The 139,075-nt window shown below is 49.2% G+C and overlaps 6 protein-coding genes and 1 pseudogene across 21 annotated transcripts; 3 read left to right on the top strand and 4 right to left on the bottom strand.

The window, feature by feature from the left end:
* Nucleotides 1-9,974: 9,974 nt before the first annotated feature.
* Nucleotides 9,975-34,223, bottom strand: LOC308497836 (dehydrogenase/reductase SDR family member 2, mitochondrial-like; the record flags this gene model as incomplete). The annotated part of the gene is made up of 9 exons (XM_081048938.1): nt 9,975-10,086; nt 10,352-10,407; nt 10,656-10,796; nt 11,065-11,116; nt 11,942-12,003; nt 14,091-14,192; nt 14,709-14,886; nt 15,060-15,177; nt 34,145-34,223. The coding sequence occupies 9 exons, from the start codon at nt 34,221-34,223 to the stop codon at nt 9,975-9,977; spliced, it is 900 nt and encodes a 299-aa protein (XP_080905064.1).
* An 11,010-nt stretch (nt 34,224-45,233) lies between these two features.
* On the top strand, nt 45,234-55,204 carry JPH4 (junctophilin 4). The gene is made up of 6 exons (XM_081048112.1): nt 45,234-45,938; nt 46,462-47,011; nt 47,724-48,495; nt 51,508-51,626; nt 51,936-52,468; nt 53,400-55,204. Exons 2-6 carry the CDS (start codon nt 46,633-46,635, stop codon nt 53,481-53,483), a joined length of 1,887 nt encoding a protein of 628 aa, XP_080904238.1. The 5' UTR covers nt 45,234-45,938; nt 46,462-46,632; the 3' UTR covers nt 53,484-55,204.
* A 72-nt stretch (nt 55,205-55,276) lies between these two features.
* AP1G2 (adaptor related protein complex 1 subunit gamma 2) lies at nt 55,277-63,098 on the top strand (the record flags this gene model as incomplete). Of its 5 annotated transcripts, none has more annotated exons than XM_081048109.1 (22): nt 55,277-55,393; nt 55,802-56,006; nt 56,442-56,566; nt 56,707-56,848; nt 56,966-57,062; nt 57,220-57,296; nt 57,415-57,510; nt 57,919-57,999; nt 58,298-58,396; nt 58,535-58,590; nt 58,751-58,864; nt 59,013-59,153; nt 59,238-59,292; nt 59,373-59,495; nt 60,197-60,286; nt 60,380-60,507; nt 60,753-60,857; nt 61,200-61,323; nt 61,406-61,541; nt 62,236-62,399; nt 62,628-62,726; nt 62,813-63,098. In XM_081048109.1, exons 1-22 carry the CDS (start codon nt 55,293-55,295, stop codon nt 62,912-62,914), a joined length of 2,460 nt encoding a protein of 819 aa, XP_080904235.1. In that variant the 5' UTR covers nt 55,277-55,292. The 5 variants fall into 5 exon arrangements, with proteins under 5 accessions (XP_080904235.1, XP_080904233.1, XP_080904234.1 ...); XM_081048107.1 differs by having other exon boundaries at nt 60,732-60,857; nt 62,813-62,949; XM_081048108.1 differs by having other exon boundaries at nt 60,732-60,842; nt 62,813-62,949.
* On the bottom strand, nt 63,081-103,892 carry THTPA (thiamine triphosphatase). 9 transcript variants are annotated; one of them, XM_081048117.1, is made up of 6 exons: nt 103,762-103,892; nt 102,680-102,833; nt 101,283-101,457; nt 65,687-65,795; nt 65,054-65,605; nt 63,081-63,937 (listed from the first exon to the last, which is right to left on the bottom strand). In XM_081048117.1, the coding sequence occupies exons 5-6, from the start codon at nt 65,598-65,600 to the stop codon at nt 63,792-63,794; spliced, it is 693 nt and encodes a 230-aa protein (XP_080904243.1). In that variant the 5' UTR covers nt 65,601-65,605; nt 65,687-65,795; nt 101,283-101,457; nt 102,680-102,833; nt 103,762-103,892; the 3' UTR covers nt 63,081-63,791. The 9 variants fall into 9 exon arrangements, with proteins under 9 accessions (XP_080904243.1, XP_080904241.1, XP_080904242.1 ...); XM_081048115.1 differs by having other exon boundaries at nt 101,136-101,457; XM_081048116.1 differs by lacking the exon at nt 103,762-103,892 and adding an exon at nt 103,050-103,159 and having other exon boundaries at nt 101,136-101,457.
* ZFHX2 (zinc finger homeobox 2) lies at nt 66,398-98,340 on the top strand. Of its 3 annotated transcripts, none has more exons than XM_081048104.1 (10): nt 66,398-69,027; nt 82,901-84,975; nt 85,162-85,679; nt 86,202-86,442; nt 87,672-87,746; nt 88,179-88,237; nt 89,926-90,126; nt 90,559-90,685; nt 90,857-94,339; nt 94,572-98,340. In XM_081048104.1, the coding sequence occupies exons 2-10, from the start codon at nt 82,950-82,952 to the stop codon at nt 95,549-95,551; spliced, it is 7,710 nt and encodes a 2,569-aa protein (XP_080904230.1). In that variant the 5' UTR covers nt 66,398-69,027; nt 82,901-82,949; the 3' UTR covers nt 95,552-98,340. The 3 variants fall into 3 exon arrangements, with proteins under 3 accessions (XP_080904230.1, XP_080904232.1, XP_080904231.1); XM_081048106.1 differs by having other exon boundaries at nt 66,398-68,658; XM_081048105.1 differs by lacking the exon at nt 66,398-69,027 and adding an exon at nt 69,034-69,377.
* Nucleotides 103,893-129,579: 25,687 nt separating the features above from the next.
* Nucleotides 129,580-138,163, bottom strand: NGDN (neuroguidin). Its single transcript, XM_081049460.1, has 11 exons — nt 138,121-138,163; nt 137,743-137,802; nt 137,033-137,104; nt 132,354-132,491; nt 132,044-132,128; nt 131,905-131,957; nt 131,538-131,661; nt 131,274-131,442; nt 130,363-130,519; nt 130,160-130,217; nt 129,580-129,716 (listed from the first exon to the last, which is right to left on the bottom strand). Exons 1-11 carry the CDS (start codon nt 138,139-138,141, stop codon nt 129,697-129,699), a joined length of 957 nt encoding a protein of 318 aa, XP_080905586.1. The 5' UTR covers nt 138,142-138,163; the 3' UTR covers nt 129,580-129,696.
* LOC308498116 (large ribosomal subunit protein uL30-like) lies at nt 135,298-135,933 on the bottom strand (annotated as a pseudogene). The gene has a single exon. The product of its transcript is annotated as a large ribosomal subunit protein uL30-like (transcript).
* Nucleotides 138,164-139,075: the final 912 nt, after the last annotated feature.

Consider the following 139,075-nt stretch of genomic DNA (forward strand, 5'->3'; position numbering starts at 1 on the left):
CTAGAAACTTGTAACTTCTAAATTGAGGGTGTTATTTGTGACTTAAAGTGATATAAGACTATTCCCAAATAATCAGTAGAAGTCCATTCAGCAGTGGAGTAATTTTATCCTTGCTGAATAAATCTGAAAGAAATGAAAGAAAACAAGGGGGAAATGTACATTTTCATATTTCAAAAAAAGTTTATATTTTGTGAAGGTGTCAGACACTTCAGAAAAAATGCTCTAATAAGTTTATTCACATCTTTGTAACCCAGACATTTGAACGTTGCACAGGAAGCTCACGAATTGCTGATGTGCATGTAAGTTTGTACAAACTCTGTGCAGGGTGAGGTGCAGTATCTGTCTAAATTGTAAAAGCATATACTCTTTGATCCAGCAGTCTTTTCCCTAGGAAATTATTTTGTACCTATCCTTGCAATGTGAAATGACTAAGTGAAAGGATATACCTCACAGCATTGTTTGTAATACAGAAGATTGGAAACAAATTTAAAAGTCCATCAGTGAGGGATTAGTTTTATATGTATATAAACTTCTATATGGTATATATTATCACATATGGTATATATAATATACATATTATATATATATGAAATTTGTACATATTTCACAACAGGAATACTATAGAATCCTCTAGGGCAGCAGAAAGAATGAGGTTATATGAATATGTAGAGTGTTAAGTGGAAACTGCAGTGCAGAACTAGGTGACAATACATGTACCGGGGTCATGCCATCTCCTGGGTGCTGTAGGGAGAGCACAGAGAGAAGCAGAGAGCAAGGAGTGTTTATGCCCAGGTCGTCCTTGGGATGCCCCAGCTGGCTGAACTGCTCACACCGACTCACTGTGCCATCTCACTAACTATTGCTGGCCCTGGTTATTGCACTATCCCTGTGCTTTTCCTCTGTTCTGCCCACACTTTTGCAAACTGTCCATTCATTAAACTTGACTCAAATGATTCACTGTATGTGGGCCATCTGTTTTCTGTCAGGACTCTGACTGATACAGTATGTTAGCACTTATGTAAAAAAAAAAAGTGTGTATATTGAGGAGGGGACACATGCACTTATAAGTACTTAGAGTGTCTCTGGAAAGCTGCACAAGAAACTGCTAAGCGTGGTCACCTCTAGGAAGGAAACTGGGTGGCCGGAAGTGAGGTAACTGGGTGGCTGGAAGTGGGCAGCAGGAGGAGGAATATTCATTTTTACTGTACACTTTTTTGTCCCTTTTGAATTTCGTGCTATATGCATGTAATACTTAGCCAACAGTAAATTTTCATTTAATGTGTTAGAAAATAATAAAAAAGTAAGACTGCAGAGGGACTTGGTGCCAGAAGCCTTCACATGCTGCTGTCCCGGCAGCACCCGGATCTCTCCTCCCCAGGACAGCTGCCTTTCCTGGCAGGTGCTCCAAGCTGCCCATTGAACAAAAGGAATAAAGAACAAAGGCATCATTTACAGGCTTCCTCCACTATATACTACAGAAAAGAGGTGTACTCTTTTGAAACACAATGTGGTACGTTAACTCTTAGACCATTTTCTGATACTCATTGGCAGACAAGGGATTCATGCTAACTGCAGGAATTTCACAACCTCATCAGCCTGTGTGTAGGCCACATCTTGTCCCTTCTCTTTGGAGGTCAGAGTCACAGTGACCAGGATAGAGTCTGCTTGGGATTTTCACATAGGTCTACTCTTTAACCCCTCTCTGACATCCTTGCCACCCTCTGGAGCCCAAACCAGCCTTGGCCTGGTTGAGTCACAGCAGGGAATCTGGCTGGGACACCACACAGCAGTCCCTGTCCACCTCCTCTGGGCTTGGCTCCTTCTCCTCAACCACGGCCATCCCTTTCCACAGCAATGTGTCTATTTTTATCATGCTCATTATACGGCAGTGCTCTTCATTTTCATCTCATTATTGTTGGTGGGGTCATCAGAAGCTTCATCACCCAGGAGACAGGGAAGGAGGCTGTATACTCAGCTGTCTTCCTATGTCACTAATCCATCATCTGACAATGCACTGTCTGTCTTTCCTCATTGTAGGGTGACCACCAGAGCTCATTGGTCATCCTGGCTCTTCCTCCTTCCAGAAGTGTTTCAATCACAGTTCCCTGTGTTAACTGGACAAAAATAATCTTTTAGATAGTTCATCAGAAAGAGGGTTATTCCAGAAAAGAAAAAAAACCACGACAGAAATGTGGAAACACAAACCCTCTGGCCAGCCATCCATGTGCAAAAGACAAAAATCTCTCAAGATGGTTCCCTTATATACACCCCCCACAGGAAGTTAGAACCATAAAATTTAACAGTAAGTCAGGACTAGAGAGTAACGGGGAAGCCCAGCTCCAGCCATAGACCTCCCAACTCCCTGGTCAATTTCCTTAAAGTGCCAGTTTGCTTTTACCACCTTCAGTGATCCTCTCTGCTTAAATAAAAGGGTATAAACATATCTATATTTTATAGACAGATGTATAATTGATAGAGAAAACAGAACATCTGTACAAATCCTCTGTGTGAATCTTTCTGATTTCACAGCATTTATTCATGTCTTAAATGTTTTAAATTCAAAAATAATACCTGCATATGGTAAGGAATAAAAAGAATCCAAACACCATTAAAACATAAAAAGTAAGTGACCCTCCTACCCAGATCAACAATCTCATTTCCAGAGCCAACCACTGTTGTCAACTTCCTTTTTCCTTCTAACAACAGTCTATTGTAGAATCCTCTATAGATTTGCTTCTACTACACAAGCATATTCTACATACTGTTCTCCACCTTGCACTTTTCCCATTTAACTGATATCCTGGAGATTGTTCCATTCTCAGTAGTTACAGACCTATGCCCATTCTTTTTAACAGATATCGAGTATTCCATAGATCAATATAATGTAACTTATTTAATCATCCCTTGTTGACGAAAATTTGCATGGTTTCCTGTCTTTTGCTGTTATATAAAGGTTATAAAATGTATCTTTGTCCATAAGTCTCAACACAAGTTATCTTACATTACATGTAAACCCTTGGCCTTTCTGAAGTTTTTGGCAGAACAAATGAGGTAAGGATCTAATAAAGATGTTAGGCACTGTACTCTATTATGGCCAAATAGCTTACCTGGCACATAGTGAATGCTTGTAAATGGCTGCCAGTGACAATGGTGATGGTGATAACCACAACAGCATCCACTTTGGCACCATCACGTATATTTGTTGAATAGAGGTGTGTGCAGCTAATCCACTGCATTAACGATGACTGCCTGAAGTCTTCTAACCCTGAGTGACTAAGTCCTCAAAATCACTTACCAATCAGAATGACTTTGCAAAACTTCCTAAGAGTGGGTTTTGACATGGGGAGGGAAGAAAGACATCACATTAACACAGTGACAGGATGCAGCAAATGGTGATGACCCAGGATGGAGGAGCTTCTGAAGCCAAACTCTGTGCAATCTGTATAAGACATTCCTTGAGGGCTGGTTCACAAGAACCTCTGTGTGCAGATGCAGGTGAATTGGGATGGCCAAGGGCTGGCGGGAATGGAGACATGTCCTTGTGTTAGGCCAGGTGATGGGGCAAGGAGGCAAGGCCAGCAGGGGTCAGACCAGAGCTCTGAATGCGGAACCATTTGGTTACATGAGAACATAAGAGGCCCATGGTGGGCAGCTGGAGGCTTGTGTTCTGTGCCTGGTGGATAGAAGATGGAGGATACAACCGAGAGAAATGTAAGCTGGGGAACCCACCAACTAGAAGGATTGTCTGAGGAGATGCTCTCTTACCCAGATGGGTTGAAATATAAACCTCACCAGCTGGGGATCCCTGGGAGATGAAAATGAATAGCTCTGAGGTGAGGTTGCCACTCCCTGTTAAACCTTGTAAATGGTGGAAGAACAGAGCAGAGGTTGCTCCTCAGTCCCAAGGTGGATGGGAACCAAAAAAAACTTCCTGCTGGGCAGGGATGGGGCCTCTGCAGAGAATAACTAAACAGCAAGGTGTGTTCCCAAGCCCTGTGTGAAGACTTGGTAACAAGGCCCCATAATAAAGCTAGTATCTACCATAAACAATGCCCATGTGTTAATTTGTTTAATTCTCATAACAGCCCTATTATAAACAACACTACTTATCCCAATTTTACAGAGGAGTAAACTGAGTCACAGAGAGGTTGACCTTCCAGAATTGCAATCATGTACTTAAATCTATTGTCAAAATGTGCTCATTAGCTTAGCCCTGAGGGACGCTCTTACAGGTCATCTGCTGCCCCCTAAGATGTGCCTTCATAAGGAGAGCCCCCAGCAGGAGGATCAGGCCTAGGTCACGTCCGTGGCTTTCCTAAGCCACTCCAGGAACAGGCAGATCTCGGTACCATGCTGCTCTTCCCCTGCCCTCTGGGGTGAGACACAAGCTGCTTCTCTGAATAACTCAACCATGGAATAGTGGTAGTAAAAGCACTGGACTGGGATCAGGAAGGCCAGGGCCAGGGAACAGATGGAATGCAGAGAGAGCTCAGGAGGAAGGAAGCAGGGAGGTAAGGCTCTGAGCCAGCTCTGGAAAGTAACCAGCTGTGGGCTGAATACAGAGGACACTGGGTCCACCTGTGCTGGGCAGGATCCAGCAGGAGTCAGGCAAACACTGGGGACAAGCAGGGAGGGTGATGCAGGCCTCTGGCCTATACCATAACGAAACCTCACCCACTGAATAAGCTGGGATGTCGCACATGAGTGTCACTTCACTTCACCTTGGCAACAAGTTATTTGTCTCCACCATCCTGGGAGGGCTGGAGTGATTTCCACAGAAAGGCTTATTTAGTTGTGGGTCGTCTCCTAGGAATATGCTGCTTCTTCCTCCCTGCCCCCACTCCTCACCCAGGGCTAGACAGATTTGCCCTGCTGTAGCTTTGTCATGTCTCCAGGCGCGCATCAGCGGGCCTGGCCGGGAAAAAGCAAAACATGGAATCGGGAAACAGAAAGTAGCTGACTGCCTTTGGCAGCCCAAGACGTCAGTGCCGCCAGCACCATGCCCATCCATCATATCCATCCATCCCAAACTGCTCACAGGAGGAAGGCAGTGAAGAGTCATGCTGACCCCCTTTCATCAACCACACTTGTGACAATCACGATGTCCCCCAGGGCCTCTGTCCTTGGTCTGGTCTCTGAGGTGCTTGGGACCTATCCTTCCAAACCTTACAGGTTGTCATGGTGCTTGCAGCTCAGACTCTTCATTGGACAGAGCAGCAGACTGTCTCCATGGCAATAAAGAGTCTGTGGAGAAAGGACACTGGCCTTGGAAATTAACACACAGGAACACTCCTTGGAAATGAGCTCCTCTTGGGGGAGCAGGAGAGATTCCCCTCCTGAAGATACATTTCCTGAGCCGTTCCACTGGCCTGGGAAGTTCAGTTTCCTAACGGCGGTACTATCATCCCTTTCTACCCTCCAGACACTGAGAATGCCAAGTGCAGAGTCTTGGCTACACCAGTACAAACTGTAAGTCAGGAGAGTGTGGTCGAGATCGAACACCGCCCGTTTGCGCTCCACAGCCAGTGCTCCTGCCCTCCCTGCTCCTCCTGGGCCCTCCCTGCTCTTCCCCACAGTCTCTCTCCCCTTCTGACAGGACCCTGGACCCCCGCCTCCCTGCTAAGGTGTGTGCTGACACAGCTGAAAGCAATGCCTCCACTCCCCCCAAATACTAGTGTATTATCACAGGACTTTTGATAAGAAAACAAACAGATCTCTGCTGGTCCACTACAGTTTGGGGAGACATTTCTGTGCCCTGTGGATGTGTCTTTCTCTTCTGCCTTTCATACCACAAATCATGGCTTTTGCACAGTTCAAGCTCACAGTAACACATGGAGGCCACTAGGGTTCTTTGAGACTCCTAGTCTCTTTCTTAGCCGACATTTGCGCACCTGGAATCAGGGTGAGCTAGGTTGGGAGACATGGCCTTTCTGTCTCTGCCTCCCAGGAAGGAAGCATTTCCCCACCTACCTCAGTTGTCCAGCAACCCCTTTCTCCACATCAATACTTGCTTTCACAGAAGGATCAGAAACCCATTCTCACTTGAATGTGACTAATGACAGATCAAACACATTCTCTCAGGGAGATCAGACGTTACATCTTAAGGAAGGACTTCCTATTGGAGTTTCAGGCACCAGTTCAAGGGAGAGTGGTAGGTGGTGTCACCATAGGGGACCGACCTTCACTGCCCAATGTCACTGCTTCTTCCTAGCAGCCCAAGAGCACAGCTTATGCTCACCTCCACATCAAATAGAGCCACCTGCAGTGAGCAACGGCACCCCAATCTGCCTCCTCCTTCTCACGTCTTAGTGACCCTGGGTTTCTCCTGGGAGTTCTCACTTCCTAAAAACAAATCAAAAAGCTCTTTATCAGATACACCTCAGTTCAAGTACCAGCTTCGCTGCTTATTTCATGTGTGAGTGTCTTCACTTGAGTTCCTCCAAAATCAGAGCCTAAGGCAGGTAAATCCTTTGCAATGTGATCTTGGAGCCCAGGAGTGAAGGTGTAGGGAGAGAGATACAGAGGTCCCTGCTGTGGGCCACAGGGGTCAACCCCACATGGCCCCACTGAGAAAGCACAGAACACCTTCCAGATTTCTCCTCCCGTAGGGCTGAAACTGCCACCCACCAGCTACTGTCCCTGAGTGCATTAACCCTGCATTGTGGACTCCCTGTGCACATGGCCTGGGCGAGCCAGCCTTTCTGGAGTCAAACAAGCCACAGGGCAAAAAGCACACACTTTGTGGTGTGTGTCTGAGGAGTCTGAGCCCCCTGGGAGCTGTCCAGCGGCCCTGTGGACGACAGCTGAGGTGGGCTGAGGGGATGTGGCCACACGTAAGCCTGTCACTGAACCTTTCTAGAATCTCAGGTTCTCCACACATAAAATGGGGCTAAGAATTGCCCTGCCTCACAGAGCCGTTAAGATTTTTAAAAGAGAGAATTTCTGAGAAGCACTTAGCACTGTGCCTGACCTGGAAAAAAGGCTCTGCAAGTGAAGCTGCTGCTGTTCCTTTCCTCTGGTTGGGACATCGGGGATCACCTTTGTTGCACTGAAAGGCCCTGAGAGTCTATTCCGCACCCCACATCCATCTCTTTGGCAGGACTCAGCTTGGGTGGGACTGATGTCATGCAAGAGATGGATCCTAAGGTAGCAACCTGAATTCCAGGTCTAGAAAACTTGGCCTGCAGTTCTACTTTATTTCCATGGGAAAGACAAACCTTTCTGCAGTGTGAGGCAGAGAGGGCTATAGCTACGGATGGCCCTGGGGCAAATCCTCTCCTTTTTTGTTTTTAAAGAACTATTTTTTTATGTATTTGTCACTGCCATTTAGAACTTAGGGTCTAAGTAGGGGTTCCTCAGAAGCGGGAAGACCTAAACACACCAGAGTGACCCTTCGGAAGAATTTATTCATTCACAATTCATTCATTTATTCAACATCCTTCGTCAAGAAGTTTCTATGTGCCAAGGCCCTGCCAGAGGTGGGGGCTTCTGAGATGAAAGACTCTCCCTGAGCTAAAGGAGAAAGCAGAAATCCAACAGTGATGCCCACGCACTGTGATGAGTGCCGTGATGTGGCTGCCCAGGAGGGTGGGTTCTGGCAAAGGTGGCAGCTTGTGCAAAGACCTCACAGCAAGAGAAGGCACAGCACATGGCATGTGCGGAGCTGCAAGTCCTTCATCCAGCAGAAGCAAAGCTCCTGAGGGCAAGCGATGGGTTAAAAAAGAAGAGAGGCTGGTGGCTCAGGTGATTAGAGCTCCGTGCTCCTAACTCCGAAGGCTGCCGGTTCGATTCCCACATGGGCCAGTGGGCTCTCAACCACAAGGTTGCCAGTTCAATTCCTCAAGTCCTGCAAGGGATGGTGGGCAGTGCCCCCTGCAACTGAGATTGAACACGGCACCTTGAACTGAGCTGCCGCTGAGCTCCCGGATGGCTCAGTTGGTTGGAATGCGTCCTCTCAACCACAAGGTTGCTGGTTTGACTCCCGCAAGGGATGGTGGGCTGCGCCCCCTGCAACTAGCAACGGCAACTGGCCCTGGACCTGAGCTGCGCCCTCCACAACTAAGACTGAAAGGACAACAACTTGAAGCTGAATGGCACCCTTCACAGCTAAGATTGAAAGAACAACAACTTGACTTGGAAAAAAGGCCTGGAAGTATACACTGTTCCCCAATAAAGTCTTGTTCCCCTTCCCCAATAAAAAAAAGAAGAAGAAGAGAGGCTGACAAAGGCAGCAGAGATCCGGATCCCAGGGGTTGTACCCCACACAAAGGAATTTGGTCCTCACCCTGACGCTAGTGGAAAGATAGACCAAAGGACATATTCTATACCCCTCTGTCCGCCTCCTTAGTGTTGTAAAAGCTGCAACTGCTGCATAATGGCTTTGATTTATAGTATAAGTGGGGAGAGAGCCAAAAGCAACCAATAAGCCTCTCTGTGGATAAGGCTGCTGCTTAAACCACCACCAGCCACCAAACCCTTTGTTCTCTGACTTTACTTATCGATAGTCACACACTCTGAGTCTCTTACAATTGCATTGACTGAGAAACTTCGTAGCAATGTTGTGGAGTCATAGGTACAACAAATGTTGGGTGGACAGATGGATGAAAGGAAGGACACACTGTATAATTTATTTTTTTCATATGTTTATTGTTTACTGCATGTCTCCCTCACTAAAATGTAAGCTCTGTGGGGCAGTGATCTTTGTTTTGTTCACCATTACACCCTAAGGTCCTAGAGTCTGACATAGACTGGTACCAATGAATTTATTGAACGAACACATTGTGCCTCTTTTATTGAGTGTTTTATCTGCTGTTTTCCCACCACAGTGAAGGAACTTGAGGAAAGTTATGTCTTATTTATATTTGTGTCTCCAGCGCCCCTGAGTGAAAACGTGGTTTGCAATAGGAAGCAACAAATGCTTTGGTAATTGAATGATTCTCATGACAAGGACCCATGCTGGGAGGTCTAGAGAGGGGGGTGCAGGTGAGAGGCTTCAGCGAGGTGAAGGCAATGATCAGGCGGAAAGCCTTGTCTCAGACCCTCCCATGAGACCAATTCAGGGTAAGACATGGAGAAGAGAGAGGTGTCCGCAGGGCCCTGGGTGACTTGAACGCCACTGTTTTCCCACCACTCTGCTGAGATTCAGACATGTCCACACAGAAGGGTGGTGCCTCTGAATACGACTCAGGACAACAGAAAGGCCTTCACCAGAGGAGCCAACCCCAAGAGGACTTCAGTACCGACAACTCATTTCTGTCTAAATTAGATGTTCTCAACCTGGAATTACGAGACTTGGTGTGACTTTACTCTTCAAGTGCTCAGAGTCCTGTGCGGCCCAGAAAACATTAAGAACCACTAATCCAGAGAACCCCAGGGGGAACCCCAGAATCCCCACCATCACTCCCTCCAGCCTTGCTCAGCCTCCACCAGCCCCATCTCATAGAATAGAGCAGAGCCTGCTGTGAACACTCACTCCACCACCGTGGGTCTGGACAGGCTCAGGGCAGCAACAGAAGGCAGGAGGTGGGAGAGGCCTGTCCTCAGCCTTGTGGCCTTTGGCTCTACCTTTACCAGGACTTCACAGACTTGAGAATAAATTGGAGTTTACTTTAGAGGAAAAAAAAGCAATTAAAGCACAGAGGACAGAGAGAAGGAGGCTTCAGGGGCCTGAGCCTCTAGTGTTGTCCTTTATGGTTCCTCCAAAGCTCCAGCCCTATGATCTCCTTTAGCTCCACAGCCCAAAACCGAGAACATCTATATTGGTTGGATCAGAGCAGCCAACACTATTGAAGTCACACTTAAGGTCCCAAGGATGAAACTATTGGAGGTTCTTCCTCAAGCCTGGCATGAGCGAACCTCCACATTGCTAGACTGGAAGAGCTTTGGATTCTGTCCCCAGACCGCAATGATCCCCTAGCCCACCCACCCTCAGGCGCCGAGGCCCAGACCCACAGCTCTGTAGCCCCCGAACCCTGTCAGAGCCGAGGGGAGAATCCAGCCACCACGATATTCTCGCCGGTGATGTAGCTGGCATCTGGAGAGCACAGGAAGGACACGAGGCCTGCACAGTCCTCAGGCTGCCCCATCCTGGATGGAAGGAGCACAGAACATAGCATCAGCGATCTCACATTCTGGTCTGTGCGCTGGGGCTAACAGGACTCTGCGGTGGGAATGGGCTCCAGGGAGGGACAGCGTGAATACAGCAGGACTACTTGCACCCTCCGGGCCTGTGTGGAACCCAGAATTCAGAAAAAGGAATGGCCAATACACAGAAAGAGGTCTGCTCTTGGGTCAGACTCGGCCAACCTTCCACAACTGTACGCAGACCACCAAAGCACCAAACCCCACTTACCTCTGCAGCTGATGGTTTTCTTTGAAGTTGTTCCAGAGAGCCTCATTCTCATGCAACTTAACAAAAGAAAGAGGTAAAAGAGTCAGTGCTGCTAAACAAGGTGATAGGAGGGCCCCCGAGGTAGTGACCTGACAAAGGACGCTTGACAGCTTTGTCCTTCTCAGTGTTGATGGACTGGGTCATGGCTGAGTTCAGAGGATGGTGAGCACCTCAGCTGTAAGGATGTGTCCCCTTTCCCCATTAGTCCTCGGGCAGTGTCTCCATGCGCCAGCCTAGGGAACAGGGTATATGCCCCACTTCTCACCACTTTGCTGAAGTCAGTCTTGATTAATCCTGGAACCAGGCAGTTTACCCGGATGCCCCTGGGGGCCAGCTCCAACGCTAGCGTCCTAGTCCTCGTGAGGCCCAGCAGGGTTGTCTTACTGACATTGTAGGCACCCAGCGCCTGACATGGGATTAAGAGTGATTAGGAGGTGATGGGGGTGAAAGAAAGTGTCAGTTGGATTTCTCACCTACAGAGAATCACACTTGGCCTAAGCCCAGAGCTCAGACGTACTCCTCAGCCTGGTCTGAGAACAGAAGCCGGTGTGAGCGACCCAGCAGCCACATGGGCACCAGTTCTGCCCAGGGCAGCAGGACTAAGAGGGGGTCTGCCCAGGCTTGGGGAACTACCACCCCCTTTCCCAACCAGAACACACGGAGCAAGCACTCACCACTTGTGGTAAATAAGCTGAAATGGAAGAGACCAGGATGACAGCACCCCTCCTGAGAGGAGACAGACAAACACAAAAGGAGAGAGGAAGCTCATAAGTCAGTATTGATTGAAGGGCTATAATGCAGTCATTGAATAATACAATCCTCACACAGTCCTACTATTATTCCCATTTCACAGCTAAAGACACCGAGACTCAGAGCGATTTAGTCACCCAGCCAGTGAGTGGCAGAGCTGGGATTACAACCTTATCTCTCTGACCCAATGTCCAAGCTCAGAACAAGCTGCCTCTCCATGGGGGAACGATAGCTAAGCCAGGTGTGGGGAAATGAGCTGAGTGGGCTTGGTGAAGAGGCAACGTGGCCGAAGGGGAATGCTTATCAACGGGCCATCTCTGAGAGCAGATGGGGCAGGAGGAGACAAGAAAGACAAGGAGACACTGGAAAAAGATTGAAGAACATAAGGAGGGAAAGTACTAGGTGCTGAGAGCAAGGGAGATTTCTGGAAGAGTCGTCTTTTTAACTGTGTTTTTATTGTTGATGCTCTCACCTTGTCCCCATAGAATGTAAGGCATACTCAGAATGCAAGAGCATAAAGCAAATCAGAAGGCATTATGCGTGAAGCATGGAGACTAGGGAAAATAAGTGTAGAAAAAGCTAGAGTGAGGTTGGTGGCCACGGTTTACAGCACGTGGTAGGAACTGAGTATTATTCTATTCTACATTCACAAAAACACGTGATGTCAGGGCCAACCTAAGCGCCAGGTTATTGCAAACTTGGCTCTGAGCTTTCCTGGGGCCAACACGAAGAGGGAGGCACAACAGAGAACTGCCATTGTGGGAGCTAGGTGCCCATGCTGACCCTGTCTGTGACTAAAACCTGGAACTGGGCTCCGACAGCAGGGTCCCCGAAGCTCTGTCCGGCAACTCTGCCCCGTGTGTCTGGGGACAGGGAGAAATATGGAGGAAATGGCAATAAAAGATGCAGACGCTGAGCCAAGGGCTTAGACCGAGTGCCAGCCAGGACTAGAGTCACACCAGGGATCCCTCCTGAGGGGCGCTGTCTTTAGTGAGGTCAGCTGTGTTCTGCGTCTCTAAAGAATGAGTCGCTAAAGTTACATGTCTGTAACTGTCCACTGTTTTCCCCACTCCTCATCCCACACAACTCGTTCCCTTAGATGTGGGCAGGGAAGTGCTTCCATTGAGTTCTGCTGAGGCCCATCTGTTGGCAGGGAACCAGTGTTGAGATGACCCCCAGGAATGCTAGAAGTGGCTTGGATTCTAAAGGGGAAACAGCATGAGGTCCCCAATAAGAAGAAATTGAGGCTAGGCTAAGGGTTTCCTGATCACTCTCTGCTCAGACAGAGCCCGGTAGCCCATGAGATGCCTACCCTGAGCTCCCTGAGTGTTGGCTCCCCGGACGATGGGCTGTGACAAGGCCCCTCCTAGACTCAGGAGCCAAATGTGAGCCAAGGAGAAACAGAGAGTCTGTCTTTTGTTCAGGAGAAGTGCCCTATGTTAGCAAAGAAGGAAGACCAGCTCAGTGCCATCAAAGTCCTGGGTAAGGACCGTGAGCCTGAGTCAGGTGCATGCTGGAATCATGGAGAAGGAGGAATCCATGGAGGAGACATGGTGGGGCGGTAGATGAGAGATCCCGTCCTGCTGGGGAGAATGGGGTCTCCCTGAAGAGGTGCTCAGGCTGGCCCAAAGATAAGATGAGCGAGAAAGAATTCCCCTCACAGGACACCTACCGAACATTGGGTTCCGGTAAAAGCAGATCATCGAGTAAATTCTGAACTTGATTTGACCGTGTATTTCACCTCCAAGGTGGTGGCAGATGTAATTAGAGGATGATTTCTGTCTAGTGGTGCAGAACTGCATGTGGAATAGCAAGTCCTTGGAGGATAGGTGAGCAGCAGAGAAAGCAAGGCTGGCTGTCGGCAAGTGTGCCCAGCTTCAGGAGGGAAGATTTCTAACAGCACCGACAAAAAAAGGAGTCAGGGTTCTATGAACTGAGACACTAACAGGGAAAATGAATCAGGAGGGTTGGGAGACTGTCGGCAATGAAATCCCAGCTACTTAATGACTAATGATCCTTCAGAGACATTAAGGAAGTAGAGAATCTGGAGTCTGCTGGCAGCAGGTGCAGGGAGTTCAGATTTCAGGTCATTCCTGAGTAGGGGGGGAAGGGCACCCAGACAAGGGCAGATAACAGGAGGGACATCTGAGCAGAGCGAGGAGAACTACGGAGGGCAGAAGGAAATGCTCTGGCCCGGTGCTTGGAGCAGAGCGGAAAGTTAACAATGACAGAAAGAATGTGAGTCCATCCATCCATCTTGCCCATCAGTAGGACAAGGGAACAAAACACAGGAGTGAACAGAAGAAGAGTCATAGGAGAGTGATGAAGCCCGAGATGGACCTCAAAGCATTTTACAAAGTCTCTCCTGGACCTTTGAACACCAGCTGGAAGGATGGTTAAGTGGACTCATAAAGAGTTGGAACATCCGAGCCCACAGAAAGCTGATGGGTGGGTGCAGGCCTGATGGGTGTATGCAGCAGGTTCTTCGGAGGAACAGTGAGAAAACTTTGTCTATAAAAGGCAGAGAATTTTAGCGGCAGGTACAGATCACCACAATCGAGCACCACCACCAACATATGACCCTGTAAATGGAGGTAAGAACATAAATTGTTGACAGAGAGCATAGACCTTATGATTTTTGAATCCTGTCAAGAGCAGAGACTTACTCCCACAGTTCTGTTCCCACAGCCTGGAACAGTGCCTAGCACATAGCAAGCCCTTAATAAGTATTTGCTGAATAAATGCAAAAGGAATGGGAAGAGAAAAGAACGCAGAAACAGTGAGGAGCTAGCCTTAAAAACACACAAACCAGAAAGGAGCATCAGGGCACAGTGCGTGTGTTTACAATAACATGGGGAGGGGAGAAGAGAGGCTCGGTGGGGGCTTGCCCTGCTGGAGCCCATGCAGAGCCAGTACATCAGCCTTCAGCCAGCTCCCAGCAGCCTCTCACCTTGTCCCACACCTGCTCACTGGTCCCCATGGTGCTCCCCACCAGGGGGTTGACAGCAGCATTGCACACCAGGAAGTCCACACCTCCACTGTGCTCCAGGGTCTGGGGGGAGGGGAGACATGGAGGCCCATGTGAGCGTGGAGACGGTCTGAGGAGAGAGCCCAGGTGCACGGGCCACTGAGGCAGAGCTTAGTGTGATTAGTGTCTCCACCAGGAATGGTCAGTCACAAGGCTCCTGTGAGAACCAAACTCTTGGTGAAGGTAAGTGCCCTGGATAGGCCACCGGCAGGCTCTCAGTGCTGAGGGCCTCAGGGGAGGAAGGTCTTCTCCAGGAACCCCTCTGGGATCTTGGGATGTGAAATTTCTTTAGGCCCCTCCTCAACCATAGTTCTCTCAGGATGTGTGGTGAGGGGGTGTAGGGGTGAGGGTCCTCTCATGAACTGGCTACTTTCCAGAGAGCCAGTGTCTGCTGAGGGATACTGTGAACAGTCATGGTCTCAGGACGTGTTCTAGGGCTTCTGGACCCGCATCCCGGTCCCTGCTCCTGCAGGGCTGAGCAGTGAGGAAAAGGTTCTGTGTTTTCTCTTGCCTGTGTCCTTCCACCCCTCTACCACTCACCATGGCCACCAGCCGCTCCCGGTCCTCAGCTTTCTCCACGTGACACACCGTGCCCATCACACGCAGCCCCTCCCCCTGCAGCGCTGCCACAGCCTGGTCCACGTTCTGCTGCTTCCGGCTGCTGACCACCACATGGGCCCCGTCCCCGGCCAGACACCTGGCGATGGTGAAACCAATCCTGTGGGCAGAAATAGAGGGAACAGGACAGCCTCAGCCTCTCACCACCATTGTCCCTCTACCCAGCCATGGACATCAACAAGGCTGTGTCCTTCTCTACAACCCTGAAGTCCTTTAGTGGAAGTGAGTCTCCCTGTGTGGAGTCAAGACCCACATGGCAATCAGGGCACTCACCTGTCAGTGGACACCATGACCACAGCTACCCAGTTGGCCAGGATACCATTTTGGTCTATCCCACTGCTGCTCATCCACACAGAGAGTCCATCGCGGGAAGAAAACAGGCCCCGGAGGTCTCAGATAGCTGCTTGGAGCATGGTGGCGAATGCCTGGTTCACTTCCTGTGGAACTCAGCCTTGGGGGAAAGAATCAACTTCACTTATCACTGCTGGCCTCAGTGAGCTTGATGATGATCTATCCCCACCTTTTCCAGACAGACAAGGCCATCAGCAGAGGATGAGACAGAGCCAGAGCAGTCAGGGTGAATTTCAAACATTTGAGCCTCAGGTCAGGAAGCCTCTCTGTGAAAATTCTCTATTTGTAAAATAGGCAAATTAGCATATGAGACCCAACGTTCAATCGACAGACAGGATTATTTTTCCATTCATTCCATAAGCAAGCACTGAGCACTTGCAGTGTACCAGGCACTGGGCAGAAGACGTTGGCACACCCTGGTGAACTAAGGCTCCCACCTCCCTCCCACAGAGCTTCCCATAGAGGGAGGAGGCCAGACACCAAATTATTACCCTCGTTCTTAATTTTAATGAACTACTTCTAGCTGAGAAAGTAGAAATAAACAGGAACTCTCATCCATGGCTGGAAGAAATATAGTACAACCACTTTGGAAAATTGTCGAACACACAGTCTTCTGACTGCAGTTTCACACTGTGGAAGAGTGGCTGCCTGTGCACCAAGTGCCTATACACGAGCATTCATAGCAGCATTCTTTGTAATAGCCTCAAACTGCAAACAAGCCAAGCTCTCCATTAATGATAGAATGGATAAACAAATTGTGTTGCATTGATATAACAGAATACTGTTCAGCAGTGAAAATTAGTGAGCTGAAGCTACACTGAACAACATAAATGAATTACAAAAAGATATTGTTGAGATGATATCATAGAAATGGTGGCGTGAGGCGAGCCTCTTGAAATCTCCCCTGGAATTTACAATGAATTGCACAACTATAATTCCACAAAGGACTTCCTGTGCAGCAAGCAGGCAAGACTAAGAGATGAACTGAAATCATCTAAAGGTGGGCAAATTGGGTGAGCAGGGGAAGAGGGAAGCAGGAAGTGCAGAGACGCGGGCCATGTGGGCACAGGACAGAGACCGGAGCTCGGAGACATGAGCTCCCTGCATTCTGAAACTACTGCAGTCATGGGAGAGGGAAGAATTCGAACTGCTAGTGCTCCCCTTATGGCCCATAGTCCTGCCTGAGGAATCAGCATATAATATGGCTGAACCCAATGCTCACGGCAGAGATCTTGGAGCAAAGACTGATGGAAGAAGGGTGAAAATGGAGATTTAAGACCTCATTGCCAATCAGAGGATAGAAGGCTTAGGACTGGAGCCTAACCACTCCCACCTGCCCAGAGCTAGAAGCGGAACAGTAGCAGTGTCCAATCAAAAGAACAGAATATTTGCAGTTCTGAGAACTGTAGCCCACAGCCAAGGTCTCGCAGCTGAACTAGTTCCAGCAAAGGGTAGGGAGCCCTGGAGCTGTGCTGGTGGCCACAGCCATTGCTCACAGCCACATCTCTCAGCCTACCTCACCCCACCTATGTGTGTGGACCCCTGCAGGGGTAAACAGAGCCACTGAAGTACACAGATCCTGAATCTGGTGCAGAAAGAGCTTCAGAACTTCAGAAGCTTTCTGAGACCCAGGGCAGTGCCCTGAGACCCAAGCAACCTGCTTATAGATGAGAAGCCCACCTGCCAGGGAATCCCCACATTGTGTGAGAAGCCTGAACAGTGCAGAAAAAATATAACACTACAGCATGAGAGAGAAATAAAGGCTGCAGTTGGAAAGAAAATAAAGCATTTTACCAACACCTACTGGAAAGCGAAGGAAAGACCTCTTGCTATCAACTTGTTGCAGAACCCACTCCTGTAGATGCCTAGAAAGAGAAATAATAATTTACTAATTGCCATGAATAACCAAGGTAACAAGGCAGCTCAGAAAGAAAATGAAAAGTCTCCAGAAAATGAACTTAAAGACATGGAAATATGTAACTTAAATTACAGAGAACTCAAGATTGTAGTTCTGAAAAAATCTCAGTGAGATGCAAGAAAACACAGACAGGCAGTATAATGAACTCAGAAACACAATCAAAGAACAAAATGAACATTTTACCAAAGAGATTGAAATTTTTAAAAAGAACCAAATAGAATTTCTGGAGATTAAGAACTCAATAAAAGAAATGAAGAATAAAATAACCAGCTTAGGTAATAGAGTTGACCAGATGGAGGAAAGAATCAGTGACATCAAAGATAGAAATCTGGAAATGACACAGATGGAAGAAGAGAGAGACTTGAGAGTTAAAAGAAATGAATTTTCTGATTCCATCAGAAAGAGCAATATAAGAATAATGGGCAGGCTGCCAGTTGGCTCAGTTGGTTGGAGTGCAGTGCTCCTAACACCAAGGTCACCAGTTCAACCTCACATGGGCCAGTGAGCTGCGCCCTCTACAGCTAAGATTGTGAACAATGACTCTCCCTGGAGCTGGGCTGCGGTGAGCAGCCGGAGGTTGTCGTGGGCTGCTGTGTGCTGCCATGGGCTACTGTGTGCTGCCAGGAGCAGCTGGCAGCCAGCGTGAGTAGCCAGCAGCCATCATGAGCAGCCAGCAAGAGCTGCCGTGAGCTGCTATGAGTGGCCAACCGGCGACCAGCTGCCTCAGTCAGGGGGAAGCACAAGGCTCATAATCCCAGCATGGGCCAGGGAGCTGTGTCTTACACAACTAGACTGCGAAACAATGGCTTAAACTGGAGGGCAGGAGGGAGACGGAAGAAGGGGGGTAAAAAAGAAACAAGAAACGAATACAGTAAAGTTGCCCGCTATGAAATCAACGTACAAAAGTCCATTGCATTCCTATATACTAACAATGAAATCTCAGAAAAAGAAATTTAAAAAAAAATTCCTTTTGCAATTGCAACAAAAAGAATAAAATACCTGGGAATAAACTTAACCAAGGGTGTGAAAGTCCTATATACTGAAAACTATAAGACATTTTCAAAAGAAATTGAAGAAGACACAAAGAAATAGAAAGACGTTCCATGCTCATGGATTGGAAGAATCAACATAGTTAAAATGACCATATATACCCAAAGCAATATACAGATTTAATGCAATCCCCATCAAAATCCCAATGGCATTTTTTAAAGAAATAAAACATAAAACAATAAGAATTCTATGAAACTACAAAAGACCCCGAATAGCCAAAGCAATCCTAAGAAAAAAGAACAATGCTGGAAGTACCACACTCCCTGACTTTAGCTTGTACTACAGGGCAACAATAATCAAAACAGCATGGTATTGGCAGAAAAACAGACATGTAGACCAATGGAATAGAATTGAGAACCCAGAATTCAATTCAACCCATAAATAAACCCACATAAATATGGACAGATAATTTTTGACAAAGAAGCCAAAAACATACAATGGAGAAAAGACAGCCTCTTCAATAAATGGTGCTGGGAGAATTGGAAAGCCATGTGCAAAAGAATGAAACTAGACTGCTATCTGTCACTATATACCAAAATTAACTCAAAATGGATCAAAGACCTAAACGTAAGACCTGAAACAATAAACTGCATTGTTTATTGTTTAGAAGAAAACATAGGTACTAAACTTATGGACCTTGGGCTCAAAGAGCATTTTATGAATTTGACTCCAAAGGCAAGGGAAGTAAAAGCCAAAATAAAATAAATGAATGGAACTATATCAAAATAAAAAGCTTCTGCACAGCAAAAGAAACCATCAACAAAATAAAGAGGCAACCAACCGAATGGGAGAAGATTTTTGCAAACAATACCTCTGATAAGGGGCTAATATCCAAAATAGATAAGGAACTCATACAACTCAACAACAACAAAAAAACAAACAATCCAATTAAAAAGTGGGCAGAGGACCTGAAGACACTTTTCCAAACAGAACATACAAATGGTCAATAGACATGAAAAAATGCTCAACATCACTAATCATCAGAGAAATGCAAATAAAAACCACAATGAAATATCACCTAACTCCAGTCAGAATGGCTATCATCAACAAGACAAATAGTAACAAGTGTTGGAGAGGCTGTGGAGGAAAAGGAACCCTCATACACTGTTGGTGGGAATGCAGACTGGGGCAGCCGCTATGGAAAGCAGTATGGAGAGTCCTCAAAAAATGACAAATAGAATTACGATATGACCCAGCAATCCCTCTCCTGGGCATCTACCCAAAAAATCTGAAAACATTTATCCATAAAGACACGTGTGCTCCAATGTTCACTGCAGCTTTATTTATGGTGGCCAAGATGTGGAAACAACCAAAGTGCCCTTCGATAGATGAATGGATAAAGAAGTTGTGGTATATATACACAATGGAATACTATTCGACAGTAAGAAAAGATGAAATAGTACCATTGGCTACTACATGGATGGATCTCCAGATTATAATGCTAAACAAAATAAGTTAGACAGAAAAAGTCAAGAACCATATGATTTCACTGATATGTGGTATATAAAACTCGAAACAACAAAAGAACAAGACAAACAAATGAAGAAACAAAAATTCATAGACACAGACAATAGTTTAGTGGTTACCAGAGAGTAAGGGGGGAGGTGGTGGGAGATGAGGGTAAGGGGGATCAAATATATGGTGATGGAAGGAGAACTGACTCTGGGTGGTGAACACACAATGGGATATATAGATGATGTAATACAGAATTGTACACCGGAAATCTATGTAACTTTACTAACAATTGTCACCCCAGTAAACTTTAATTAAAAATATACATATAGTTGAAGGAAAGAAATCAGACAAAAAAAGAACACATTATGTGATTCCCCATATACAAATTTCAAAAAAAGGCAAAAAAACTCTATGTTGTTTAAGAATGCAAACAAGTGACAAGAGAATAGCAAGGTAGTAATTATCACAAAAGTCAGGAGAGTGAGTATTTCTGGGGTAAAAAGGGGATTATGATTGGGGAGGGGACAATCAAGGGGCTTCTGAGGTGCTGGCAGTGTTTTGTTTTATGATTGAGTGATGACTACGTGATATCATTTAAGGTATATGCCATATATATACTTTTTGTGTCTGTTTTATATTTAACAATAAAAATGTTCAAAAAGTAAAGATTACCTGCTCATGGTACATTTTAAAATTCAAACTGTTCAAAAGCAGTTCAAAACTGAAACTCCCAGTTCCCTTTTCAGAGACAAACTTCCCAGTGTCTCGAATACTTTGTCAGAGGTGTTCTGTGTAAAGAGCTTTGTTTTAAACAATAAGCTTTCTGTGTATAAACATTCAATTCACGAAGGGAGTATCCTGCCAGGTAGTAGATGAAGCAGAGGGTCAGAGAGCAACTCCACTCTCTCCCTCCCTGGGGTCCCAGTGCCCTAAGAGGCTAACAGAGAACAGGGGTGCACACCTCGCTCTGATAGGGTTGGGACAGTCATCACAATGGAAGCTGCAGATACATGGGACCTAGAAAACGGAGGAGGAAAGGAAAGCAGTGGGATAGGCGCTCCAGTCTAGGGGGACAGACTGAGAGGAGTGCAGGGGTGTGTCTGCCCTGGGTGTCTAGGAGATAGCAGGAGACCTCTGTGCCTGGAGGGCAGAGAACGGGGCACTCGTGACTGAGAACGCTGACTGTGGTTCCGAATACTTGCATTTATATCTCTACCAGACTGTGCTGAGGTGAAGCATCTGAAGTAGGCTGGGAGGAGCCTGGGCCCACGCCAGCAGTCCCAAGCGGGGCCACTGTGGAGACCCAGCCCAGGTGCACCCCTGTAGATATGTGCAGGTGTAAAGCCAGGGTGGGGACCTGGCATGGGAGACTCAGATATGAAGACATCTCCCCCAAGAACTGGAAATACATGAGGGCTGCTTGTCTAGGGGAAGCTCTTTCACCCAAAACCCAAATTTCCCAACTCCACATCACTGTAAGCCCAGAGATTTCTGCCTCCCTCAGCGTGAGAAACCCATTTGCTTGCTCAGGAGCCCTGCCCAGGCCTGAATCCCACCATCTGATCAGCTTCCTGCAGAGGGAGGTGGGGAATGAATGGGCTATGGAGGACACTCAGGGAATCGGGGTGTACTTTTCATAAGGGGCAGTGTCAAAAGGCTGAAGAGAGGCAGGCTCTGGTAGCTACGCGCCAAGAGATCAGCAGACAGGCACTTTCAGGAGGCTCAGGTGTGGGCTGACTCTGTCTGCAGACCTTCCTCTGTTCCAGACCTGCTCTAGCCACTCCATCACCAAGGGACTCCTGGTTACTAAGCAACCCCTGCCTTACCTACTGTATCTCCCCTAATTCCTTAGCAACACTTGCATAACCCAGTTCCCTGAGTAAAGAGTTGTCTGTATCTATACATGATAAGTGGATGGGTGCTGCTCAGGAATTGTGGAGAAATTTCAGATTAAATAGCAAGGGAAGCAGTGGGATAGAGGCTCCGATCTAGGGACACAGGTCTGTATCATATCATCATGAAGGTGACCAAATGCTCTGCTTTGGGAGAGACAGCCTTGGTTTCCACTTTGTGTCTCTTCTGAAACCATATTTCCAAAGCATCCTTTGCAGGTCCTATATCTCCTCCCTTTTTTATCCTAGCTACTTTCACTCGGCTTCCCACCCCAACCCCCGCCTCTCTCCTTTCTGCAAGGTCATATTTACAGGCTTTCAGATCAAGGGAATGATGGGTTTCTGTTTCTCATTGTTCTACCTTTCCTAAACAGGACACCAGATTCTAAACACTGTTATGACCCCTGGATGACTCCTCTTCCTGCAGCTTGGAACACAGATTAACCTCATCAAGTGTCAGGGGAATTAGTCTCCTTGGCGGGTAGGGCAGCAGGAAAAAGAAGACTTGCCTTTTGTCGGGACAGGGCACGCCCTGCTGGAAGGCCAGAGTTATAGCACCTCTGAGAAGCTCTTCCCATCTCTGAGCATGTCTGTGGCTTTCCCCTCTCTTGTCTGCAGCAGTTCTTTTTAAATTTTATTTTATTATTATTTTTTTACTTTGTAACATTTTATTTTATTTATTGAATTTATTGGGTAACATTGGTTTATAAAATTATATAGGTTTCAAGTGTATAATTTTATACGGCATCATCTGTATATTGCATTGTGTATTCACCATCCAAAGTCAAATCTCCTTCAGTCACCACATACATTTGACCCCCTTTATGCTTTTCTACATTTTCTCCTTCCCCTTTTCCCTCTGGTAACCACTAAACTGTTATCTGTGTCTATGAATTTTCATTTGTTTGTCTTGTTCATTTGCAAGCCCTGCTTGTCTAAACTTGTCACAAGATGGTTTGGGGAAAGCTACCCTACTTGTAAGGAAAAGCAGCTCTGGCCAGTTGCAGGTGAAGTGCAGAGAGACTGGTCAGGACTCACCAGAGATCAGGTTCCCCTTCCCATTCAAGGTCCCTATTTCCTAGGGTCTAAGATTGAGCGGCTTCCAAAGGCCCAGGCTCTGGCTCACTGTCCCTCATTCTCACTTACGCTTTATTCTGCAGCAGTCAGCTAGGCCAGCTGGGCCAGAATCAAGCACAGGTCTGGGGAGCTTAGACTGGCCTCTGAACCTGGCACTGCCCACTCTGATTGCCTTTCCATGCTGATCAGTTCGGATGCTCAAATATGGAAGTAGGGAAGCCAAAGGGACATAGTCTCAACCTGGTCCTGTCTTGGAGGTAGATGGTCTTCATCACTGAGTCCAAAGAGAGAAGAGACGGGAAAAGAAAACAAAGGCTAGGGGACAGACCGAGAAATGCAGAATAGTCAGAAACATTGAGAATCTCCCCTACGGTATCTCCAAGATACAGAAAAGATACAGAAAAAAGAGAGACCAACAGAAGAATATCGGGAGATACCAACAGAAGCTGTGTGCTCTTGAGCAAGTCTGCACTTGGGTAAGATAAAGAACTGAGTTGGGGTGTCCCCCACACTCTAAATAGGTCCCAAGAACTTTGTTATGAGAATCAGGAAAGAAATAAAGACTGAGCTGCAGACAGAGGCAGGGAGTAAGGAACATCAACACAAAAGGTAAAACGGAATTGAAAGTGGGTGGCTCCAACGTCAGAGACCCCGACCTGAGCAGCCTCAGCCACACCAGCCCTGCGAGGTGGTGCTGCCTCGACCTTACCTGGTTGAGCTGCTGTCTTTTCTAAGTGTGGTTCAGGAGCCCCTACGCCAAGGAATTCGCAGCTGAGTGTGAGGATATGAGTAGGCTGGGTTTCAGGAACCGCTCTCTGAAAAACTCACATTCCTGGAATTTACAGTTCTAGAATTAAGAAAGCTGGTGGTGAGAAAAGGCTGTGGGGAGGTGGTAACGGGGAGCCTGGGGGACAATGCGGGACTTGTTTCTGAGTGTATTCTACAGAATGCTGCCCAGACCACTTACAAGGAGCCCAGTCCTATCAGTTCAGTTGCCCCCAGACCCTTATGTACAACAGAAACAGACAGACCCACGGGTCCAACCAGGCTTCAGACCCCACACTGTGGAAGAAGGGTAGACAGGGCAGTCAGCCTGCAGGAAGCAAAGCTGGGTACAAGGCCACAAAGACATTTCTGCCAGCATCAAAAAGAGACCACAGCCAATGAAACAGCCCCTCCCCACTGGCTCAGGCCCCTGGCATTCTACACGACTAATGGCTGTAGAGCTCCAGGTGCCCTTCTGTGTCCGGTGTCCACCCAGCAGCCAGACTGTCACCCGGGCCCAAATACTTGATGAACACCTACTTCACACTGGGCACTGTGTTAAGTACTGTGAATAGCCAAGTAACGGAGACCCAGTGCCCACTCTCAATAAGCTTACAGTCTAATGGAAGAATCAAATAAATGCCACGTGGAGTGTTTGTTACATGTCAAAATGGAAGTAGATTTGAGGTTCAGGGGGGCATTCAAGGAGACCATGGTACAAGCCATGTAATGCCTATGGGATATTTCAGAGGAAGTGCTCAAACAATTGGATAAATCGTTCTGGCACCCAGAAGAGCAAGTTAGCGATCAGTAGAATGATTTGGGAATTATTGGTCATAAGTAGAAGCAGCCTCATAAAATGGAAGAGATATCCCAAGAAAGTGAAAAAAATGGAAAGAGAGGAGAATAAAGTTGGAAGTGTGATAGATGGTCCCCGTGATCCCAGAAGGCCTGTATTCACACCCTGCCGTTGTCCCCATCCGCATCATACCAGGGTTGGCAAGCGAATGGTATATCACTTCTGAGGTTAGGATATATAAAACTGGGTGTTTCGCCTTGGGCCTTTGTTATCTCTTTCTTGCACTCTTGGATCACTCCTGGCTGCCGTGTCGTTAGTATCCCTATGGCAAGAGCCATATGAGTGAGTTTGGAGGCAAACGTCTCAGTTCCGGTCCAGGCTTGAGATGACTGCAACCCCAACTGACATCTGAACCATAACCTCATGAGACCCTGAGCCAGTACCACCCAGCTACACTGCTCCCCTTCCTGACTCTCAAAAACTGGGAGATAATGAATTTTCAAGCTGCTAAGTGTTAGGATCACTTGTTGTACAGGAAACTCAGAGAAAATTAGCTCATTGAAGAGAGAACAGAAAATCCTAAAATGTAAGAAATATAAAATATAAAAAATAATGTAGCCATAATTAAAAGTGTTGTATTGACATATGAATAAACAAATCAAAGAAACAGAAGGGGAGGTTCAGAGAAACATACAAACACACTTGAGAATTTAATATATGATCAAGGTGGCATTTCAGATCAGTGAGAAAAAAGATGGCTTTATCAACAAATGATGTTGAGACAACTGGGTAACTCTCTGGGGGAAAAGAAATTAAATTAGATGTGTGCTTCCACACCACACACCAAAATAAATTTCAGATGGATCAAAGATTTAAATGTAGAAAAATGAAACCATAAAAACTACAATAATTCTTTTTACTTCTGCATGGAAAAATTACTACCTAAGCAAAGTGAAAAGAAAAGTACAATTTATATAAAGTTCTAGAAAAGATAAAGCTAACAGAGAGTGATAGAAATCAAATCAATGGTTGTCTGAGTATAAGGGCACCGGGGAACTTCCTAGGGTGATGGAAATGTTCTATATCTCGACTGGGATGGTGGATACATACTCGTGTGTGTGTGTGTGTGTGTGTGTGTGTGTGTGTGTGTACATTTGTCAAAATTCCAGGCACTGTACAGTTAAATTGTGTGCATTTTATTGTAAGTACAGTATACTTCAATAGAGTTAACTTTAAAAAGAAAAAAAAGGGACAAACTAATAGCAAACACCAATAGGTCCGATGTCTTACAAAAGCAAGATTTCTCTACGAGAATTGATAGCCCTGGATCCTGACCTAGAGCCAACCCCTTTCTTGTCCGGTGGTAATACTTTTCCGGTGGTGCTACTTCCCCAGCCTCTCCGAGGCGTAGATAATTCAAAGCTGATTTTCTGTAGATGAGACTGTCTTCACAGAGTCGAGTTCTATATGCAGCACAGAATCACTTTGCTTTGGTCTCTACAGCAAGTTGAAGCACCCTTTAATCTTTGTTTCTGGAATCAAGCTATAGACTGAGTGTTTGTGTCCCCCCCAAAATTCATATGTTGAAACCTAATCCTCAATGATGGTGTTTGGAGGTGGGGTCTTTTGGGAGTGATTAGGTCATGAGAGTGGAACCCTCATAAATAAGATTAATGCCTTTTAAAAGAGACTCTAGAGAGGTGTCTTACCCCTTCTGCCATATGAGGACACAGTGAGATGACAGCAGCCTATGAACCAAGAAGCAAGCCCTCACCAGACACTAAATCTTGTGCCTTGATCTTGGCCTTCCCAGTCTCCAGAACTGTGAGAAATAAATGTTTGTTGTTTAAGCCACCCGGTCTATGGTATTTTTGCTACAGCTGCCTGAGCAGACTAAGACAGAAGTTGGGGGGTTGGCTGCTTAGCTCAGTTGGTTAGAACATGGTGATATTAACACCAAGGTTGCAGGTTTGATCCCCACAAGGGCTACTGTGAGCTGTGCCGTCCTTAAAAAAAAAAAAAAAAAAAGACAGTGGTTGGTTCAGTAGTTGGTGGATTGGAAGGTTTATTGGTCCACAATTTAGGGAGATGAAAAAAGCAAGAGAGATCTCTCTATGGGCAAAATCTGAAAGAGAGAGGAAAAGAAAGAAAAAACCTAAAGGTTTGTACATTTGAGGAAAATATTGACTATGGTGAAATTTCTTCAGACAAAAAGTGGGGAAGAAATGGGGAAAGTGGTATATCTACATTCCCGAGAGGGAAGAAAAGAGATAATGAAGAAGAAAGTTCTGGCAATGACCGTTTACCACCTCTTGGAAATCCCTTAGTAGCCATGGCTTTTGGTAGCCATGGGGTGACGTGGAAAGACAGGCACCTGGCAAGAGCCCAGAAGCATAGGAAATGTGGTGACTACAAGAGAGTTTACATTTTGTGGAAGCCTTCTATGTGTTTGAAACAAAAACAAAAATGGCAACATTTTATAACCTCTCTCCAATTCACTCCCTGCTCATCCTTTTTACCATAACATCTCACAACCTTGGCAAGCTGCAAAGGCATTGATCAAGAGAAAAGCCAGCTTGCCAGCATAACTTTGCCCCCAATATCTGGGCATCCCTTTTTTTATGTGTTAAATTTGAATTTCAGATAAATGACCATTTTTTTAGTATAAGTAGTTCCCAAATATTGCACGGAACATACTATACTAAAACCTTTATTCCTGGTGTATTTGGAATTCCACCTTGCCTGGGCATCTTGTACTTTATCTAGCAACCGTACCCTTTTGCCCTAGTGATAATGATGCTCCATAGAACAGTGACAACTGTCAGTTTATTAATTGATGTGAAAAAAAATCAAAATTGTATAAATTTTACACATCACCCAGTAGAAAGAAGACAAAGTATTATTTATAAAATATATTTAAATGACACCAGTAATACATGTATACAATCTCCTTTAAACCATTTTTCAAAAACACAGATGACGCAAATATTCTCCATTACTAAGCCACCAAATACCCTTCACAGCAGTAACCACAGTTAATAAAAAAAGTTCTTCTAGAACTTTTCTATGCATTTGAATACATACCTGTAAGTATAGAATATGTAGATGTTTTTGTGTGTATCATATTGTAAACACTGTTCCATTCACTGTCCCATTGCTCTGTAGCTTGTTATACGACACTACATATAGATCTACCTCATCGTTTTTATTTATCTTTTGTGATTTTTTATGTCTTTTATTTTTTTTTCATATGTTTTGTTTTGTTTTCTACCTCATTGTTTTTAAAAGCTGCAAAATATTCCACAGAATACACATTACCCTGGTTTAGCAGTTTCCAAAAGTGTGGTATGGGAACCCTTGGTGGATCCTTATAACCTCCCTCCAATTCAGGGGGTTTCCAAGGTCAAAATTATTTTCATACTAATAGAAGCTATTTGACTTTTGTACCCTTACTTTCTCACAAAAATACAGAGCCTCCATGACGTGTGATGATATCATTGTTCTAACAGCTAATGAGACGTGTGTGTTGATTTCTTATGTTTCCAAAATGATCTAAAGAAGTAGATTTAGTGTATAAATAGGTGCATTTTCAAGAAATTTGAACTCGGTTCTCAGACTCCAACTGTGTTCCTAACTATCTTCAGTTATACTTGCTATAATTTCAGCATTATTGTCCAATAATTGTTATTTTAAAATTCTGAAGTTTTCCTTGCACCCCCGTGTAAACACAAAATATAGGTACACTCTATCTTGTTTTGCAATAATATTTTTCAATGTGTTTCAAAAATCTCTCTAAATTTTGTATTTTTACCTAAAATTGTTATTTTAAAATTTAATAATATTTTATTCTAACACATAAGATTATGTCTTAACAATATTTTTTTTTCTTACATTCAAGGATCCACCATTGGCTTAAGAAAGATACACTAGAACACTTGCTTCCTCCACCCACAACTGCACCATCTGTGTCTAAAAATTCTAAAAAAGAGGAAACTGACATATCCGAGAGTTCTCTGACTAGCAGAAGGTAAGGATATATACTCCAAAGAAACTGTGTAAAACTGGATAAGAAACAAAAATATGATGAAATCTATATTTCCCTCAACTATATAGATATTAATAGTTTATCTTATTACTACCTCTTATGCAACAGAATGTTTTCAATAGTATTATAAGCACTAGGTAAGTTGTGGCATCATTTTGCGATGATGCAGAGTTTAGAGAAAAAGTAACTGCCTATTTTCAATACAGATAGGGTGAGCTCTTTAAAAGCTAAAAACTGTTTCTTACAGCTCCTCAAAGTAGAAATGAAAAAGTTACTGAAGCATCTTACAGGGTAAGTTATCCTATTGCATTAGCTGGAGAAGTGCACACAATAGCTGGAGACCACTGGCATTGCTGAATTCTTGCGTGCTGGATGAAAGTCAGTGAAAGAAATCCTGGGCACTGTTGCTTTACAACGGTACTCATCAAATGAAAGATTTCGCTGCAGACAGGAAAACTGAGTTAACCTCTTGTCTGAAGAATTATACTTTTGCCTCATAAATAAACAAATCAACATACATGGAGGAACCATGCTATCTTCTTGTAGTTCTCCTCCGTCAGCATCCACTAATCGTTAAAGATCTTTTATGTGAATATTTGGCAACAAACACAAGTGGTGGTGAAATTCCCAGTGTTGACTAACTGTTTTGAATCTCATGGCTTTTTTCTGAAACAACGGTTTTGATATTTCCACCAATGACTCAAAAGCAATGGTGGGTAAAGCTGCTGGTGCTCAGCACAAGCAGTCATTACATTCCTCACTGCCAGGCACTCACGGTTAAAAAAAGAAAAAGAAAAAGCCAGTTTCATTTAAGATTGTTTTATTAAACTTTGACCCTTGAACACTTTTTCTAAACATTCTTTGTGAAGAAATGGGAAGTAAACATAAAACATTTCTGCTTCACGCTGAAGAATGATGGTTATCTCAAGAAAAACCACTTGTGCAATTGTTTGAGATGTGAACTGAACTATCTGCTTTTTTCATGTAACACTGTTTTTACTGAAAAGGATGGCTGACAGATAAAATATGATTACTCAGATTTGGGTATTTGGCAGATATTTTCTCAAAAATGAACAAAGGAGACTGTCACTTCAAGAAAAATAATTGACTATAGTTGCTTCCATTGATAAAATTTGAACTTTCCAGGAAAAATTAGGATTTTGGAATATTTGTATCTGCCGTCTTGAGTTTGACAACTACCTGACACTATGAGATTTCCCCAATGAGCTCAATGTTGATATTAATAAGTGTGATTTTTTTGATATTATACAATGAACGTGTTATCATTTGAAGGATCTGTATATCTCAATGAACCAAAATTTTCCAGGTGACCAATGCATGATGTTACAAAATCATGCATGGATGAAAGATCTACTCAAAGTTCAAGATAGACCAAAAAAATGTTAATGTAACAGAGTACAAACAATTCACTGAGGGGGGTGGCCAGTTAGCTCAGTTGGTTAGAGCATGATGCTGGTAGCACCAAGGGTGCCGGTTTGATCCCCGCCTGGACCACTGTGAGCTGCACCCTCCTTAAAAAAAAAAAAAAAATTCATTGATATGGTTTCAGATTTCTCACTGCAACTAACCTCTAAGGAACTATCATTTTGTTATCAAGTTTGGTGTAGTATCACAGAAAAATATTCACACTTTTCCAAGTACATACCTGTACACAGGCACGTATTCTTCATTTACTTCATTAAAACAGCACATTGTAAAAATTAAATGCAGAAGATAGTATGAGATTCCAGCTGTCTTCCATTAAGCCAGACATTAAAGAAAATTTTTTTAATGTACAACAATGCCCTCTTCTCACTGTTTTTTTTATTTTAAGGAATATAGTTACTTTTCATTTAAAGTGGTATTTATGTAGAAATGTGAACATGTACAGACACTATAGAAAATAGTATGGAGTTTCCTCAAGAAATTAAAAATAGAACTACCATATGATCCAACAATTTCACTTCTGGGTAAATATCCACAGGAAACAAAACCATTATCTTGAAGAGATATGTGCACTGCCATGTTCATTGCAGTATTATTCACAATAGTCAAGGTATGGAAACAACCTAAGTGTCTGTCAATGGACGAATGAATTTTAAAAATATGATATATATGTACACACACACACACACACAGTATTTCATCCTTAAAAAAGAAGGAACTACACTGATGAAACTTGAGCACATTATCCTAAATGAAATAAGCCAGACAGAGAAATACAAATACTGCATGGTATCACTTATATGGGGAATCTTAAAAAAAAAAAAAAAAAGTTGAACTCATTCCCCCACTGAGGGGTGGGGAAAATAGGGAAAGGTTGGTAAAAGGGTACAAATTTTCAGTTGTAAGATGAATAATTTCTAAGGATCTAATATATGTATATAGCATGGTGACTATAGTTGATAACAACTGTATTGTATGACTGAAATTTTCTAAGGGAGTAAAACTTAAATGTTCCACCAAAAAAAGAAGAAAACAGTAAATATATGAGGTGATGAATCTGTTAACTCAATGGGAGGAACCCTTTCGCAATGTGTACATACAAGTCATTACCCTGTACACTTCAAATATCTTACAATTCCTTTTGTCAATTATATGTCGATAAAGCTGAAAAATGAACGTATAATGGGTTTATTATTTTTAATGATTTAAATGAATAAATATTGTTTTAATTTCTATTATAATAAATACTGACAGATATAACTCACATTAGAAAAAAAAAAAAAAGCTCTTCGGAGTCCTCAGTAATGTTTAGGAACATATAGGGGACCTGAGACAGAAAAGTCTGAGAACCCTGCCTGCCCCGATTTATTTAATTATTCCCCTATTGATAGGCATTTAGATTGTTCCTTTTTTTTCCCAATAAGAAATGCTGTAATAAACATCTCTATACAAATCTCTTTGTGCACAATATAAGAAAATCTTTTTTTTTTTTTTTTGACTTTATACATCTTGGTTTAATCAAAGGAAATATTCTAAATCCGGGGGAATCATTGGTTATCATAAGTGGCCCTGATTCATGGATAAGGGGAAAGGGCAGGATAAGGGCTCCTGACACTGGATACAGATAAATCAGGAAGTCCCTGGGTTTGTCATTGTCAGTAGAAAGCACAGTCAGAAAGGCTGTGCTGGACCACTGTGACAAGACCTGCAGAATCAGACTTGGTGACACTAGCACAGGCAAACAGAACACACTGTTGACAGAATGAGAACTGTCAAACTCTTAGCACATGCATCCTCTTCTGTCAAAAGAAAGTGATGATACCACCCAGCATTATTGCAGAAATTTAGTCATGTAATATCTGGGAAGCACTAGGCAGCATACCTGGAACACACCAGGCATTGATCAGATGGTAACTCCCTTTCCCCCATCTTTTCCCCTTCATTACATAGCTGGTTCCAATACTTCTGGACCTCCATGCTGGAGCAGAGAAGGCCCAGTCCCAGTCTCGCCCCCTGGGCTGCAGGGAATGACAAAAGATCAGAGAAGAGACTCTGGTGCTATTGCCCCAAACTCCTTGGGGTCCTTTTGGGGGTGGGGGGACTTCCATTTTCACTAAAGTTTTAACCCAGCCTGTATCTGCCTTCCTGAGGCTACTCCCCACCTGCCTTCCCACCAGAGCCCTTCAGATCTGAGAAGCCCACTCCGCAACCTGCCAGGCAGAGCAGTAAACTGGTCAGGGCCCCTGGGGGCGGCCAGGGCAGATAGCCAGGCCCCTTGACAGAGTTTCCCTCAGATTCCCATCACCCAGTTCCTGCCTCAGGCAAAGTTACTCAGAGCAGGCTCCCCACACAAATACCACTTCTTGCCGTCCCCACAGGGGCAAAATGTTCCAATTTCTTCCTCTGGGAAATTACCCCCCTGACTGAAGGCTAACAATACCTGTCTACCCACAAGGTCTCCCCAGTTGAGTATATAGGTCAGGCCCCTGGAAATTACAGGTTGTTAATGGGAAGACTGAGGGCATGTCCCCAAAGGCTGCACACCCCCAACTTTCAGGATCTTTTAACCCCATCCTCCTCTTTCCTGAGGGTATATTCTGTAGATCCTAGATATTGATTCAACAAACTGTTGCTAGTCATAAATTATTTTTCTAAGAATCAGGAAGGGGGACAGGCCTGATGGCTTAAGCGGTTGGAGCTCTGAGCTTCTAATGCCGAAGGCTGCCGGTTCGGTTCCCACATGGGCCAGTGGGCTCTCAACCACAAGGTTGCCGGTTTGATTTCACAATGTAAATATACAAACATTCCCAGGACTCTCTCTTCACCCTCTATGCTCCCTCTCTCCCTCTCCCTGATGCTCCCTCCTGAGTTCCTGGGTCTAGGTGCCAGGATTAAGTCAGCCTGCCCCTGAACCTCACACATGCACAAAAATTAACTCAAAATGGAGCCTACATTTAAAGGTAAAACATAAAACTACAAAAGTTTTAGAAGAAATCGTCAGAGAATCATCCTTAGCCTGTTAATATGGTAAATCATATAGATCGATTTTTGAGTATTGAATGAGCCTTACATCTGTTGTTGGTCATAATGCATGGTTTGTTTTTATTTATTTATTTTTGGTTTTGATTTTTTCCTTTTTTTTCCTTTTTATAATGATTTTTACATATTGCTGAATTCTATTTGTTAACAGTTTATTATGGTTTTTTTTTTTTTATCTTTTTGTCTTCTTTTTTTTTTTTTTTTGTACTCTTTTTCTGGTGTTTTCCTCCTTTCCTCCTATAAGAAATTATGTAGAATTGGTCAAATATATCTAGAGAAGACAGGTTTTGCCTTTCCTTTTCTCTCTTTCCTTTCTTCCTTCCTTCCTTCCTCTTTCCCTCCTTCCATTCTTTCTTTTGTTCCCAATGGTTAAATTAATGAGTATCTTGAGGAGGTGAGCCACTTATATAAGGTTCAATTCTGCCCTATTTGTTCTTATATTTCTATAATATAACACTAGCAATTGCTTTTACTATGTGCCAGAAACTATTCTAAGCACTTCGCACATATTACTTGTTTTAATCTTCACACAACTATTTGAGGTAAATACTATGTCTAGGCAAGAGGTCCTGATGGCCCAACCCCAGGTGGTGGTTCTGGGAAGGGAAAGGAGGGAACAGCTGCAAAGCCTTGCAAAGCAAAATTCACTCTTTCTACTTGCTTTGATGTTGTAGACTGGAAACAGAGGATCCAGACATGAGGTCTGGCTGGGGTCTAGTATATTCTATGGGAGAATGGTGGTGTCAGCAACAAAAATGGGGAACAGAGGAGAAGGAAGGAGTTTGAAAGGAAGTATGAATTTTACCTGTTGGACGTAGTGGTTTTGAGATGAAGGGAAGGCTTCTAATAGGACTTATCTAGCAAGAAGTTAGCAATACAAGACTGAGAATTCCCTCGGGGTGGGGGGGGCTTTGAGTGATTACTGAAGCCATGGATGTGGATAGTATTGCTAAGGGAAGGGGTACATGGAAGAGGAGACGGCCAAGGTAAGATGCTTGAAAATTGTGCTGTTATTTACCTGTTGTCTCTCAGGACCAAGACCACCTTATTCTGTAATGCTGGAGCTGAAGGTCTGCAAGTGACATTTCCCAGATTCTTGCCAGCTGGCTTCCTATTAAACTCTGCTAGTGAGAGGCACTGGTGTAATTGGAAGGAATTCGGTTGAATGAAGAAACTGCCTTCCTGCTTCCGGCTCCTATCAATGTCCCTCCAGGATGGCTCTAGTCCAAGGGTCAGCAAACTCTTTCTGTAAAGGGCGGGATATTGAATAGTTTGCGAACTACATGGTCTCTGTTACAACTACTCAACGCTGCCATTGTAGCATGTAAGCAGCCACAGACAATACACAGTGAACAAGTGTGACTGTGTTTCAATAAAGCTTTACTTACGAACACTGAAGTTGTATTTTTTTGTAATTTTCATGTGTCATGAGATTTTTTTTTTCAACCATTTAAAAATATAAAAATAACATTCTTAGCTCACAGGCTATAAAGAAACAGGTGGCAGCTGGATGTGGCCTACAGGCTGTAGTTGACCCTGCTCTGGTCTCCTGATTCTTTAGGCTGAACTTCACCTCCTTGGAGATCCCTGCGCCAGCCATGCAGTGCCCACCCCAGAGGCCCGCACTCCAGTCACAGTGTGTCCCCACTCTGAGGTCTGAGCAGAAGCCATGGCAGGCTGCTCCTCTGCGCCCAGAGGCTCTGGCGACACTGTCCTCTGCCTGTTTCTCCAGCCCCAGGGTAGCAGGGCTTCCTGTAGTTACCATACCTGGTACCCCACTCCCTGCACACACTCACGTTGTTTGAAATACCTTTCATAGAATCGTTTATCCTGGCTGGACCCAGACTGACACAGAAATCCTTCCATTGTAGGGGTGGGAAGAGGAAAAGAAAGCTGAAAAAGGGGAGTCGGAGAGGTGGGAGGCAAACCAGGAGTGTCTTGAAACTGAAGAGAAAAGAGGAAGGACGGTGTGGTCAGCAGCAGTCACTGTTGAGAGAGGAGGCAGCCTGAAAAGAGGCTAAAAATTAGAGGAATTGGAAGAAGCCTGTGACCTTTCAGAGGCAGCCTCCAGGGAGGGTGGGGTCACCCTCGCACTGCACCCTCCCAGCCCTGCCTCTGAGGACAAAACACATCTGGGCATTTGGCCAAGGGCCCCTGCTCCTGCAGGTAGCTTCATAATGGACTCTGCCCTCGTGGGTAGGCAAGCACAGGTAGATTGCCACCAGCCACTTCCGCAGTCCTTACAGGGGGCTGACCAGACCATAGCAGCCAGAATACCGCTGTAAATGCTGTCATGGTGTGTGCAGAGGGCTCTGGGTGTTTTCAAAGGCTTTTAGTTAATTCAGCAAATGTTCATTCAGCGCCTTTTATGTACCAGGCATTGCTCTAGGCACTGGGGATACAGGTAAATGAAAAAAGTCTGTGCCTTCCAGGAGCTTACGTTGCTGGGGCTTCGGGGGTGGGGTGGGTGGGAGACCGGTAATCAACAAGAACACATAAAAGGGCAGGTGCTAATAGGTGCTCTGAAGAAAAATACAGCAAGGTGAGGGGACCAGGGTGGCTGGGGTAAGGTTCTTATTTCATACAGGGCCAGATTAGGAAAGGCAGAGGCCTGAAGGAAATGAAAGGGTAAAGAATGTGCCAGGCAGCAGGAAAAAGCAAGGCAGAGGCAGGAGGTAGGAGGCTGTTTGGTGTAGGCCAGGGTAGCTAGACGGACCAGACTAAGTGAAAGGACAGAAATTAAGTTAGAGAAAGTCAGTCTTCCAGGCCACGAAGAGGAGTTTAACTGTTAGTCTGAGGTTTAAGCAGACAGGTGACACATTTGATTTTCACTGTAAAAGGTTTACTGTGACTATTGCGTGGAAAAGAAACTATAGGGGGGCCAAGATAATTCCTTCATCCTTAGAACAATGTTGCTATAAATAGGGAGAGAAAAATCAAACTCCACAAATACAAGCTTGTGCTCAACTGGCTGGGTACAAGAATAATAGAAGAAAAGCTGCAGGTCTTAGCAGGCCATCCTAAACATTAATTAGTAGTGTCATGCTATGGGGCAAACCCAAAAGCTAGATAATCCTGGAATATATTAATAGACATCTAACACACAGACTCGGACACTGACTGTCATGCTTGGCATATACAGCGACGACTGCTATGCCATTGCGTTAGGTTTGCAGAGCTTTCCACCCACCCTGCAGCCCAGGCTGCACACAGGCCTATTCCTTCCATACGGGGAGGTACTTCCTCCCAGTGTTTTCCCTTCTCCTCTGGCTGTGCCTTTTATGCTGTCATTCATTCAGCAACTACCTTATGTAAAAATTAATGAAGAGTGCCATGGCATAGTCTCTGGTAAGCACTTGAAACTTGAATGTTTAGTTAATTGCCCCTGGAGAGCTATGTCTGCTGTTGGCACAAATTTCTCTTGTCAGCCCCTCATGGTTTATCCTCTAACTGAAGACTTTTCTCCACCTCTCATAGCTGCACTCTTGGTGGATTTCCTACTTCTGAAGCTCTATGGAATACATGCCCTGTCACACAAAGTTCTTCTTTATAGCCGAGAATCAGTGAATTGCGTTTGGGTCAGTGGCAACCTAGTCTCGGTCTGCAGACAAGTGAAGACAGTCAGAGCCAGGGTTGGGCAGAATTGTGCAGGGAGTCGAGGGGTCTTCTCTAACTCCTTCCCTTCAAACAGAGCCCTTTCTTTCCTGGCAAACTCAGGCCCTACCTGGTCAGAGCACGGCCAAAGCTTCAGGGACCCACAGTCAATCCCCGTGTCCTTCCCTGGTAGGTAATAGAGTCCCTGTATGGCCTTGGGTCCAGAAAGAATGCAACCTTCAAGCAGGAGACACTGGGTGGCCGAGTTAGGACGGGCCCCTGAGCCATTTCTACCCTGCGGGCAGGAGGAACAGGTCCCTTCTCCCTCTTCCTGAGCTTAGAGATGCTGGGCTTGAGGATTCGCAACATGTCTATGGCTCCGCATCCAGCCTCCTGCTCCGGAGCCCCAGGCAGAGACCTGGAGACTGGACACAACCAGCCAAAGTCTCAGAGAGGCCACAGTAGCTGGGGACAGATGAGGCTCCTGGCTCAGAAACTGTGGTATAGAGCTGCATGCAGCTCCCTTGACCTCTACTTAACTGCAGCTAGAGGAAGGAGAGAAGGGGGCAAGGTCCAAGAACTACTGGGCCAGTCCTCGTGGCGTACACTCTGTCAGGCTTTTTCCCAGGTTGTACAATTTAATTCTTTTAACAACCTGTGAGGCATGACTACACCTGATTCAACAGATGAGAAAACTGAGTCTCAGAAATGTTACACAACTTTCCCACTGACACCCAAACTAGAGACTCCAGATCCTGCTCAGATGCCCATGCTACTGGGGAAGGGACTCCCTGGTCAGGGGCCCCGAGCCTTCTGCCCTTCCCACCCTAAGTCTTGTCAGATCCCAATCCCATCTGGTAATGGTGTTAATTAGTATAAATTTATTTCAAAGGAAGATGGGCCCAGCCTGTCTGTGGCTACCAGAGGCCTCTTCCCACAACTGCTGGAGGCTTGTCCCAGCCTCCAGTGCTTGGGGCTTCTTGTCCCTCTCCCACCCCCTTTCTGTGCCTCTGGAGCCTAGCATAAGGAGCAGCCCTCAGCTGCCACCACAGTTATGCAGCACCCCTACACCCCATCTCCTCCTCCCTGTCTGCCTCCTCCTCTCCAACGTGATTTGGCTGGTGTAGCTTAAGCTTTGAATTTAGGAACAAATGCAGAAAGCTCTGGTAGCCCAGTGGTCCCTGGAAAGGAGCTATCAGCCTTTCGTATTCTTATTGCTTCTTGTCACTTTTTGCCAGAGCTTCCCTAGGCCCCAAGTCCATGTGCTGCTTGAAGAGTGATCCAGAAACTGGTAAAAAGGCAGGGGGGATGGGGAAAATGGTTCAAAGGTAAACTCACAAAGACAAGAGCCCATAAATCAAATCTGAACCAAGGGCAAAGACCAAAGGGCCTGGTGCGTCACCAGTCAAGGTAAAAACTGTCAGTCTTCCCAAAGCTGTTCAGGGGTATCCTGAGTAGGGTTTGGGGCCCATCCCACTGCCACCAACCCTTAAACCATCCTTCTTGTCCACAGCCTGTGGTCACCACTGTCACTGGTATCTGAAGACCAGAAAGAGAAATGAGTCATTTGGCCTTCTCATGTGCTTCATCTAATGCTTGATTTATTAAAAACGAAGCAGTAGCCTTTTTGGTGGGGGTCTTACATGGCACTGGAGCTGCTGGGTCAACATTCATGTTGTCCCTGCACAGTGCTTTCTGCTACACAACGGCATCACACTACCCCTCACTCCTGCCCCAAGACTTTGCTCCGGTGGGGAGGGGGCGCTGAAATCACCAGCAAATATCTACGCAATACAAGTCCACTTCTTCTCCTTTTCCTGTAGCTTCTCAGCCCAGGAACCTAGTGGCGGTGGAGGCGGAGGGAAGACCATCTCCAAGGATGGGATTCTGACCTTGGACGTCTACCCCAGGGGATGAATGTCAGTCACTCTGAACATATTCAGGGAAGCTCCTGCCCTAGCATAAAATGGTGCTGGCCCAAGCAGTCGGAGACCTGCCAAGATTCCTGTTAGCAGGAAGTCAGCACAAGAGAGGTCTTGCCATAGGGACCCCGGGGCAGGATCCTCAGTCACTGTTTCATCTGGAGCATGAAGCCAAGGTCAGACCTGGAAGCATGATGGAACCCTCCCTCCCCGAGAGCAACAGGATCACAGCAAGGCCAGCAGCCACATGGCCTTGAAGCCAAGCTAGCAAATGACGGCGATTGTTCTCCCCATCCTCTGGGTACGACCAGGCAGCTCCCAGAATCGAGGGCAGAGGAGAGGGTGGAATGGAGTTATTAAGGTGACAGAGCCATGATGGAAAAGAGCTGGTAAGTTGGGAAAAGTCTTTCCAGGTGTGAGGGGAAGCTAGGAATGTGGTTAAGGTGAATAGAGAGAGGCTGGCTGCCCACCTCACCTAGTTCATCGCCTCCAAGGGCAGCTTTCAGAGGAATCTCCACGGAAAAGTCTGAAATGAGGCAATAGGTGCAATGGTTAAAGAACACAGATTTTAGATTTAGAGACCAAAGGAACTATTCTAAAGACACAACTGTACGCTTAGTAGCTGTATGGCCTCAGGCAATGGTTCTCAAAGTGTGGTCCTTGGTCTAGCAGGATCAGCCTTACCTGGGAACTTATCAGAAATGCAAATTCTTGGCCCCCACCCCAGACTTCTGAATCACACTCTGAAGGTGAGGTCCTGCGCACTATGTTGGATCAAACTTTCCAGGTGATTGTGCTACAAGCTAAAGCGTGAGAACCATTAACGTAGGGCATAGTTACCAACCATTCTAACGCAGTGTTCCCATCTATAAAATGCGAATAATAGCACCTACCTCGTAGGATTATTGTGAGGCTTAAATGAGATACTGCAAGTGCAGAACTTAGCACAGGGCTTGGTACATAGTAAGCTTTCAGTAAATGTCAGTTATTATTACTATTCTCTCCCACCTAATCTGCAAAACAAAAGAATCCAGGGCCTAGTATTGCTTCTTCCTAGGCCATCTAGTCAGTGTCAGTTGTGAAGCACCCCAATGCTGACAGGAAGACACCTGATGTACATCCCACCCCCTGTGTGTGTGGGGGGGTCACTGTGTAGCCAGGGAGGGAGAAGTGCTAGGAGGTGCCGTGGGTCAGGCCCCAACTGGGAGCTACCCGCTGTGTGAAACTATCCCTTTTTATCGGAGTGAAGTGAAGGTTCCATATCGGAATACGGAGTGAAGCTTCCCTTTTTATCTCCCACACCACGATGAACAGGGACATGCTGGCTGCTCCGTACTCACTCAAGGGGGTATCGACCTCAACTTCTCCAGGTCTCACCACCTTCACCTAGTCCAGGGTTGCTGGAAAGCTATGAATCCAATCACGGACTGGACAGGTAAATGTGCTTGTGCAAACAGAGTCCGTGAGGGGCTAAGGTCGTGTGTGAAGACCCTAGTTCTCCCACCGAACACTGTGCAGGGGTACATTCTGGTCTCTATGGTTACCAAGAGCAGCCTTGCCCGGGAGGACCTGGCGTGTAAATAGCCAGAAGTGAGTCCGTGGTTGCCATGTCTGGAAGGAGGAATCACACAAGAGCAAGGGAGGAGGAGATGGAGCACCTGCCGATTCCCTGGGGCCAAAGAAGCCTTTTTACCTGAAAATGAATTTCACAGGTATAGAAATCTCCCTGCGTTTATTCTTAGCACACAGAATTTTGAACAGTTGTTCTCATTTTTCTTCAAAGATATCACTTTTTAAATATTTTTTTCAATTTTTATTAGGCAGAAAGAGTCAACTTGATGTTAATCTGCCTTTAACATGTGCTCATTTCCCGTTTAATAAGGAAGTTCTGTGAAAATTAGCAGTTGTAGCTGCAAGAGGTGAAATTCCTCCCTGGAAAATAAGATGGGTGAATGACTAAGTCCAGAATGAACATCAGAAATGAAGAGTTGAAAGCCAAATGTCCTGTATTCGCATAAGTATGATAATTGTAGCTTAACTATTAGGTCTCCACTGCTGCCTTCTTCTCCCCATGCTGCCAAATGGGGACATGGGTAATGATCACAATTTGCTGTATCCTCAGGTTATCTTTCCGTACAAAAATAAACTATTACAGTGAGATAAAACAGAGCACTAGTGTGGGATTTAGAAATGATCAGTTTTGTTTCTTCATATCTAATGTTCTGGGTCACTCTGGCTTCACTCTCAGCCTCTCCAAGGCCCCAGCCCAAAATACTCTGAGAATCTCCAGGGTCCTAACCCCACCTCCCACCCACATATGCACAGGGGCCGTGACTTAGAGCAAGTCGTAGTGAAATAGACCTAGAGCAGTGCTCTAGTTGAAAGTAACCTGGCTGGGGTCTCTACCTCTTGGGCACCGTACTCGTGCCAGCACCCGTGGCTCAGAGGTACAGACTCCAAGACCACTGGCCTGGGATCAGCCTTCCTTCCCCTGATCTCCTGATCTTCTGCTCCCCAAGCCAGTCATTTAAAGCAAATAAACATGCACCCCTCAGTATGAGGCAGGTTACCTCAGTATGTACCCAAATCTAGTACAGCACTGATGATTGCCCAGGTGGTTAGAGTACTGCCCACCTCCCCTTCCCCATCCCAGGGAAAACTCAGGCTCTTTCCCTCAGCTCCAGTGGATGATGCAGAGGCCCCACCCCTTAACCTTACCTCCAAGACCACCCCTGTTTCCAATACCAAGCTGCTCCCTTCACAGTCACCATAAGAAGCAAATGGACTCCCTCCCTTAAAGAGGGAGGGAGGGGTATCAGAAGATGCTGGATTTGGGGGGGCATGGCTCCCCCTTTCAGAATCTCACAAAAGCTATTGTCCTCTCCCCAGGAGAAATAATGGACATCCATGCCCCATTTTCAGAGGGTTCACAGTCCCTAAGGACCATCCTTGGGCCCTCAGTCCCTGGACCCTGAGTTAAAAATCCCTGCTACACAGTGAATCCAGTCCCAGAATGTAGAGAAAGAAGCAGAACCAAGTTCTCAAACACCCTTTCCCTTTTCAGCAAGCCAAACCTGGGAGCAGCAAGGGGCGGGGTGGTCAGGCAGGGGAGGACAGCCATCCAGAACATTCTGGAATCATGATCTGAAGAGCAGAGAGGGGTTGTGTGACCAGCCGACAGTGGTCGGACAGAGGAATTACAATGTCTGGCTGCTGGCCATTCTTACCCTGTCTGCCACCATCCAGATCTCTGGCCCCATCCTGACCCCTGGTGGCTACCCATAGGATAAGGCCGGACAACTTCCCAAGCTCCTCCCTGCCCTGGGGGCAAAGGGAAGCTAGCTGGTCCTAGCACAACCTAAAGATGAACTCACAGGCCCCAGCTGGAGTCCCCAGGAGGTATCAGCAAGTTTCCTTCAGGAGGGTTCACTCCACTGCAGCCACTATGCCTTCTCAATATAAGTCCAGCAATCAGTCAAACACATGTACATGAAGAAAGCATTTATTTACCTGTCAAGTTGACAAAAGGGTGTGCGAGTGTGTGTGTGTGTGTGTGTGTGTGTGTGTGTGTGTGTTACAACTAAAAGTCAATGCAGGTCAGTGTGATAAAAAGTCACAGGGATGTAAAGTACAGCATAGGGAATATAGTCAATAATATTGCAATAACTATGTGTGGTGTCAGATGGGTACTAGATTTATTGGGGTGATCACTTTGTAAATTATATAAATGTCTAACCACTACGCTATACACCTGAAACTAACACAATAATGTATGTCAGCTGTAATTAAAAAGTTAGTTTTTGTAATAAAAATAAAGTATTTCTATCCTCTGACCCGGTAATTCTGTTAAGAATCCAACTTCAAGAAATCAATAGACTGAAAGAACACGCTACTTGAAATTTGAAATAAACGGTAGAAGAGGAAACAAGATTAGTCCAAAGTGGTCATTGCTGAAGCTGGGGGACAGGTACATAGAAGTCTTTATTCCATGTTTTTTGTCTACTTGGGTATATGTTTGAAATTTCCATGATAAAACATTTTTAAAGAAAATCATCAGAGATGCAAAGGTTTGTATAAAAGATACGAATTTTTAATAGCAAAAGCTGTGCAAACAGCCTAAAAGTGCTATGCTAGAATGGTTAAACAAATTATGCTGTATCCAAACAGTGGAATATTATGCAGTCATTAAAAATTCAAGGGTATTTTAATGACATGGAAAAATGCTCAGTGTAATGCAAAGTGAGTAAGTAGGACACAAAATTGCATATGCAATATTTAACTAATTATGTTAAATAAAAAGTACATAGAAGAGAAGACTATCTGAAAATAGTGTCTGCTAAAGTGTCTGCTACACAGTGAGACTATGGATGATTTTTATTCTTGATACTGTGCTTTATTTTCCTAATTCTACAATGAGCACATTTTACTTTTATAAATAGGCCCAGTATGTGGTACTTGTTAAACTGATACTAACTTGGAGTCTGACATATATTCAAAGCCAAGGACTGCCATATATTAGCTGTACAAAACACTGAGCAAATTAACTAACTTCTCAGTCCCATATTTCTCATTTATAAAACTGGCATAATGCCATTGTATTTTTCAAGCCATATTTACTGAGCATGTAACATGCACTAGGCAGTCACTGTGCTGAGTGCTTTTCCCCCATATATTATCACATGTATTTTCATACATGATCATTTCAATCCAATAAGCTCTAGAGTAGGTTATAGTATCTTCATCTTAGCAATACACAAACTGACGCTCAGAAGAGTTAGGGAATACGCTCGGGCTTACCCAGCCAGTCAGCAGTAGAATCAGGATTCAGACATAGATCTGTCCATCTTTGAAAGCCCAGCTCTTAGGCTCCAGCCTGGGCTGCTCAAAGTTTTGTTGCCAGGATGGAATGAAGGGATGCAGGTGGAGTGCCATACATGGTACCTCACTCCAAGCACAGAGCTACTCCCTTTAATGTTGCTTCCTGTTTCTGTGACCCCTGGACATTGGTAAATTGTGGCAAAACAAACCGGTGCACCGTCCATAAAAAAACAAGCGTTTCTGCCCTAAGAGGAGAGATTATAGGACCTGTAGGAACAGACCAGAGGGGCTGGAATGCTGCCTCGCTCAGGGAGATATGGGGGGCTAGGCTTCTGTGTCCCACAAGTTCCAGGGTAGTCCTGTCAGTGACTTCTTCATGGCTTCGTCAGACCCCACACCTTGGTTTGCAGCTGAGAATTCAGTATAGAGTCGCCCTACCAAAAGGCATCTCTCCCCACCTTTCACTTACCCTGCACTCTTCCTCCCTAAAGAACAGGGCACAGGTCTCAACCAGGCCCAAACACTGGTTTTTCTTTTCTTGTTTTCTTTTTTCTTAGAGAAAAGGAGAATCTTAGGGGCTGAGTAGGACAAGGCACTGTGTGAAGAAGGAAGGCCTGAATATCGAGGGGTGAGTATGTGATGCAGCTACCCTAGAATTCCCTTCTGGCTTCATTTCAATGCCCCTTGCCCCGAAAGCCAGCCTAAGTGAGGTTCCATCCCTGTTCCCTCTTTCCACCCCTCAAACCTATCATAGCACTAACTGCACTGGAACTGCTTACTCGTTGTCTTCTCTACTAGATGGTAAGCTCCATGCAAGCAGGCCCGACAGTGCTCACCACTGTATCTCTAGCCCCTGAAATGTGCCTAGTACATGTAAGCTATGTTCGGGTGGGAGGGAGGGAGGAAGGAAGAAAAGACAGGTCTCCACCACCAGTTTTGTTCCAAGTGGCCCCATAGCTGCTCTGTTCTGTGCTAAGCACTTATATGTGATCCCTGCACTAGAGGCTTAAAATGTACGTGTTTCTTCACCCTCATATCCACCTTTAGGAAAACAAAATGCAAGGGAAATTCCTGTTTATTCCAAACCTCATGCTCTTCATTTTTACTCAAGTATTCAAAATGGAGCTCCTGAATCAAAGGGAAGTTCCCAACTACATGGAATCCTGGGAGGAATTATATCTCAAAAGGTCTGCTGTCTAGTGTTCTAATCCTAGCGCTGCCACCTCTGCTGTGTGACCTCCACTGTGTGACTTCCTCCTCTGGGCGTCAGTTCTCTTCTCTGTAAAATGATGGAGTGGACGAGACCTAGTATGAAAATAAAAGCAATTGAGTGCATTTGACTATTTTCCTTGTTGTGTGTCATTGGACAGTGTCCTCCTTACTAGATGCTTAAGGGCAGCATAGATGGCACCATCTAAGTCAGCTGAGGAGGCAGGAAAGACAGTATGTGCCCATGTCCAGCTGTAAACAGTAAGTGGTCAGGAAGGGGTGGTAGGCTGCAGGGGGACTTGCTTCAATAAGGGCCCTCTCAAACATGTCTGTGTCTTTGCCTTTAGGTTTGCGAACGAGGAGACTCTGAAGCCCCAGGACCTTCATGGTACCACCAAGGGTGATCCCGGCTCCCCATTCAAAAACAATACACCCTCATGTCAGCACTCCCCCTTCAGAGGGGCAAACCAGGGGGCAATAGTTGTGGGGAGTTGAGGATGGCAAAGCCTGGAAAAGCATTGGTAGGGCCAGGCTTCCTGTCAAGGCCCCATTTCAAGCTTCCTCAGAAAATGCAGGTGGGCAGCCTCCTGGTCCCCCTGCAGGGGTTACTTGGCGGACATAGGCGTCAAAGGCTTCCTGGCTTCAGTCCAAGCAGCGGGCAGTTTCATCCTTCTTCCCAGAGCCCCCCCAAACACCACTTCCAGCCTTCCAACCTCTGCTTGGGCTCTTTCTGCATGGATTTCTATGCTCAAGCCTGCCCTTCCCTGTGCAGCGCTTTCTCCCTTCACATCCCTTATTTCAACTTTCTCGGTCTCCATATCTATTTCTTTCTCCTTCCTTCTCCTCCTCCCCAGCTTCTCTCCTCCTTGCCATCCCTCACCAACCCCAGAATGGGTCTCCCTCCCTTCGTCTCTCTGCCAGAATCTCCCTCCTCCTTAGCTCTCACTCCTGCACCTCTTTCTTTGTATTCCTCTCGCCCTCTCCCGGCCACGCCAGCATCTCTCCTCCCCCGCCCGCCTTCGGCCTCCCCCAGCCTCCCGTCCTCAGCTCCGTCTCCTCCCCCTCCAATGTCTCCCCTCCTCTCGGCCTCACCCCACTCCCTGCCCACCTCCCAGGGTTTCTTGCCATCCTGGGGGGTCTCTGCGCCTCTCAGTCTCCTGTCTACCTGCCTCCTCCCTCTCGGCAGGTTTGTCTGGCATCCAGCCTTTTCTGCCTGGGCACCCCCCACCGCCGCTATCACCGCCACTGTCTCTTCTACTGTCTCCTCCTCTTCCCACCCTCTCTTCTCCTCTCTTCTCCTCTCTTCTCCCTGCCCCTTTAAATCTGCCTGGCCCAGCCTCCCCCGTGATGCTGGGATGGAGCAAACATTGATTTGTGCTGGGATGGAATCGGAATTTTGATATTTTTTCCTCTCCCAACCATAAGAAGAAAAAAATAATAAAAACACCCTCTCTTGGTTGCCCCCTCTCCCTTCCCATCCAGTTCCCAGCTCCTCTTCCCTATCTCCATCCAAAGCTGATTTTTTTTCTGTACACTATTCTCATCTCCCCCCACACCCCTGCCACTACCTCGCCCCCACCCCCACCCCCACCGCGGCTCCTCCAGCTTGGGAGAGAGGGGACTCTCTCCTTGGGCTCCCCCACCTTCGCTCTCAGGGTTGGAGCAGTCTCTCCGGAAGGGGAGGGGGCTTGGCTTGTGCGGGTGAAGTGGGAGTGGAGGTATCCTGCCATGGACGCCGAGCCTGGGAGGCAGCCTGAACCCCAGCCCACATGGTGAGTAACCTACCCACTCCCTCCCGCCTGTCTGCCCATCTCCACCTGCGCCTTTTCCTGCAGAGCCTCCCCCGTCCCTATCCTTTCCTCCACCAAACCCTCTGCCCACCTTGCACCCATCTCCCCCCTACATTTTCAAACCCCCCCTTGCCTAGGAAGCCAACAGAGGGGCTTCCGCGACAGAGGGGTCCTGACAGCAACCAAGGAAGGGGATAGCCTAAGACCCTGCCCAGCCCCCTCTCATGACTCCCCCAATTGCCATCCACACAAGACATTTTGGGGTTCTAGGTTGGAGAAGTGGGACTCCCTCTTGAGATTGGGACCCCAAGTCCTGGGAGGGGCTCACTACAAGAATGGAGGGGTGGGGGAGCCCTCGTGCCTCCAAAGCTTAGGAGCTCCTGGAAGACGCTGCCGAAGGGTGGGGGGTTGGAGGGCGGTGCTGATGGCGGGGAACCACTGGGCCAGGGAGCGGCGGGCAAAGAGGAGGGACCTCGCTCGCCACTTCCCCCCTCTTTCTCTGCAGCCACTCAGGATGAGGGTCCGGCCCTGTCAGCCCGCGCTGGGGCCCCCCCGCCCGGCCCCGGTCTAACTGCCCCCGCCCCCAGGCCTCGCCCGGCTCGCAGGCCCCCAGCCGGCTTTCCAGCCCCAGGATGCGCTGAGCCGCCGGGGGGCTGAGGCCGCGCCAACTACATGCATGTCCCCCGGGGGCAAGTTCGACTTTGACGACGGGGGCTGCTACGTGGGGGGCTGGGAGGCGGGGCGGGCACATGGCTACGGCGTGTGCACCGGGCCCGGCGCCCAGGGCGAGTACAGCGGCTGCTGGGCGCACGGCTTCGAGTCTCTGGGCGTCTTCACGGGGCCCGGCGGACACAGCTACCAAGGCCACTGGCAACAGGGCAAGCGCGAAGGGCTGGGCGTGGAGCGCAAGAGCCGCTGGACATACCGCGGCGAGTGGCTGGGCGGGCTAAAGGGGCGCAGCGGCGTGTGGGAGAGCGTGTCCGGCCTGCGCTACGCCGGGCTCTGGAAGGACGGCTTCCAGGACGGCTACGGCACCGAGACCTACTCCGACGGAGGTGCGGGGCCCGGCCCACTACTGTCTGTCTACTCGTCCGCGTGCCCCTCCCGCTCCGCCTGGCCCGCGTATGCCTTCCCCCGCCACAGGCACCCCATGCTCCGCTGTTTTCCCATCCACATGCACCCCTGCGCCCATCTTTCTGTACTCGCCACATGCCTTCTTCATTTGTCTGCCCCCTGCCTGCTTTTCCCTTTCCCGAATCTTCCTGCCCTCACCCCTTCCCCTTTCGCCTGTCCCTCACCGCCCGGTATCTACCTGACTCTCACACAGCCGTCTGTCCCTTACACCCCTCCTCTCTGCTGGTCCCACACACCTCCCCTCCACCTGCCTGCCCCTAACATCTCTGCTCTGCCCATCCCCTCACATTTCTCCTGTCGGCATGCCCCTCCTAGTCCTGTTCGCTAGCCACAGGCTCTCCTGTACACCCGTCAGCCTGTCCCTCACACCCTCTGGACTGTCTGTCCTCCACACACCCCCGCCTGCCTGTCCCTCCCTCTTTCCCATGTCTACCTGCACTGCCAAATCCACGGGTCTCTTGCTACTTGTCTGTCTTCACTCTTCCACACCTTCCGATCCAAGCTGGCCTGTCCCCAGCTCCTAGTGCCCTTCCCCAATTTCCACACCAAGGCTTCCAGGGGCGCTTGGGGCCTGTGGTGCAAGGAGAGGCAGGTCCTGACTCTTTTTCCCCTCCTAACCCCCCCCCCCCACAGGCACCTACCAGGGTCAGTGGCAGGCGGGTAAGCGCCACGGCTACGGGGTGCGCCAGAGCGTGCCCTACCATCAGGCGGCACTGCTGCGCTCGCCCCGCCGCACCTCTCTGGACTCTGGCCACAGCGACCCCCCGACGCCGCCCCCGCCCTTGCCCCTGCCAGGCGACGAGGGAGGCAGCCCGGCCTCGGGCTCACGGGGCGGATTCGTGCTGGCCGGGCCCGGGGACGCTGACCGCGCGTCCTCCCGCAAGCGCACCCCGGCGGCCAGCGGCTTCTTCCGCCGCTCGCTGCTGCTTAGCGGGCTCCGGGCTGGCGGGCGCCGCAGCTCCTTGGGCAGCAAGCGGGGCTCCCTGCGCAGCGAGGTGAGCAGCGAGGTGGGCAGCACAGGACCCCTGGGCTCGGAGGCCAGCGGGCCCCCGGCCCCAGCGCCGCCCGCCCTCATCGAGGGCTCGGCCACTGAGGTGTATGCGGGCGAATGGCGCGCCGACCGGCGCAGCGGCTACGGCGTGAGCCAGCGTTCAAACGGGCTGCGCTACGAGGGCGAGTGGCTGGGCAACCGACGGCACGGCTACGGGCGCACCACCCGCCCCGACGGCTCCCGCGAGGAGGGCAAGTACAAGCGCAACCGGCTGGTGCACGGAGGGCGCGTGCGCAGCCTCCTGCCTCTGGCCCTTCGGCGGGGCAAAGTCAAGGAGAAAGTGGACAGGGCCGTCGAGGGCGCCCGTCGAGCAGTGAGTGCTGCCCGCCAGCGCCAGGAGACCGCTGCTGCCAGGTGCGCATCAGGTGCAGAGGCTAAAGCTGGGCCCATAGGAAAAGGTACCCTAGGAGCAGAGAAGGAGGACCAAGACCCAGGGCCTAGGGCCTGGTGGGGAAGAGCAGGCCTAGGGCCAGGCAGTTGTAGCCTTGAGTGTTTGGGGTGTTTACATCTGAGGCTACAGGTGGATGTAGGTGTCACTGTGGGTGGCCGGGTATTTGAGGGAAGCCGTGTTAGGCTGTAAGTGTGTCTCAGTGTCTTTTGTGGGGACATGTGTCATTGCGTGTGGGAGTAGCAATGAGTGCTGCCTTATACAGGCCCAGAAGCCTCTTAGAACCCAGACAGGTCTCTAGTTTTCATCTTCCTGCAGCCAATCCAGCCTCAGGCCAGGAGCAACAGCATTGGGCGGGGAGACAGGGAGAATGCATTCCTAACCACATCCCTGTCTGCCCATAGTCTGATATCATTTCATTCTGGTGCCTTGAGGAGGTCTAATTTGTGCAGCTGACCTCTCCACCTAAAAAGATAGTCAGTCCCTCTCAGCTTCGCCTCCCTTTATCCACTGATAAAGTTTTGAGGGGAGGAGGCTTGCCTATAAATGAAATATTTTTTCTGTAAATCAGATTACATTTCTATGCATCAGGAATCTTGTTACCTAAAGCAGCGCTCTCCAGTAGGAATAAAATGTAAACCAAATACATAATTTTAAATTTTCTAGTAGCCATATGAAAAAATAAAAATAAAAACAGATGAAATGAATTTAAACATTTTATTTAAACCAATATATCCAAAATATTATCATTTCAATCTCTACTCAATATAAAATTGTAAATGAGATATTTTCTATTCTTCTTTTTAACTAAGTCTTTGAAATCTAGTATGTATTTTACACTTACAACACGGCATTTCAATTCAGACTAGCCACATTTTACGTGCTGAATAGCTACATATGGCTTGTGCCTATTGGGATAGCCCAGATCTAAAGAAAACCAAAAATCCATTTGTAATGAGTTTCACAGGCCCCCGAATTTTTGCCACTCGCACATATGAATTTTTACATGTTGGATTTTCTTTAAAAGGGAGGACACAGTTGAAGGATTTTGTTTAATTTGGGGACTGTTTCAGAAGATCAGAGGTCAAGATATGTGCGAATATGCTTCAGTGAGCGTGTGTGTGTGTGTGTGTGTGTGTGTGAACATGTCGTATCCAGAATAGATGCCTGAGCCTAAGAGTGCCTATCTGTAGTCATATCTGAGCATCTGGATGGTTAGAGTCCAGGGCCTTAAGCCAGGGAAGGGGGAAGGCAGAGCACCAAGGAGCACTTTAGGCTAGATGGGGAGTGGAAATGTGCAGGAAAAACTTGATCTCAGTAGCTGGATGATCAGGCAGTGGGAAGAGGCTGGTTGGCTCCCCAGCAACAGGCCTGGCAAACCTGATTGGCTGCCAGCTGCCATGGAAACAAGCAGAGCCTCAGCAGCAGGTGTCTCTGCCAGGTGGCCGGAGCCTGGCCTGATGCCTTTGCACAGACTGGGTCTACTGCCTAGGATTTGATCATCCATACCCTCCCAACTCAAAACCACAGGCCCTTAGCAATGTTGCAGTTTCTTGGCCACAAATATAACTCTCTGTAACCCAAGACTGTGATCCTCATCCCCTGCCTTAAACCCTAAGACCAGCTCAGTTTCAGGACGGGGCTAGTCATATAGAGTCTGAAAGCCCTAAAATGGAAGAATAGCATTATTTGAGGTTCTCTCCCAGCAGGCTGTAAATGTCCTTGACCCACCAGGTTTGAGGCAAGGAGGCTGACCATATCTTCCAAGGTGCATACAGAGAAGGTGGACCTAAGTCTGCAGTGGACATCACCACTCCTCTCCCCACCCCCTACTCAGACTGCCTTCCTAGGGCAGATTAAATAGGTCTAGTAGGTCCAGAGGGTGTCATGGGTCTTGATCCATTAAAGCCCATGGCAAGTATATCAGTCACGATTACAGATCTAATTTAATGATTACAAGACATCTACCATTAACAGCAGAGGGTGAAAGGGAAGGGAAAATTGAGAAAGTGTGACATCAGAGGGAGAACTGGGAAACAACAATAGGGAAAGGATTGATGACGCTTCAAGGTTACCTGTACCTAAGGAGCAGGGCAGGATGGGAGGGGGGTTGTGGAAGGGAGACTAAGAGCTTACCCAGAAGGTAAGCCCCTTCTCACAGTGGTGAGAAAGCATTCATGTTGCCGGGGAGATGGACTAGATAATAGCAGAAAGGGGGACCAACCTTTCTTCCAGTTCCAGAGCTCAGAAAGGATGAGGTAGAGCTGGGAGCAGTGGCAGTCAGGAAAAGGGGAGAACAATGTGATAACAAAAAAGGCTAAGGAAAAGCAAGATGTGAAATTCTCATGTCAGGAAATCTGCAGGGAAAGGCAGGATTCAATAATAAGGGCTAGCAGCAGTGAGGGGAAGGGAGAAGATGGCTCAGAGCAAGGAGGTGGGGGTGGAGTGAAGGAGGGCAGAATTGAGGTTACAGGCAACCGCCGTGGATCCCACAGAGAGCTATGTGCCCCCAGAAGTATGAGAGGAGATGGTGATAACATGAAGTACCGGCAGCAAAGAGGGTGGGAAGGCATAGCTTATAAGCACCAAGCAGGTGCGACTGCAGAGGAATGTGCTAAGAGAGTGAGGTCTCAGTTCTCACTGGAAAGGGAGCAGGACAGGAATGAAATAACAGAGCTGAGGGCAGGGAGGAAAGGCTTCGCCCTGCAGCTTGAAGAAGGGACATGTTACTACAGGACCTAATGGTGAGAGGAGCAGGAGGGTGTGATGACAGCAGGCACAGCCCAGGTCTAGGAAGGGAAACCAAAGGCCAGCTGCCCTGCCTGACAGGGAAGGGGAGAACTAGCAGAGTGTGAGCAAGGGTGAGGCTCAGCAAAGGCTGGGCTCAGATCCAGAGGATGTGATATAGTGGGGGCATGGGCCAGGGGGCTGGAGCATCTGAGCGGGTCTGGTAAATCCTTGTCCCCGGTACCCAACAGGGCAGCAGACGCCCTTTTAAAGGCAGTGGCAGCCAGCAGTGTTGCTGAGAAGGCTGTGGAGGCTGCTCGAATGGCCAAACTGATAGCCCAGGACCTGCAACCCATGTTAGAGGCCCCAGGTGAGGCATGGGCAGCCAGGGGTGACGGGTGGGCCCCCTGGGGAGCTGGAGGGGAAAGGGGAAGGGAATTCCCACAGGGGACTGGGGATGGGAAAGCCAGGGTGTCAGGGTCCAAGGGATGGAGGGTGGGAGCATAAGGAGTAGAACTGGGAATTGATGAAATAGAACAAGGGGTTAAGGTCTTGCAACGAGAGTCTGTAAACCTGGGGATACCAGTCCCTGGAGCCACCCAGTCAGGAGGATAAAGCTGTAGCTTTTGCAGCACCAGGCCAGTGAGGCCCCTCTGATTCTTAGCTATCCCTGTCCCAGGCCGCAGACCCAGGCAGGACTCCGAAGGTTCCGACACAGAGCCCTTGGATGAGGACAGCCCTGGGGTGTACGAGAATGGACTGACTCCCTCAGAGGGCTCCCCTGAACTGCCCAGCAGTCCTGCCTCTTCCTGCCGACCCTGGCGACCCCCTACCTGCCGGAGCCCACTGCCTCCTGGAGGGGACCAGGGTCCCTTCTCCAGCCCCAAAGCTTGGCCTGAGGAATGGGGGGGCCCAGGAGAGCAGGCAGAGGAACTAGCTGGCTATGAGGCGGAGGATGAGGCTGGGATGCAGGGCCCAGGGCCCAGAGACGGTTCCCCACTCCTCGGAGGCTGCAGTGACAGTTCTGGAAGTCTTCGAGAGGAGGAGGGCGAAGATGAAGAGCCCTTGCCCCGGCTGAGGACCCCCGCGGCCTTGGAGCCTGAGCCCATGGCCACACCAGTCCTGAGGGGCCTGTCCTCAAGGGGTCCTGAAGCCGGGTGCCTGATGGTAGAGCTTGATGAGCCAGCTGCAACTGAGAGGCCTGCCCAGCCGGTGAGACAGACATACTCCATCTCACTTTGTGTCCTCTAAGTATCAGCTCCTTTCTGGCCCCTCTTCTCCTCGAAGCCTTACCTCTCATCCTTTCCAGACCTCTCTCTGATCCCCTGAAGGACTTGTTTTGGATTCAGCTTTCTCTCTGTTTGCCCGGTCTTAAGACTATAACCCACCTCAAACATTTTTTAAAACTTGAGAGCTGGAAGAAACCTTAGAGACCTTCATGTCCAACTCCCTCATTTGACAGAAGGGGTAACTGAGGCCCAGAGCACTTAAAGGAACTTTCCCAAGGTTACACACAAATAATTAACGGGTAGAGCCAGAACATCTTTCCCTGTTCTCCTTCCATCTCATTTCCAGCCCCGGTTTCCTTCTCCACCCCTACCCCCACCTCCACACTCTCTCTTTGGTGCTCAGAAATAAAAAAGGAAAAGCTTGTTGCCTCCCTACCCTGACTCTCCCTCCCTCTCCTGGGAAGAAGGGAAATAGGAAAGAAAGCAGAAAACCAGGAAGGGTGGAGTTTCCCCAGAACTCTCTACTCTGATTGGACTCCAGGCCTTCCCCTGTTTCCTAGCAACCACATCCTCACCCCTTCATCCCTCTCTGCTGTACTGCAGTACCGGCTGCTGCTGCCAATGTATGCTAAGGCCAGGCATCGGCCTGGGCCATGTGACATGGTGGTAGGAAGGGAGTAGAGGGAGGAGGGGGGAAGGGCTGTTTCTGACTTGAGGGAGCCAGAGGGAAGGTGGGGCCCTGACTGGGAGAAGAGGTGTTTTGCAATCCGAAACAAAGATTGGAGATGCCCCTGCTCTGGCCTCTGAGGAGAGGTGTCTGGAACCCTTCAGCTTTGCCACCTCAGCCAGGGCAGAAAGGTGGTCCTTGGCCTGGTCATCAGGGACTGAGACTGCATTTTCCCCTGTCTCTCTAGGGAGCTGCCAATCCCTTGGTGGTGGGAGCCGTGGCCCTCCTGGACCTCAGCCTGGCGTTCCTGTTCTCCCAGCTCCTCACCTGAGGCTCCTGCCTGACCTAGTTCTGGCTTCGGGTGCTGCCTCTTCACTCCTTTTACCTACCTGCCTTTTTCTCTTTTTCTCCTCCTGATTGTTTTCTCTCCAATCTTTCTATTCTCCCTTTCTTTTCTGTCTCCCTTTGTTTTCATCTGTTGCTTTTTCTTTCCCGCTCTTCCTTTCAGATTCTCTCATTTATTCTGGATCTGTCTCTGTCTTCCTTTCCCCACCCCACCCCTTCTCCTTCTCTAGATTGTTTACATATGAAGGGCTTTTCTTGCTCAGAGTTGCTCTCTTCTCTGAGACACACAAATCTAAGTCAGACCATTGCCCCATGCCCTCCCCGCCTTTTCTTTACACCTAAACATGGATGAGGGTGGAGGGTTGGTATCCTGAGGAGTCTCCTGGAAGCTGAGTGGAAAGGAGGCAGAAAATGGAGAAGGAATGACTATATACTAGGCAAGGCACTGGCCGAGCTTCTGTGGCTCCCTAACCCAGGGACCTGGTGTCTCTGAGGCCAAGTGAAAAAGCTGGAGGAGGTACAACCACCATCTCTGACCTTGAAGGATCCTATGTCACCTCCAAGCACTGCGCTAGATTCTTGCCTAACTCCAACCTTTGCTGAAGGAGATATGAAGGGAAATGAAAAGTAGAAGGACTCCCTAGCATGTCCCACTTTCTTTCCTCAACAGCCAGCCCCTCGTCCAACCCAACCCCCTAGGGTGGCATGCCGTGTCTAGAGCAATGTATAAAGGAAAGAGCCCAATGCAGTCAAGTCTACCCACTAACCTCTCCCACCCTCTTTCTTCCTCTAAAAATTTGGTTGGTCTGGACTCACTTGTGGCCTTTGATTCAATTTCTAAGGGCCTGAAGAAGACATTCATTCCTACTGCAGAGGATTAGAGGCACTTGAGCAAAGACCCCACTCCCCAACTCTGGCAGTTGTATGGGTGGAGGCAATTCTGGGGAACAGAATCAGACCAGGTAACAGGAACTCACAGGGCAGCACAAGTTGTGACAAGCTTAGTAGTCTCCAAGTGGGTTATATCTCTTCCCACATCACTTCAGAATCTTGTGAAATGGGAAAGCAACAGAAGGAGGGGATCACAGGAAGCCAATCTATCACACACTTTCCAGGCAGGGCAGAGGTGGGAGTCAAATCGGGGTGAGAGGTGGGTGGAGAAGCCCTGTTTGAGATTGTGGCTGATCTCTGGTACTAGCTTTTCCCCTGAGGGCAGGAAACCCTAAGAAGAGGGGACTGTAAGGTCCCCGAGGGATCCTTCCTCCCTCCCCTGCATGAGGCAGAGGCAAGCTGCCTGCCAAACCCGTCCCCCTCCTCAAGGAATGGCCTTGCCTGGGAATGCCCACCACACACACCCTCTTTCTTTTTTTCTAGTCAAACTGTTGACTCCTTGGCCTGCCTCCCTCCTTCCTCCCCTCTCACCCTTTACTTCTGGTTTCTATTTCATGGAATTTGGGATTGAAGTTAAACTACAACAGTGCCGCCAACACCGAGTCTTGCAGGAAAAAAAAAAATACAAAGAAATTTAACAAAAAAAATATATTAATAAAAAAGTTCAAAAAAGGGGGGGGATTGTCATCTCCTTTGGGGTGCGATGGCTTCACACCCAAGCTCTGTCTGAGGCTCCCTGGGTGGTGAGAATGCACGAGGAGCTCTCTTGGGGACCCCCAGCCCGGTCACACAGTCTCACGGCCCCTACCTAGGAGTCCTTCCCCTAAACTCCAAAGCCTGAGGCCTGAGGTCAGAGGACTCAAGACGGCTCAGCAGGGCGGCCCACGAGGGGCGGGGTCCCGTGATGGGGGCGGGGAGAGGGAAGGACCAGACCAAGCACCAACCCCGGCCGGGCCCTGTACCAGGAAACGCCGGGGGGACAGGCACGGAGTTGAAACAAGCCAGGTGAGGCCGGCGCCCTGGTGTGCGGAAGCTGGGGCCGCCTGAGATGTCCATGTGGGGAGGAAGCCCGCGAAAGAATTAGTGCAGGGCCTTGGAGGGAAAGGAATGGCTGAGCTAGGGATGGGGAACCAGGTGGGGGCGGAGGGGGCCAAATAGGCGGGGCTCCGGCGCATGCTCAATGGGACAGGGCGTGGGGTGGGAACGCATGCGTAGTGGGACCTTCTGGGGCGGGGAGGAAGGGGCGGAATTTGGAGACCCACGTGCGGAAAGGTGAATGTGGTCTCAGTTTTAGGGTAACTGTGGCACCCGGGCCTTCAGGGTCTTGGCGCAGGGCAAGCCTGGACAGAAAGGCCAGGCACTCTGAGCCAGAGAGGGTTAAAGCCCTCTCCATTCCCGGGCTCTGCCCCCTAGGATGGTGATCCCTTCGCTGAAGCTTCAAGATCTAATCGAGGAGATTCGTGGGGCCAAGACGCAGGCCCAGGAGAGGGAAGTGATCCAGAAGGAGTGTGCCCACATCCGTGCCTCCTTCCGCGATGGGGACCCACTGCATAGGCACCGCCAGCTGGCCAAACTGCTCTATGTCCACATGTTGGGCTACCCTGCCCACTTTGGACAGGTACCGGGCAGGGACGCCTCCCTTCAGGAGTTTGACGAGAAAGACTAGTGCAGCAGGGTCTTGGACCTGCTCACCTATTTGTGCCCCGATTTTTTAAATTCTACGAAGGTCGGAGCCCTCACAACATGCATCACAGACCTCCTTCCCATTCCTTACCACCCTAGTGGTCATCAGCTGGACTGAACCCTTTGTTCTCTGGCCAGGCCCATTCAGGGCACCTCCTGAGGGTTGGTTTCCTTCCTCCCCATCTCCTGTTTCCTTGAAACTACCCGCTAACTCAGAATCTTCTAAGTCTCTCCTGTGGTTGAAGGGAGGGTGATGGGACTTGAGGGTGCCCCCACAGGTTAATCTGGTGTTAAGGAGGAAGATAGAAAAGGGATGTCAATTCCTCTAGTTTCACCACTGCCCCTTCCTGGTGTGCCCCCTTCCCTGTAGATGGAGTGCCTGAAACTCATCGCCTCCCCCAGGTTCACAGACAAGAGGGTGGGCTACCTGGGGGCCATGCTTCTGCTGGACGAGAGGCAGGATGCCCACCTGCTCATTACCAACAGCATCAAGAAGTAAGAGGGTTCTGGGAAGCACTTGGAATCAGGGAGATGGGAGAGTGGGGAACTGGGAAATCCCAGGGGGGCTGCCTACTGTAGGTACTGGGACTGGATTTCTCAGAGGTGTGACTGACCGTCCTCCCAAAACTCTGCAGTGACCTGAGCCAGGGGATGCAGGCAGTACAAGGCCTGGCCCTGTGCACGCTGAGCACCATGGGCTCTGCTGAGATGTGCCGGGGCCTGGCCACTGAGGTAGAGAAACTGCTCCTGCAGCCCAGCCCCTACGTCCGCAAGAAGGTGAGATGGCAGGACTCTAGGCACTTGGCCCTACAGAAACTGACCCCAGGTGGCATAGGTGGGGGCTGGTCCATCCTGGAAGACCCCTGACCTCTCTGAGCCCCCTGACCCCTGCAGGCTGTTCTGACTGCAGTGCACATGATCCGGAAAGTCCCTGAGCTCTCCGACATCTTCCTCCCACCCTGTGCCAAACTGCTTCATGAACGCCACCACGGTAAGGGTCCATATTCCCTGCCTGAGCTCTGGCTATGGCCAGAGGTGGAACATGGGACAGGAACCCCAGCTCACTGGCAAAGGGTAGGCTGTGCACATATGCAGTAGACGGTCCTGTGCCCCGGGCCCAGCATTCACTGCCCCTGCCCTGACCCCAGGCATCCTGCTGGGTACCATCACGCTGATCATGGAACTCTGCGAACGAAGCCCTGCAGCCCTCAAGCACTTTCGAAAGGTGGGCTGGTGAAGTGGCAGGCCCTGGGCCAGGAAAAGAGGGGCAGTGGGGTTGGAATGGGGCTGCAGGTTGAGAAGATCAGGAAGAAAGCCCAGATAAGGCTGTGCCCTCCCTCCAGGTGGTACCCCAGCTGGTGAAGATCCTCCGGACCCTGGTGACGACGGGATACTCCGCAGAACACAGCATATCTGGAGTCAGCGACCCCTTTCTACAGGTGGGCTGACCCTTCCCTGCCATATCCCTAGAACAAAGAGCTTGGCAGTAAGCCCATGGCCAGTGGTCACCTCCCAGAGAACACTTTGGCTCAATATCTTGGGCATGGTGGCAGGTACAGGACTACCCAGGTTATCCCAGGGCCAGTGCGGGGAAGGGATGCCTGAAGGTCAGAAAATCCAGTTTGGTAACAGTAAAAAAACACCTGTCCCCAAGTCCCCTCACCTCACATACCTCTGATCCCCTCCCAGGGCCTAAGGGGCCTGTAGAGAGGAGACAGAGAAGTAAGGAGGCTCTAGGGCACCAGCCAGAGCTCTTTCAATGCTCTCCTCAATGTCAGATTTTTCTCCTCAACCTGACTCCTTACCCTAAGAACCCCTCTATTTCTCAACCTTTAATCCAACCTCAGGTCCAGATACTTCGTCTGCTTCGGATTCTGGGCCGGAACCACGAGGAGAGCAGTGACAGCATGAATGACTTGCTGGCCCAGGTGGGGGGCTGGGAGGGGTGCTGGTTAGGTGTGTTCTCTGATCTCACGAGCCCTTGGCCTCCCCTCATATGAGCCCTCACCGTGGAGTGGCCGTAAAATTGTCTCTTTCTTCATTTCCTTCCAGACTGGGATCTCCATGAGGACAGGGACACAGTCTATCAGTGTGGTAGTCCCTGGCGTCTAGTGGGGGCTCAGGGAACATTGTTAGACGGTTGAGGATTAAATGGCATGGTGGAGACCTTCCAGAGACCTGAGGACAGAGCCCCTTATACATGCATCTTCTCTCCCATCCACTCAGGTGGCCACTAACACAGACACCAGCCGCAATGCGGGCAGTGCGGTCCTGTTTGAGACGGTGCTCACCATCATGGACATCCGCTCTGCAGCTGGCCTGCGGGTATCATCCCATATGTCTCTCCCACTATGGCTTCACCCACCACCCCAGCCAAAAACCAGGTCCTGTGGCAGGCAGTCCCCACTCCTGAATGAGCAGATTGCTCCTTCCCTGACTGTCCCCCATTTCTGCCTCCCATAGGTTCTAGCTGTCAACATTCTTGGCCGCTTCCTGCTCAACAGTGACAAGAATATTAGGTAAATTCCCAGGTGTCTGGATGGGTTGTGCCACGGAGCCCCTTGCCCTCTGCCCTCTTCCCAGTCTCCCAATTCACTCTTATCCTTGTACCCAGAGCAGAATGGTGCAGAAAGGGGGCTGATGGCCATGGTGTGATAGGTCCTCTCCCAATCTGTCCAGGTACGTAGCCCTGACGTCACTGCTGCGGCTGGTACAGTCTGATCACAGTGCTGTGCAGCGGCACCGGCCTACCGTGGTGGAATGTCTGCGGGAACCTGACGCCTCCCTCAGCCGGTGAGCAGGACAGAAGGCCCAGCACTTGGTGGCCAGCTCAAGACCTGAACCAGCTCAGGGCCGCTGGAGTAAGGGGACTAGGAGACCGGTGTCTGGGGGAGGGGAGGGCCTGGACCACCTCGAACAGAGACATTTCTTCTCCTGCCAGGCGGGCCCTGGAACTGAGCCTGGCTCTAGTGAACAGCTCCAACGTGCGAGCCATGACGCAAGAGCTTCAAGGTTTTCTGGAGTACTGCCCCCCTGACCTACGGGCTGACTGTGCCTCAGGAATCCTGCTGGCAGCAGAAAGGTGAGGTGACAGGGGCCCAGGAGGCAGAAAGGGTAGAATCTGGGGAAGGTCAGTGCCAGGACTGAAGAGCCATATGTCCCCCAGGTTTGCCCCAACCAAGCGGTGGCACATAGATACCATCCTGCGTGTGCTGACAACGGTGAGGCAGGGACTGGTCTGAGAGCTGGGCGGGAATGGGCAGGGCTCACTGCACTGACTTGGCCACATTCACTACTGCAGGCGGGCTCCCATGTGAGGGACGACGCTGTGGCCAACCTGACCCAGCTGATTGGTGGAGCCCAGGAGCTACATGCTTACTCTGTGCGCCGCCTCTACAGTGCCCTGGCACAGGACATCTCCCAGGTAGTTTCCCACCACCCAAGCTCAGGGCTGCCCAACCCACCCAGCCCTTCTTGGGCCACCTATTCCTTATACCTGGTTTCCAACTGTTTTTCCCTTGAGGTTATAGCTAGCTACTTGGTGGAAGAGACACTCAAGGACAGAGCCCTATTTTTAGTGAGAACACCTGAACTTCTGTCCTGGCTCTGGTACCTACTGGCTGTGTAAACACAGATGACTAATTTAACTTTCTTTAAGCCCAGCTCACTCAGCTTTCTACACTGCCTACCTCCTGCAGCTTTCTTGAAGGTCAAATGAGATCGATAAAAGCTTTCTGCATGTATTAGGTTTTATTATTACCTGAATGCTGAGTGAATTAACTGATGCCAACCAGCACTGATAGCCCCCTTTTCATATTACTTAAGTAGGGTGGGCAGAAACCATCTACTCCTTCTCAAGGGAGGGACCCTCTCCTCCGTCCTCACTGCACCCCTTGTGGTTAGGCCATGTAGTTCTGATGCTTGGCCACCAGAGGGCAGAGGAAGCCCGGGATCCCGGACAGAGCCGGGGGAACAAACTCGAACATAATTGCTCCCTGTGCCAAGGCCCTTCCCTTTCCCCAACCCTCCAAACCCAGCATCTGCACAGCCTAAAGGGATGTCACAGGGTGTAGAAGTGAGGAGGGGACCCATACACTGGCCCAGCATGTTTCTCATCCCACACAGCAACCGCTGGTACAAGTGGCAGCCTGGTGCATCGGGGAATATGGGGACCTTCTGCTAGAGGGGAGCTGTGAGGAAACTGAGCCCCTTCAGGTGAGATCTGCATGGAGGGTACACTGAGGAGAGACTTGTCAGGAGAGGCAGAGCTGACCCCAGGACCCTTACCTGTTCCCCTCTCCCCCAAAGGTGGAGGAAGAAGAGGTGCTGGCACTATTGGAAAGGGTGCTGCAGTCCCATATGTCCCTGCCGGCCACCCGAGGATATGCCCTCACAGCCCTCATGAAGCTCAGCACCCGGCTCCGTGGGGACAACAAGTAAAAAATGGTCCCAGCCCCTCCCAGAGACCTTCTTCTTGGTGCCTTTAGTGAGAGATGTTCCTTCATCGTGCCCACCAGTGTCTGAGTCTCTCCAGGCACACACCCCACTCCCTCCCAATCCTTAGGTTCTTCCTTTTGAGCCCAGTGTCCTATCTCCCCGCTCTGTTCCCTGCCACAACCTGGAGATGAAGGGCAGGGCAGATTGCCCTCTCCACTCACAGCCCACCCACCCTGTGGCCCAGCCGCATCCGCCAGGTGGTGTCCATCTACGGGAGCTGCCTGGATGTGGAGCTGCAGCAGCGGGCGGTGGAATACAACACTCTCTTCCGGAAGTACGACCACATGAGGTGTGATTAGCATTGTACCACAGCATAGACCCAAACTCCTGCTCTCTGCCCCGATGTCTTCTCCCAATGTCCCTTTCTGGGTACAAGGGTCTCAGCCTCGCTTATGTCCTCCCCATCTATAGTCAGAGCCTTCCACCCACAGTTCTTTGAAGCTAACATGGCTGCCAACCCTCCTTCCTCATCTGAAAACCAGCAACAGTGTGCCATTTTAGGAAATCAGAGGGGCACTTCCAACCCATTATATGTCTAGGGTTCTCTGGGTTCTTACCCCTTCTCTCATATGCCTCTTGTAAAAAGCCCCAGGTCCATCCAGAGGGACACATCTGTATTCTATCCTCTCAGGGCTGCCGTCCTAGAAAAGATGCCTCTTGTGGACCGAGGTAGCTCTCAGGTTGATGAGGAAGCAAAGGAAAGCAAAGAAGTAGCCCAGCTTTTGGAAGCAGACCCTGTCCCCACAGAGCCCCAGGTGAGGAGGCTGGAAGCCCCAGGGGGAAGAGGACTTGATCAGGCTTCTATACCCAGCCTTGCCTTTCTACCCTCTCCCCCAGGCCTCAAAGCTCTTGGATCTGTTAGATCTCCTGGGTGGCACTTCTGGGGATGTCCAGCAGCGGCCCCCTCTGGATCCCTCCCCAGAAGGCACTTTAATACACCTGCTTGACCTCCCCTGTGCTCCCCCAGCCCCAGGTAAGCCTCAGCATAGGGGAGATGTCTTAGAGAAGGGAGGGTGGACATGTGTTCCTTCTCCTTCTTAGCCAAGGACTGAGGTCCAGGTACCCACTTCTCTGCTGTGCCCCCAATCACATCCCCATATTAGTAGGTAAGATTATGAATTTTCCATCCGGATACTCTTTTCAATGTTTCCTTTGTTCCAGATGTCTTACCCTGGCCTGTGGGCCCTTCTTCCTCCCTAGCCCATCTCATATACTTTCCTACTACCCACTTCATTGGCCCCCTGAGCTCCTCAGACTCTCAACTCAAGCCCTTGGCAATTCATGGTCTTTTTACGTGGAATATTCTTTCCCCAGCACATCAAATGACTGGCTTATTCTCACTCTTCAGGCCTTAGCTAAAATGTCAGATGCTCCCCCTACCACTCCTATTGTAGTTAGTTCCTCCCTGTTATCCTGGCTTAGTTTATTTCCTTCTAGCACCAATTACAGTCTGGGATTATCTTGCTTTTCCTGTTTATTGATTCATTCCCCCCACTAGACTGACTGTAAGCTCCAACAGAGACCTCATCTTCTTGTCCACTGTGTCACTAGCATCTCAAGCAGTGCTCTGCACCTAATGGGTACTCACTTAATTTTTGTTGAATGAATGAATGAATGAACTCATTATCTTCTGCCTGTACAATGAGCTGCTTCTCTCCCTACCCTAGCTCCCATCCCAAATCTCAAAGTGTTTGAGCGTGAAGGACTACAGCTGATTCTGTCCTTTGTTCGACCCCCTGGGACCCCTGCTTTGCTCTTAATCACTGTCACTGCTACCAACCTCTCAGAGGGTGATGTCACCCACTTCATCTGCCAGGCTGCTGTGCCCAAGGTTTGTAGAAGACCAGGATTCAGTGGTGGCCTAGGCACTCCGGGAGAAAAGGCCACTAAGTAGAGAAGGTGGGTGGGAGAGAGAATGAGATGAGAAGGGAGGGACGTGCAGAGAAAAGCACTTGGAGAATTAGGGGGAAGAGGGTTTGAAACTATTGGGTGTGCAGGGGTGGCCTGAACCTAGCTAGTTTCCTTACATACTGTGTTCGGCCCAACTGCGTATGTTCAGAGTTTCCAGCTGCAGCTACAGGCCCCCAGTGGGGACACAGTTCCAGCTCAGGGTGGCCTTCCAGTGACCCAACTCCTCAGAATCCTCAACCCTAACAAGGTGAGCTCCAGGAGCCCCCTGTGGGTAACACCCAGGGAAGGGAGCAGTCCTGGGTGCTAACCCTGGTCTCCATCTCCTATTCCTAGGCTCCCTTGCGGCTAAAGCTGCGCCTCACCTACAGTCACTTCGGCCACTCGGTGCAGGAGATCTTTCAGGTGAACAACTTGCCTGAGGAGACGTGGCAGTAACTCAGCCTCCACTCATAGCAGGCAGTGTCCCAAACTCCTGGGGCCCCAGCTGCTTGGAGCCTACATCTGAGGACAACCAGCAGGTGGCGCTCTGGTCCTGTGGTTGCCACTACAAAAAAAAGGGGGGCCTGTCCCCCTCCCCCACAAATACTGAAAGTCCAATAAAGCCTGAAGAGGGAAAGCCATCTTTGTGTATATTTGAGGTAGAACGCATATATGGATAACAGCAAAGGAAAAGGAAGTATGTATCTTCCCCCTGAGGTTTCGGAACCTGTTTCAACAAAGGAGGGTTTTCTTACTATCCCTCTCTAGGCTGGGGAGCAGATTTGCCCCCCAACTTCTACAGAAGGTATTCCACCCTTTGGGCCAGAGCAGGGCACAATGGCAAAATCAAACCAGAATTCCTAGATTTCCCACAGGGATTCCCACCCACTTTCCCAACCTGCCACTATTCCCCACACCCCAAGGTAGGGAAATCCCTGCTGCCTCCCCTCATCTCTAACTCAGCTGTAAGGCAGTTTAGGAGCTGCTGGCAGAATCAATGGCATCGACCAAGGGAGGGGGGGTGGCAAGGGATTTTCCTGTGCTTAACTACTGATCACGGCTAAGTGGAAATCCTATAAACACGAGCGGAAATCAATGGAGACTGCTTAGCGGCCAGGGGAGAGGGGCGGCCCACAGATTGCATCTGACTGATGAGGGAGAGGAGGCAGCCTGGGAGGGCTCGACGAAGGATAGCTGAGGGTAGGGTGAAGGAACAGGCAATGCTGGTGAGAGAGGAGTCACTGGGAAGGGAAGCCAGGGGAAGAGGCACAGTGAGCGAAGGAATGAACCCCATTAGTCCCAGAGCTCTCTTCCCGGTTATCGAGGAAGTACCCTAGCCCAGGCTAGTGTCAGCATCTTTCGTCCCCTGTGGCTTCTCTCTGGAGCTGTGCACTTCTTGTAGGCGCTGATAGTACTGAGGCCGAAAGCGCTGTAGATACACGATCAGCTTGGCAGGTGCCTTCTCCTGTGCCGGCACACCTATAAGCAAAAGGAGAGAGAGGAGAGAACCAGACAGCTGTAAATGCTTCGACTCTACTCCCTGCCCACGCAGCTGGACCCCTAAAGTTGTTTCCAAGGCAGCACTGGGATTCTGAACACCATTCAATGAGCTTGTGTAACCCACCAGCCCACTTCCTGATTGGCTTGTGGAAGTGGGGCCTAAAAGGGCCACTTCAGGCAGGAGAGGGGCTGGGAAGCCAAGCATGAGCCTCTCCTCCAACAAGGAGAAATGGTGAAGAGGCACTCAGGCGCCATGAAGACAGAGGGTGCCTAAATATCAATTCATTTCAGTTATTACTCCTGTCCCCCAATCAAGATTAAAACGCATCTAGGCAGGCCAAAGCGCATTAGCTTGGTAATGCAGCACATGCAGGGATGCAGAGGGATGTAGAAAGAAGAGATGCAGCTACAGCCATGGGGTGGGATTCACGTAGAATTCTAGCCCCTTTGTGGTATGGAGCCACGATAAGCCGGTTCTTATTGTTAGTGCCTGGTAGCATGCTGGGCATATAGCAGGGAACCCAGTGTATATTTACCGAGGAGGCGAGAACAGCATTCCAGGGCTGTAAGCACACATGGGATGTGCAACCCCATACTTGCATGGATGAACTGTCTACAAGGGAGCTAAGCCTGGAAACGGGGGCAGGGGGGGACTACCAATGCTTCTTGCCCCACTGTCTGCACCATAAATAAGACATTCTTGCCTTTTACTCAAAGCTAACAGGACAAATTAAATGAGGATCTAGGTAATGGTAAAAACGAGGGGATAGGAGTTGGGGCAAGGATGAATTGAAGGACTGAAGCAAAGAATTGACATGGAACTGAAGGACACTTGGAAGAGTGTCTAGAGGTATGAGAACTAAATGAGACGATGACGGATAGGTTAGGACACCTGCAAGGATTAAATCCAGCTTAGAGAGCTATGACAAAAGAGGAAACAGGATTTGATAGAGCCCTAAGCAAACTGGGTCCTCTAGAAAATTGCTAAAGCAATTCTCACTAGAGAAAACACCCCAGGACCCTCCCCGCTAACTGGCCCAGTGGGTACATCCAGAAGAGAAAGGGGGGAAGCACAGAAGGGCCTGTCTCCCTCACCAAGCAAGCTGCTGAGCTTGTTGATCTTCTCTAGGGCAGCTGGGACTTCAGACTCTTCGTGCACCATGGCCTCCACCTCACCGACAGCGTAGCCAAAGTCAGCTGTATCCAGGTCCACTCTGAGCTGTGGCTCTTCTTCATTAGCTCTGGATAGCACCAGTTTCCAGGCACTACGCTTAGTCACAAAACTAGCTACCTCCTGCAGCTTCAGTGGGCCCAACACAGCTGCCACACCTCCAGCCCCCAGGACCCCGGCCCCCAGCACCTCACAGAGCTGGGCCACAATTGCCGGCTCAGCTGTGAGTTCCATGTACTTAGTGTGGGGTCCTGAGACACCTGCTGCTCCAGGACATTTGAGCTCCCATCCACTACTCTGTCGCTGTCGCAGCCAGTGGTCAGCCCGCATGAGGCTCAGCTCAGGGGTGTCATAGTAGATGTCTTGGAAGGTGACCCGATGCTCCAGGATACCCCCCAACTCTTGCAGCCGCTGCTCTGTGCCAGGCCCAGGAATGAACTTGCGCTCTACCTCAATCAAGCCCTGGGCCATACTACCTGTAATCAATCAACGAACATCTGATGAGCTCCCAAGGATGCTCCGCTTTGCAGGGTAACAGCTACGCAAAAAACACCCACCAGAACTTATGAGGCACACGCACTCTGTAGAGCTCTCTGTTGCTGCTACAGCCCCTTCTCCCTGCGTCTGTGATGGATGGCACCGTCTGTCTCTGATGTTTCAAGGAATCTGCAACAATGACAGGTCTCCAGTTAGATCTCTTCCACTGCTGATGATGTCCTCAATGCAAAGGGCTCTTCCTAAAGCAGGCCAAGTGGCGGGTGTCCTTTCAACACTCACCTTGCTACCCCGGGAGGCCGGTGGCTCACTGCTGGGGATAACCCCACTCAACCCGGCCCTTCCCGGCCACAGCACGGGCCTGCGGAGCCTCAGGTCTCACCTCAAAGCCCAAGGGTCTCCCTCTCGCGGGATCTGGAGACGGGGAAAGGGAGCCCACGCCTCGCCCGCAAGGAATGCCGGGAACGGTCCTTAGCCTGGTACCTCGGCACCGCTCTCTGCTCACCCCGCGGGTCCCAGCGCGAGCGGCCATGTTAGGCCCGATGTGGCGGTGCCACGGGCAGGCCAGGGCCCGAAAGGCCCGCTAGGTTTTAGCGGCCGCGACCACCGCAGCGGGCGGGGAGCGAGGTCATCCCCCTGTGTTCGGCTCATCCGCGACCTTTCCCGGCTCCCGGGGGTCGGCCGGGGTCTCAGGCCTCAGGCTGAGCCTGGCACCCTGGGACCCGGGTGCATGATGGGAGATGTAGTTCCAAAAGGAGACTTTGCTTTCTTCATATCACACCTCCAACCCCGCGCCCCACGTCGCTATGGTGACAGGAAAGCTGCGATTAGTGCCAGGGAGACTATATCTAAAGTTGAGCTGGGGCGGTGGGGCGAATAGGGTGGAAGGATCTGAGGCTCCAACCCCGTCTCAAAATCCCTCACTCTGTAAGTAGATGGGCCACTCATTGAGATACTATCCAGTAGATATTTTATTGACTATTTATTATGGCGGCCCAATAAATGCAGGCCACGGGCAATGGGCTGAAAAAAAGCATAACTAAGACAGGTTTAGCTACTTTAGAGTATTAGAGGGGTTTTAATACATCCTGGCATGAAGGTTCAGGGTAAGGGTGGGTGGGAAACTTTCTCTTGGAAGAGGAAGTGATATTTTGGATGGGAACTAAAGACAAGATGGGATTTCAACAGTTGGAGACTCAACTGGAGACAGCAACAGCATAAGCAAAGATCCAGAAACTGAAGAGCACCTGACCAGTGTGGAAGAAGGAGATGATGCTGCTAGAAACACAGCTGAGGAGCAGGTTGCACAAGGCCTTGAGTGCCAAACTGAGGAATTTGTCACTTAGTTTCTAATGGCCCCTGAGCAGGCTTTGTCAGAAGTAGGAGAAATACTCATGGTCATTTAAAATACAGGAAGACATGGGGTGGCCCTTTGACTGCTTTAGAAGACAAAAATAGAGAAATCTCTTTCTTCTCCTTACTCCCTCTGAGGACTATAGTTTCTTGGAGGAGTCAACTGTATGTATGACCCTCTGGGTGTGGTAGCTTGCTGAGGAATAGACGCTCTTCCCAAGCCCTGTGCTCCCTTCCATGATTGGTGAGAAGTGCCAGGTTCTCAACACTTGTCCTCTCCCCAGTATGTTTCTGAAAATACATGACCCATAGTAAGTACTGTGGGGAGGACCCTAGTTTACAGACATGGCTTCTTGAACTTGGGATTTCTTGGATGCATCCTCCGTTCCATGCCATGACAAGCACCAATAGGCAGGAAGGAGAGGGACCCCCAGCTGTAACTCCTCTCACTGGACTGCTTTCATGTCATGTACTTTTCAGTTTTCTTGTCCAGAGGAAGAAGATATAATCTCTTCCCTGAATTGTAAAATCCAATCCCAGTGGGGCAGAGGGAGCAGCTGAACAGAAAGGAAAGACCAGACTTCAGAGCCAGACAGATTTGGGATTGACTCCCACCTTCATTTTCTGGGTGTTTGGCTTTGGGCAAGCTACTCCTTCTCCCTAAACCTGTTTTCTCATTGGCAAGATATGGACTGCCTCACAGTTATGGGTGAGGACTCAATGACAAACTGTCACATAATAGATTCAGAATGTTAGTTTCTCCTTCCTTTTTTCTCGTGAACCCCAGGGTTTTTTGTTTTTTCCTTTTCCTTTTTTAAAAAGAAGTAGGCTATAGTAGCTAATGTGGGCTCTGGAGCAGGACCATCCAGGTTTGAACACTGACTTTGTCACTTATTGGCCATGTGACCTTGGGCCAGTTAACTTGTTTATGCCCTGATTTCCTCAACTGTAAAATGGGACTTGTTGTATAAGTTAATACATGTAAAAGTGCTTGGAACCGTTCCTGTGCATTCCATAAATCTTAGCAATTGTTATTAGAATGTAAGAGAGCTCATGAGCTGATAAATTGAGGATGAGCCCAAGGAGCCCGAACCTCTTCTCCCCCCATCCAACTCTGGGGACTCTGTGATCACGTAGGGGAGCAAGAGCTCTCAGACTTTAAGGTAATTGCTGTGGAATAGGAAGTTTCCAGTGCCAGTTGGAAGGGAGGGTGAATTAATAAGTCAGTAAGAAGGGAATGGGAAAAGAAAGGCCTCAGGTGGCTCTGGGAAGCTGGTAGAAGCCAGGGCTTGCTCTAGAGCTAATTTAAAACAAAACAACAACACAATATATGGTTTCTGCAGGCTGAAGGAAGAGAAGACAAGAAAGAGTTTAAAGTAGCTTGTCCTCTTTATAGGCACCGGCTTGAACCTGGCGCTAGAGCCAAGCAGGTGGTCCGGCCCACCGGCTGGCCTTGCCCTGGGGCCTGGGGTCGCCCCCACGGACCAGCGAGGCGGGCGGATTCCGTTCTGGTGGGCAGGCGAGCGGGGGCTGGAGTGGACGGACTACAACTCCCGGCATTCGCCGCGGCCGTCGGGCCGCTGCACCTGCTCAGTGGGGCCGCCCCGGGCGCCTGGGTATTGATTATTCCATTGTGTGGGACGCCTCGGCTCCAGCCAGTGAATGAGGCGGAGGAGTGAGGGTGAGGAGGAGGAGGAGGAGGAGGAGGAGGGCGAGGAGGAGGAGGAGGAGGAGGAGGAGGCAGGGAGCGAGCGAGTGCCCTGGGTGAATCAATGGAAACCCCCTCACGAAGCCGGGAAAACACTTCAGCCGCAGCCAAATAGCATTGATTATTTTCCTTCACTTCCCTCACCGCCGTGAATTTATTTATTTATTTTTTCCATCTCCGTCCCCGACGCCCCGGAGTGAGCGCTGGAGGGAGGGAGGAGGAGGGGAAAAAAAAGGAATCAACACATCGGAGAAGTCTTTTCCAAGAGCCGCCCCCTCCCCTCCCCGCCTCGCGCTGCTCGGCGGCCGCGGTTCGACTCCCGTCCCTGCTTCCAGCTGAGGTGTAAGTGCATCGATTTCCGATGCTGCTGGGTTGGTGTTTTTTTTTTTTCTCCTCTCCCTCTCTCTCTTCTTCCCTTCCTCGCTCTTTGGAAGCTCGAGACGGAGGGGAGAGGAGGCGCTCGGAGACTGCCGCTGGAGGGCACGGAGAGGGACGGGAAGGGGCTGGGGGAGGGGACACGGATGGACGGACGGACGGACAGACCGAGAACCTGAGGCGGAGGAGGAGCAGGAGTGTGGGAGGGAGCGGGCGTGCGAGCGGGGATGGGGGAAGAGAGACATGCAGGGGTGGAGGAGAGACGGGGAAGGGAAAGGCATCGAAGCTGGACCGGGAGCCAGCCGGGCAAACGGAGGGTAACGAAAGCCTAGACGGACCGCGCCGAGCTGTGCGGGGAACGGGGGCCCCAGGGGGCAGGGGAGGCCGGGTGGGTGCGAAGGCGCGGAGCTGTCAGTCCGGAGGGGCCTGGGGCCGCAGGGTAGCGGGGAAACCGCGGCAGGCAGGCGCGCTGTGCTGAGGGTGGGTGACAGGGGTGGTGGATACCCTTCATCTTCTCCGGGTTTTGCCTGAAGTTGAGTTTTTTGTTTGTTTGTGTTTCGGAAAAGTGCGAGGTGAGGGGAGGCCACCGCTCCATTCAAGGTGAAGTGTGTGTTTCCTGGTCCCCCAAGTCCCCATCCACTCTGTCTGCCCCTCTGAGAAGCCCTGTCGTTTTCTGAGCACTTGTCCGCTCTCGTCTAGCTGTGTCTGTAGCCCCACTGATCTCTGTCCATGTGTCCCTGCCTCTTGATTTCACCATTCTTCACCTCATGCGTTCTCCCCACCCATCCATCTCTGGGTCTCTATGTCACTGTCTCCGTCTGTGATTCTTCCCGTCCAAGTGATCCTCTCTCTGTCACTATGTGTCATGCCTGGGCTGCCTGACTGTTCTGCCCGACTAGGACTCCATGCCCTCTCCTTATGGATTTCTCTGGCCTTTTCAGGCTACTTTGGAGTTTGCTTATCAGTCATGATAGTGGTAGTCATGGGTCAGGGGCCTGGAAGAGTCGAGGGATGGAGCAGACGCGTCCCCAAGGACCCCCGTGCCCTTTCAGCATGGCCAGGATAGCCTCCACTGCCACCATCATCCAGGAAGCTTTGGAACTTCCTAGCATTGTTGACTGTCCCCTTTGCCATGTGCCTGTCTCCCTCCTCCCCAGAGGACCTCACCTCTGGTCTCCTCTGAGTCATCTGCCTTTCCAGGAGCTTCCCACCACAAACCTCTTCCTTGCTGACTTGATTTTCCTCCCTACCCTCACTACCATTGTGTATTTTTTCTGTTTCCCCATTTTATTTCATCCCTTTCTCTCCATCCCCATCTCCCTTGCCTATTTTCCACCTTTGTTCCCATAATCTGCCATCTTCTTACTCTTTCTCCTTGGTCATCCTAAATTCCTTTTATCCCTTATCCTCTCACCCAGCATTTTAACCCCAGCCGCAGAAGGTACTAGAGAGCAAAGGGCTGAAAAAGGTAGGGAGTACGGTTTGTGAAGGCACATAAATAGGCCAAGAAATCAATTTAATGGGCTTCCAGAGGCATATAACCCCTCATCAGTCAGGGCCATCATGTCATGAACTGTCAACTATGATTTTGGAAGGGGACGTTCTCTAGGACTGTGAGCTTGGTTGCGCCTCATCCTTCAGTTCATTCTAGTGGGCTTCTTCTTCACTTTCCAGTTTGTCTTCATCCTGTGCTCCTGCTAGTATATTTGGATTCAGCATGATTTATATCTGAGACAGTTTTCATTAGTATGACAGAGCTATCTTATGCAAGGGGCCAGATTCATTCAGCCTAAAGAGTGAGAAAGGTGGATAAAGAGTCTGGAGAGTTTACCTTGTTTTAAGCCCATCATTGTTTTTCCAGACCTCAGGAGCTTGGAAGGGTAAAACGAGGAGGTAGATATGGACAGAAGATGGAAGATTTCAGCAGTGAACAGAGTTATAGAAAGGAAGGAGAGGGAGAGGCTGGATGCAATAAATGCGTGGGGTAGAAAAAATGCATGCTGTGAGGAATGTGCAGAGGAAAGGAAGAAAATTCATGCAGAATGAAGGGCCGGGGAGGAACCAAGGGTGATTAATGAAAAACGATCTAATAGTGATACAGAAGGAAAGAGGGAGAGAAATGATAGAATATTCCTAAGAGGAGGTCAACAGCAAAAGCAATATGAAATGAATACAATGGGAAAGTGGGTGAAGGGAGGAATTGAAGAATATGATGTGGAAAAGAGTGTGGTACAAAGAAGGTAAATGGAAGGCAGACAGAGGAGTGCTGGAGCAGATCAGAGCTGCACAGAGCTTGGTAGGGGGGAAGAGGAGAGGGTGAGGTATCAAAGGAAACAAATGCCTCTGGTGTGAGAAGGACACAGCATGACGGATGCAAAGAGCACTGCAGGAGGGGTGATTTGGAAAAAAGGCAGAGCAGAAAATACCTCTGGGCGAAGCCCCAAAAGAGAGATGCCAAAGGAGAGGGGGAGAGCACACCAAGCTGTCTGGTGAAGAGAAAGGGAGAGGCTTACATTCATTCCTTTGGCCAAATCACTCATTACCCCTCCAAAGGCCTTTGCATTTCATTCCCAAGCCAGGGGAACACAAGCAGAGAAATGAAAAAGTAGAATTTCAATTTACTTTAGCTGATGAACTTGAATCTTTCTGGCCCCCTGAGAACCAAAGACCTCGAGCCTCTGATGTCATAAATTGCTGGTGTTGCCTTGGCAACCTGACAGGGTTCCTCCCTCCATGATGTCAGAGCAGCTGGTGTTACCTTGAGACCCATAAAGGAACAACTTTCTGCTTGGCTGGGGAGCTGTACGCTACCAGGGCTCAGGCCTGAGTCAAATCTGTAGGATTCCTGGGTCTTGTCCTTGCTTCCCTGGAGCTGTTCCTAGCTCAGAATGAGGTCTTGTTTGTGAGAACATGAGGTTTGCTAGCAGGAGCAAGAGGAAGGGACCTGGGGAGATGGGGCATGGAGAATGGATTGGTAGGACTGAAAGGCAAGCAAAGAAGGAAGAGAACTGGAAATGGCAGTTACAGAATGTGAAAGGAGAAGGGCTTTGGAGCAGGGAGGAGACATCAAAAATGTAAAATGAACTCTCTGGGTTTAGGAATGGAAACTGAAGCTGGAAATGCAGAAGAGCGGGGATCAGAGCTGTGAGAGTGTAAACTGCACAGGGATAGAGAAAGGAGAAGGGTGCTGAATGACAGGGCGCTGTAGAATTTGACTGTAGAGAAAGGGGGAAAAAAGGGACTCTGGGTCAGATAGACGAAGCTATCGGGTGAGAGGTTCCCGGGTTAGTCCTGATGGCTATTTGAGCAGGGGCCGCATCTGTCTAGTTTCTTACTGGTTGTCAGCACCTAGCACAATCTGTTACACAGAAGATGCTTAGTAAATGTCTGTTGATCAAATGTTGAGTTAATAGGGAGAGGATAAGGGAAAGAGTTGCTTACCTTCCTCTCACCCCACCCCTCAGGCCTAAGTCACATACATGGGCAAGTTGGGAAATCAGAAACTGGAGGAGAGTTAACCGAGCAACAGCGAGATCTGAGAGGGCAGACTGGGCTGGGGCACTTGAAGGCAGCCAGGGTGGACTCAAGGGGCTTGTCTGGGGAGTCTTTACCGAGATAAGGGAAGCAAAACATGAATGAACAGTCTTAGGAGCCCAAGAGGAAGATGCGGAGGAGGGTGAAGAAAGGAGGTGGTTTCCAGAAAAGGTTGAGTTATTTCCAAAGACAGTCGGCAGATTTGAATGGGAAGTAACATTCCCTACTCCACCCCATAGCCAATCATGAAACTACAGTTGAATTGGTCATAACTCATATTTATACACTGGTCACAAATCAATCAATCAATCATAGACCCATCCTAAACACCCTGTCCCAACCCAGGAAGTCAGCGTTGGCCAAGTGGGCCAAAAGGCAGGAGGCAGCAGCTGTGGATGTAAGGACCCTGTGAGACATGGCCTGTGAGACATGGCCTGGACGCTGATGCCCATGGTGAGCCCAGAGCTTCTAGGAGAAGATGGGGAGGAAAGAGATGCAGAACGCACCACAACTCTGAGCGAAATCTCCAGGGAAAGGATTCGAAATACACAGAAGCCATCGAGGAGGGAGATACACGCAGTCAGGGGTGCTAACCTGTCTTGTTCCTCTGGTGACAGGCCCTGAATGGGCTGAGGACTCTAGGAAGAGCGGGAAGGGAACGAGCCAGCCGGGAGCCCTCGGGGAGAGTCTGGCTGTAATAAGAAAGGCCAGGGCAGCTGCAGAAGGGGCTGGTAGGCGGGGGCCTGAAGGGAGGACCGTGGCGGCTGGATGCACTGTCAGCCGCCACCATGGACTTGGGCAGCTCATATTTTGCAGCAGGCGACAGGCTGTCGACACGGCGGTCCTTTACCTCACTGTTAGAAACTCATTTCATTGATTTTTCCATCTTTCTTCTCTGGCTTCTCAGTCATCCCACCACTCACTTTCCCATAGCCCCCTTACCTCTCTGGTGACAGCCCCAGGGGACTGCCTGCCCACCCCTCCTCCACCCCAGGCTGATGAGACAGGGGTGAAAGATTTAGAGGTAATCCCATTGGCTCTCAGTGTCCCCCCTCATGTAGGAACTAGTCCGAGACCAGGGCCTCCGTCTATGGTTGTTTAGGGTGCCCAGTGAAAGAGTGACAGCTGAGATCCACCTGTTCTTTTGTCACCAAGCTGTACCACTGGCAGGCAGGGAGCATACACCTGGAAAAAGACATCTTTTTCTAATTCCTCCCAAGACAGCTCAGCACCCCTCGGAATATATGTTTCAAAGTCAAAAGCGAGACTAGGAGCTAGCTCGCCCGTGTTTGGGCAGGAATATGGGATTGCACTGAAGCGAAGGTTCCAGCACAGGAATCACCGCAGGGCAACCCCTGGAATTGTGCTTGCACTGGGGTCTGTGCAATTAGCAGAACATTAGTAGCAAGAGCTCTGTAAGGAGAGAAGAGGGTGTAGGTATGTGATGTCGGGTTCTGGGTATGTTGACATGCAGTTGGTGGGGCAGGGTGGGTGTGGGGGAGAAATTGTTACTTCACGTGTGGACATTTCCCTCGTGCCTCTTCCAGTCACAACAACCAACTACCCTCAGCTTCACCCTTTGTGGCTGGGATTGGGCTAAAGGTCAAGAGTCAATTGCCCATCATTTGGCTTCTCAGTGAAGGAGTGCAGAGGGTGGGACAGGAGTGTGCAACTGTTTCCCTGAGGAACTGAAATGCCATTTCCAGCCTCCAATTTATCTTTCCTTGTTTTGTTGGTGACCACCCCCCACCCTAGTCGCAAGCCCATTGCCCTCTAGCTCTGTCCTCCTTTGCCTCCGGTCTTGGGGAAGCTGTTTCTCTGGAGCGCACCGTGTCTCAGGTTTTGGCTATCTGAGCCTGGATTCTGCTGCTTCCCCTGACACCCGGTCTTCCTTTCCATCCAGCCACTTCGGCGTCCTTTATCACTGGACTGCTCAGGCCACAAATGCCTTCCTCCCCTCTCCAGCTTTTTTAGGCTATGTGGTTTCCGAAACTCAGAGGTAAATCCTGGTGCTTTAGGGAAAAGAGTGCACTTGAGGTTAGGACAAGAGAAGCCCAGGGAAGGCCAAGAAGGAGGTTCAGCATGGAAGGGGCAGGGAGAAGTGGGAAAACCCAGGCAGGCCGAGGATGGCGAGGATGGCAAGGATGGCGAGGATGGCAAGGAGACGGAGTCAAAGGTGAAAACCATGTACTTCCAGTCGGAAGAGAGCAGGAGAGAAGGCCACGATTTAAATGAAAAAGGAGAAGGGCAGGAGGCTGTGAGGATCGAGAACAAACTGGAAGAGAGAAACCCAGAGCCTGGGTCCCTGCAGTGAAATGAAGGTCGGGAGGAGGAGGAGGACCTGTGTTTATGGGAGAGGCCTAACGGGGCAAAGGCAGGCGGCCAAAGGCAGGCCGCCTTCTCAGCCTCCCTGTCAGTCCTGAGTTCAAGCCGTGCCGGCTTTGACCCTTGTGGGAGGAACTGAAGTGGCAAATTAATGACGATAATGAAGTCACTGCTCCTTGTTTGTCTTTGCTGGTTTCCCCTTGAGATTTGTCCTTTGGCCAGACGGGGCAACATGGGGGAGGGGAGGGACAGCCGCAGAGAAAGGCGGGGGAGGGGCACGGAGCAGAGGATAGGGAAATGGAGAAGGGGAGGACAAACAGACCCGAGGTAGGACGAGGGGGTTGCTGAGCAAAGGGAAGAGGGACCAGGGAGACGCAGAAAGAGGAGGGAAGGGAAAAGAACAATGGGGAGCAGGAAAGGGAGGTCTGGAAGGAGGAGCAGAACGGGGGTGGGGGGGGAGAAGAGGTGGACAGGGAAATGGCGAACCAGAGGGACACAACGTGGCCAGGGCTGAAAGAGCTGCAGCTGGCGGGGCCCGGGGGCGGGGCCTCATCTCCTTCACTAATGGCTGTGAAATGAGGTTAGCTCCATTAGAGGCGGTGAGAGTGTAACGAGATCACACTCATTAGGGCTGGGCCATCCCAGTAATTACCACCACCCCAAACATGCCCGTGCCAGCCAGCCACCTAGCACAAACAGGCAGCAGCGGCACACCCGCACAGGACACCCTGGCGGCTGAACTGAAGCCCAGGGCCCACACGGGTATAACGGAGGACTGGGGGGGCCCAGCCAGGAAGCCTGAAAGCCAGCACCTTCCTAAACCCAAAGAGGTGCTGGGACAGGGCTACACCCAGGCCCTCAGCCATACACACATTCAAAAAGCAATAAACATACACGTACAACCCAACTCGGGAAATAAGGCATAGAGTTGAATAATTATCGTTTTTATTTATCGATCACATACAAAGTGCCAATCTCACTAATGACCATCTCAATGGACACAGTTCCATGAGGAACTATTCCCCATTCTAGATATGAAGAAACAGGCTTTCAGTAACCCAGTCAAGCTCGCTTATATAATAAGGAACAGAACTAGAGTTTGATTCCAGGTCTGTCTGGCCCTAAAGGCTGTATATTTAAATAATACCATAGCACTTGTCTGATGAAGTTCTTATGCTGTTATGGATATATATGTGTAGACTTTCAGCGTTAAGAGACATGATCACAAATGAGTAAACATGTCATCAGTTAAATAACTCAACCTTTGACGTCTGTCTCCACTCACACTCACCCCCAACTTCCAAACACACAAAATGGCTGGGGCCCCTCCCTAGACTGCAGTGTGGATGGCGCCCCCTGGAGTTACATACAGCAGTGGTCCTGTTCTGGCCCCCATCTTACACTAAGAAACAAACGGGGAAATAACCATCTAACACCTTCCATCTCAAAGACGATCACGGCAGCATACATACTCAAGGCGGCACGCATAAGGGCAGAGTAACAAATTCAAAGGCTTCATTCAAAATGCATGCCAGCCAGAGTTCAGAAGCTTACAAATTAACCCCAGAGCAGAGTGCTAAAGCAGGCTACCCAAGTCCAATCTTGACTCGACTTCTTTTCAAGGGTGAGACCTTAAAAATTCCTGAACCCATCTAAGTCTGTTTCCATGTTTCTCAAATGGGAATGAATAGCTGTATTTCGTCAGATTGTGGTGGAGGATTAGGGGATGTGAGGCCTGCAGAAGGCTCAGCACAGTGCCTGTAAGCATTTAAAGATGTTATTACTATTATTAGTATTGTCATAGTATTTAAGTGGAGTCATTACCATCACAAGGGGTCATGTAGAATTAAAGAACCGGAAGGATTTATTTATACACACAGTCACTTACAATAGTACCCTTCCAAATAATTCTAGAAGAATGCATGTAATTTCTTTCAAGCTCAGGGAGATCCAAGGTCTTCTACAGAGGAGCCCCCGGCCAGGATCAGATAGGATCCTGATTCTGAATTCAAGGGTACAACTTTCTGTCCCTCACTCCCGAGTGCTCCTGTGGAAGGTTCAGAGCTGGCTTCACGTGGTTATGGAAGCCTGAGCTCTTCATGCTCCACACTGCTGTCCTAACATTTGTGGCATCATTACAGGAGACGCATAGGCAAGAGGCTCCGCTCCTCCCTGCAGCACATCTCAGCAAAGCCATGCAAATGGGGGTGGATGCTCGACCTGCTGATTGTGGACTCAGTCCATACCAGTAGCTTCCCTTTTACCTGTCTGCTCCCTACCCACCTCCATCTTCTTTCTCTTGGCCTCTCCTTTCTCCTCACACCTCACTCACTCAGTTCCTTCATACCTATCTTAAGCATCTTGCAATATGTAAGACACAACCTCCTTGCTCCGTCCTCTCACTGGGGACAGACCACTTGCCCAGTCTGATGCCAAAGCTGGGCTGCTTCCACGAGATTCAATATTTACATATGCAGATCAGGATCCAGCACCCCCACTTCCCTACCTCTCCCTCTTCTTCCCTTCTTCCGCCCACTTCTCTGCCTAGCTGTCTCTTTCTTTACCCTCTATGATACTCCTTTTCCTGCCTGTCTTATCTCATTTCCTGCCATTCTCATTTTCTCTCTTTTGGACAAAATTTATCTTGCACAAAGTAAGCACTCCCCGAATATTTGAGAAGTCTAAGAGAGATAGGTAGAATTAAAATGGATGAATAGGAGTACCTTCCTTTGTTTTCTTTTTAAATATAGAAAGTAAGATTTGGAGACAGAGAAAATGATAGTTTTAAACACAGGTAGAGGCCATAATAGTTTTGATCCAGGTAGTAGCTGCTTCTGCACCCAGGCCAAGTGTGATCCTGGGCAGAGCTTCCAATCTCTGCTCTGGGATAAGGGGCTGTCTGCAGGCCTAGCAATCAGGACTGCCCAATGAGAAATGAACTCTGCTGCTGGGCAGACTAAATTTAAATCCTGCCCACCAAAGAATTTGCCCTCAATGGAAAAGGGCAGAGATTAGAGGATGAATCCTGGTCAAGAAAGGGCGAGGCAGAAGGAAAATTGTCAGCCTACTTGCAAACACCTTGCTCTGCTCTCTGAGAGGAGATAGCCAAAGAGAAGGAAAAGAACTAACCTGACTGAACAGCCAGTACGTGCACTTTCACAGGTTACCTACCGTCTCTTCACCACAGCCAGGTGAGGAGGGTATCATTTCCATTTTCTCAGATAAGGAAACTGAGACCCGGGAAGTTACCAGCTGGTGAGTAGGGGGCCCAGGACCGACCCCCGGGGCCTGTATGAATCCACAAAGCATAGGTTCTTTTGCTGCCTTAAAAAAAAAATACAGCAAATCTAGTTAGCGTTTGTTTGCTGTTGACACCACACTCCCTCATGCCAGGTGCACATACTCCATCTTTCCTATTCCTCTTCCCCTCTCTTCTCCATGGCTGCCTCCTCTTAGAAGCAACAGGTTGAGTCGGAAAGGGGAAAAATGCAAGGGCAAAGTGAGTATGGAAAAGAGCAGTGCCTGAGGCAAGAATTTCAGAGAGAGAAAAGAGAAAAGATCCTCAAAATTGGCTTTAGGGCAAGGGAAAGAGGATGGATTGAACAATCGAAGTGAAAGGCAAAAATGGTTGGCTCTGATGTGGAAATCATTGTATGCAAATTTTAAGCAAACGTGTTGGTGCCCTCTGGCAGACTTTGCCAGGAAAGCCTTTGCTTCGTTGGATTTGGAGGAAAAAAGTGAGAGGATATTTCGTTTTTTGTTTTAAGGAGGGGAGCCCAGAGGAGAAAAAGTCAATCTGTCCCCGTCAGGCCTGTCCTCTCCGGGTTGTTCCCTCGGTGACCACTAGGGAGCAGTAGTGGTTCTTTTCCTCCCCCTGGTGGGCCACAGGAGGAAGGGGGCTCTGCCCAAGGGGAGGCCTTGTCTTATTAGGGGTTCCAGAAAGAGCGCTCCTCCCGTTTTGCCTCCAGGTCTACTGGCCAGCCTGAACCCACACCCTGGCTCCTGGGTGAGGAGCAGTCTCTCCTTCCTCAGACCTCATGTTTTTGGTCTTTTCTTTGCCCTTGCCCCTTGGGCTCCTGTAATTCTCTGGTTCTGAAGTCTCACTGTACTCTCCCTGGCTTGCATGGTCTCAGAGCCTGCCTATTCAGCTTTCCACAGCTTCACCTTTCTGCCCATCTCATAACATCTTTCTCAGTAGCTTTCTGGGTCCTACTGTCCATCTTGGAGCCTTCAGGCTCCCTGGCTTCTTTCTGTTCTAAGTGCTGTGTATCTGCCCTCTGAACAGTAGGAATTCTTCACCAGCTATTTACAGGGTGCCTTTCTGCTCAGCTCCCACGGAAGAATATTTGCAGTTCAGTGATTAGGCCACAACTCCCTAGCTGAGCTTTGACAAGTAGTCCTTCCATCCTTCCCTTCTCATCCTGAGGAATAACCCGAGACCCAGGTCTGGAAGGAGGAAGAGAGCCATACCAAAAACAAAAACATCTATTTCTCCACAGCATTCTCCTCTCCTCATCCCGTGAGGGTGGGAAGCATTAGGGAAGGAGATGGAATGAAAGGGCAGCATTGGCACTCTGGAGACAGGGAGGGCCTTTTAGGAGCTGGAAGATTCATCTCAGGGGATGACTACACCCTCGGAAGTCCCCCCCCACCAGGCTCCAGGCCGGCCTCCTCCCATCCCCCTCGGTGGCAGCAGCCTTGTAATTTAAAGCTCTCTCTGTCGCCTCTAATGTGATCCTCTCGTTTTATTGACTCTCTCTGCCGTCTGTGGCGCCCCTTCACATCAATCTCCGTTCTAATCACACCGCCGCCACTGCCTGCTCTGTCTCCCCTAACCCTCGCCTCCTTGGGCCCCAGTCCTTGTCTCTACCCTGCTCTTTCCTTTTGACTGTCCCCCCACCCCCTCCACCTTATCTGCCCTCTTCCTACTTCCCTCCTCCAGAGACAGGCATGCCAGCCAGAGCTTCTGAGGGGTCGCCTTCTCCCTTTCCCCACTGCTAAGATGTGCCCTGAAGGAGAAGAGAGGCCCTGAAGGAAAGCCCAAAAGTAAGGGAGAACAGGATTCGAGGTGGGGGGTGACTTTTTGGCCTGTCGTCTGGTTCTGCATTATCTCTAGAGAGATGAAAACTGAGTTCAAGGTAGGAAGGGCAAAGAAAGGGACACAGAGATTCAGAGAGGGAAGAAAGAACAGACTGCAGAGGAGGGAAATGGAGGGAAAAAAGTGAAAAAAATAATTGCTGCAGTTAAAGGTTTGTAATAAATAGTGGGTGATGGGAGAAGCAGTGAGAAAAAGGAGGGGGCAAGGGGAGTTGGGGGTGCACTGAGGCAGAGATAAATTTGCAATTGAAATTCTTTCCTAAAGAGGAGGAGGGGTAGGTTGGGAGGTGGGGAAAAGATTTGCAATTTTAAACAGCTGCCGACCTACCCTCAGCCGTCTGCATCTCACCCACAGGCTAGCCCAAAGCTAAGCTCCTTTGGTTTCTAGCTATGAATCAGCTGTGTTTCTTTTTTTTTTTCCAATCCTGGGAAGTAACAGCTTTGGAGGAGATTTGGGGCTTAGGTCTTCCTAGCCCTCCTCTGAAGTTTGATGTAGAGTTGTGAGGAGCCAGGGAGAAGGAGCTGGTCGGTGTGATGTCGGAGGGTGAGCACCTACCCAGTTCAGCCCTCAGCCACAGGGACAGTCCATTCAAGGTGGGCCCCACTGTGGGGGTGACAGGGGAAGGTCAGACCCTCACAAACAAGCATACTTAATTATCCCCACCCCCCATCACCACCAAGGATTCCATAGAAATCCTTTCTCCCACAACTTCAGGGCTGCTGCTTTCTGCTCATCTAGGGTAGACTCCCCTCCATCTAATTCCTTTACTTCCCTTTTAGTTCTCCACCCCCCTACCCCACCAATCCCCTTCACCCCTGGCCCAGGTGCTGATTTGCATTTTCATTAGCATGCTGATCCAGCCCCATTGCGAGCTCCTCAAAGGTTTGACTTCACGCCTGGCTAGCCCACCCGGAGGAGAAGGGAAGTGGGAATGGGGCATGCAGGCTGGATGGGGCCAGGCCAAGGACCCATTCCCAGTCAAGGAATCTGGAGGTGATGGTTAGAAGTAGCCGAAAGGAGAGGCCATACCCCTCATCCTTTCCCTGAAGCACTCTGGCCTGAGCACTGAAAGTTTAATTATTAGAGATCTGCTGGTATCTCTAATAATTGGAGAGGTTATAGGGGACTTGGGACATTGGGAGAAGTATGGGATGGTGAGGCACGGGGAGTTGGGGAGTTTGAAGGATGGCGGTCAAGATAAAAATGTTGGGAGCAGTGTGGAAGGCTTGGTACTTCTAGTCAGCTAGAGGGAGCCCAGGAATCCTGATTTCTCGACCTGTGGAGGTCCATTTTGCCTGTACTGTGTCTAAAGGACAGTCTGACCGGATGGAGGAGCCCAGGCCACGATTTAGGGTATAGCTCTGTCCCACCAACCCTTTTCTAGTTTCACCACCTTGGAGCTGTGTGACCATCAGCAGCTCACTCAACCTCTCTGATTTTTGGCTGCCTAATCTATAAAATAAGGTTGTTGTGAGATTAAATGAGAAAATTAATGTAAAGCATTTATCACAGTGCCAGGACCAACCATGGTATATATACCTTAATAGCTGTTAGTAATATTATTACTATTATTTACCTTTTCTCTCTCTGGGGAGGAGGCTAATCACATGAAGGCTGTTGTCTTTCAATTGGCCAGGGAAGCTCCCACCAATTCCACATGCTGGTGACCAGAGATGGGTCTGGAAAGCATCTGTAAGCAACATGGTGCCTACAGGCCAATGGCAATTTCACTGTCGCCTCTCTGTCAAGAGGACCTTGACTTAGGGAAATTTCCTCTTCAGGGCTTTGAAAATCTACAGGTCTTTGCCAGAGCTCCTTCATTCAACAGACATTACTGACGCTGTAGCAGGCATCGCTGTCAGTGCTGATGACAGAGCAATAAACAAAGCAGAGAGTTCCTGCTCTCATGGAACTTACCTTCTACGTTAGGAGGGAGAAACCAGTAAACCAGGAAATATCAGGCAGGTTTAAATCTCTGCGAAAGTCACCTGTGGGGCTGTTTAGCTTCTGTGGAGAGGGAAAGCTTCTCTTTGGAAAGAGGCGGGAGACCTGAATGAGGAGCCACAGGCAGAGGTCTGGGGGGAGAGCATTCCAGGCATTGATCAGCCTGGGCAAGGCTGTAAGGTAGGAGGTAGGAATGGTCTTGGTGTGTTTGAGGAACGGAAAGAAGGCCAGTGCGCTGCAGCCAGCCAGCCAGGCGGAGGGCGGAGACGGTGCAGGCGGGTTGGCGGCTGGTCCGATAGGCCCTTATGCGGATGGGGAAAGGAGTTTGGGGTTTAAAGCAGAACATAGTATGATTTACATTTTAAAAGACAATTCTTTATGAGGCCTGAAATTTGCTTTAAAACAATACAGGGAAAGAGGGGAGTGGGTGAGGAACAGATGAAACAAGATTGGCCGTGAGCTGGTGACTGTTGAGGGTGGTGCCTTATATTCATAGGTCTACTTTGACATGTTTGCCAGTTTTCATAATCGAGAGTTAAAGAGATGACAATGGCTTGGGACCGGATGGTGCTGGTGGAGATGAAGATAAATGAAGGGACGCGACACACATTTGAGAGGTTGCTGCTGAATTGCATATGGGTGGGTGCAAGAGAAAACTTTTAGGTTTTTAGCCTAGCAGCAACCAGATAAATAGTGGTACCAAATTCTGAGATAGGAAAGATGGGGGAGAATGAATTCAGGGGAAAAATAAAGAGTTCTCATTTTGGACGTGTTAAGTTTGAAGCTTGTTAGACACCAAGTGAAGCTTCAAGTTAGCAAATGGATACCTGAGTCTGGTGCTCAGGGTGGAGGGTGGAACTGGAGGATCCGGAGGGTCAACTGCCTGGCTGACGTCTGCCCTGCGGCCTGACAGCACCACTCTCTCTGTTTCCCCGGCAGGGTACTGGCTGTCACGCTGAAATGAACCCCCAGCATTCCTTCGTCTGCCATGGCCACCCTTAATTCATCCTCTACCGCTGGCACCACCCCCTCCCCTGGGCACAATGCCCCGTCCCCGCCTCCGGACACCTCCTCCCCTGGCACCCCCTCTGATCCTGTCACCAAAGATCCCCCTGCTGCCCCCTCCACCTCTGAGAGCATGAGGCCCTCAGAACCAGGGGGACAGCCCCTGGAGTCGGGCTGTGGCCTCGTCCCACCAAAGGAGATTGGGGAGCCCCAAGGAGAGGCCGGCTGTGGTGGCTTCCCACCAAAGGACCTGGGGGTGGAAGACGACCAGGAGCAGGAGGAGGAAGGAGGAGAGCTCCCTCCTGTGGACCTAAGCAACCATTTATTCACAGCTGGCAGTGAGGCCTGCCTAGTAGCCAAGCTGCCAGGTGGCAGTGAACTTCTGTTACCAAAGGGCTTCCCCTGGGGCAAGGCGGGTGTCAAGGAAGAGCCCAGCCTACCCCACCTGCCCCCCGCACACCTCACTGCCCTTCACATCCAACATGGCTTTGACCCAATCCAAGGCTTTAGCTCTTCTGACCAAATTCTGTCCCATGATACCTCAGCGCCATCTCCGGCCGCCTGTGAGGAAAGGGATGGAGCCTTCTGGAGCTACCAGCTGGCTCCAAACCCACCCGGAGATCCCAAAGATGGCCCCACGGGGAGCAGGGGGGGCGACCACAGGGCACTGTTCTGGCTCTGCCTCCTGTGCCGCCTGGGTTTCAGCCGGCCGCAGGCCTTTATGGGTCACACACAGTTTCATGGGGTGAAGCTAACCCCTGTTCAACACCAGGGCCTGCTGGGCAACCCAGCCGTGCTCCAGGAGGGGGACGAGGGCTGCATGGCCCTCCTAAGCTTCCTAGAACCAAAACAGCCTGCTCACTCCCCTTTAGAAATCCCCGTTGACAGCAGCACAGTGAACCTTGAGGCGAATGTAGCCCTGACTGAGGACGGCCCCCCTGAGGCAGAAGCCCAGGCTCTTGTCCTGCCCACAGAAGAAATCATGGCCCTCAGTCCGCCCTCCCCACCCACAACCCCAGCCGCCTGGGACCCGAGCCCAACCCAAGCCAAAGAATTGCCAACGGCAGCAGGCGAGGCAGGGCCAGATTGGTTCCCTGAGGGGCAAGAAGAGGATGGAGGGCTCTGCCCCCCACTCAACCAAAGCTCACCCACCTCCAAGGAGGGGGGCACTCTCCCCGCCCCAGTGGGCTCCCCTGAAGACCCCAGTGACCCACCTCAGCCCTATCGCCTAGCCGACGACTACACCCCAGCCCCTGCAGCCTTCCAGGGCCTCAGCCTGTCCAGCCACATGTCTCTGCTCCACTCGCGCAACTCCTGCAAGACGCTCAAATGTCCCAAGTGCAACTGGCACTACAAGTACCAGCAGACCCTGGATGTGCACATGCGGGAGAAGCACCCCGAGAGCAACAGTCACTGCAGCTACTGCAGTGCCGGGGGGGCCCACCCCCGCCTCGCCCGCGGAGAGAGCTACAACTGTGGCTACAAGCCCTACCGCTGCGATGTCTGCAACTACTCCACCACCACCAAGGGCAATCTCAGCATCCATATGCAGTCTGACAAACACCTGGCCAACCTTCAGGGCTTCCAGGCGGGGCCCGGTGGGCAGGGAAGCTCCCCAGAGGCGTCGCTCCCGCCCTCTGCAGGGGACAAGGAGCCCAAGACCAAATCATCCTGGCAGTGCAAGGTGTGCAGCTACGAGACCAACATCTCGCGCAACCTGCGCATCCACATGACCTCGGAGAAGCACATGCAGAATGTCCTCATGCTCCACCAGGGGCTGCCGCTGGGCCTGCCACCTGGGCTTGTGGGGCCAGGCCCCACTCCCCCAGCAGGGGCTGCCCCCGCCACCCCCCCTGAACTCTTCCAGTACTTCGGGCCCCAGGCCCTAGGGCAGCCCCAGGCTCCCTTGCCTGGCCCCGGGCTGAGGCCAGACAAGCCCCTGGAAGCCCAGCTGCTTCTCAATGGCTTCCACCACCTTGGAGCACCTGCCCGCAAGTTCCCCGCACCTGGTAAGCTCCCTCTGCCTCCTCTCAGGGCCAAAGTCTCTTCTCTGCTCATGCCCCAGGCCCAGCTGCCCACTTAGGTGATCCCAGCGCCCTCAGCACTGTCCTCATTTACCTGCCACCTACGTTCCTACAGACCGGACAGACCGTGCCCCGCTTTCCTCAGGCCTCTAATCTGTCTTTCTCCCCTAGCCCCTGGCAGCCTCTCCCCGGACGCCCACCTGCCTCAAAGTCAGCTCCTGGGCTCCTTGTCTGATGGCCTGCCCACCTCGCCGCCCCCAGAAGACAGCCCATGCCTGAAGGTTTTCCGCTGCCTCGTGTGCCAGGCCTTCAGCACGGACAACCTGGAGCTGCTGCTGTACCACTGCAGGGTGAGCCGTAGCCTCCCCGAGGCCGAGTGGAAGGAGGTGGCCGGTGACACCCACCGCTGCAAGCTCTGCTGCTATGGCACCCAGCTCAAGGCCAACTTCCAGCTCCACCTCAAGACTGACAAACATGCTCAGAAATACCAGCTGGCAGCCCACCTGAGGGAGGGGGGTGGGGCCACAGGCACCCTCCCCCCTGTGCCCCTGGGAGATGGGACTCCTTATGGGTCTGTCCCCACCCTGCACCTGCGCTGCAATATCTGTGACTTTGAGTCCAACAGCAAGGAGAAGATGCAGCTGCATGCCCGGGGCGCAGCCCATGAAGAAAATAGCCAGGTCTATAAGGTGAGAGGGGCGGCAGGGCCGCGCAGAGAGGGAAGTGGAGACAGGGTGGAGATGCAGAGCGGGACAGGGATGGGGAACCCAGGGGGCAGAGCTGGAGAAAAAGGCCCACGTGCCCCGGGGTAATAAATAGCTTCGAGACGGACGTGGAGAAAGAGACCAAAGGACGGTGGACTCTGACAAAGTGAATCCAAGCCTTTATTCAGCTTCTCAGGGTTTGCAGCTGGAGGGAGCGGTCTGCCTCTGCTCAGTCCATCTTGTCGCCAGAAGTTTGACAACGGAACCAGATTTCATTCACAAACTAAAAGGGAGTCTAGGATTGTTAGGAGGAAGAGGAGATTGCAGAGGAAAAGCAGCAATACTCAGATGGCCTTAGGGAAGGGGAAAGAGGCTGGAGGGTGGAAGGGCTGGGTGGGAAGCGGGTGCTGCTGGTCAGGTTCCCATGGGGGAGAAGCAAAAGACTCCCCCGAGATCTGGAGATGTCTGTTCCTTCTGGGCCTGAGCAGCCTCTGTCCTTCTTTCCAGTTTCTGCTGGAGATGGAGGGGGCAACGGCAGGGGCAGAGCTGGGGCTGTTCCGCTGCCTGCTCTGTGCCTGGGAGGCGCCCTCCCGCCTGGCCGTGCTGCAGCACCTGCGAGCACCAGCCCACCGAGATGCCCAGGCCCAGAGGCGCCTGCAGCTGCTCCAGAGTGGCCCAGCGGCCGAGGAAGGGCTCTCAGCTCTTCACAGCATCCTGAGCTTCAGCCATGGGCAGCTCCGGACTCCTGGTGAGGGAGGAGACTGGAGGGAAGGGGCTGGGCAGGGAGGGCAGCTGGCTGGGGAACCGGGGGCTGATGAGAAAGTGCTAGAAGGAAGGAGGAATGATCTGTGGGCACTCACCAGCAAGTGGGAAGGAGCTGTAAGGGGTGACAGAACTGGATTTCTGGAACAGCAGGGCTGCGCAGTGAAGAGGCTTGGAGGGAGGAGGGACAGAGAAGGGCAGGACTTTGCTGGTGGAGAACAGAACAGGAAGAGGTGAAGAGGAATCACCCAGTGATTCCGAACAGTGACAGTGTCCTAGTAATGTCAAGTGGGTGGGGGACAGAAGCTGGTCAGAAAGGAGAGGCAGCAAGATAGAAAAGAATGGGCCAGGAATGTGGGATGCTGATGCGAGTTCTGGGCAGGGCCTGAGGCAGAAGGGAGGCGAAGACCCCTGGCAGCTCCCCGGCCCCTTCCTGTCTCCTAGGAGGTCTTCATGAGAGTCCTCCGTAGGCAGCTCAGGTTGTACCAGCAGAAACTGGGAAGAACCCACCAGGTGCCATTGATCCAGAGGGTGCAGAAGGTCCCTGACAGAGATGTGAGGGGTGGGCAGGGGCGTCCGGGCTACACAGAGGCCAGTGGTGGGCGAGGGTGGGCACGGGCAGCAGGAGCCAGGAACAAGCAGCACTGACTGGCGCTAATTGAATTGCCAATACGCTGGCTGGAGTTAAGTGCCGGAGGGGCCCAGATCAATAGCTAACGATCCTGGCGCAGGGCTGAATGGAGTTAAGGAACTTTAACACTTTAATTAGGCCGCCACCGAAAATAAATTCCTACACGTCTGTCAATTCTTACTTGAGCGGTAATCTCCTCTCCCAGTTAGACCTGCCGCGTCCTGCTCACCTGCTCACCGAAGCTGCTTCCATTCAACCTCATCTTCCTTCTTTGGCACCCCGCCCTCCACATCTCTGGGCTCCTCGCTTCCAGGATCAGTCAGGACAGGGGGCCGAGTTTGGTCCTATACCTGGCACCTACTGTTGGACTCACTTGCTCATCTTTAAGTAACAGGGGCTGGACTCACAGAGATGATTTCTAAGGCCGACATCCTCTGTATTTCCTTTTGTCCTCCCTTGCCTGTTAATCCATCCGTCCATTTTCTCCTTCATTGTGTAGCTGCTTGTCCTGCTTTCCACGACCTTTGTCTTCCCTTTCCTGACACTTCACCCCTGTAAGCTGACTCACCCCTCGTTCTACACAGGAAAGGCTCCTGTCACCCCTGTAGCAGAGCACCCCACCTCTGAGAAAGATGCCCAGACCAAGACGGAACAACTGGGTGAGTTGGTCATCTGGTCCGTCGCCCTCCGTCCCTCGCCCTCCCCGCTCGCCAGTCCTCATATGTTCTGAGAGGCTAATGAGGCCTTGCATTGATCCAGACGCCCAGCAAGGCCTCCTGTGGTAGACGAGCCAAAGTGCTTCAAAGAAAGGGCTCATCAGAGGGAAAGGAGGCAAGAGCCACAGAAGGCTAGGAGCTTCTGTTCTCTGAGAACCCAAACCTGGCCATCCCGCTAACGTGGGGTCAGCTTTGCCAAGTCTTCCCTCACTGTACTCAGTATTGCTCTGTACTTTCCTGAGATTTCTCCCTTTCCCCAGAGCCCAGCCCTGGGGAAGCTCGGCTACAAATCAGGTCATCTTAAGGGCTGGCCGTCTGTGAAAGGAAGAAGGAGGGCTGTCAGCGTCTCTTAATCTCCTCTCCTTTCATCTTCAGCTTCTGAAGAGGCAGAAAGCAAGACTGGGCCTCCCAGAGACAGTGCCAACCAGACCACGGTCAGAACTGGGGTAACTGGGAAGAGCTGAGGGGGGTCTAGTTTTACTGAGATCTGCTCATATGCTAAAGGCTGACATTCTAATCAGCAGAGCTTTACAGACAGATTTCAGACCAAAGGTAGACCTAATTTTGTCACGCTTGCGACTTATTTCACTCAGAACACATTTAAGAAATTCTACCTAGGTCCACTTACATATGTGCAGCACCAACACGGGGCAGAGCTGGCCCGCAGGGGCGGAATATAGAGGGAGATGACAGGCATTTGAGGGAAAGGTGATGAGAGAAACTGTACTAAGGACAGGAAAGATTTGGAGGTAGGTAGAGGGAAGAGGGGAGGAAAGTTTAAAAAAAAAGTAGAGGAAGGCAAAAACAGCAAACTAGCGGCCGCCCAGGTCTTTATTCCTGTTAGGGGCAGAAAGACAGCTAGACATGGATGTTCATCTCCTACAGAAAGCCCTGAGCCTGGATGGAACCATCCTGGCATCTCCTTCCTGGGGGCAGAGGCACCAACCCAGATGATTCACACGACGGCAAGCCCTGAAAATCTCCGTCTCCAGGACTCAGGCCTGTGCCTGACCTAGGCAGGCCCCAGAAGTAGTTCAGCTTTGTGGCCTGAAACTGTTGATTCTGAAAGGACTCCCAGCCTTTGGTACCATCCTGTACCTCACAGCTCTCTAAACTGACTGCAATATGCAGTATTTATTATGATTGCCTTCCTGCAAACTGCTGCAGTCATGGCTTGTGTCCTCAGCTTCCTTTCTTCCTAATTCCTGTCCCAACAGACCTACTGCAGATGTCTGCTCCTAGGCCCAGGTGCATTCAGATGAGCATCTGGATACCTTTCCTTTATGGCCATCCCCTCCCTGGCACGTGGGCCTGGACCCATGGCGCAGGGAGCAGGAGAGGAAGTGAGCCAGGGAGACAAATGCAGGCTGGAGGTCAGGCAGTCAGGTGACTAAGGCAGAAACAGAGGGGCCTCCTCAACCCCACCCCAGGCTCCACAGCCCCACCCTCCAGAGGTGTGGGCGGGAATGCACCAACAGAGCCAGGCCAGAATTTTCCAGAGCCACTGGGGGAGCTATGGCATTTGTTTATATTAAGAAAGGAAGGAAGAAAAACAAGGAAGGAAAAGAAAAGTGGGAGCTGGTGAGCCTCTAAGGGAGAATGAGCTGGCTTCTGAGCAAACAGGTAGGGAGGGCCCCTACTTGAGACACTTAGTTCAGGGACCTTGGGGAGGCAGAGTGGGCAGGGACGAGAGGGCTCTGGGTCCAGGAAATGGGAGAGGGCAGGGGAGCCGTTTCAGGGAGAAGATACAGGCAGTGTGGGGGTGGGTAAGAAAACTAAATCCAAGGGAGATAGGTACAGGGCCACGCTGTCAGCTGGAGAACTGAGTAGGGTAGCAGAGACCAGGAAGGACAGACCAAGGGAAGCAAGACAGGCCAGGATGGCGGGAGAGGGATGAAAGAGGCAGGACAGCAGCCTGGCGTAGGCCTTTGTTCCAGCCCCTGGGGACGGGGAAGGAGCCAGCTTTCAGGACTGTGGCTGGGTGCATGGGGGCGCCTCGCTATTGGGCTCCCTCTTCCTAAATGGGGAGTGGGGCATTGTGCTGTGCCCAGGAGCCCAAAGGCTGAGGGATGGTGGGTCCCACACTTCCCTGATACCCCCTCCACTACCCATGTGCCCGTAGGTATACTGCTGTCCATACTGCAGCTTCCTGAGCCCAGAGTCTGAGCAGGTGAGGGCTCACGCACTCTCCCAGCATGCAGTGCAGCCCAAGTACAGGTGCCCCCTGTGCCAGGAGCAGCTGGTGGGCCGGCCGGCCCTGCACTTCCACCTGAGCCACCTTCATAACGTGGTGCCTGAGTGTGTGGAGAAGCTGCTGCTCGTGGTGAGTCCAGGCTGTGGGAGGACCCATCCCGAAGGCCCTGGCAGGGCCGGGCAGGAGGGGAGCCAGAGGCTGGGCTATGTGCAAGTGTGTGCACTGGGGAAGGAAACAGCATTTCACAGATGGAAAGGTGGGTTTTAGAGTTGGAGGGAACCTCAGAGTGGAGCTTATCTTGCTGCCTTGCTTGCCTACGAAGAAGCTAAGCATTTCTTTAACTTCTATTAGGTCCTGAGAAGAGCTGTTCAACAGCTGGTCCGGGCTGCGAGAAAGGAGATCTGTTTTCTGCTCCGTGGGGAAAACAGACATTAGGTGGGAGGTTTGTCCAGAGACGAGGCTACAACCATGGAAAGGGCCGAGCACAGGCAGAGGCGTAACCAGAGGACAGGGGCGGGTGGCTGGGTTGGGGGGAAGTCATTGGGATTTCTTCCATTACAGGCCACAACTGTAGAGATGACATTGACAACCAAAGTGCTGCCCGGGCCCACTCTGAGCCCCCTGGGGGATGGCCCAGAGCCCCTGGCTCCCAGGCCAGAGCCTGTACCCAGCAGAGACCAGGCAGCAGGTATGGAAGGGGATGGCAAACCTCCCAAGGTGGCAGGAAAGGGGACCTGGGCTCCACAGACCAAGACGGTCTGAAGGCACCCGAGGCAAGGACCACTTGCCCTAGATAACGAGTGGGTGGTGTCGACCTAAACAACGTTCCCTTCTCATTGCAAACCCTTCTCTCCCCTAGAAGGCCCTCTTCTGACCCCAGAAGCCAGTCCCGATCCTCTTCCTGAGCCTTCCCCGCCCTCAGCTGAGGCCCCAGACAAGCCCACAGGAAGCCCTGACCAACCCCCCTCTCCAGCCCCATCTCCAGCCCCTCGGCCTGATGCCCAAGCTGAAGAAATGGCTCCTCCACCCCCCATGGCTGAGGAGGAAGAGGGGCGTGTTGGGGAGCCCCGCCCTGCAGAGCCAGCTCCGGCTGACTCTCGCCACCCTCTGACCTATCGGAAGACCACCAACTTTGCGCTGGACAAGTTTCTGGACCCTGCCCGGCCCTATAAGTGCACTGTGTGCAAGGAGTCCTTCACGCAGAAGAATATCCTCCTGGTCCATTATAACTCCGTCTCCCACCTGCACAAGATGAAGAAGGCTGCCATTGACCCCTCGGGCCCTGCCCGGGGAGAGGCTGGCACGGCGCCTGCCAGCGCTGCTGCCACAGACAAGCCCTTTAAATGCACCGTCTGCCGAGTCTCCTACAACCAGAGCTCCACCCTGGAGATCCACATGCGCTCGGTTCTACACCAGACTCGCTCTCGGGGGGCCAAGACCGACACGAAGGCTGAGGGACCAGAGCGCAGCCAAGAAGAGCCCAAAGAAGGCGAGACCGAGGCGGAGGTGGGCACTGAGAAGAAGGGTCCCGACCCCAGCGGCTTCATATCTGGATTGCCCTTCCTGACCCCTCCTCCCCCTCCCTTGGACCTGCACCGATTTCCAGCCCCTCTCTTCACCCCACCCGTCCTGCCCCCCTTCCCTCTGGTGCCCGAATCCCTACTTAAGCTCCAGCAGCAGCAGCTGCTCCTGCCCTTCTACCTCCATGACCTCAAGGTGGGGCCTAAACTGGCACTGGCTGGGCCTGCGCCCTTGCTGTCCCTGCCCGCGGCCACCCCTCCTCCCCCACCCCCGCCCCCAAAGGCTGAGCTGGCTGAGCTGGCTGAGCGGGAGTGGGAGCAGCCGGCCATGGCTGAAGAAGGAACAGAGGCAGGGCCAGCCTCACCTCCGCAACCAACGCCCAACGAGGCAGCCCGTACCGCGGCCAAAGCCCTTCTAGAAAACTTCGGCTTTGAGCTGGTGATCCAATACAACGAAGGGAAGCAGGCTGTGCCCCCTCCTCTGACCCCACCCCCACCGGAGGCCCTGGGGGGTGGGGACAAGTTGGCCTGCGGGGCCTGCGGGAAACTCTTCTCCAATATGCTCATCCTCAAGACACACGAGGAGCATGTCCACCGCCGCTTTCTGCCCTTTGAGGCCCTAAGTCGTTATGCTGCTCAGTTTCGAAAGAGCTATGATAGCCTTTACCCAGCCCCCGCAGAGCCCCCCAAACCTCCTGATGGGTCTCTAGATTCACCTGCTCCCCAACTGGGTCCACCCTTCCTGGTGCCAGAGCCTGAGGCAGGGGGAGCCTGTCCCCCCGAGGAGCGAGGCCGGGCAGGAGGACGCTGGCCGCCTGAGGAGGAAGAAAGCTCCAGAGGGAATCTTCCTGCCCTAGTGCCTGCGGGCCGCCGCTTCTCCAGAACCAAGTTCACAGAGTTCCAGACCCAAGCCCTGCAGTCTTTCTTTGAAACGAGTGCCTACCCCAAGGATGGAGAGGTGGAGCGGCTCGCAAGTCTCTTGGGCCTGGCTAGCCGTGTGGTGGTGGTGTGGTTCCAGAATGCCCGCCAGAAAGCACGCAAAAATGCCAGCGAGGGCGGCTCTGTGCCAACCACAGGGGGCACTGGGGGAGTCTCCAGCTGCAGGCGCTGCCATGCCACCTTCTCCTGTGTTTTTGAGTTGGTGCGACACCTCAAGAAATGCTATGACGACCAGCCCCCCGAGGAGGAGGAAGAGGCAGAGCGAGGGGAAGAGGAAGAAGAGTTAGAGGAAGAAGAGGCAGAGGAGGAGCAGGGCCTGGAAGCCCCCGCAGGGCCTGAGGGCCCATCACCAGAAGCTGCGGACCGGGCAGAACTGGACCCGGCAGAGGCATCCAAGGCGGGAGGCAAAGAGCCTGAAGGGAGGGCTCCTGTCTCGCCTTCTCCTGTCCACGCCTGTGACCAGTGCGCCACGTCTTTCCCCAGCCAGGACCTGCTGACCAGTCACCGCCGACTACATTTCCTGCCATCTGTGCAGCCCAGCGCTGCCCCCCACCTCCTGGATCTGCCCTTGCTGACGTATGGGGAGCGGAACCCCCCGGTGGCAGGTACTCCGTCAGTGCCAGGGCCACCGCTCAAACGGAAGCACGAGGACGGCAGCCTGTCCCCCACAGGCAGTGAAGCAGGGGGTGGAGGGGAGGGCGAGCCCCCCAGGGACAAGCGCCTGCGCACCACCATCCTGCCCGAGCAGCTAGAGATCCTGTACCGCTGGTACATGCAGGACTCCAACCCCACACGCAAGATGCTTGACTGTATCTCCGAGGAGGTGGGGCTCAAGAAGCGCGTGGTGCAGGTCTGGTTCCAGAACACCAGGGCCCGGGAGAGGAAAGGCCAGTTTCGAAGCACCCCTGGGGGAGTGCCCACTCCTGCAGTCAAGCCCCCGCTCACACCCACCCCTGCACCCTTTCCCAAGTTCAACCTGTTGTTGGGCAAGGTGGATGATGGGACTGAGAGGGAGGCCCCAAAGAGAGAAGCACCTGCTTTTCCTTACCCGACAGTCACCCCTGCTGCTGGGACCCTGCCTTTCCTGCCATCTGGGAAAGAGGCTACCACCCCAACACCAGAGCCACCTCTCCCTGTCCTCCCTCCCCTTCCCCCCAGTGAGGACGAGGGCGCAGAAGAACCCGCCAAAGCTTCTCCAGAGAGTGAGGCCTGCAGTCCATCTGCAGGCGATCTAAGTGATTCATCTGCTTCCAGCTTGGCTGAACCAGAGTCCCCTGGAGCTGGAGGGACTAGTGGGGGACCAGGAGGTGGGGCCGGGGTTCCCGATGGAATGGGGCAGCGACGCTACAGGACCCAGATGAGCAGCCTGCAGCTGAAGATCATGAAAGCCTGCTACGAAGCCTACCGCACCCCCACCATGCAGGAGTGTGAGGTGCTGGGGGAGGAGATTGGGCTGCCCAAGAGAGTCATCCAGGTCTGGTTCCAGAATGCTCGTGCCAAGGAAAAGAAGGCCAGACTGCAGGGCGCAGCAGTTGGCGGGACTGGGGGCAGCAGTGAGGGCCCCTTGGGAGCCCAGCGCACAGACTGCCCCTACTGTGATGTCAAGTATGATTTCTATGTCTCCTGCCGAGGCCATCTCTTCTCCCGCCAGCACCTGGCCAAGCTCAAGGAGGCGGTCCGAGCCCAGCTGAAGAGTGAAAGCAAGTGCTATGACTTGGCCCCTGTGCCAGAGGCACCCCCGACTCCCAAGGTCCCACCTGCCACCACACCTGCCTCTATGCCTCTTGGGGCTGCCCCAGCCCTGCCTCGCCTGGCCCCGGTCCTTCTGTCCGGCCCAGCTCTGACCCAGCCCCCGTTGAGCAGCTTAGCTCCTTTCAATTCAGGTGAGTGGGAGGTTGGGAGGAGTTGGACTTCAGAGAGCATTTCCCTCTGACGTGCCCTTTTCCTTCTTGCCTCTTTCCATCTTCAGTCTCCCCCTCTGGCCCTCCTTTGTCTGAGGCTCTTGGGGGAAAGACGGAGGAGGAAAGGGAGTACGGAGGCTAGGTGGCGGGAGTGGGTGAGTGTGAGGCCGATGAGGGCCAGGAGGGGCTAATCCATCACCCTTCGTTTTCCCAGGCCCTGCAGCCTCAGGCCTCCGTGGCCTCACCACTTCGGTCCTGCCTGCTACCACTGTGGTCCAGACTGTTGGCCCAGGCTGTCCCTTACCTCAGAGACCTGTGCCCGACCAAACCAACACCTCCACAGCAGGCACCACTGACCCTGCCCCGGGCCCACCTGCTGAGCCCTCTGGGGACAAGGTCTCTGGGGAGAGAAAACCAATTGCAGCTCCCACCAACTCCTCCACGGACGCCCTCAAGAACCTCAAAGCATTGAAGGCCACTGTCCCAGCCCTGTTGGGGGGCCAATTCCTGCCCTTCCCATTACCCCCTGCAGGGGGGGCCACACCGCCAGCTGTCTTTGGCCCCCAGTTACAGGGGGCCTACTTTCAACAGCTTTATGGCATGAAGAAGGGGCTATTTCCCATGAACCCCATGATACCTCAGACCCTCATTGGACTGCTCCCCAATGCCCTCCTCCAGCCACTGCCCCAGCCCCCTGAGCCCACAGCCACAGCACCTCCGAAGCCTCCAGAACTGCCTGCTCCAGGGGAGGGGGAGGCCGGGGAGGCCGATGAGCTGCTGACTGGCAGTACTGGCATCTCCACCGTGGATGTGACCCACCGCTACCTGTGCCGCCAGTGCAAGATGGCGTTTGACGGGGAGGCCCCTGCCACTGCTCATCAGAGATCCTTCTGCTTCTTTGGGCGGGGCTCCGGGGGTTCTGTGCCCCCGCCACTGCGGGTGCCCATCTGCACCTACCACTGCCTGGCATGTGAAGTGCTGCTGAGTGGGCGTGAAGCCCTGGCCTCCCACCTGCGCTCCTCGGCCCACAGGCGCAAGGCGGCCCCGCCCCCAGGGGGCCCACCCATTACTGTCACCAAGGCCGCCACTGCCACCACGGCAGGTGCCGTGGCTTTTGCCAAAGAGGAAGCAAGATTACCTCACACGGACTCCAACCCTAAAACTACTACTACCTCTACACTTCTAGCTTTATAAACAGATAAACCAAGATCGGGGAGAGAGGAGGGCCTCAGGGCTCCCTCTCTTACTCCAAGGGGTGTTTGGTGGGAGCTCAAATCCCTCCACCCCAACCCTAGGCTCTGCCCACCTCATGGGAATCTTTCAATTCCCACCCTCAGTGGGCTTCACACACCCCACCTCCAGCAGAGTCCTGCCTCCTCCCCACCCCCTTCCCCAGACACAATGTCCTCTGCAACTCCTTGCCCCTCCTTGGTCCTCCTGATTATTCATTCATGTCTGCCCTGCCTACCGTATACAGAATCTGTCCTTGGTTCATCTTCCTACAACCTGTTCCCCACTGAATTCCCAGTCACCCCCCAACTCTTATAAACACACACGCAAATACATGTTCTCCCACGCTGTTCCACTGACTGAGAAAACACCAAAAAAAAAAAAAAGAAAGAAGAAGAAGAGAGGAAAAAGAAAACCCAGACAAAGAAAGGGGAAGGAAAATAAACTGCCACTCCCCCACCTCCTTCCTGCCCCGATGTCTAGAGCGCCATACCGCTCACAAACTTTCCAAATACCGAGTTGGCTCCCAAGCCCACAAAACTAACCAAACTTTCGGTTGGGTGGAGGGAGTGCTCCCACCTCATTCTCAGACCCCGCCCTCCCTGCCTGACAGGGGACCCCCTATGGTCTGGACTCTGGGGATGCTGCCACCAGGAACCCCTCTGCCAACCCCCACCCTACACCCCGGGAACTGCAGTAACTTATTCTCAAAGGCTTTAAACACAAGAGATCCTCTCAGCAGCCGTGGGCCTGGCCCTTGTCCCAGCCCTGCCATGAGGGGGTCCAGCCTCCGGGACCGGCGCTGCCCACCAACGGCAAATCCAAAGTTCTTTAAAAAAAACAAACTGAGACACACACAACCAAATAAAAAGAGCACGCGCACACATGTGCACAGGAGAGAGATGGAGAGACCAGAGGAATGAACTAAAGAGAAACATAAACTTGGAAAACACAGGAAAAAAAAAATCCTGAAAACTCTCCCATCAAACAAGTGGTTTTTTCCCTGTTTGTGTCACCCCTGTCCCATTTTAGAGGTTTCTTTAAACCACCTCATCTTTGGAAGATCAAATGACTTTCAGTCTTTGCCAGGGGAACAGTGATCATGGAGACAAAGCCCTGCAGCCTTGCCCTGGCTGTGACCAGCCTGGGTGGGAGCTGGTAACGGGGAGAAGAGACTGGAGACTGGGGAGACACCTCCTTGCCCCCTGAATTGAGTATCAGGATAGGTAACCTCCTTATTCCCAGCTGTAAGTTAAGTGTCACCAAAAGTGTCTTGGCAGTGCCAGGAGGAAGGGGAGATGGGGCAGTTTGGTTTCTGACTCTTGGGTATGCTTCCCTTTCTCATAGCTAACCACCATTTCTTCTCACTTCTTTCACAAACCCCCAATCCTGTTTCTCTTCCTAGCAAAACCTTCACATTTTTGGTCACTTCTTAAAGTCTTTGGGGACCCTTGTTCCTCATCTGTGTTCTTCCCCCTTGTTCTCTGACCTGGCCTCTGCTCCCCCAGCCCAGCCCCTCCAGTAAGCAGCAGCTGCTGGGGGCACCCCCAAAAGAGTTAGGACCTGTCATGAGGCCCATGGGGTCCTGGCACTGACTGATGACGGTTGGGGGATGGGTGGGCAAAGGAGATGATGGAAACACAAGGTGCCCCTTGGATAGGGTGATATCAGCAAGGGAACCGACAGAAGAGGAATGATCTGGGAGAGGTGCCCCACCTCTATCCTGATAGTCTTTGTAAGCATCAGTTGGAAAGTGTGGCAACCCCAAGGCCCAGCTAAAAGGGCACAGGGTGGAAAAGCAGCTGTTTTATTTTAGCAAAGAAAAGCCTGCAAAACTTTCCCAGTCCTGCAGACAGTTTCTCCCACTGCCCTTGCCCCTAAGACCCCCGTGACAAGGAAGTCGGCTTCCAGACTTTCTCCCTTCAGGCATCTTCCACTCCCCTTCTCCATTTCATATGCACACACAAATTCAGCCAATCCTGGATTTAGATTTCCCGGTCTCTCCGTCACTCTACTCTGTGAACATGTTAATACAGAAGCAGTGGCTTATGTGCAGAAAAGATTGGAGGGGAGAGGGAAAGTGGCTGTCCCTAGTCCCCACACGTTCTGTGAATCTCACTTCTGTTCGCGTTCATCTCTAAAATTAAAAGCTCCAACTCTAGCAAACTGGGGTGGGGTAATTCTGATGATGCCAAAAATGCCAGTTACAAATGCAGGCAGGAGGAGAGAAACTGCCCTACTGTGGTCTTGCTCTTGCTGTCATCTTCCGCCAGCTCTCAGCATCACTCTTGGACCCCTCCCTCCCTATCCTCTTCTCTCTCCTGTTGAGATTCTGTGTATAAAACTATTTTCTTAGCAGCATGTGTATGAAGAAAGAAGGTTTTTCATTCTGTGCTTTCTGGGAATGTGACTTATGTATAAAAGTTGAAAAAAAAATAGAAAAAGAGGAAACGTTTTAAAGAAAACCTTGACAAACATCTGACGTGGGATGATTAGAGGTGTGGTGTCATGCAGTTCAGGGATTTACAGCCAGGATAGGTTGGCTTTCTTTTGAACCGTGAATATTTTCACCAGGAGTTACCACAGCCAACAATCCCTCCTCCTCTGGCCGTCCAACACATTCCCTTCCACCGGGATAAGACACCCTGGCCCGGAGACGCCAGGGACATTCACAGCAGTAGGCAGGAGCAACTGACTTACCAGGAACCCTGTGATTTGGGGGGATGAAAGGCCAAGCTGACTGCTGACAGGTCAACCAACATGCTTCTGGAGGGTGTGCCATTCCCTGTTCTCCGTGGCTGGCAACGCCCCCTACCCCCACCCCTTCCTCAGACACTCCCGCTGTAGAGACGCACAGTGGGCTGTCCTGGCTGGCAGAAGGCTGTGCAGAATGCTGGAGGTGAACGCGCAGCCGCCCAGGCTGCTTCTGTGGAGGACTAACCCCAACTCAAGTGCTGACACAGCAACCTCTACCTTACAGAGCACTCCACAGCCTTCAAGTGAGCCTGAGTCGGTGGCTCCTAAGATTGGTCTTCCCCGGCTTGGGGCAAGGGCCTAGGGTTTTTGACATTCGTGGGCCCTAAAACATCCACATTCCGGTCCACCCTACTGGCCGTCAAAAGGCAGGAGATGGAAATAATCTTGGCTATCTTTGCTCTAAATCAGAGTCTGGGTGGGGATGGCTTAAGATACCCAATTCTCAAGTAGGAACAAAAATCAAAGTCTGTAAAATATGAGAAAATCTGAAGCCTTAGTGGCCACATGGGACCGAGTCTGCAATAGGGCCACAAAATGAAATCTGTTCTCCTGAACCTCTAGCCCCTGGAGTGTACTTACAGAAACATATGCAAAAGAACCAAAAAGGCCAATTATTCCAGGTAGGGTAGGATCTACCTGCTTAATTCCTTCTATTTGTTCCTTAACCACTTGTAGGGCTTCTAGAACAGTTCACTGATTCCCCGAAGCTTTACCACCCTGATCTAGTTTAGGACACATTCACTGGTGCACTCATTCACCCGTGTAGACATTCACACGTGAAGTACAGAGCTCTGTACATAACGGCACCAATGAAACGCAAGAAGACGGCCGCAGAACCATGCATAGAGAGCGGCAGGAATACACACAAATCCCAACAGGGATCGGCCCCATGGGCACACCGGAACAAGGAACACGCCCCAGACCCATCACCTACACTCCCCTTAGCAGAAACACCCTCCAATACATACCAATTTTCTTCATACATCAGGAGGGAGGAAAAGTTATAAACAAGGAAGTGTAACCAGTATCAGGAAAGGTGGCCAAATGGTGGACATTAATCCATGGGGAAAGGACCTTAAATTCCTCTGGAGTGTGACACTAAGGAGGTAGAAGAGAAATCAGGAGGAAACTTATATGCAACACAGGGGTAAGGCCAGGTACTGGGGAGCATTTCCCTTTAGGCTGCAGTGGGAAGCTCAAACCACCAGTGGGGAGCAACAGTGAGACACTTGTAAGCCAAGAGGAGACATTTCTAGAGGACTGGGTAAGGAACAAATGCCCCAATACCAAGGAAGCTCTTGCTACAAGGAAAGGTGTAGACCCAGCCTTAAGGTCTACAGGATTACAGCTTGGATACATTGTGGAAAGGTCAGATGAAAGAAAAGTGAGGGAGAGGACGTGTAGAAGACCTAGGCCATGGCTCGAGTTTGAGAAAAGATGGCCAGTGATTCCCAGAGAACATCCCCCAGGGAGAGACTACACTTTATGGGAAGAACATGATTGGGTGACAACCCATCCCGTCATTCTCCATCATACAGAGGACCGGGACAGCTGTCCCCACAAAGGATAGGCAAGGGGTAAATGGCATCATTCCCTGTCAGTAGTCTGAGCCTGGGTTTCTTGCCGCTCCCCAGCCACGGAGAGGTATCTGGCTAGAAGGTAGTGGGGAAGCAGGCTGATTATCAGTGCACCAGAACGAAGGTGAGGGGGAAAGGTGACCCAAGATCTGACTCATACATAATCTGACCCAACCATACACACACTCTTACACAAACGATCGCTAAAGCACTGACATGAGTAACCAGCAGGAGCTCAGCACTGCCTCACATCTAGTTGCTCCGATACCCAAGCCTGCATCACGTCTTCTCAACTGAAGGACGTGCGCTGGGCTCAGTACTGCGTAGCCCACCAGTGCTCACGGGACAGCATCATCAGCGACCTGCTCGGCCCTGCACGCTGCTCCCCCGCTTCCACTACTGGGACCCTGACCTGCCTCCAGAGAGAAGTGTCACTAGCACCCATTCTGTATCAAGCCACAGAATCCACACCAATCTGGACCACAGAGCGACTTCCTGACAGGGCTCGTAACGCGGCGGTTCTTAGTGGTGAGGTTTCAAACACGGGGCAGCCAACCCTCAGAATCTGGGGTGAAAGGAAGAATGAATTTTGAAAGTGTTCCCTAAGGGCGTCTTCTGTGATAATTATTGTCAATGGAAAGCATAGTTCTCACATGTTAAATGTGCCTGATTTGACCTCACGATCGCCCCGTTTTCCTCCTGCCCCCACCTAAAACACACATACACATCCCACAACAAATATATCACACACGTGACATCATGAGGATGTGACTATGGCTGAGGAGGAAGAAGGATGAAAAGGGCGTGAGAAGTCTCGACGAGATCACTGTGCTACAAGGTGATTGCCATCTCTCAGAACAGCGTTTCTCGTTTTGTCCACCTGCGTCAGGGCCACCGAGTGCTTGTTTAAAGTGCACATTCCTGGGCCACACCGCAGACGCACTGAATCAGAACCTCCTGAGGTGAGCCTGTGCTCCGCAGCACTATTTAGGTTCCTCATTCCCATCTGCATCTGTGCCCTGCCCCGACCTCTCCAGCGTCCAGGGCCCCGCCCTGCTGCCCCAGCGCTACCACACAGTGGCCTGGCACCGCCTCAGAGGGTCTTCGTCATTACCCTCACATCCCCCCACCTCCCACATTTTGGAATCTGACTGTCTTCCGTTTATGTTGGTTGTTCTTGAACAGGAGAAAAGTTATAAACATTGTCCACTCACCCCCTTGGCTGATGGCCTCACTGCTTTCCCCACTGCTGTGGAAACAACCTCGCTTCTTCGGAAACTTCATTCCACTTTGAGATGCTGAAATCAGAACGCCCCCAGCTCCAAGCAGTTCCGCCCAGAACGGGCAGCAGCTTTACTCACCTCTGGGCAGGTCCTATCCCGCATCAGAGCCACCCAGCCTCCTTTGGCCTCACTCAGAGCCAATTCTTCTGCCCAAAGATCTTCCTAGTCACTGCCCCTCAGTCTCTGGCTACCCAGGAAGCAAGGAGAGCCCAACCTGCTGGAAGTTCTCCAGACGGAAGCCCAAGGTCCAGTTCTGTGGGAAGACCGATGGCACTGCCTCAGCACAGGGCTGGTGTCACAGCAGACCTTGGCATGCTGCTCCTGGGGACCTTCCTCTCTCTCAGGGCTCACTGCTGATCTGGGGTTTCCCTTCCAAGGGTGGATTTCAAAGACATGGAAATGTATCCAACTCTAAGTGGGGTGCCATTGAGAAATCCCCAAACACAAAATCTCCTTCAAGTCTTTCTGGAAGGACAACTCCGGGTGCGTTTGTCTCCCTAACACCTGCCTACCTTTAGACCTAGAGCACCGCTCCATCTTTCTAGGACTGTTATTGAATACTGGCCTTTTAACAGGGGAGAAAGAGCTGGTTCAACTCAACCACAGCTCAGCCAATCACAAGGCACAAGGCAGAATGAAATACGTACAGGCACAAACCACCCCACCACCCAACAGCAAGGCCTGAGGGTCTCTCTTTCTTCCTACTTCTTCCCTTCCAATCTCTTCTGGCACCACCTCTGTGACAACATAGCTGGCTGGCCTCTCTCCAGGATCTCATGTCACCTGCCTAGGATTTTTTCTATCCTTGCTGACCACTGTGACCACTGTGACCACAAGTGTATAGTCCACTGGCCTGAAGCCTTGGCTGTGGCTCTCGCCTGAGCCCTGTCCCCCGTGCGCCAGCTTCCTTTGGAATAGCTGCTCAAACGCCGAAGGTGGCACCATCTAAATCTCTGTCTTGGGGGCTGTGAGGGTAGGCGCGTGGCCGTGTAGTTGGGAGGAAGGAGGAGCTGGGGCGGATTGGACAGTACTGACTCAGCCCCACTGAGGGAACATCCTCTGATGCTACGCCCTCCGCAGCGCAGAGCTCTGCCTGATGTCTGGATGCCAATGTGTGCCGCCCCCTCTCTCACAGCCGCCAAGTGGCGGGCGTGAGCATGTTTGGCGGCGTTGGGTTTGCCGCAGTGCCAGGATCTGAAACAATGTTCACGTGCCAGTGCAGCATTGCCAAGTGTGGCGGCATCTAGTTGGTTGGGTGCCAAGCAGTAGGACCCAGGTGGTGACAGAGAGATGAAAGAGGGGTGGAGTGGAGGGAAGGGAAGGAGAGGGAGGCCCTAGGGAGAAAATCAGACACCTCACTTGTTAGAGTGGAGTCCAAATGGGATCGCAGAAAGGTTTCCTTCCCATTTTAGATCCCAGCTCAGCGAGCAAGCCTCTCCCTCCCCTACTATGCCCGCGCAGTAGCATATACACACCAGGCAAGAGGAGTTGGCCATCTTCAGCAGGAAACGCTGGGGGCCAGGCAGGACTGCCAGCCTCTCCATCCTTCTTCCTTGGGGTCTTGGCAATGGCGCACTTCCTCCTTTGTGTCCTCATGCCTCTTTCGGTCTGGTGCGCCACTTCTCATGCCTAAGAGGGAACGGTAAGGAGGTCCTGGCAGAAAAAAGTCTGTTCTCCTAAACAACTCAAACACACACACACACACCCCCCTCGCCTCCTCCCTTTTCACTCCTGGCACCACCTCTCAACCAGATTGGCAAGAGCCACTGCCATCCTCCCCCATTCCTCACAATGCCAGAGCCTGTGTCCGGCTCCTTGGGCAGTGCCAGCACCCACCCGCCTCACCTGGGTCCCCTTGCCTCTCCTTCAGTGCTCTGACAAAGGGCCGGACTGCCAGCCCCAACGAGCTCTCCCTGGGGAGAAGTGGCACAATCCTCCACCTGACTCTTCGCTGCTTTCTTGGCACTTCCCTGGCTACTCTCTCCACCACTCTACACTCTCAGACTGGAAGAGGACTCACTACCTCATAGTCCCACCGCTTCTCAGAGCTGAGCTCTAGAGGGACCACAGCATCAGCAACACATCCCCGCCCCTCCCCTCTGCCTCCTGGGGACCCTGTTTCCACTGCCCCAGCTTGGAGCACCAGCCTGATGGATGTGATGCCAATGACTCCTGGGTACCGAGCCTTCCTCCCAGAGCACCAGGACTCCTGCCGCTGCTCCCCTCCCCATTCACCTCCTTCCATCTACGCGGGTACAAGGGTGGCAGCTGTAGTGCCAGCGCCTGTAAGCTGGCAGCATGAAGCAGCTCATGCACCCTCTCCTGCCCTCCCAGGCCACAAACTCTCCCCTTCTTCTTCCACTCCACCCCTGTCCTTCTGCTTGGACACTAGACTGGCAACCGCAGTGCCAACCCCCACCCATGCCCAGGAGGCTCACATACAGCAAGCGCTTATGCGTACATGTACATGCGCACACACACACACATGCACACACATGGCCCCAGGAGTGCCAGGCAGCGGTGGCAGACACACAGCAATGCACAGTGACGGGTATACCCGAGGAGGCAGCCAGATTCGGCACCTGATCCAGCACCCATTTGGGATTGGGTGGGTAGGCGGGCGGGCAGGCGGGCGGAGGGGTGATGGAGGCAAACGATGGCCCTAGGTTGGCAGCCGATGGAGCTGGGAGAATGGAGGGAACAGATGCTCTTTGCCCAGCCTCCCTCCCTCCCTCTCCGAGATCAGTGCCAAGCTGGGGGGTGGGGGGAGGGGAGGATGGGGGAAGGGTGGCATTTGGAAAGCTGGCAGGCAGGGGGTGGGGGGAGCTGGGTCCGCCCAGGCTGGGCAGTGCCGGCACTGGCTGCTGCCTCTCCACTCTGCCATCTGTCTCGCTTCTCTCCCCACCCCCTTTCTCTCTCTCTCTCTCTCCATCCACAACAAAATGAAAAGAGGAAAACAGGGTCTTCATTCTGCCCACCCCCAACCTCTACCAGACCCCCTCTCCTCCTTCCCACAACTCACCACACCACACCACCACCAAGCCATCTGTGCTCTCTCCTCCTGCTCACCTTCTTTCATTCGCCTTCGCCCTCACACCAAAACGGGTGCAATGTTTTAAAATATATACACCTATATATTTTTAAAAGCAACTTAGAAGAAAAACTCTTTTCTTTGGGAATGTCCTGTCCTTCTGAGTCTGGGTCCTCGGTGCCAATGTTTATGGCAGGCAGAGGGAGGGGACCCTGTCCTCAGCTGGTGCCCATGAATCCCATGCCAGGGAGGAGGGGTGGCTGGGGTGGGGTGGGGGTGGGGTGGGGTATCGGGAGAGCGCTCTTCTCTCTGCGCCTGTGGTGGCTTCTTTTTTTTCTCTTCTTCCACTTCCGGAGCAGATTCAAATAGATCTAGAGCCTTCCCCACCCCCAGTTCTCAGGGCCCTTGTGCACTTCTCTCCCTGCTTTTGATTTTATTCCTCGATCACCCTTTCCTTTTTGTGTGTGTGTGTGTGTGTACGTGTGCGTGCGTGTTTGCATCTATGGCGGTGGGCACGGTGCCAGCCACCGCACAGCCATCTGCGATGCCTTCTGCAGCCTCCGCTATTTCTCCCTGCCACCTCCAGCCCCCAACTCCCCTACACCCCAGCTCCCCACCCCCTAGTCCCCAATCATTAATTAGCTACTGAATTAATTAAATCGCAAATGCTAATTAACATTCCTAAAGGGCAGGCTGCCAGGCTGGGGGGTGGCAGTGCAGAGGGGATGTGAAGAGGAGATTGGGAAGGGGGAGGAGGAAGGAGAGCCTGTCTGCTTAGGAGAACAGGGGGGAGATGGAAAGAACCCAAAAGCATGAAGGAGAAAGAGGGCAAGGTGATGAGACGGGGGCATGGAAAATGGGGTATAAAACTGTCTGAGTCCACGTGAGTGCAACCCAGCCTTTCCTGCCCAAATGAGACGCAGCCAATTCCTCATCCCAAGCTCACCTTCCATCCTGGCTCAGGCTGGAAAAGTACATATTCCTCGGGTGGGGGACTCTGGCAGCTTCCTTCCTGTCTCTTACAGAAAACCAACTCCAAACTAGAGAGTCAACAGCTACTACTTGTCAATCCATTGAGTCAATCCAGCCACAATGACCCTCAGACCAGGTCACAAGAGAAGGCTCTGGGCTCAGAGAAGCCCATGTTGACTTGCCCTTCCCTACCCCTTTATCAAGGTCCAAGGAGCATTCCGTAACCATTTGCTGCAGGGAGACATGGGGGATCAATACGGGGAACCATGATGGGTATCAATTCAACAAGAATTCAACAGCAATTAGCTGGCAATGCCTGCAAGGATGAGTTATGAAGACCATGACAAAGGCCTCTCTGGGATTCCAGAGGAGGAAAAGTGGACACTCCCATCCATGGGAAAGGTCAAGAATTTGGGAAAAAGTAAGGACCATCTAACTTTGAGTTGTTTTTCAAGAAAGAGAGATGCCAGCAGAATGAAAGTTCTTTCTGGGGGTGCTCTATGAAGCACTAATCTGATGAGATGCTCCTCAGAAAAATGGATCCCATGATCAAATTAGTGTGGGAAACACCGCATATTCCCCCTCAAGAAATTCAAAATGTGTATTGGTGTGTTAAAGGCTTGAGAAGTCTTGCAAAAGAAGAAACCGTAGAATGTGTTTAACTCACTGATTAGGAAACTCATTGGGTAGCAGAACCCTGATTTTAAAATTTTCTAATTTAATTAATTCTATTCCTATAGAAGCAGTGTTCCCCTATGAGGAAAGCTCTGTCACGTGACCGGGGTGGTTCTGGGCTGGAAGCTGGCAGGTGGATTAGCAGGCCCCAGGTCAGCTGAATCCTAACATTCCAGAAACAAAGGAACAGCACGCAGGCTCTGGTCTTCTGAAGGTAATGCAGGAAGGCACCAAAACCAGCTCATGGTGGAGAAACCACATCACTCTTTAGAAACACAGGTCTATACTTTCAGAGACGGAAAGAGATCTTAGCAACCATGAAGCCTAATTGCTTAATTTTACAGTAAAAGCAACTGAGACTCCGAGGGGTGAAGTAATTTGTCCAAGGTCACAGAATCTCTAGATGACAGTACTGACATTAGGACCAAGATTTCCTGACCTCTAACCTAGCTGTTTCTCTCCTTTCTGTTGTTAAAACTCCAGGACAAGGCCAGCACGGGGTTTATCAGTTACGTACGCTTTTAAAGCACTTCACAGAGACCCCCTTTCCCTCTGCTAAGGCCTGGGCCTGGTCTTTTCCACCCCTGACCTTTGCTCCACCCCCACCTTTGGAACCCTGCAGCATCTACCTGCCTCCAGAGAGTCTATTTTTCCTTTTTTTTTTTTAAGGAGGGCGCAGCTTACAGTGGCCCATGCAGGGATCAAACCGGCAACCTTGATGTTACTAGCACCACGCTCTAACCAACCAAGCTAACTGGCCACCCCCAGGGCAGTCTATTCTGTATTCCTGTGGGAATGGGGGTGGGGGGCAGGGGTTTGTATTTTATGAACTCTCCCCAAGTGTTCTTGATATCCTGGATTCGGAACTTTAGTTCTAAGCCATCTCTGCCCTCTCTTCTAGGAGGACCCTGCCTCCACTACCTATCATGGCGATCGACCCAAAGCTTCTACTCCCATCACAACCTCAGCCCCATTCTATTCAGGAGACCCCAAATGTCTCCTGGGACTGTACTGCTAGTAACTTTCCCCTTTCCCATCCTCTCTTTGGCATCTGGAGCCCCTGAGGTGGCTTACACTTAACTGCTCCATCAGAGTCCCAAGAGGGTAGGCTTGCAGGGACAAGTGACTCACTAGAGTGAGGAGACTGTGGAGCCACCCCGGAGCCCTGCCAGGGCCCACGGCCTGCCTGCACTGCTGTGCATCCGTCTTCCTGCCACGGCCCGAGGCCATTTTTCCTCAGAGGGCCCTTTGGGAGAATGGAGAACAATGAAAATAGGTGGAGTTAAGTTCATTTCAAAGGTTGAAGAACATTATTAAATTGTTTTTGCTTTCTGGGTCACACTGTGTGAGCCTGCCCTCCTGCACACGTACCCTCCCAGTATTCAAACCCCTCACAACTTCACAAGATAACGCACCACCCCTTTTTTAAGAGAATAGCTTTGAAATACAATGTTGATTTACATCCAAATTTCCAGGAATGCTGAGGTCCCTTGGAGCTCTAAAAAGTCTATAAATGCGCCAGCTCACCCCATCTCCTCCTTCCTTCCCATGGTCCTGACGGGATAGCCCTTTGGCATTGGGGTGACAGAGCCACTTCAGAGTGTGACCCACTGTCCACCTGCTGACCAGTCCTCTGGCTGAGGAACCATCTGATGAAGGGGGACAAAGTGGAGTCAACTACCCAACCAGAGAGGGCAAGAGGAAAACCTGGATGTTCTCACAGGACACAGAAATAAAAGCATTTCAGGGCTGCTTTTATCTTGGCTGGCATCTTTGTGAAACGACCCCCTCTCGGCGGTCAGTAAGAGAGACCCACGTCTCACTTTCCAGGGTAATAGATTCCAACCCAGTTTACTGTCCCTTCTAGAGCCCATTTTCTGTCTCCAACACGCAGGCACCGAGCCATTGTCAGTAGCAGAGGCACTCCAGAGCTGCGATATAAATGATGATTATTCTATTATCAAATAACAGTGCCAAGCCTGGCCGGCTCCCTACAACGGTGGCGGCAGAGGCAAGCTACAAAATCCAATATTGATAAACTGTATATTGTCTCCTAGAACCATCACTCTGCCTGACAGCCACTCTCTAAGCCTCCCACCATTAGCAGTAAAGAAGGTGGAGAGACTGGTTAGTGATAGCCCCTGGGAGGAGGGACTAGGCCTCCCAGGGACTAGGAAAGCCAAAGGCAGCCAGGAACCCTGGGGGAAGACGAAAAGTCCTCAGTGCCCACATGAACCAGCCTACCCTCCAGGCTGTGCCTTCTGGAGGGTTAATCCTTCTAGAGGATTCTCAAAGAAAACTACCCAGAAAAATCTAACACTAGTGAGCAGGAAGGGGCCTACAGTCTGGTCCCGTCTCTGCCCCTTCGACGTGGCACTTAACGTTCCTGCATTTTCGTTAAAAAGAAGGCATGTGCCTAGGGTTCCTTTCAGCGCCACCCTTCTCTGATTCTGCAGCTTAGCACATCTCTTCTAAGGCTACTGTCAGGTTTCTTTCCCGTCCTGAGCACTGAAAGACGTAGGGCCATAGTATTACACTTTCTAGGAAAACGGTTTAAGCCCTTAAGCCTCCAGACTGAAGGGTCCACTGGATCTGCCCCCCACTCCAGGGCCTTTGCACTACCTGTTCTCTGTGCAGCTGTGCACTTTCCCGGACACGTGCAGAGCCAGCTCCCTGCTCTCCTCCTGCTCTTTGCTTAGGAGGCCTAATCGACCACCCTATTTAATACTGACACAGCCCCCTACCCAGCCCCTGTATCCCGCTCCACTTTTTCTTTTTTCCACTGTATTTATTACCTTCTGACATACTGTATAATTAACTTATTTATTATGTTTATTGTTTATTCCCTCTTTCTCATCTCTGGCATGTAAGCTCCACAAGGGTAGGGATCTTGGCTTTGTTCATGAGTGCACCCCAAGCCCTAATAATAGTGCCTGATACATAAAAGGTACTCAATAAATATTTGCCGAATGAATGAAGCTAAGGTTAGAATGGTATATGTTTTGGTCAGACCCATCTAATTCCATCATTTGGGGCTGGGCACAAGGAGAAATGGGTCATCATTTCAGTGCTCTCTACCTTCCGGCAAGATGGACGTGAAGGCCCACATCCTCTTCCGTCTCCATCGCAGCCTACGGAGCATGCCATTCAGGAACACCAGGTGCTTATTAAATGGGATGTTTTCAGCTGAATCCCAGGCACCTTCATGACTTGCACTCAGTGAGGCTGCTTAGCCCTTCCCAGCCAACTTCAGTTCCCTGCCCCAGGCCATCCAAGACTGAAAAACCATTCTCTAAAGCTATGGTTCTCCAACTTGAGGAAACATGAGAATACCTGATAGCTTGTTTACAATACTTATTCCCAGGCCACCTCCCAGAGACTCTGATTCAATAGGACAGGGGAAGGACCCAGAAATATGCATTTTAACAACTCTCTCCACTCCTCAAGGGGCCTGTAATAACAGGTATTGCTTAGGTCACACCTTGAGGAACGGGGGTGCAGACACATAGCCAGGTGACTTACTAAGTGAGCCTTCCTGCTGTCTCTTCTCTGAATCTACCTATCCAGTACGTGGCTCTGCCCAGGGTTAGGACCAGAAGAAATGGACCTGTCCGGTAGGCTTGTCATTTTCTTTTCCACCAGAGGTGCAAAACATCAAAACAGCATTTGGAGAAACATGGAAAGAAAGTGAGGAGGTAGAGCAGGGCAGGGGTGTGGAGCCAAGGTGAAGCCTGGCTCATGAGTAAGACACATCCCAGAATGTCTTGACTCTGTACCTCATATTTTTGACAGCCTCTTTCCCAATTAGGTGCTAAGTTTAAATATCTCATCTTGGAAAGTAAGCAGATAAAAATGAGCCTGTCTAGAACGACGGAAGCATCTCCCTTTGTCCATCGTATACGGGGCAATCCAGCATATTATCAGGGGAGTGACCTGAGCCCGAGCCCAGCTGGACTGCTTCAAGTGCCAGGCCCAATACAGACTCTTGTCCTGACAGGCTCCAATGGACAGGACTGAAAGGGACTCAGCATTCTAATCACCTAGGAGTGGTGACTCCTTGGGGGCAACTACTAAGCAGATGTTCCCAAAGGAATGACACAATGACCATCCACTGGAGCCCAGCACAGAAACTCCTGGATTCCCTAATAGAGGCCTAGGAGAATGGAAACAAGCCAGGAGCAAGAAGGGATATCAAGGCTGTCCCAGGGCCCTAGGAGTCGCATGAAGGCTCTGGGAGCCCAGGGCTAAAGGCATCTAGGAAGAGGATGCAAGGGGAACACCCATTAGGTCTTCGTTCACATTTGTTCTCTTTCTTCTTTGGCTCCGGCTCTTCAGAAACTTGCTATTGCTAGAGGCAGCATTATTCCTGCCTATTCCACAGACAGGAAACAGCGAGTCATTCAGATGTAATGACTAGGTCAGAGCCCAGGACCAGGGACTGAAAAGGAGCCCTGGGTTCTCTCTATTAGGTTAAGCCCATAATTATCTGTCATTTGGAGGTCTCCCAAGGGCAACACTTATTTCCTTAAAAAAAAAAAATAATAATAATAGAGACCAACATTTACTCAGTACTTTCTCTTTATTAGGCACTATATTAATTAAACTAACAACTATGTGAGATAGGGACTATTATTACACCCATTTTACAGACAGAGAAACTGAGGCAAGGATTAAGTACTGAGAGGAGCGGCTGGAGTTCCAACCAGGAAGCCTGGGCTCCAGAGCCCATTCTCTTAACTGCCTTGTTTACCCACTGATTCTGAGATGCCCCAAGTGACAGATCCAAAACCAAGTCTAAGTGTCCCAAATCCCAGAACAGTTCTGGGACGGAGTCCCTCACCACAAAACCAACAGCAAAAAAAGCTGTATAAAGTCAATAGGGCTCACAGACACAATGAGGGGAATTTTTAGGCCCTCTAAGTTGGCTCCCTAGTATCCTTACTCTGGAAACCCTGAACCTGGAATACTTCTAGACAAGTGGGTCTCACATTTGGGTATTTCACTATCATTCAACTAACGAGCATCTATTCTACATCAGGAACTGTGCTACGCCTGCAAAAGAACAGCAGTGAGCACAAGAAACCATGAGCAGACTGTGGCTGCGCAGGACAAAGTATACGGCGAAGAGATGTAGGCGACAGAGCAGGAAGGGCCTTCTGTGGAGACCACAGTAAGAAACGTAAATGTTACTCTGAAGGCGATCAGGAACAATTGAAGGATTTTAAACAGGGGAATGATGGTAAGAGTCATGCTTCAGAATGCTACCGTGGAGGTTAGATTCGAATGCGAACGAAACCAGAGGCAGGGATAACAGTTGCGGGTGGTTGAGGTTTGAGATGATTAGGAACTGAACAAAATCAGGTATTAGGAAAGGGAAGTAATATTAGCTTTCTTTAATGGATGGTATAGAGATGAGTGGAGAAAAAATCCAGAATGATGTTCAGCTCCTATGCTTTGGGAGATCAGGAAGAGAATGGAAGCACTTGCTGGTAAAGCGAATAAAAGAAGTAGGTGTGATGGGAAAGTAATGAAGCAATGGTATGCCGAGTCTGTTAGATCTTCCAGGTGAAGTCCCACCCACCAAGCAGATGAGTATAGGAGTTGGAAGCTCAAGGGAGAAATCTGAGCTGAAGATAGAGATTTAGGAACTAACTCCTAGGAAACTGGTGGAGGTGGAACTTTGGGAATGAATGGTTATCACCCAGGGAGAAAATGCCGAGTGAGAAATGAACACTAAAGCGGGGGGAGAAGGTGCTTGAGCCAAAGAGACTAAGAAGGAACGGAGAGATACAAAGACAAATGGGAGGATGTGGATCATAGAAGCCAAGGGAGAAAAGATTCAAGAAGGAGGGAGATTAACAAGTCCAGTGCTGGGTCCACTGGGTTTGGGCAAAGCCCAAGACCTTGAGACCAGCCTAATCTATTCCACTCAGGCTGCCGACAGAGAACAGTGCCTAGGACTGCTGTGTTTCATTATCTCCATTTTAATGTCACTGAAGAACAGAAACTATTTATTCATCTTGAAGCTCAGCAGAGAATCCTGCCAGCACAAGCAGTAGTACTCCAAGGGACACCAAGGAGGGTCATCTGAAGTCTCTTGAGGGCCAAGACCCACATCTGAGGAAGGAGCACATGCAATAGACCCAGAATCCTGAAAAAGTTCCCGACTCTGAGGACGATTCCCCCTGAGCCTCAGTGTCCTCCATCTATAAAATGGTCTAAGATTGTGAAGATGAAATCAGAGAATTTTCGTGATGAAAACATCTTATACTGTGGCTGGCACTTAGGAGTCACTCAATAAATACTAATAAATATTCATTTCCTTCCTTCTAAACCTATGATTTCACAGCATTCTTACAATCTAGACAGAAACAGGAAAAGCCAGCTTTAGAGAAGTTAAGTGCCTTACCAATTGTCACCCAGAAAATTAGCTGCAAAGCCAAGACTGCAACCCAGGGCTGCTAAGTCTTAGTCCAGCTTTGTCATCTACAGCACATGCATGCCCAGAATCCTTGCATAAGTGAATAATCCCTCTTTCATTAATCATTATATCTTGCATACACCTGCAATTTTAATACAGTGGCCTCAGTCATAACGGGACAAACCTATCGCATTTGTTCCAGGGAACCTGAGCACTCAGCCACCCCTCAGCCTCCCCAGCCTGACAGAGCCCACGACCAAGCACAAGGGCAAAGGAACCCAAGAATTCTGTTTCTGAGATCTCTTCTTCCAAACATTATCCACTGCTGGTTTTATCCTTGACCTAGAAGCTGCACCCAGCTAAGCAGACGTCCGAGATTGTTTTACTCGGCAGAAGGCCCACGCCCACGATGTGCAGGGCTAGCTCCGGTCACTATCCTTCATTCCTCTGCTTCTGAAGTGCCAGCCTGAAATGTACCGTCAGGCCATGTGCAGTAGCTACGCCGTCTCTAAGTATAAATAATGTGTTAAATGGTGATAATGCTATGGAGAAAAATAAAGCAGGGAAGGGAGATAGGGGTGTATGTACAGGGAGGGGCAAAGAGTAATTTTAAATGGGGTATTCATACAGACAGTGGCATTTGAGTAAAGATCTGCCTGAAACAAGAATAAGATCAGCTCAACACATAATCTGCAAGTCACTTAGCCTTTCTAGACCTCAGTTACTTCACTATGTCCCTATGTTACGAGATGTGAACTGCCTATGATGTCAGTCCAGGCCACAGCGGGTAGAGAAAAGTACCCTGGACGGTGACCTGGGTTCTAGTCCCACTTCTGCCTCTTAGCAGCGGGGTGAATTTGGGAGGGTCAGCCCATCTTTCAGTTGTCTCATCTCATCTATAAAAGGGGAAAGATATCTACCCTACATTAATCTATAAATATATGTATATATATAAAACGAGACAAGGGTTTGCCAATGGCATGGGCCACACTAGTGATGGCATTCTGCATTTATTTCACCGTCTCCCTCTAAGGACCCTAAAGCACTATATATTTATATACATTTAAGAGCTGAGGGAGTTTTCTTTTATTTCTTCAAGTGATGCAACCTCACTTCACCAAGGCCCTCAGAAACAGCTTTAAACCTTAGTCAACAATTTATCAAGGGCTTTGCTAAGTAGATAGCTCCAAGGAAGAGGCCACAGAGTACCTACTGAAAAAACAAAAAGATATAATTATTGGTAGCTCAACTCCCGCCATTAAGTGGTTTTTAATAGTAATTTCTAAATCGCTTATCCTTCCTCCTTTTTGGCCCTACTAGCTCTGCCCTGGACCTTGACCATGGGCTTTTGGGGTCAGGAAAGGAATCCACGTGCCTGATGACCATAACTTCCCTGCACATGGTTGGTGCTCAATAAAGTTATTAACCAACCAGTTCTAGGTAAGAGAACTGGATGAAAGCATGTGAAAATTGTCCCCACTCCTACGTGTGACTGAACAATGCTATCAAGACTTCTACTCCATCAAGGAAATTCCTCTTAGAGCAAGTCTGTGCTTGTTGCAGTAAAAACTCTCCTAAAGAGTTCTGCTGCCACCATCGTATCAGGTTTCCATAAGGTCCTGAGTCTTCAGATGACTGAAGTGCAGTGTCCCCTCCACCCCCCCTACCCCCCGCCACCACCCAGGCCAGGACTGAGGCCCTGAAATCTCCCTGACATGTCCAATGATCTTACATAGGACCTTACACAAATGGTCTGCCCCAGAGCACACCTGATAGCATAATGACTATTTAAACATGCCCAGATCCCTTGCAAACCGTGCACTCCTCCATAAGAGGCTTGTGTCTTATCCTAGCACCCAGCACAGTGCCTAACACACAAAGCGTACTCAGAACGTTAGTGCATGCCTAGCAAATGCTACCTGTTGCAGACACCATGTTGCTTAAATCACCCATGCCTAGATGTGCTTCTCTTACTTAAGGCATTAGTCACCTAGAAGGATACCATGAGAAATCAAACTAATTAGCAGTGATTAGCTGATTTCATTTACTCACTGTCTCCTGACAGAAATAAGGCTTTTGGGAATAAGAGTAGAAAAAGATCAAATCTGATCAAGAAAGGCAGGTAAAGGTCCAGGGCACAGGGTACCACAGGGACGGGAGCTGGCAGCCTAGTCAGCACAGGATGTAACAATAATCCCTGACAGAAAGCTCAGGAAGGAGTGGGTAAATGTGGCCCACTTCATCCATCCAGGGCGGGCTCTGCACGGAATTTAACAATAAGGGAACCAAGGATTCCCAGACATTTGTATCTCTTTGATGAGGCTAGACTCTCAGCCTTGGACCTTCCAGTTTCACCTCCTCCTCCCTTCCTGCTGCAGATTACAGAAAAATCCCAAAGGCCAACCATTTTCCTCTCTCAACAGCTCCTGGTTAGGAGGAAACAGAGTTGACCAATAGGATACTGGCTCAAATCAGCCTCATCCATTTGGAAGTCCTAGCCAACCAGAGCCTGCAAGCACAGTAGGAAATGAGGGGGCGCGAGTGGAGGAGCATAATAATCCAAGCATAGTCCTCACTGCTTACAGCCAGAGCTGTACCCAGAATCGCTGGTTCACTGCCAGCTTGGCAAGACCTTCTGATAAGCTGGTCAGTTAAGTCTGTCCAACAGAATGCCTCCTCCTATCCTGTATCTGCAGGGTTCCCGTCCCACTTATCTCCAGATACACAAAGAACAATGTGTATGGGGGCGGGGGAGGGGGTGGAGAGGTGGTGGTGGCATGATTTTTCTTTATTTTTTTTTTGAATGAAGAATGAATGAAAAATAACTGTATTTGTGGGGTGGTAGAAAGAAAACTGGGCTGCAAGCCAAGAAATCTAAATCCAGGGCCTGGCTCTGTTCCTCACAAGCTCATGAGCTTGGGCTGCCCACTTCACTTCCCTGAGCCGGTTTCCTCATGCAAAGGATGGTGCTGTCCCATGTGTTAACCACGTGTAATAAGTATCTTCTATATGCTAGGCACTACGATAAATGCTTTCTAGTTATTTCTATTCCTCATACAAATCCTATGAAGTAGTTATCTTCATTTTGCAAATGAAGTAACTGAGGCTCAGATATGATAGGTGACTTGCCAAAAGCTACGCAGCTAGAAAGTGGTTGAATTTCAAGGTCAGTTTTTTTCTTCAGATTCCAAAACCCATTAAGCCATGTGTCATTGTTAAACGACTTCCATACTCCCTTTCAGCTCATATGCTCTGGTATTTCTTGCATGATCCCTCACTCTCACTCTTTTTTTCCTTCATCAGTTCATGGCATTAAGATCTGGAAGCTAAATTACTCAACTTGCACTTTATATGGCCACAGAAGCAAACACTCCAAATTATTCAAGGAACCTAGATCCCCAGGGCCGGAACAGGCCTCTTACCGCCTCCACATATTTACTCTTCCGTTACTCACACAGGAGAAAAATCAATGAATAAAAAAGGCTACCTAAATTCACCTATCTCCTTTCTTTTTTTCTCGAATAACTATTAAAGCAACTGAACCTGTTAATGTAACAAACAATGTTTATTTCTTCTCATGAAATACTAGTGTTACTTTTCTTTGTTGTTTATTTACTCCTCTGTATGTGATCCAAAAGTCTGTAGGGATTGAAGTGGCCTGCGCCCCTTCATCATTAGGGCAGGCCCCTTTTCACTCTGGATGCAGCCAGCGCTGTCCCTACCATCAAGAGGCCTCTCGACGAACTGACAATCACCCGACCTCAAGGTAGTCTGACACACATTCTAAACAGATCGCAAAGAGGGGAAAACGATACCTACTGAACAAAGTGTTAAAACAGAAAATAAGCAATTGGTTAAAACAAACTCTTATGTAATTCTTCAACTTGTCTCTCTCCCTGTGCCAGTAAGAAATTGAGAAAAGTCATTCTGGCTGTAAGCAGGGTTATGCCTAAACCATCCCAGGCATATTGGCGACTGCAAAAGGAAGATGTAGTCGGGCATGAGGATGTTCCAGAAGAGACACAAGATTTAGACAATTAGACTCTAAGAAGAAAAAAAGTCTATGTATCTCAGAGAACAGGCCCAGGACAGAGGTCAGAAATAATAGGGGAAAAGTTACCCTAGAGTTTAATCAAAAGAGATCTGTCAATATTTGGCTTGCTCTGTAAGAGACCATCCAGAAGAAGCAATTAACATAAAGCAAATTCAGGGGAAGAGCTGCAGTGTGTCTGTGCTGGCAAGGGAAATGGCACTCATACACGGCGGGGGCAGAATAAACGGGCTTAGCCTTGTGGACGGCTACTTCAGTCTCCATTAATATTCAAAACTTCTATCTAGCAATTCTACTTCTAGGCATTTATGAGAAAAATAATTCAACATTCTTTACAGTAGCACTGTTTATAATAATTCCTATCATTAGGGAAATAGTTACATTTAACTGCTTCATAGACGTTATGGAGCAGTTAAAAAATTGAGGAAGATAGGCAGAGACATGGTGAGATTTTTAAGATATATTAAGATAAAAGAGCGAGTTACAAATCTTTATGTATAGTGTCCTCCCATTATCGTAAAAATAAAACAACTATAAACACTCACACAACCATCTATTTCTGTACATATCTAAATTTGAATGAAAACAGGTCCAGAAGGTACACATGAATTTGGTAAAAGTGGTTATGAGAATTGGGGACATGAGGATCAATGGGGTTTCCCTTATCTGTGCTGTTTGAAATTTGTTTTAGAAATGTATTCATACGCAGTGAATAATGACAAAAAAAACCCAAGCCCTAAAAATGGACTAAACTATAAAGGCCACCTTTCTATGTGAAATGAAAGTTGTTTAAAATATGCTTTTAATGAAAAAAGCAAACACCAGGCATAGTATAAGCTCATGATGCGGGTGGGGGGAGGAAGGGAATGAGTATCAGCCTGGAGTGAGAGGCCCGAGTTATAATCTTTATTCTGCCACTTAATGGCCCCTTGACCGTGGGCTCGCTGCTTAATCTTTCCAAAGCCCCGGTTTAAGAATTACATAGTACACAGGTGCTATTGGATTTCAGTGAGAATGTATAATGTACTTTCCACAGAGCCTGGCACAGATAAACACTCAATAAATGGTAGCCATTATTTGCATTAATAACAATAAATTTAGTATCAAAAATTGGATCCCTGGCCCAGTGACTCAGGCGGTTAGAGCTCCGTGATCCTAACTCCGAAGGCTGCCGGTTCGATTCCCACATGGGCCAGTGGGCTCTCAACCACAAGGTTGCCAGTTCAATTCCTCGACTCCCGCAAGGGATGGTGGGCTCTGCCCCCTGCAACTAACAATGGCAACTGGACCTGGAGCTCAGCTGCGCCCTCCACAACTAAGATTGAAAGGACAACAACTTGACTTGGAAGAAAGGCCAGGAAGTACACACTGTTCCCCAATAAAGTCCTGTTCCCCTTCCCCAATAAAATCTTTAAAAAAAAGAAAAATTGGATCCCTGAGATCATTTCAAAGAGCATCTTTATGATACCTGATTATGATTGAGCTGTAACACTAATCATTATTATTTTTTAAATTACTAATTCTGTAAGTTTCCGTCATTAAATTTTAGAGCTGGAAAGGACCCCAAGAGTTCATCTAACTTGGTGGTTCCCAATCTGGCTTCACAGTAGAATTAGCTAGAAAGCTTTAGGGGAGGGAAAAAAGGCATTCCCAGGCTCCACCTCAGACTACATTTGATTTTCTGGGAGGTGGGATCAAATGAGCTCTATTTTTTACAAACGTTCTGTAGCTACACCTGTGCTTATACATGCATAGTACACCTCTGGGGAGGGGAAAAGAGGGACAAAGATGGGAGGAAATTTCACTGTAGTTCTTTTGTAGAGTTTACATTTTCTACCTATTCAAAAAATACATTATTTTAAGAAATTAAATAATAGTAATAAGCTTCCCCAGGTGAATTGAATGCAGTCAACCCACAGACCAGAAATGGGGGGTCTTCATCCTTTCCCCAGAAATTCTATTTCAGAAAATTATGAAGATTTATGTATAAAGATGTGGGTATCCATCATACAAGGGAAAAGCTGTGGCAAAAAAACTTGGAAACACCTTAAATGTCTAGCAAAAACAAAAAATTGGCTTTGTAAATTATGGTATATCCATAATGAAATATGATGTTTATTAAGCATCTTTTAATCTGATTTTTAATGGCATAGGAAAGTATGACACAATATTAAATGAATAAAACAGGACATAAATGTGTATAAATGGCCTAATCATAATCGTGGAGTGTGAAGATGGTGGAAAATGGTTCTAAAAAAGTTAAAGGAAATACAGTACATATAAAAGCAAGCCTGTGCCCTAATCTCTACATTCCACTCCCTCTCCTCAGCCCTGGCCCCTCTTTAGGAACTGGCTACAGATCCCAATGGGGAGCCTAAGCACTCGTATCCTGGTTAATGACCCACCTTACCCATCATATAATTACCTTACTCTGCATCACGCTTTTTGTAACTTTCAAAAATAAGAGCTCCCTTCAGAGGACAAATATTTGCCAGAGCAAAGAATGTCACAGACTCTAAAGCAACATTTACCTCTTGACATATGGTTGCACGTTAACCAACATATTTACTGAATACCTTTGAGTGTGTAAGGCTTTAGGCTAGTGCTCTGGGCACCTCACTCTAAAGAACTGGGTTTCTGCCCCCAGGGGCTTCCATCTCTGTGGACAGACAGGACAGAGAGTTAAGAAAGAGTAAGTAACACTATAGGAGGACACAAAAGCAGCACAATAGGTGCTGTAGCTCACACACAATTGCACACATACACACAGAGTGAGTCACTGCACTTTATTGTATACAACGTTCCCCCACGGCCCCCTGAACTAAAATATAAACCCCTCAGGTGTGGTAGTTCTATTACATTCCTTATTTTTATATCTAAACCTACTGCCTACTTTCTGGCAGATAGTAGGTGCTTAATAAATGTTCTTAAATTAATGATAGTCTATGCTCTGCACGGTAAATATGCAACTATTTTTTGAGTGAATTAATTAATCCAATATGAATAACAGCAGGCGATGCCATCCGAGTGAACAGTGGTTAAGGGTGTAGACAAAACAGTACTTGCTCCTGGTTTATTTCAGACTGAAAAACGTTGGGGAACACTGGGGGAGCTGCCATTAAAAGACTGCTCCCAGACATCAGTTCTTGGTAGGGGACTAGAGAGAGAGAGTTTAGATCTGTACCGAATCTAGTTTTCCTTACTTTTCAGAGGAGGAAAGCAATGACAAGCAAGCCGTCCCTCTTTTTTCAGGTTGGGCCACAGTCAGGACCTTAATGGAATCCAGCGTGCCAGCCATACCCTTGGCAATCCACTCCCCAAGTTCCATTCTTCTGCTCCACATAGAACCCTAGCCACCCTTCTGTCTCCTCATCCCTTAGGCGAGGACAGAAGCCATGCTAGCCACCAGACAGTCACCTTTCTGAAGTCCTAGCTAGAAATCGGTGCGCTAAACCTACCAGGGAAGCAATTATCTGATTGAACAGAAGGTTCATCCCTAAAAGGGTGAAAGGACCACAAAGAGCAAACTCCAAGTTCACCTGGAATACAGTGAAGAATGGGAACTGCAAATGAATCCCGAATTTTTCCATCCTGGATTTTCTTGGTTCTCCAGGACACAGTACACACTTAAGGATTGATATTTGTCTAGCTAGAAAAAAACCTTCAAAGTTCATCACCTCCCGTGATTTGGGGCAAACTTGAACCATTCTAGAGAGATAAGAATTTATCTCCCGAAGAGTTCCTCCAGGAGAGATGCCACAGCCCTCTAGGAGGCAGTTCTCCTTCATTTCTAACCTAGAGCACTACTATTAAACTTGAGGTTTCTTTCTTTAGAAGCCATTCAAGGCAGCAAATTAGCCTCCTCTGTATCATTATTTCTCAGGTTATTCAAGCATGCTAATGTTGGAGACCCACAGCTCTACGTCTAACATTTAGAGGCTGCAAGACACTTTCATTTTTCCAATGTTAATAAGTCTAATTATTTTCCTTTTTAACAGGTTCCACTCTCTAAGATTGTTCTTTCCTCATCAACCCCTTATTTCCCTTCCCCCCTACCTCCCCATCCCTAAATCTCCTATCCTAAATGGACGGAAGCCTTGTTTTACCACCCACTACTTTTCTGACCTGGCATTCTTCCCTGTAGGAATGTTAATTAGCATGTGGGATTTAATTAATTCAGCAGCTAATTAAAAATGGGAGAGGAAGAGTGGGAGAGGAGGAGGGCGGGAGAGAGAGCCCGCCTCAGTGCATAAGGCACCGCAGATGGTTCTGGGTTGGCTGGCACCATGCCACCGCCCTCCACGCCCCCAACAGAACGCACAGAGAGGTGGGAGGGGCAAAAGTGAGGGGCACAGACTGGCAGAGCCTTTAGACAGACTCCCTCAGTCCTGCCGCTGCTTTGTACTGGGGAGAAACAGGAAGAGGGAGCAAATGAGATAAAGGGAGGGAGAAACACGGACAGACCCACACTCAGGAAGAGTGAAAGAAGGGGGCCTCGGAACCGAATAACTCCTCTTCAACACTGGAAGAAGTGAAGAGGAGAGCTTTTTCATCCCAAAAGAAAGCCAGCATTTTGCGATTCCCTGGCTCCTAAGGACCACTGAGGACAAGATGGGAAAAGATAACCACTGATCCTCTGGAGAAAAAGGGATAGCTTCCTCTGACACAGGGACCCACTCTGCAGCCATTCTTCCCATACCACGCTGCTTCCTCAGCATGAGCAGGCGATGGGGAAGACAGCTATTGAAAATGAAAGATGGGGGTGGCGGGAGTGGGCACAGATGGGTGACGGTGAGGAAAAGCACAAGAAGGAGATTCCAAGGAAGAAGAATGGAGGGTGTATGTGAGAAGGGAAGGGAGAAATGGGAGAAGGCGAAGGAGAAGAAATAAACACTGGAGAAGAAAGAGGAGGAAGTCAGGAGCAGAGCCATGCTTTGTTTGCCAAGACGGACAGAGGGCTGGAGAGTCTGTGCAGAGGATTTCCGCATATTGATCCCGCCTAGCCTAGGCCAGCAGAGGGGGAATGGCAGCACCACAGGGAGGAGACAGGAGCAGATCCCTCTGAGGGTCAACTAAGGTGCCGGAGACAGGGAACTCATCCTGCAGGATCTTCCTTAAGACTGGATATTTCTGCCAAACGGGGAATTTATCAAAAGCAAAGGAAAGCAGCTTCCAAATGAACAGAAAAGGAGGCTAGGATGACAGGAGGCTGCAGAATCCGGTTCCAGGAGCTCCAGCAGGGAGATGGGTGAGGAATGGGATTTTTAGCAGCACCCAGATGGCTCTCAAAGGGTGTCAGCTGATACGCTGAGGGAAATACATCCATTAGGAGACTGACTTGAGAATTTGAGGGATGAGAAAGAGAGAAAAGGCTGGGTTTCAGAAAGCACCCCTTTGGAGGGAGGCATCTAGGAAATTTTGGAGCTTAAGGCCTTGGGAAGGAATAAGGGAGGGCAAGAAGTCTGCCATCACTGATTACATAAGACTTGACTGAAAGAAACTGAGAAGGAGGGTGGAAAGCCAGATGAAGCTTTTCTGGTGTGAACTGCCATAGAGCTGAATGCAACGGCAGACAAGGGTCATTGTAGCTAAGAGACAGGGTTTTCCTGGCTAGGAATTCTGATTTGATCTCTTTACCACCTAGGGCTTCCTGTAAAAGCTAGCAGTGAGTGAATCAAAATTGGGAGAGAGGATGTAGAAACTCAGGGGCTGTTAATTCTCCAGAGCTAACCCGTGAGACTAAACCCAAGGCTGGCAGGTGAGACAAAACGGTTCTCAGGGTAAGACGCTACAGGCTCAAAGTGGGAATACATGAATGCTTTTTGAGTTTATTTTCAAGCCTAAGTTTTAATTAACAATAAAAACTGCAAGAACATTTATTAATATAGCCCCAATGAGAAATTCTGTAAGATTTAGGATTATCAGTGCTAGGAAGAGGAAGTAGGTCCATAGAGCCTTTGTTCATTTTCGTGGACCTGGGACTGAAGAGTTAGTTGCAAACAAACAGAATCCAGAGTTTCCAGCATGCACAACCATGTGCTGTCCAGCCCCAAGATATTTTTGAGAGGAACAGGCTTAGGGGAAGGGGTATACTAGTTAGCAGTAAGGTCACACTAAATCTGGAATGGGAGATAGAAGCCAGGGCTCTGGAAATTCCCTACTGTGGCACTGTGGTGGTCCCTCCAATAGGCTGGACTGTGTAACACCTGAGCGGAATGCCAGCACCTTCCTGCAAGCCAGGTGCCCTCACCGATACCCCTCCCCCACAGCGGATGCTTTCCCTCCGCAGGCCACGCAAGGCCGGCATAGACACAGAACCTGACTTGCAGCTGGCTGCAAGGCTGTCGGTGACCCCGAGGATGGAACGGGAACATTGGTTTCCAAGAAGTAGTCAACAAAAAGTCAGACTTAGATGTCCAAGACGGTATAGATTCTAATGCCTGTTCTGCTAATAAATTATTTCTACAGTTTTGGACAAATCACTCCCCCAATAGGGCCTGAGTGGACGAAAACAAAAACCAACCAATTTTAGCTATAGCACCATAAGCACCTAGCAAAGAAATAGCTAAAATTCCATTTATAACTTCTGTAGAAAACTATGAATACTAAAGCTAAAAAGCCCCTACCATTTACTGCAACAAATAATGAGCCTTGCTTTTAGAGAGGAACCTTAAAAGGGACCACTGTTTCTACTACATGAGCCCACAAACCTAACTAGAGTCCTCTGAATAGGACAAGAGAGGTCTCTGAAAAGGGCAGTAGGAAAATCAGCCGAGGAAACAAAGAGGCCACTGGCCCATGTGACTCTACAATATATACACGTTAGGAAGGCAAGAGAGGTTTCCACAAGCACCTCCAAAGCTCAGATAACAAAATAAAGTGAAGGGTGTGGTGTCCTCGGCCATTTTTCACTGTGGCTCTTTCCAGGGCTTGCTGGGCAGCCAACTCTGCCTCTCTCCACAGTCCAGAAATCAGCCTTGACCCACACATGCCAGGGACATGGAAGCCGGTCATTCTCAGGCTGCCACTTAAGCTAAAGAAAATCTCTGTCCACCAGGGAATGAAGAAAAGAGACCACACTGTACACCTTGTGGACAATTCCTAGGGCATACACAAGGCTAAGACTCAGCATATTATCCAGGGAGTTACTAGGATACTATTACTCCATAAAAATAAGAAGAGAAAATTAGCCATCTAAGACATTAATAACTTTACAATCAACAACCCTGCTGAGTTAGCTGAGAGGTCATACTGGTCATACAATGAGCGGTCTCCAGATAGACATAAGCAGCAAGCTGGGGCAAGAGCTAGGGTAACAGTCTGATGAGTTTGGGCTACATTCTGGAAAGACTATAACAATAAAGAGAGCCATGGCTGAGTGGGGCAACCATGTAAACTTGGCTGAGCGAAAGGAGAGACGAGGACCAGAAGGAGGAAGCTACAAGAGCAAACTGAGCTGTGCTCGCAGTGACCAGCCAGCCAGGGTGCCCATCCAAGAGGCTTCACAGAGCCCCGGCAAGGACCTTCTGAGGACTCAAAAATCAGGAACAGGAATTTCCTGAGGGACCACAGATTTTAGAGCATGATTTTCCTCCAGAGTCTTCAAAACACAGGATAGCAAAAGCACAGCTATCCTTAGCCATCTAAATCAGAAGTTTCTGGATGAAACCCTTATTTGAATTCTTGCGACTCTCTATCTCTCATTTCCCAGCACGTGAAACCAAATTCTATAAATTCAGATAAAAACATAGTGTTCCCTGCCAGCTGAACTCTCACTCTCCAAATCCAGGAACTAAATAGATTTAGACAGCAAAGGATACCTTTCCTTCCCCATCTCCATTCATTCTGCTCAGAGCCTTCTCATTCTCCCGACCTAACCCTTAACACGAACCCCTTAGATCTCCTCACCCTGTTCTCTTCTAACCCATCTCACCCACAGCCCCCTTTCCTTAGGAGAGCCATCTGTAAGATACCAAAGGGAGAAGACATAAAGAGAAAGAAAGGCAGTAAGGAAGAGTGTATGTAGATTTTTAGATTGGGGAGTGAGATGGAAATCCTGCAGTGAGAAAGAGGGAGAAATAGAAAATGCAAGAAACCTGGAGCGGGGGGGAGGGAAAGAAGATGGCACTGCGGAAAAAAAGAGCGCCACAAAATTAATTTGAGGAAGGGAACAGTAGAGAAGACGTTGGTGGAATAACAATCAGGCAGTAGAGGGCTGGGGACAGGGGGAGGGTGCCAGGGAGTGGGAGGAATGGTGTTGGAGAGGAGGACCCTGTAAGCAGAGCACCAGCAGCACCACCTATGGGCATGGCAAAGGGTTACAGACAGCAACAAAAGAGGCCCCCCGCCTGAGCATGGGCGTCTGGGGTGCAGGTGGGGAGGGAGAAGCCATGACTTCTGCCCTTCAAACCTCTCAGTAACACAACACACAGGCTAGAAGAATAAATTCTATATGGCTCTCCTGGGAAGAAAGGGACTTAACAAGGTAAGGGAGGGAGGGCAGAGAACTCCCGGCTTTTTCCATTCTAAGGGGGTTTCCCCCTCACAATTCAGGCAGTAGAAAGGAAAACAGTACTAAAGGGGAGGAATGCCAAGTACGAAAAGGAGTGTGTGTGTCTCTTCTTTAGTTAGCTGGAGAAAGGATTTCATTTTTATTTCCAAGTGATTTCCTTTCCCCACTGGATGTTGGAGCACAGCTCCCTCCCTGGGGCAATGGACGCCCTCACTGGGCTGCTACCTCCCAGCATTGCCTTGTAACTCCCAACCATCATTAGAAACCCCCAGGGAACCACCAGGCTCAGAGAAGGAAAGGGAAGAGTCTTGCCAACAGTCAAACAGACCTGGGGGTGGGCGGCATAGGGTGGAAAGGAGAGAGAATGCAAAAGCTCTGCAGAGGGAGGGGAGAGAGAAATGCGATCAGTGGTATTTGTTGTGCTTCTAGGGAGGGAAGATCCTTCACATTTTTAATAATAATAAATACATGAAGACAGACTTGCCAGCATTGCTCTGGCTCCTTGGGAAGTGTGGGGGAGGGGAGCCAATGCAGCAGCACAGACCAGTATCTCCCTGTCCCCTCCTCCACTAGATAGGCTCAGGATTGCAGCAGCCACCCCTCCCCCTCTAAGCGCAGTCCTCCCCCTCACAGCCCACCCTCTCCACGGTGCCTTCACACAGCTCTGCCCCTCCCTCCTCCACCTCCCTCTCTGCTCCCCTCAACCTTAGACTATCCTTTCAGGACTGGTCCTCCTTTCACACAGTCTGACTCTAGCCCTCGGAAGCCCCAGTAGCCACACAGCACTCCCCCAATCCTGAGGCCCTGCTCCTTCCTACCAGTGCCCCTCCCAGCTGACAGCAATCCATACCACATCCCCAGAGGTAATCCAGTACATTTCAGCATTTCCTGGATTCCAACAAAAAGGATTGCTTTTCTCCCCATTTTTATTTCAATGTGACCTCCTTTCTCATAACCTTAAGTATAATGGCCATCAAATGTGCTGGTGTTAGGGGGTGTCGGGGCCTTGGGACTAGGTGACTACTGCCACCTATTGACCCAAATTTGTTCCAGATAGACCTTTAATACACTTCTTACACAGGGACGCTCTGTTATTTCAAAAGCATCAATAGCTTAAACATGCAAAGGCATGGCTCTTGGGGTTTCTCGGAGACCCTCTGAACAATGAGATCAAAGAAACACAAAAGCAAGACTGGGCAGAGAGCCAGCGCAGCGATGCCTTTCTCCATGCAGAGGCAGAAAAAGAGGCAGAGCCCAAGGAATGAAAAAGCAACTTTAAGTCTTCTCAAGGGTCTGTAAGCAAAGGGTAGGAGACAGCCAGTTTTCCTCAAGGACTGTTAAAAAACTTTGTGCGTCACAATATGAATGTTACCAAAAGAGCAGAAGACAGGATTCACTCATGTCTCTGTCAAGTTGGCCAAATCCTTGGATAAGTCTAAACAGAAATCTGAGGTTTGCACACCTACTTGATCCCAGGGAGGATGGGAACACTCAGGACTGCGGCTGACTCCCTCCCACTCAATCTGGACCAATCAGAACGGGGGACTGGACAGATAACCGGAACTGCAAAAGGGGGGGTCTACACCATCCAGCTCTGTACCTTCCACCAACCCCAAACAAGGAATGAACTTGAACTCTCCGTGGTGCTGAAAATGGATGCAATCAGGTTATTCATTCCTTATACACAAAACTTATTTTCCTAGTAAGATATCCATGAAGACTGCTGTAAACTCCTGACAGACACTCCCCCAAGCCTTCATAAAATCATAACAAAAGCCTGAGAGGCAAAAACAGACCTTGTTCAAAGTCTTCCCCACCCCCAGATGAAAATACTAAGGCAGAGATGCGAAATTACTTGTCCGGAAGAAAGCCAACACTCTCTCTACCATCACTTGATAAAATGAACAGATGCTCATGTGCGCTAAATGACAGACGTTACTTAATGAGCACTGGGAACGAATGATCCGCTGTTAGCGATGCACTGAGGAAATCTGACATTCACGTGGTCTGAGCGATCAGAGAACTGAATCTCTGCGTAGGAATGAGAGAGACAAACAACAGCAATAAAGAAACCCTGAATACTGAGGTCTCAGTTCCCTTGTCCTACTACTGTAACAGTGTTTTTCAAACTATATTCTATGGAGTTCTACAGGTTCCTTGGAGTGCCTCAGAAATCTTGGGGAAAGAGGGCCATGAGAACATGGAGCTCCAGGACCCCTCCTCACCCCCACTTTAACGAAAGTAACTTCACTTATACCTGTTTTACGCATTGAGAATCCATGTAAAACTTTGTACAACCATGAACTCTAAACATTGTTTGATGACTCTGGTGCAATTATTCTTGGAAATTATTCAACTTTTTGTTGAAAACCTTTCAAATAATGCTTGTCATGTAGAAGGCCAGGGATAACAAGATGTTCAGAGATTAACAACTAGATTGAATTAATACAAGATCTACAAAGAGAGGGGTTTTTATCTGTTCAGTTCACTGCTGTACCACCAAGAGGCCAGAGAGTGTCTGGAACTCGTGGTTTCTTTGAAGGCGAGGCCTCGAATAGAAATGGGGCGGTATGGAGGGAGGAGCAGGGTATTTGAGGTCCTCCGTTCTGTGTTCCCAGACCACTGGCTCTCTAACTTATCAGCCGTGTAACCTTGGGCAAATAACCTTAGTGTCTCAGTTTCCTCACTAGCAATCTAGAGATGACATGTATTTTCTAAGGATTAAGTGTAAAGTACTTGGGTCAGTATGCAACAAAGTAAGATCTTTAAAAATAAATAAATAAATACATAAATACATAAATAAGCATCAAGGGATACCTGGACTCTGGTCCAGGCAGCCTGGATTTGCATTCCAGCTCTGCCATTTACTTGTGTACTTGACAAAAGCATTGGGCCTGAAGCGGGCTGGGTCGGCCTGTGGTGCAGTGTTGGGTGGGCCTGCATGAGCTGAGGCAGCCTCTGCCTAGAGACTGATGTGTCTGTACCTCTTGGCTCAGTTTCCCTGTGCCCCAGGACTGTTGTATCTCCTGGCTTCTCATTGGTTTGGAATTGTCCCTATGGTTGGAGCCTCTGTGTGAAGAGCCTAGGCCCAGGAGGAAGGGGACGAGTGGCTGACGTGGGTCTGAGCAGTAGTCTGAGGTTTTGGGGAGACAGCCCTCACCCCAGTCCTGGTGCTAGTCATCTTCCAGTAAAATACGGGGGGGAGAGAGAAAAAAAGCACCTCCTATCCCTCAGCAGTTCCCATAATCCAAAAATCTTAATAAACTAGAAGCCAATGCAATAGTTAGTCCTAAGAAGCAAACGTAGTGGTCCTAACTAAAGCATTTTTTAACTGAACCTCTTGCCCGGTTAGTTCAGCCAGACACAGGCACACCTTGGTGTCAACCATGAGAAACAGCTCCAGGCTCTTTGCTGTGGAGGGAATCTCAGAGAGTTGGTCTAACATGTTTATTTTTCAGCTGAGGAAAATGAAAAGACCAGAGATGTTAAGTCATTTGCCCAAGATCACCGAGTTAACAGAAAACAGTACAAGGCTGTCTCCTTACTACTTTCTACCAGGCTGCAGCTGACCGAAAACAGACCCTACCCTAATCAGACAGATCAGTATAAATCCAGATTCACAGGAATCAGAATCAACAAGGTTTCTGATTCACAGGAATCAGAATCAACAAGGTACATTTGGTGATGTAATGACCCAAATTATATCCTTCTCCATGGCACTGCCCAGGAATGCCAGAGTCGAAAATTAGGTGTTCATGAGACTCTTAAACTCCAATGAATTAATTCTACAGACTCCTCAACTTCTATCTCTTTCTATTCCTCTTTTCCCTTTCTCTATTATCCAAGGCCTGAGGGATTTCTCACTAACAGAGGTCATTCTCTGAACAGAAAACAAGATCTCAGATATGTAACTCTCACCAGCCTCCTGACTTGGGTTGATAGTTCATTCTTTTTGTCTTTAAGCTAGGAATTTTCTGTCTGTTGCTTGCTGGCACTTTTCTGCAAGCTCTTTGTAACAGGGCTGGCCTTCACCGACAAGTAAACTGAAGCCTTAGTTGAAGGAGGGTCAAAGAGGCTGAAAAACACAAGACTATACTGATTCTTCACACTCTAGCCTTTTCCTTCACTCTACTATCTCTCCAGATACACTAACTTTCAATAACTGACCTAAGAGCAGCCCAATGTTCATGTTATTTTAAAAACAAAAAAGAAAAACATTCAGGGAAGTGGAGACAAGAGTAACTCGCTGATGAGGAAAGGTTCTATCTTGCTTTTGATTAGTTCAGCACCACAGGTTTTCTGAACTACTAACGCCACCTGGTGGTTAGCAAGATACATTAATAAAACTTAAAATCCACGTGTTTCAGATTATCTATATTGTAACAAATGCAGGAACTTGGGGCAAGGAAGGTTGAACAGTTGATAGTCCTCTAATCTCCTGACTATTTTTTGTTGTTGTTGTTAAATAACAAATTTCTAGTTTCTATTATCAAAGTAAATTACATAAAGCCAAACTTTTCCCACTCCCCCCAAAATCTCATCTTTCCCTATTATGGCCCTCTCCCCAAAAATACCCCACAACCAGCGACTGAATCATACATGTGTAAAAGGGGCTTCAATTCATAAGTAAAATCAATTTTATTAATAAAGATCTTTCCACATGTCCAGAGGAAACATATTCCAAGTGGGGAAAAAACTATAATACAGTGACATTAGAAGTATCCCAGGATGACAAAAAAAAAAAAATTTACATATGTGTGTGTGTGTGTGTATATGATGTATATATATATATATATATATATATATATATATATATATATATATCCATAATCACCGCCGCCTCCGAAAACCTGAAAGGAAGGGAAACCAAGAATGAGGCAAAGGACAGCTGGAAAAGCTGAAGGGACAGAACAAAAAGACATCTCGAGAGAAGGGCTCAATAAGGGTGTGTCCCCAGGCAGTACTCTATCTTCTCCCAGGACAAAAGACTAGAAGTAGATAGAAACTGAAACGGGATAACGGTTCCTTCAAGTGACATGTTTACAGTGTTTATAATTCTATTTAAGGAAGCCTGAACAGTTGCTGTGGGACCTTAGAGAAAGGATCCAGAAATCTCTTCTGTGAATGATGCTGATTTTTAGGTTGGGAAAGAAGAAAAATAACAGCCCACCTCTAAAGAGATTAATGCCCACTATGGACGAATTACTAAGGGGGTTGGTAAGACCTACGATGGCATCCCAATTCGTCCTCCCCACCCAGCTCTTGATCACCTCCGTCCTCGCCATTCACTGACCTTTTTTCTTTCGACCGTTCTTAGGTATCTTCTTCCGCTTCTTAATAGGATTCTGATCCTGGAGACAGATGGAGAAGTGAAGGAATGGCAGTGCACTTCCAAGTGTTAGTATTCCTTCCCAAGTTCCTCATGGTAACTAAAGCGCCACATACATTTGGCTGAAAGCATGAAGGTCACCTCCCCCCAATGTATCACAACCTCACCTCATCAAGATGAGGGGTTCCTCCTGTCAAGGCACTGATGTCACTGAAGTGTGTGAGGGAATGAAGTTGTGAGCTCATGACATTTGCTCGTTTTCGCCGTCCTTTTTCTCGCTTACTGACACTTAAACGCACCATCATGCTCTCCTCATAGTTAATCCTGCCAGAGAAACACAGACAGTTTCCAGCATGCTCCGTCCATAAAATAGAAAGCTGCAGCCAAGAAGCTGGGCCCAGGTATTTACTCACTCCTTATTCAAACAGTTGTCAAGAAATTTCATAGCTGGTCAATATAATATTCAGTAAGGACATACTGAATGCTCAATACTGAGCTTCCTCAAGGAAATGCTATTTGTGCTATAACTCCCCTCCTCCCTAGAACTCAGCGCATCCATAGACATATTTCAAGTATTTTATCAGAAAATTCTAATATTTCAGCTCTATAAATAGGATTCTCTACATGGGCCCTTTCACTCAAATCGATCAACTGTAGAGATTGCCACACGGGCAAAGTTGATGATTCTGCATTCAAGTTACAATCTCTTTTCTACTTCTCTTCCCTAACCTTATCTGTTGATGACATTAAAAACCAGCCTATACTGCCTTCTGCACAAAAGCAAGAGCTGTGATAGCGAAATACGGAATGTTAAAGCCCTACTAGGTAGAACTGGATATATCCCTCTTCACATGGCATTTATTCTGCCTGAATAGCTGGGGGGAAAAACACTTTGATTTTTTCCTAGTTCTTATTCTGTACTTTCAAACCTCTAATTCTTAAACTGTTGTCCCACGTTTCCACTCCGTTTTCTATATGATTTGGGTTCTCTTGGTACCAGACTTGAGCCCATTCACCCACAGCAGAAGGACCAGTCTCTACAGCGTCGGAAACACCATCTAACTGCAGGCCCACACACCTGTGTTGATCCTCCTGACTCTGGCGAGTAACATGTGGGTGCCGAGCATCACGGATTTCTTCAGGAGCATCCGAGTACTGCTCTTTAAGTTCACGAATGACAGAGCTGCTCAATGCGCGCCTCTTAGCTCGGTCTAGGCGCTTCTTCTCCCGCTCAGCCTCTGTTTCATCTACGTGATAAAAATTAGCAAGAGTTATCCCAGAACAGAGAAAAAGAGAAGAGAAACACAACTTGTGCTGAGGAAGCAGTGGCCACAGTTCATACCGTAATGTACCGGAACCAAGCGTGGTGGAACATATTTCTTAACTGTTCCACTTGCAGATTTCTTCCCTGAAGCTCCAGACTGGCCTTCCTCTGCTTCAACTCCCTCCTCATCCTCAGAGCTCAACTACAAAAGGAATACAGTGTCTGCAAACTTAGGAAGTGTTAGTCAGACAAGCGACTGAAATCAAAACAAAACCTAGAAAGGCGGAAATACAAGCAAAAGGAGAAGGGGGAATCTCATACTCAGCATTCTAAAGTACAAGGTGAGAATCAAAAGTAATAAAAGAATCCCAGAAGATCCAGAATCACCATGAGGTTCATTCAGGCTTAGATTCCTCAGAAAAATCAGGATAAGAGCACCCCCTACCTTGCTCATCATATTGCTGGGATGAGGCTTAAAACGGAGTGGGTCATTCTCACCTGAAACATTAAAAAAACCAAGAGATTTTATAAGATTTGGGACTTTATGATGGTTGCCGCATAACCTTCCAGCTTCCCCCACTTACTGAGGCTGCCTGTCACTGCAGTCTTGACTAGTTTGTCAATTTGATACTTCAGTTTTTGGTCCAAGGGACGAAGTTTTTCCAAAACCTGTAACATGGTTAAAAAGGACACATCAGAGTCCCTACATTAAATTGCCAGATAAAGCACCTAAAATATGCACAAAGCTGAGCAAATAAAGAGAAGATTACTTTTCTTTCCATTTGATTTCTTCACTCAAACATGAAAAACCCACTTAAATGAGAGCTGGTGTGTTACAGTCCTGGAGTTCAGGATTTGGAAACCTAGAACTCTAAGATACCAAATGGTTCATACCGTGCGAATTTCCACCAGTCTCAAAACTGCAGCATGTCCCTGAAGAGACCCTCCTGAGGCTTTTTCCAGGATGAGATGGCTCAAATCCATAAGGTACATGAGCAGCAGCTGGTCTTTCACTTCCAAGAGGCTGAGACCCTGAGTTGAACAAAACAGTAAGATATGCAAATTCAGTTTTAGCCAAAGATTCAGGAGGAGCGTCTGGAACAAACAGGATAATTTTTTCCAAGTTCAAGTTTTTCCCAATCAGTTCATATAAAGTATCTGGAGTAGTCTCAAGGTCGTGGCTGTACCTAAAATGGCCAGAGAAAATTATGCTAACATAACATAAGCTAAGCTCAGAGCAGTACTGGAATACAATAAGAGCAAGAAAATCAATAAAGTAGCCCCCAAAATGACTTACAGCAGCGTCTCTCAACCTCAGAGCATTGCCCTTTGGGGACAACTAATTCTTTGGCTTCTACCCACTGATGCGTCCTCAAGTTGTGACAATCAAAAATGGTCCCCACCACTTCATGGACCTGACCACTGCAGTGCACACCTGAAGCTGAATAATGAATGTCAACTAGAATTTAATATATATACATATGTATATTATGTCACAGGATGTAGGGTACAGCATAAGGAATAGTCAGTGGAAGTATAACAGCTACATACGATGTCAGAGGGGTAGTAGATTGGGAAACAGAGGTTATCACTTCGTGAGGGGTGTAAATGTCTAACTATTACACTGTTTTATACACTGGAAACTAAAAAAAAAAAAAATAGTCTCCAGTGTTGAACTTTAAACTAATTTAACCAAAATAATTACTGATTTTATTCCCATACAATGGAATTACAGGATACAGGTAAACACAATGATCTATACATAATTCCTGTGATACTAACTTAATTCCATGTTAACACACTTTCTACAGTATGTAAAGTATGTGTAATATGGTTCCAACCAACGGGGGGGTTGAGTGTGTATGATGTATACATTTTATATGTAGAGAAAAATGTCTGGAGAATAACACACAATTAACAACTGCTAACCCTGGAGATCGAGATGAGGAAAAGGAAAAAATGGAGTGCTTGTGCTGTGAGACTGTTTTTCCATCAAGCATGTATTACTTTTATAACGAAATCTTCAAAACATGTACCCTAGTGGTTATCTCAGAACCGTGATTATATTGGTTTTTAATTTTCTTGTGTTTTTATGTATGTTCCAAACTTCGTAAAATTAAAAGTTAATTATATTTATAGGCAGAAAAATCGAACATTATGTTTATTCTTTTAAATAAAAGAAAGTAACATGTGTGAACAATGACTTAAGTTATAGTTACTTTTTAAAAAAGGACTCATTGTTGCATAACGAAACTGAAAAAGTCCATGCTGAGAAGACCTACTATGTCTGACAGGTTAAATTCTCTGCCTAAGATAACACTGTAATAGGAGTAAAGCTGGTATTCAAACTCAGTCTGACACCTAAGCCATGGGTATCAAGCCATGGGTATTAAACCAACACGCTAAGCTCTGAACAGCACTAGTGTAATACAGGAAGATAAGCAAAGGATTAAAAGACAGACAAATTGAGTTTCAGTTTTGAGTTAGACATTTAGTAGTCAAATATTGGGTAAGTCACTTAACCTTATAACATCAGTCTCCTCATCTGTAATATGTATAGTACTTCCTTCTTTATGAGGCTCAAATAAGGTAACATGAAAGCACTTTGTAACCTATAAATCACCTAGAAGAATTTGGTCATGAAAGCTAGTAAAGATTTGTTCAATGAATAAACAAATATATAGTGATCTAAGACACGAGCTGGCAGCCCACCTCAAAATCCATTAAAATGGAGCAAAGCATAGTGCCCAAAATAAAGACAGCCAAGAATTTGAGAAGGAAGCTCTTCTGACAGGCCTGGGCACTGTCCAGTACAAACTGAGTTACAAACACGTGACAGAAACACAACGGAAGAGAAAGCAAAGATAAAAAAATCAGAGAATATAAAAATAGACAAGAACAAAACTGATCGATGAGAAAGAAAAGGTAACAAGAGAATATATTAAAAATGCTGTTAGCTATGTTTCTAAAGCACAAACCTGCTGTAAACCCCATGCTTAAAAATCCTTATTATCCTACTGCAATGATTTTCATTCTTTTTTTGACCTATGGAATATTCTGCTTTAATAACATCTTAGCACAAAAGCTCAATATATAAAACAGATAACACCAAAGTTTTCCAGTTCAAGTATGAGTGATCCATAGCCCTCTGTCTATACTGCCCCACACTCAATGATCTGAGAAGGTTCTACAAGACCTTAATATCAAAACCACCATATTTCAATTTTAAGATGCACATCATTTTCGTATTTTGACATCTCTGAAATCAGGATGCATCTTGTTTTTTTTACTTTTATTTATTTTAAGTGTGTTTTACCAGGACCCATCAGCTCCAAGTCAAGTAGTTGTTTCAGTCTAGTTGTGGAGGGCGCAGCTCACAGTGGCCCATGTGGTGATCGAACCAGCGATCTTGTTAAGAGCACTGCGCTCTAACCAACTGAGCTAACTGGCCACCCCAGGATGTATCTTTTAATCAATGGTGTCTTAGCATTATGTCATAGATTAACAGACAGCATTTTTTTTCTTAGTAAAAATGAGTGGTATGTCCCCAATCTACAACATCTTAGATTAGATGGAATACAACAGTTAACTACTCAGCTGACAAGGATTTTCACAGAATGACTCCTTTCCCAATCAAATTTTCTATCCCTAACACATACACACACACGAAATATACATCCAACCACACTAAATGACTTACCTTCTTCCCCAAAATATCACCATGCTTTCAGACCTTTGTGCCTTTGCACATTGTTTCTTTTTTTTTTCTTCAATTTGAAAACAGTCGCTGTTTATTTTATTAACTGACTAGATTACAAAAATACCCATGGTAGACACCTTAGTTCATCCTCCTAACAAGCCTGTTGATCTGGTCTTCCCTGTTGCCAGCATCTCCCCTTCTACAAAGTGGGTGGTCTTTTTCTTCATTCCACCTCATGGAGAAGGTAATTTGAAGAGCTACAAGAAGTTGTTTGCTTGTTTGAAGCGTTTTCCAACAGTATAGATCTCATGAATCAGATCCTCTATGCAGATGTTGCCATATTTACCAAGAGATTGAGCAATCAATGTGTTATCTGTCAGAGCAATTCGCTGTTTGTTGATTTTGCCATAACCACGCTTGTAGATCAATTCATTTAATGATTTCAGGTTTGGGTACCCCCATGCAATGTATGGTTCCACAATCCTCAGCATGTTAATGGAAGCCTTGTTGAGCTTGACAAAGGTGTCACTGAAGATCTGGCGAACGCGAAGAAGCTGCAGCACCTTCCGGACCTTTGGGCTCACACCATGGATGCCTGATCCTGATGACAAATGCCAATTTGGGTTCCGCAGGTACATAGAAGTTGACGGCTTTTCTTGCCATCCTCACCATCCGAATCTCAGTCCTGGACATCTGCCTATGTTCTTTGTGGTAGTGCTTCGCTTTTTTATAGATAAGCTTCCTTCTCACCTTTCGAAGCATCTTTTTTTTTTTTTTTAAAGATTTTTTATTGGGGAAGGGGAACAGGACTTTATTGGGGAACAGTGTGTACTTCCAGGACTTCTCTCCAAGTCAGGCTGTTGTCCCTCCAATCCCAGTCGCGGGGGGCGCCGTTCAGCTTCAAGTTGTTGAAAATACCCATGGTAGACACCTTAGTTCATCCTCCTAACAAGCCTGTTGATCTGGTCTTCCCTGTTGCCAGCATCTCCCCTTCTACAAAGTGGGTGGTCTTTTTCTTCATTCCACCTCATGGAGAAGGTAATTTTCAATCTTAGTTGTGGAGGGCACAGCTCAGCTCCAGGTCCAGTTGCCGTTGCTAGTTGCAGGGGGCGCAGCCCACCATTCCCTACGGGAGTCAAACCGGCAACATTTGTGGTTGAGAGGACACGCTCCAACCAACTGAGCCATCTGGGAGCTCAGCGGCAGCTCAGCTCAAGGTGCCGTGTTCAATCTTAGTTGCAGAGGCGCTGCCCACCATCTCTTGCGGGACTCGAGGAATTGAACTGGCAACCTTGTGGTTGAGAGCCCACTGGCCCATGTGGGAATCGAACCGGCAGCCCTCGGAGTTAGGAGCATGGAGCTCCAACCACCTGAGCCACCGGGCCGGCCCTCGAAGCATCTTTTTGGCAAACTTCTTTCTCAGACACTTGATCTTCAGCTCTGCGAAATTCCTTCGGTTTTTCTTAGGAATTTTCTTAGGGTTTCTGGCACAGCAGGAACCTTCTTCTTTTCTGCACCCTCCATGTTCCGGCCAGAAAAAAATGCACATTCTGTTTATGTTCCTCTCCTATTTATTCTTCACAATCCTGTTACCTCTTCTGAGAAGCCTTTCCTGACTTCCTCTGCTCCTCTGCCAATTATTTCCGTTTTCTTGGCTACCACAACACTCATTATGACTCTGCAACATGTCTGCTACTGCTTATATCTACTGCTTTAATCTGTCTTCTCCACTACATCTCAACACAGAAACTGGATTGTATTCATCTTTGAAGGTCCAGCACTTGGGACATACAAGACGCTCAATATATCTATGATGGAAAGAACTGTTGAGAACATCAAGTCAGGGGATGTTTACTCTTCAAGTATGTCTTACCTTCTCTGTAAGATAGGCTCCAGCTTGAACTTTTTTGGTCAGAGCTTGAACTTGTGCAGTTACAGCCATCACCTGAAATTAGTCCAAATAAAACAGCTGACTGGAATACATCAAGTGATCTCTGTGGGCTGTGAAGGGTGAAACCTAACCAATGCCACCTAAAAATTATCTGAAATACTGCCCAACGTACAATACTATCTTCTTTTCAGTTCTGGGGAAGTACAGAAGGGATGATTTCTGATACTTCTTTAAAAAGAAAAAATTCTTCACGTCTTATTAAAGCTAAAGAAACCATCTTGCCAAACCATGAAGAGGTGATGGAGCCTGGGACAGACTGGAGGGACTGTAAGTTTATCTGTACTAGTTGAACTTGCAATGCATAGACTATATAAATGTATATTAGCTGGGCACCCAAAGGGCAAATCACATCACCTTTCCCCAGCATCGATTTCCTTAATTATAAAAACAAAGGAAACTGATTCAGATTACTTCTTTTCTGAGCTTTCTGTGTTCTTTTGCATGCAAAAACCAATTACTTTTACTACAATTACTACTTCTGTAGCCTGAAAGTTTTCATCAAATCATTTTGCTTTTACGGTATTTGGTAGCATTCAAATATATGCCCCCAAATCACCAAAGTTTGGGGGTGAGGCACACGAAGTCAAAGCCAATCGGTGATTAATTTATTCCAAAGGAGTGATATTACTCACCTGCTCCTGGAGGTTTTTCAAAAGTGCCACGGCACTTGGTAGGTCTGACTCCAGCACCTCCTATAGGAAAGAGAGTAAAGAAAAGCCACTGTTTCCACAGGACGTTTGAGATGGAAAACCCCCACTTTTCCTTCGGACACCCCAGACTTCCGACCTTCCTACCCCAGTGAACAAGCAGCCTCGCCTCATACCCCGCCAGCCCCTCAGGTTACTGAAGAGTGGTCCACCCCCGTCTCCTTACTGTAGCTTTTACCCCGCTGTGCCAGGAAGGTCCCTGAAGCTACTTTCATCACCACCCTTCCTTCGGCCAATAATTTCCCTCAAGCTACTTAGGCTAAAGGAAATGTTCACGATAACAAGCCAAGAAACAAGACACACCGTGCTCACCGGCGCCGCCATTTTCACAAAACCCGCCCCTTCCGGGACCGTACTTCCTGTTGATAGGCTAATAGACAATCGCCGCTTGCAAATCTAAGCCAATAGGAATAGAGGCTCTCTCACTTCCTCCCAAACAGGATGTACGACAGGAGAGGCCGGGTCCAGCCAATGGAATAGAAGAGCTGACTGAATTAATCAGGCGTAGAGGCGAGCTAATGACGTAAAGATGCTCTTGAAGCCTGTGATTGAGATTGAATAGAATGATTGAAGCTAAACCAATAAAAACTTGGCAAATGATTGATTGACAATTAGGGAAGCCCAATGGAAAAAAGGAGCCAGTGGAGCAAACTGAGAGAGTATTGGCTCCAGGTTGCCGCAGTCTTTCCTCGAGGTTTCCCTTGCGGGACCTCAACCGGCTGCTAGGTGGCAGGTCTTGACTTCGTTCAGAGGAGGTGACCACGTTGTGCAGCCGCCATGTCCGGCTGTTGCTCCAAGGCGAGCCGCGCCAGATTCTTCAAAGACCCCAAGGCTCTGGGGTCTGTTTTCTGACAGTATTCCTGTGTGATCATGGAGAAGTCACTCGGTCTCTGGACTTTTATCTGTATATAAGAGAGTTGGGCCAGAGAACCCCAGAGCCAGGGTTTAGACGCTGACAACCAGGGCACTCGTCGTGCGCACCTGGGGGCGCTACGGAAAGACCCCTAGATGCTGCCCCAACACTCCTCACTCCTACCGTGTTTCCCCCGAAAAATGAGATCTAGCGGGACAATCAGCTCTAATGTGCCTTTTGGAGCAAAAATTAATATAAGACCCAGTCTTATTTTGGAGCAAAAATGTATTTAAGATCCGGTCTTATTTTAATATAAGACAGGATCTTTATAACATAACATAATAATAATGTAATATAATGTAATATGATATAAGACCGGGTCTCAAATACATTTTTGCTCCAAAA

Source organism: Rhinolophus hipposideros, assembly GCF_964194185.1.
Source record: "Rhinolophus hipposideros genome assembly, chromosome: 5".
NCBI lineage: Eukaryota > Metazoa > Chordata > Mammalia > Chiroptera > Rhinolophidae > Rhinolophus > Rhinolophus hipposideros.

Bases quoted from the DNA above. Each gene is read 5' to 3' on its own strand.
- JPH4 (XM_081048112.1), top strand. From the start codon at position 46,633: ATGTCCCCCGGGGGCAAGTTCGACTTTGACGACGGGGGCTGCTACGTG. The intron at 48,496-51,507 runs GTGCGCATCAGG...GGTACCCAACAG, and splicing joins CAGGAGACCGCTGCTGCCAG to GGCAGCAGACGCCCTTTTAA. The intron at 52,469-53,399 runs GTGAGACAGACA...CTGTCTCTCTAG, and splicing joins CTGAGAGGCCTGCCCAGCCG to GGAGCTGCCAATCCCTTGGT.
- ZFHX2 (XM_081048104.1), top strand. From the start codon at position 82,950: ATGGCCACCCTTAATTCATCCTCTACCGCTGGCACCACCCCCTCCCCT. The intron at 84,976-85,161 runs GTAAGCTCCCTC...TTTCTCCCCTAG, and splicing joins CCGCAAGTTCCCCGCACCTG to CCCCTGGCAGCCTCTCCCCG. The intron at 94,340-94,571 runs GTGAGTGGGAGG...TCGTTTTCCCAG, and splicing joins CTTAGCTCCTTTCAATTCAG to GCCCTGCAGCCTCAGGCCTC.
- NGDN (XM_081049460.1), bottom strand. From the start codon at position 138,141: ATGGCGGCGCCGGTGAGCACG. The intron at 137,803-138,120 runs GTGTGTCTTGTT...TCTTTCCTATAG, and splicing joins TGGCGGCGCCGGTGAGCACG to GAGGTGCTGGAGTCAGACCT. The intron at 131,662-131,904 runs GTAGGGGGTGCT...TTCCTTTTGTAG, and splicing joins CCAGCAATATGATGAGCAAG to TTGAGCTCTGAGGATGAGGA.
- THTPA (XM_081048119.1), bottom strand. From the start codon at position 65,600: ATGGCCCAGGGCTTGATTGAGGTAGAGCGCAAGTTCATTCCTGGGCCT. The intron at 63,938-65,053 runs GTGAGGGAGACA...TTTTGCTTATAG, and splicing joins CAAGCTCAGCAGCTTGCTTG to GTGTGCCGGCACAGGAGAAG.